General features: G+C 41.0%; 2 protein-coding genes across 3 annotated transcripts; both read right to left on the bottom strand.

Moving 5' to 3' along the window:
* Positions 1–30842: 30842 nt before the first annotated feature.
* On the bottom strand, positions 30843–34805 carry foxg1a (forkhead box G1a). Its single transcript, XM_033642111.2, has one exon. The coding sequence runs from the start codon at positions 34026–34028 to the stop codon at positions 32715–32717; it is 1314 nt and encodes a 437-aa protein (XP_033498002.1). The 5' UTR covers positions 34029–34805; the 3' UTR covers positions 30843–32714.
* Positions 34806–54722: 19917 nt separating this feature from the next.
* On the bottom strand, positions 54723–111670 carry sptbn5 (spectrin, beta, non-erythrocytic 5). Of its 2 annotated transcripts, none has more exons than XM_078175356.1 (80): positions 111483–111670; positions 107412–107534; positions 98988–99155; positions 97276–97392; positions 96228–96385; positions 95925–96153; positions 92164–92250; positions 91970–92077; positions 91561–91645; positions 91172–91305; positions 90644–90864; positions 90202–90340; positions 89318–89452; positions 89143–89231; positions 88812–88965; positions 88418–88621; positions 86698–86904; positions 86330–86501; positions 85740–85876; positions 85430–85639; positions 85147–85299; positions 83772–83902; positions 83437–83688; positions 82941–83016; positions 82410–82621; positions 81992–82241; positions 81711–81850; positions 81402–81501; positions 80516–80686; positions 80246–80410; positions 79599–79688; positions 79238–79374; positions 78888–79074; positions 78649–78758; positions 78442–78532; positions 78243–78359; positions 77788–77945; positions 76936–77068; positions 76103–76248; positions 75734–75848; positions 75536–75646; positions 75161–75340; positions 74873–75076; positions 74652–74801; positions 74463–74567; positions 74105–74293; positions 73818–73973; positions 73524–73715; positions 73330–73425; positions 72762–72883; positions 72572–72686; positions 72366–72479; positions 71149–71270; positions 70904–71066; positions 70609–70797; positions 70427–70504; positions 70159–70331; positions 69974–70064; positions 69695–69841; positions 69207–69344; positions 68913–69080; positions 68730–68818; positions 68288–68474; positions 68029–68097; positions 67477–67620; positions 67186–67382; positions 66704–66908; positions 65268–65447; positions 65034–65189; positions 64701–64918; positions 64309–64498; positions 64063–64239; positions 63386–63493; positions 61674–62597; positions 61521–61589; positions 60987–61070; positions 60635–60726; positions 59498–59617; positions 56205–56401; positions 54723–56109 (listed from the first exon to the last, which is right to left on the bottom strand). In XM_078175356.1, exons 2-80 carry the CDS (start codon positions 107523–107525, stop codon positions 55955–55957), a joined length of 12366 nt encoding a protein of 4121 aa, XP_078031482.1. In that variant the 5' UTR covers positions 107526–107534; positions 111483–111670; the 3' UTR covers positions 54723–55954. The 2 variants fall into 2 exon arrangements, with proteins under 2 accessions (XP_078031482.1, XP_033498762.2); XM_033642871.2 differs by having other exon boundaries at positions 86339–86501.
* Between the last annotated feature and the right edge of the window lie 8675 nt (positions 111671–120345).

The following is a 120345-nucleotide window of genomic DNA, read 5'->3' as shown; positions in this document are numbered from 1 at the left end:
CTTTGCCAAATGTTGCTTCACAAAGAAGAAAGTGCAGCTTGTGGAGAACAAGAGTGACAGCAGCCGTGCTGAGGATGAGACACCGTTCTTCGTGGATACAGTCGAGCTCGTGGATAAAGAGAGTGACAAAGAGGACGAATGGATAGCACATGTGGATGTGAACGGCACAGATGTTTCACTGAAGCTGGACACAGGGGCGCAGGTAAATATCCTGCCAATAAAAGACTTTTACAGACTGAGAAAAAAGCCCAAAGTGCGTGATTAAAAAGGTAAATCTAAGAACTTATGATGACAAGCCTATACCTACAAAGGGAGTGTGTAGAGCTAACCTATCTTGCAATGGTAAGAATATGAATGTACTTTTTGTTCCTTGTAGATGGGAAAAGGCAAGCACTACTGGGGTTGAAAGCCTGCATAGCTTTAGGACTAATAAAAGAGTCCATGTCATTAACACAGAGAAATTGACACAAAAGCAGACAGCAGAAGCCAATAACTGGGTTAAAGCTAGATACCCTGATAGAAGAAAACATTGTCAGGAAGATTGATGAGCCAACAGAATGGGTTAATTCCCTAGTCATACTAGAAAAGTCAGATGGTGATCCAAGATTGTGCATAGATCCCAAGGATTTAAATAAAGGGATTCAGCGCGAGCATTACAGGTTACCAACCAAATCAGACATAACCAGTGCTATGAGTGGAGCACGCTACTTTTCCAAACTCAATGCCTCATCTGGTTTCTACCAAATAGTGCTAGATGAAGAGAGTGCCAAGTTATGCACATTCAATACACCATTCGGGAGGCATTGTTTCTTAAGACTACCTTTTGGTATAAGTTCTGCCCCCGAAGTATTCCACAAAACTATACAGCAGCTGTTTGATGGAATAGAAGGGGTTGGTGTATTCATTGATGATGTGGTAATCTGGGGTCGCACGAAACAGGAACATGATGTCAGGCTTCAAAAAGTGCTCAACAAAGCACAAGAAGCAGGTTTAAAACTGAACAAAAAGAAGTGCCAATTTGGTGTGAGTGACATAACTTACCTGGGGGAAAATCTATCAGAAGGTGGGGTGCAGCCAGACCCAGAGAACATCCAAGCTATAGCAAAAATGCCCATACCAGAAGACAAGAAGGACCTGCAAAGAGCCTTAGGTTTAGTAAACTACCTAGGGAAATTTATTCCTAACTTATCATCAAACATGAGGGCACTGAGAAGCCTGCTAGAGACAGACACAGTGTGGCAGTGGACCACAGAGCCACAGAAATAGAAAAGGAGACACTAGGGGCAGTGTACGACTGTGAGAAGTTTCATGAGTACGTATATGGGAGGTCAGCTATTTTAGAGACAGATCACAAACCTCTAATAGCCATATCTCAGAAACCACTAGGAGATGCGCCACCACGTATACAGCGTCTAATGCTACATCTCCAAAAGTACAACTTGAAGTTCGAGTTCACACCTGGCAAACACTTAATAGTAGCTGATACATTAAGCAGGGCCAGTTTACAGCATGACACAAGAACTACTGAGGATGATGTGCAAATCCATGTGGATTATGTCAGAACACAAATGCCAGTGTCAAAAGCAAAATGGACAGAAATAGCTAAAGAAACTCAGGAGGATGAAACACTTAAGAGTGTGATCAAACAGATTAGCTTACCTGGCAAAGTGAAACTAGTCAAGCCATACCAGCACTTTAAGGGTGAGTTATCTGTGGTGGACGGGGTTCTGTTAAAGGGCACACAGATAATAGTCCCCACCTCCATGAAATCACAGATGCTGAAGTTAGTGCACGAGGGACATTTGGGTATTGAAAAGTGTAAGAGACGTGCACGTGATATTCTGTATTGGCTGATCATGCATAGAGACATTCAGACATTGGTGCAATGCTGTGAGGTCTGCCAGCAACATCAATATCAACAGCCTAAGGAGCCAATGACGCCACCTAATAAACCACAAGAGCCATGGGAAAAAGTTGGAATGGACTTATTTCAGCTGAAAGGCAAGGATTACCTACTTGTGACTGATTACCACAGCAATTACCCAGAATTCTGTCAGCTGTCCACCACGACGGCAGAACATGTAATTGCACACACGAAGGCCATAATCGCACGACATGGGGTTGCATCTACTGTGATAAGTGACAATGGGCCTCAATTCAGTAGCCAGAGTTACAAGGAGTTTCCAGAGACTTATGGTCTTGAGCACATAACTTCGAGCCCCCTTTACCTGCAATCAAACGGGAAGGCGGAGCAAAAGCCATAGAAAACGGTGAGGACCTGTATCTGGCTATTCTTAACTACCGACCCTCACCATTGGAGAATGGACTTTCACCAGCAGAGATGCTCATGAAAAGGAAGCTGAGGACCAGCAGTAAAACTGAGGATGGAGCACAGTGTGTCAAGCATTCCTAAAGAGTGTCAGATCAATGCTTACAACAGAACAGCAGTGCCACTGAAACTCCAGCCCAAGAGGAAATTGTGCAGGTCAGATGTGATGGACAGTGGGGACCACAGTGATTAAAGAGACAACACCATGGTCATATGAGGTCATCACAGAGCATGGGCTGACACTAAGGCGAAACAGGAGACACCTGTTCAAGGTGCCTCAGAGGAATATCGAGAGTATGGATAATAACACCAAGGACATGGCAGCTCAAGGACAAAGCGAACAACTGAACATGACAAAACAACCAAATGTGACAAAACAACCGGATGTGATAATCCTGTCTGAGGAAACAGGTATGAAAGAAACCAAGAGCAGTGATACTACACTGAGAGAACGCCCTAAGAGGCAGATAGAGAAACCAAAAAGACTGATTGAGGAAATGTGAAAAAAAAAAAGATTGTAAAGAGCATGTAAAAGGAAATGAGAAATATGTGTACATGGACTTACAGTATAATGTTTTGTTTATAATTGAATGTGTTGCTCACGGATTTTATGTTATAGTTTGCAGAGTAAAGGCGGAAATTTTGGGTTAAGAAAAAAAGACAGGGCTATGGTTCATATAGGGTTGCCACCTTGGATTTGTGAAAAAAAGGGACACTCGACCAAATGTTTGAGGCGGAGGGCTCGGCCATTATTACCAGTTCAGACTGACCAATGAACATGAAATTCAGACATAGGAGACCAGATTTGCTATCATTCTATGTCCTTCTATGTGCCTGTATTTTATATTAATTTTTATATCAATGAAAAAAACAAATCTGTGTTACTAAATTCTTACATTTTTACATGTATCTCAGCATAGCAAGTTGGAAGTTGACATATTCTGCCATATATGAAGAGGGGAGACTCTCTGGAATCTGGCAATATAAGAACCATGATGCTGGGACATTCTGTCACTTCACAGCTGTCCAAAACATGTGGTTTGTGCCAGGTGGACATGATTGACAGTATTTTTTCATTATTGTAAGAAATTCCATTGACTCATTCACAAGTCAGAAATGTGTTTTATCTGAAAGAAACATGCAATATTTACATCTAAGATCATAGAAAAATAGTCAACCAAGTGCAATGATGTCCTCCAAGATAATATTTGCCACTTTGATTGCAGTAAAAAAAAAAAAAAAAATGGGCAAAAGTTACAAAGTTTGATGGCGTGTCAACTGGACAATATGGAGATATTTGCATCTTGAAAGCCGGACTACAAATGTGGATAGACAGGGAGAAACACACACAAGCCTATGACGTGGTAAGATACGATATTCCTCACTATATGAAGTGACTGATAACAAGATCTGTATAATGGATTGTAAAGAAATTCGTCAGGATTTTATTTGGTAGACAATTAATCTGTATTTATAGCGTGATGGGATGACAGCACAATGATGTGTGGTATCATTGGAAAGCTCTGCTCCTGCGCTTTCATGTGATATGCGTGGCATTTCTGTGCGATGCTGCATTCGCAAGTAATCCATCCAAGAGTAATGTGTGTGCAGAGCTGTATGAAAGCTCTGTTTTACATAATTTTAGTGTAACTTTATCATTTTCTTTCGCTGTGAAAACATTCGGAAAGCTACGATTCCGCTGTTTCACGTGATATGCGTGGCTTCTTGCTATGACGCACGGTCGCGGAGAAAAACCATAGAGAAGAACAGGTGTGAATTTGGACGCACTATGCGTCGTTCTGGATGGACTCCTTGGCCTGCTGCTGCTGCATTTTCCCCAAAAAACGGGACAAATTGTGTCCCGGGAGAGATTTTTTTTTTTTCCCGGGACAGCTGATGAAAAAAGAGAACAATTCTGGGAAAAATGGGACGGGTGGCAACTCTAGGTTCATAGCATGTTATCTGTTTTATTTTTTTAAAAAAATGATGCTGATATTTTGTTACCTTTTAAAGCGAATGCTAGCTATATTTATTGGAAAAGAAATTGGCAACACTGCTCAGGAATGTTGACTGCTAGCTTTAATTAAGTTTAGTTCAGTTTAGTTTAGTCATTTTCAAACTCTAATACTCAAGAGGTTGACAATAAATAAGCAGTAGGTTAATGTTTTTTTAGCATTTAAAAAAAGATTTTTAAAAGAAGGTTAGCAGCTAACCCAGTTTGGTAAAATGTGAGCTAATAGCTCAGGTTAGCAGCTAAAATAGTTTGGTGTAATGTTAGCTAAAAGATCAGGATAGCAGCTAAAACAGTTTGATGGAATGTTAGCTAATAGCTCTGGTTGGCAGCTAACACAGTTTGGTGAAATGTTAACTAAAAGATCAGGTAAGCAGCTAAAACAGTTTGGTGGGATGTTAGCAAAAAGATCAGGTTAGCAGCTAACACAGTTTGATGAAATGTTAGCTAAAAGATCAGGTTAGCAGCTAACACGTTTGGTGAAATGTTAGCTAAAAGATCAGGTTAGCAGCTAACACAGTTTGGTGGAATGTTAGCTAAAAGATCAGGTAAGCAGCTAACACAGTGTGGTGGAATGTTAGCTAAGAGATCAGGTTAGCAGCTAACACGTTTGGTGAAATGTTAGCTAAGAGATCAGGTAAGCAGCTAAAACAGTCTGGTGGCAGGTTAGCTGTATTGATATGACAAATACATGCCATATCAGTTCATGTTGTTATACCGCTGCACCAGTAGGTGGCAGTAGCGTAAGGTTGTCAAGCCATCCTAGTGACATATGTGGAAAGAGCCACGAATAAAAACACTCTGAATCAAGACTCCGGTGTGCAAGCCTCGTCAATACATTAGCTAAAAGATCAAGTTAGCAGCTAAAACAGTTAATTTAGTTTATTTCGGTCATTTTCCAACTTATAAAGAGATAGACAATAAATTAGCAGCTAAAACAGGTTGGTGGAACGTATGCTAATATCTCAGGTTAGCAACTAAACAAGTTTAGTGGACTGTTAGCTAATAGCTCAGGTAAGCAGTTCAACAGTTTGGTAGAATGTTAGCTCAGGTTAGCAGCTAAAACAAGTGTGTGGAATGTTTGCAAATAGTTCAGGTTAGCCACGAAAATTGTTTGGTGGAATGTGAGTTCAGGTTAGCAACCACAACAGTTTGGTTGAATGTTAGTTTAAGTTTATTCTAGTTTAAGTTTATTTACTTTATTAATCCCCCTGAGGGGAAATTCAATGTTTTCACTCTTGCTTGTCAATTACACACAGGTCTGAAAGACACACACATGCACAAACAGGACCTATACATGCACTAAATGGAGAGATCTCAGAGTGAGGGGGCTGCCCTTTGGTCAGGCGTGGTTGGGGGGGTTCGGTGCCTTGCTCAAGGGCACCTCGGCAGTGCCCAGGAGGTGAACTGGCACCTCTCCAGCCACCAGTCCACGCTCCATATTTTGGTCCGGACGGGGACTCGAACAGGCGACCCTCCGGTTCCCAACCCAAGTCCCTATGGACTGAGCTACTGCCACCCCAGCTCGGATAAGCAGCTAAATCAGTTTGACTTAGTTCAGCAGCTAATGTGTTTGACGTGGGTTCGCTAACAGCTTTTGTTTACTGGCTAATGGCTTGGTGTGTGTTAGCTTACAGTTTTAGTTCATTTAGACCTTGCTTGTAGCTGAAACCTAACCTAAACAAAACATAAATTTGACCTTGATAATCAAAAGTCTTTGCCACAACTTTCAGTCACGTCTCACAGTCTAAAATGACAACTGAGCAAACCACTTCGACTGATAGGGTGAAAGCTCTAAAAATAAAATGTTTGAATGGTTGAAAGCTCTTTTTTCCCCAGATAAACACCTGTGACTCATCTGAACATCTCTAAAAATAAATTTTTGATTTCAATGTGTAATATTCTTTAAAGTTGAGTTTAGCCATGCATGTAACATATAAATAAATAAGCTAACACTTACATAGAAAATTTGAGCTTTATTAGCATTTAGCTTTAAATCATTTAACTCAGTGTTTAAGATGTTCTGAAATGGGCCTAAAAATGGTAAACAAACATTTTTTAAGTTGAATGTGACAAACTAAATTTAGTGGTAGATGTTTTTTACGGTGTAAAACTATAAAAACTCTGCTGTGTAGAGAGAAAGCGGTGCTGTGTGGAGATGAAATGGTCTCTAATAAGATATCTGTGTGCTGTGAAAAGATGAAATGGTGCTGTGAGCAGATAAAAAGGAAGTGCTTGCCGCTGATCCTTCCCTGTTGATGCTCCATTGACGGGGAGCAGCGGAGCGCACGGAGATCAGCGGGCTTTTTAAAACAACAAAACCAAAGATCACACCAGGTTTAAGAAAATATTATTATGTCTTGTAATTGGCAGGACTGAACAGGGCGAGGAGGAGGTGGGGCAGAGGAGAGGGTCGGCTGAAGACAAGGAAGGAAGGAAGGAAAGGAGGAAGGAGGAAGGACGGGGGGGCAAATTGAAACGACACCACTTTGCACTTTGACAATCGGATTTGGTGAGTTTGTTTAACCCGACAGGCCCTCACCGAGCCGCCTGCTTTTACACACTCATTAAAACGATTATTCACGACCCGTTGAGTGTTTTCTTGCTCGTTCACATGAACCCCCCCCACCACCAACCACCAGCTACCCCTCCCAAAACCTACCAACACACACACACTCTTACTTTTCATGGTAAAGGCCCACTTTCTAATTGTTATGTTCTTACTTAGATACTACAAACTCCCTACTTAACACACTGTACTGCTCGCTACGTCATATGTACTGTGTGGTAACAGCATGTCTCACGTCCGTCATCATATGTACCATCCAATATAGACTCTGTAGTATCAACAGCTTTCCCTGACTGAAGGGAAGCACACACAAATATTACTAAATGTACCACATGTATTGTCACATTTGCATAAAAATACTGACAACACCACCAATACATCAAACTACAGTCAAGTGGCCCAAAATAACTGAAATAAACTCAGTTTTATTAAAGAGAATCAGCACTGATTAATCCTGAACTTTACTGTATAACTGATCAGTTTCCTTGAGACACATGAAAAATATACCTGGAGCTTTACCTAAATTGCATGGTCTTCATCGGTTGATGTTCACTTGACATAGAGATGGTTAAGTTATTATCACATGTAGGTCTACTTTGGAGTCTCAGGCTGCTGTCAGCCCTAGAGTCGTCTCCTTTAGTCTGAATCAGGGACTCATGTTGTTCCAAAGTTGTATAATTGCCTAGAGGTGGTTCGTGTTCTCACAGCAGCATTTACAAGAGGACCAGATCAAATGCCTTGTGTGAGAAAGCTGCTCTTGATTGGTCAGAATTTCCATGTGGGAAAAATCCAGGAAGTAAAGCAAACGTTGAAGAAGAGTACACTTGCAAGATAAATGTGACACTTTCTAATGTCACAATGGAGGGACAACTACGCAGGTTGATTTTAGCGCTGCTCATCGTGGACTATATTGCTGTCATTGTTCATTTTAGTCAAACCATACAGTTTGAAAACGAGGCGCGGCTCCAACTAGAAAACAATGTTTTGATGCATTGGATGTGCTGAATGTGCATATTAAGGCAGTACAGGAGGAGGTGCACATTAATAATCCTCCAGGACTGTAACATGCTCATGTTTAACCCAAACAATGTGTCATGTGGCTGCAGTTGCTTCACATCCAGGTCGGAACACCTTCTCACCACAAACCAACTGCACCAGAGTTCCTTTGGAACCGGACTGAGACCACCTCTCCAAGAAGGTCTCAGTCTGGTTGTTTTGGTGCGCACCTGAGTGTGATTGCTGTGTTCACACCTGCCCAAACGAACCGCACTGAGGGGGCAAACAAACTTGAGTTCGATTGAACCAAACCAAACAGGGCAGGTGTGAAAGCAGCCTCAGTCACGGGTCAGAGGGTCGTACTGAATAAACCTGTATTCACATTCTGTCTGAAACGTTCTATTTTAGCACCTGTCTTATTAAACCCTCCTCCCAAAAAAGCCCAGTCTGCTCTGATTGGTCAAAGGTTCCAGGCAAGGTTTTTGCAGCTCGGAAATAAAATGCTCCAGGGTGACATTTTTCTGTAGGCCGATGTGAAAGTTGGCGTGGCCCTGGTTCCATTGTCAAAAAGTTTTATTTTTCCACTGGATTTTGGATTACTGCAGAAAATACGCTCTGTCCCAGCTGGAAATCTAAGGTTAACTCAATGTTGAATCACACACCATGGTTGAATCACTGTTGAATTATGTTTTGATTTTGAAAGATAAATCAGCGTTGATTTTGCTATGTTGTTTCATAAACTTTAAATGTTGTTTCAAAATTGTTTTGAATGTTGAACCAAATCTTTCTGAAATTTCAATGTTGATTTAGGAGAATTTTGTAAACCTTTTTACAACCAACAGAATAAAACGTGTTAATGTCATTTTAACAACAACTGACATCATTTCAACCACATTTCAATGTTGAGGGTCGATCATGTGTCAGCTGGGGTGGTGAACAAACATTTATGGTACTTACACATTTTGTAATCTTCACAAATGAACACCATTTTAATGATTTTTTGAGTCTGAATGCAATCACCAGAGGTAACAAGCTAACATTAGGCTATAAACAAACTACACAACAGTCTAGACCTGGAGCAACATCACTTTTCTTGTGTTGCTTTCAGACGCCTTTCGCAAGTATTTAAATTTTTGATCCCTGAGCAAATTGGTGCAGTTTCTTTCAGGAAAATGGGAAAAAGGCAATGAGCAATTTGGTTAGAAATGTCCCACAAGCTGCAAAAAAGAAAAAAGAAAAAATAGATTTAGAATTTAAAAAAAAAAAAAAAAAAAAACAGGAAAAAAGAAATAGCTCGGGATTACTTTATTTATAATTATCATTAAATTTTAAAATTATGTTACAGAATTATTGTATTTTTAGCACTCTTTCTAGTTCATTTCTTTCGTTTTTGTTTTTTTTTTGCAACTAATTGTCTTGTTTTTAATTTTCTCCTTTTACTAATTTCTCGCTACATTTTTGGGGTAATTTCTTTGGTTGCTCCTGTATTTTTAAAAGAAATTAAGCCGATTTGCTCAGGTTTCAAAGAGTTAAGACACATAAAAGCTTCAAAATTCATGAGTAGGGTGTTTTACTACAGACTTAACCAAAAACCCACTGTCTGTGAGACGAGGGAACCAGGAGTGCTAAAATGCTAACTCATTTCCAGGTTTCAGGACTCATTCCTGGGGCAGTGTATGACTGTAACAGCACGGTAGCAGCACTTTTTACCTTTACATAGCACAGTTTAGAGCAGTGGTTCCCAACTGGTTCAGCCTTGGGTCCAGATCTCTCCTCAGTCATTAGTTCAAGGTCCACACAGTTTAATATATTCAGCATTATACTTGCATTTGGCCATGTTGTTGAGCTAGTCTGCTGTCTCTGTCAAGTAGCTATCCGTTAGTCACTCACTCTACAGCAGGAAACAACACTTCAAAATAAAAGCTCTGCTGCAAATTCACTGTACTTAAAAATAAAGTGTGTTTTTTTTTCTTTTGTTTTGTTTTGTTTTTTACAAACTTGACATGTTAATGAGTCAGAATGGGAACGCCACCCACCAGGTGGGAACCACTGGTTGAGACATCACAACTTTGCAGAAGTCCTGACGGCTCGTTTAAAGACAAACGTTTTTTGTATACGGACTTCATTTCTCTGTGGAGCATTTTGATTCTTTCACAGTATTTATATAGCGCCTACACCTGCTTTATAGTTTTAAAAAAGACATGGAAATCTGATTTCTTACAATACATGACCTTTAATATGAGCTCTATCCTCCTGCAGTTTTGGAAACCGCTCCAAATTTAACAGTTTCGTAAAATAGATTTTACAGAAGTCTTAAGATGTTTTTGGGAGTCAACTTGCCTCCCTTCTTTCCCTACATATCAGACAGAGAACATTTAATGCATTATTTTCCTATGAATACGTTCATGTTCACGGTCCAGAGATCCAGACTGCAGCGATCATGTGACCCTGCAGTCCAGACAGACAGACACACAGACACAGAGGTTCAGCGCCTTGCTCAACGACACTTTGACCAGACACAAAGGAAGTTTAAATAAACATGTAGCATTTCAAATCTACGTTTAACACAAAGAATGTTAGCTGACCACAGGGCAGTCTGAGCTCCTGCTGCTGTGTGTGTGTGTGTGTGTGTGTGTGTGTGTGTGTGTGTGTGTGTCCTGCGGTCAAACTGCTGCAGGAACCCCAGGCCTCATCTGGACCAATCAAATCCAGATTAGCTGTTTAAAGCAGAAAGAAAAACGAAGCAGTCGACATTCCCGATCTTAATCGTAGTTGATCGACAGCCTGCCCGACGAGGCTGAAGAAAATAATGGAGACTTTACACACACACACACACACACACACACACACACACAGTCTCACTATACACTAATCCTAATTATTTTTCGGTATTTATATCCTGCTCTTTGGCCTCAAATCTGCTATTTTTCCACTCTGAGGTCACATGGCAGCAGCAGGTTTAACTGACCACTAACTCTGGTTAAACACCAGTAAAACCAGTTCAGATCACAGAGCTGTGTGTGTCTGTGTGTCTGTGGGCCGTGAGGAACATAAGAGACGTTCTCATGACCCAACACCTGTGATTCAGTGAAACTTTATTGATCTCTGTGGGGAAACAGAGCAGTTTAAAGCTGCAGAGTTCAGGCTGCAGACACTAAACACCAACTGCATGTTGCTGTGTTTCATCACATCAGATCTCACTGGACATTTGTGCTAATTTAAACCAGAATAAAGTCATTTTTACTGTCAAGTCAACCAGGCTAGTTTTTACATTAACAGACGAGAAACATTACCAACTGAGATACTTTTACTTTTAATATAAAATTAGACATTTCTGATGTTTTTTAGGAGCAAAGAGTCAAAAAGTTTTTATATTTTTTGGATTATGTGGGTTTGAAGAAACTTTACAGATTTCTTTGGTTAAAAATTTGACAATTACCAACATGACTCAGCAAAGAAACGACTGGAAATAGAATTATAAAGGAATAAAACCAGTTCTAATTATAATAGTATCTTTATTATTATCAACCTGCTGCTGAACATCATGTGATATGGTCGAAAGCATTAAATGAACCTTGCTATGCGATAGTTTTGTTGCTGAGTATCAGATTTACTGAGGGTTTCAAAGCACACAGAGAGGTGATCAATTCATTAATTTTATATTAATTAATGATCAATAACTGCTAGAATTAGTGGGAACACTGCGAGCTGAAGCATCAGCTCTGTTGCTGTAACTGTGCTTTAATACACCACTTATTTTTAACATTTTAATCTTTTTTTTTTTTAAATGTCCTGAACGTAGTTAAGTACAAATTTGAGGTTCTTGTATTTTACTTGTGTCTTTAAACGTCACCTCATACCTCTACCTGACTAAATTTATCTGACTGATTTAGTTACTCTACAAATTAAGATTTTTATACCCAAAACATATGACCAGTTTAAAACATTACAATGTTTTGTTACACTCTAAAATAAAATGATTCATGGTGTCAGTGGATAACAGATAAAATAAAGATGTTTTTCAGCATAAAAAATGACGTTTGTTTCATTTTAGTTTCAGTGTTTTAGTCAGTTGACGACTTATTTTAAGAAGTTGGTCAAAACATTTTTGACATTTTTGAGTGGGATGGAATTAAAAATAAATAAGTTACAAGAACTTAAATAAAATACTTTGGTCGCTAAATATTGCCACGACTTTGGGATTAATTATGTTGGTTCAACTTAATTTAAATTATGTCGGATGTACTAAAATAATGTAATAATAAATTAAATTATTTAAAAAGATGCATGCAGATTGTTACCTTTATTTTTAAATGTATTTATTTATTTAACCTGTGGAATCTTTTATCGAGTGTAAAAGTTAAACTACCCAACAGTTTACAGCTGAAACCATTAGTCCATTAACCAGTTAGTGTTTCAGCTTCACAATTTTTTTTCTTAAAATAAAGTTATGAACTGTGATGTATTAGTCACAGTGTTGAGGTTAAACAAACAAACACTGTGGAGGTGTCACTTTGGGCTCTGAGTCATTGTGACAAACATTTCTCACTATTTTTTTTTTTTTTTTTTACAAACAATCAGTCGATTAATGGAGAAAATAATCAGCATATTAATCCATAATAAAAAATAATCATTAGTTAACAGTTTAAAATCAGCTCCACCTCAACAACTACAACTGGAAAATCCTGCTTTTACATTAATGTATGAGGCACAATCATCTGATGAGATCAGATATACTAGTGTATCAGTCACAGGGGACAGTTTGAGTTTTTAATGCTGGACTTCAGCTCGTAACAGAGTATTTTTTACAGTGTGGTGTCAGTACTTTTACGTTTAAGGATCTGAATTCTTTCTCCACCATCAGAGTACGAGATAATTAAGTGTAACACTTAGTTAGAAGAAGTTATGAGACTTTGAAATGGAAGAAATGGATTAAACTGACTTTGAGTGTAGAGACACTTGATCCTACACTTCCCAGAATGCAACTTAATCTGCAGCTTTAGACCCGCGGTGTCAAACCTGCATCACCTGCAGACCACCCAACTGTTCTGCACTTTACCAACAGCAAATTTAAACTGCATACAACTCACTGAAAACAATAAGAAGCAATCACATCGGTATCTTTCTCATTTATTATCTCATCTCAGTCACACAGATTTGTTTTTCTGACCTCTTTGCCAGAAGCTTTATCTTATCAACACTTTAGATGGACACAGTTTGTGATCACATATCAGGTGCGTGCAGGCAGTTTGTTAAACATTAAACTTGAAACAAAGATTTAATCTTTATGCTTTTAATTTCGCAGCCAAGACAGAAAAATAAGAGCTTCATCTAAAATAAATCTGGGGGAAAATATAATTTGCACACCAGGAAAATAAATCGCAAACATGTGGAGAGATTTGTTTTACTGCTCAGACCTGAAGGAGTGACTGCAGAGATCTGAAACTGAAAGCTGAGTCAAGGCTGCACGGTTGCCCCAGACCCTCAGGGGCCCACAGAGCCCTAACCTCACTGTGTTGCAACCGCTTTCTGGTGCACTGATTCATTACAGTTGTGTTTGTGAAAAAGGGAAGTGGAATATCAGCTGAGATGATACAGTTTGGTGTTGTTCTGTACCGACTCTGTGGCTCTCAGCTTCACACCTGCTGCATGCAAATCTTTAAAAACACAAATGTAAAGTTTATTTTTTTTGCTGCAGTTTTTAATCAAACAAACAGGAGGACATAGTGACTGTGTCAGGGACTATTTTCAGCGGCGGATTAATCCACATTTGTTGCTCTAGTGAGTATTTGTGTCAGCAGGACAGTGTGTGTGTGTGTGAGTCAAAATAAACTCCAGTGTGTGTGTTTGTGGTGATGAAGGAACATGTCAGTGTGTCAGTGACGCAGAGAGACTCTCTGATGTGTTTTTAACATCAATGGAAGAAGATATATCAGATTGTACATGTACACACTGTAAAAAGAAACTATTTGTTTCAACTTAAAAAGGTTAGTGTCTGGGCTGCCTTGAAATTTTAAGTTGACTGAATTTGAGAAGACAAGTTGAAGTAATTTTGTAATTATTCAACCAGTCCTCTGAAATTCAAACTTAAAAATTTAGGACAGCATGGACACTTACTTTTTTTTACCAAGTTAATACAAATAGTTTCTTTTTACAGTGTACTATATTATTAAAAGAGAAGTCACGGGTTCAACTTACAAAAAAATGAAGGTAACAAGTCGCATGTATCTTTTTAGGTTGTTCCATCTCTGGCATTATTGAGTCAATCCTAGGAGTATTTTATAATCTGACAAACTCAATTTCATTAGTACAACCAACATGATTTCCACAGAGTTGAACCAATATTATTTATCCCAAAGTTGTGGTGACATTTAGTGGTCAAATTAATTTATTTAAGATATTCTAACTTATTTATTTTAATTCCATGCTACTCATTCTTTATTTTAAGTATAATCCACTGACCCCACTGAATATTTTTTATTTTTATTTTTTGAAATGTAGATACATTAACTGTTGGGTTGAATCTGAAAATGAAGAAAAATTTAGAATACGTTCAGACTTATTCTTTGGTTCTGTGTTGAAATCTAGTTTTAATACCTCCGCCATTTAATCTGATACTATGTCCAACTCCTCAAATGTATTTAAATGAAATCTAAACACCACACAGTAAAAACATGGGACCATGATTTCCCAGTAAGAATGTACAAAATGCACAGAGCGTACTGGGAGGAGCAAATAATTTCCAGGAAGTTACAATATATTAACTGTAATATTTCACAGTAAATTACATTATTGTCACCTCACAGGCTTTTACTGTGATATTTAACCAAATTCAGAATCTTACTGGGAAATTCATGCAGGTAAATATACTAATAATACAGAATTACTCTGGTGAATCACAGTGATATATGGAGTTAAACTGTGAGATTACAGTGAAATACAGTAATTTACAGGAACATGCTGTTATATCACAGTAATGTAACAGGCTTTAACTGTGAGGTTACAGTTAATTACAGTAATTTTACAAGAGCTGCTAAATCACAATAATATGCAGATCACACAATATACAGCTGTCATTTCACAATAATTTACAGTAGAAGTTACAGTAATTTACTGTGAAACTAATGCAACTAGTAACCGCTAATTTACTGTAAATGTGCAGTCAAAAAATTTTACAGTGTGGGTAAAGGGGCCCATAGTTCTTTTGTGGCCCCGGGGCCTCAGAACAGAGAAATCCAGCCATGCTCCTCATGTATTGGTGCCTCTTTGGTATAGTTATTTAAGTTAGATATTGTCTTTAGGTGTTTTTGTACCAGAGGTGGAAAGTATATTTACTCAGTTTTGAGGTACTTTTACTTCACTGGAGTATTTGGATTTTCAGCTGCGTTACACTTCAACTCATCGCAGAGAGAAATATTGTCTTAACTTCACTATACTAAATGGATAATGTTCAGATTAATAATACAAATATTAAATGTATTGATCCCTTGGTGAAATCCACATTCTGTCTGTCAGTATATTTACAGGGTGACGTCAGGTCATTTCAGACGTCAGGTAAAATGGGATGAATAACGTTTTATATTTTAAGCGTCAAACATGTTGTTGCATTGTTACTACAAATGTGTTTTACATGACACAATCATGTTTATTGATCTGTGATAATCAGGACAAGCCAAGCAAAGAATTATTAAATCACTGGTCCCAGAACTTACGAGGTAAACCATGTGGGAAGTTGATTTTCTCTTTTTGGTCATACGATCACTGCAGTTAAAACAGTAAGGGTTTATCAACAAAAGTGATTGTATATGTTACATTTGATTAAATGTTTGATGCATAATAAAGATATTTTTACAATAAATGTTACTTTTCAACTAAAATGGGACAAAATATTAAGCTTAAATTATTTTTTCTGGAGTGAAACCAGCATGTTTTCAGGCACCAGGTGCCATAAAATCAAAAGTTATGCTCCTGTCTGCCAGCCTGTCATATTGCTGACATTTATAGTATTTTTCTCACTGAAAAAAATATTAAAGATGATGCAGTGAGTCCACTGTAGACACAGCAGCCTAGAATTAACCATCAGTGTTACACACACGTTCATATAGACAATATGGCACCGAGGACACGGGCAGAAGAGCTGGACGATCTTTAAATGAATTGTTAGGTTAAATTAATAATTTAATGAGTGAACTGATAAATGGATTTAACCATTTAATAAACAAACAAACATGAGTGTCCCATTTTACCTGAACATGTCACTGGAGTGAGACCAGAGTTCTTGATGTGTTTAAAGGTCCAAAGTTTCTGAATTATTTTACTTTGTGTGACATATTTTCTTTATAGAAATGTAGCAGAGATACATAACAAGTTATAAAAATAACATTTAAAATAGTCTTTCGAATTTTAGGTGGTTAATTTGTCTGTGTAGTAAAAATGTGTCCCTGATTGTGTCAATAATTATAATTCAGTAATATAAAATATTTTACTCTGAAATCAGCCTTTCTGCATAATGAGTATACTTTTGCTTTTGGTCATTCAAGGCTACTGGATCATATGTGTGTACTTTTACTGAAGTAACATTTTGCATGCAGGAGTTTAAAGTATTTCTACACTGTAGTGAAAGATGTGATTCTTCCACCAGTGTTTTGGAGCAGTATGAATCAGAACAGGCCGAAACTACAGAAACATTCAGAGCAGCTGTCGGTGTGACCTGATCACCTGAATGTGATCAATATCAGTCTTCTGATTACACACACACACACACACACACACACACACACACACACTTTTCAGACATCATAGTCTAATTGTTTAGTGACATGACTGAAAGATAAAAATTACATTTATTTGTGCATTAATTTACTTTTATTATGTAATTATTAATTTATATATGTATTTATTATATGACTTGTGACGTTGTCAGTGACGTCACATGATCCCTGCAGGTCTTTACAACATATTTGTGTCTCTGTAAACAAACAACACTGTAGCTGGTATTATAACCGGAACAGATTTTTTTTCGTCCTGAATTTAAAGTTTATTTTGTGCAGAGGAAGTTGTTGACACTCTGCTGTGACTCATCTGCAGTTACTACTGTGCTTATCCTGCCCCGGCTTCTGTCTCGCAGACTACACACTGTTAGTATTTACAACCTTAAAAAGAAAAACCTGCAGGTAGAACTCAGGGCTGAAAAGATATTTTTATGTGCACTTAATATTTTCCTTTAAAAATAGGGTGTAAATACAACATCAACAGAAACCAAAGAAGTTTAGGTTTTTTCGACGTTAATGGTGTTTCTTTTTTGATATATCGACATTATGGAAACCAATTTAAACTGTAAATAAATAAATTAGCCTAATATTTATTGAAACCAGCCCTCCAGTGGCTCAAGATATTGTATTATATATTTTATATTAGAGCAGGAGACTGTGGGGGCTGACACGATTAGGTCAGACTTCTGTCCGTTGATTCACAGAGAGAAAAGTAAAATATCAAACTACCACCATCATCATCATCATCATCACCACACAGAGCCACAGACCCCAGAGTTAAACATAAAGACTCACAGACAGACTGTGACCGGTGAGCTGTGATCTGCAGCAGCTTCATAACCCGCGTGTCTCGGGGGGAAACGGGAGCCTTCATCCGGTAACGGACGGCAGCTCGGCGGGATCAGTGTGAGGCGGTGCACTGATGAGACCACAGCGGCGGCCGAGCAGGAAACACTCCGCGGCCTCAGCGGCCTGTCACTGTGTCCCTTACTCATTCATTCATTCATTCATTCATTCATTCATTTGTGTAAAACTCACTGAGCGGAGCAGAAACTCTGCGCATATGTGTGTAAAATAAAATTTTAAAAATAAATAATATATAAATATATAGCCTATATAAAATAAATAATAAATAAAAAATAAAGACTGAATTTATTTGAAAACCACGTGCTTCACGTTGACGTCACACACCTCCTCTCCGAGTGCAGGTGTCACTGAGCAACATGTGGTCACGTGCTGCTCGAGTCATCGCAACGGACGGTTAATAAATGGAAAAAAAAAAAAAAAAAAAAACACCGAGTGCGCGTCATTACGGTAAAGACACACACACACACACACACACACACATCCTTACAGCCTGCGCACTAATGTGGAGGAGTTATTAATTTCTCACAATAATTTCTGATTTTTTTCTTTTTTTTCTTTATTAATATAATTAATATTATTATTAATATTGTTTTTCAAAATAAAAGCTCGACCCGTGAATCATTAAAAACTGCAAATAAAATCTGGATATTAAACCTAAATGTGTAAATAAAGATGTCGGGCTGGAATTATGAACAAAAAATATATTATTTCTGCTGTTTATTCCTAATTTCACTTTTAGATTGTGTTTTCTGATTTGACTCATTTTGTTTATTGTTTTAATGTTTAATGTTTTTATTTTGTGTTTCACCCTGATTAACAAGAAACAGAAATTCTCCTAAAATTATTAAAAAAATATAGAAAAACACTGTGTGATTGAAATGGTGGAAAACAGAACATTTCAGTCTGTTTTTATGTGACAGTTAAAAACACAAACAGTGAAATAATGCCAATAAATTATTAATCACTAAATCAACCATCTTCCATTATCAAAAATCCACCCGTGTGCTGTTTTATTAACTGTTGGTTGTTTCCTACAGTTTAGTGTCTGAGCTGCAGATTATTGAGGTCACGACTCCCTAAATTTTTATAATTATTATTTGACCATTTTTCCTACATTCATGTATCTGTCGCTGCCTGATGGATGCAAATGCTCAGAGCCTCTCACACACTGTCAGGGACACAGTCCTCGTAGAAAATAATTAAATCCTGTATTTTATTTAATATTTCTAAACTATATTTTTGAATGGAAATCTGTTCTTGTTGCTGCAGTGTTTGGGTCAGAGACGTATGTTGGATTTATGCAGAACATTTACACTGAGAGCAGCTGAGTGTTAAAGCCTTGCTCAGGAGCTCCTCAGCTTCACTTTTCCACACTAATGTATCTGGAGATTGAACCCACAACTGCAGTCACAAGCTGCTTCTGTAACATTTTGGCCAGACATTTAAGTTCATCTCTTGAAGTCTCAGATGCAGATTATGCACTGTGTATATATTAGATTACGCTGCAGACAGCGACAGATGAACCTCTTAGTGTTTCCAACCACAGTGTTAAATCCAGCAGACTGCACAGTTTAGCTATTTGCCCTGAAACTAGATGAACACGATCTTTTCACTGATGATAATTTAATTGAACACAACTTTATTTAATGATATGAACCAGCACAGCACTGTGTAAACTAAAATAATAATTGATACTAGATTCTGTCAGAGGCTCGGCTGATGAAAACAAAGCCACAAAATGTAGTTTTAAAAATGCAGTTAATCAAATTTTGCAGATAACTGACACACAGTGAGCGTGTGGCCTTTTGGGGCCTCGGAGCAGCTCCCGTCTTTAAACCTCGACTGTGGAGAATGAAATATATTCTGTGAATTAAATACATTTATATTTCATAATTTATATAAAAACACATTATTTAGACAGCCTCAGATTTTTGTTTTGCCTCAGAAAACTGAATATTTGGAGGTTTAAACTGTCATCCAAAAACCATCCAACAGATGAACCAATAAGAGGAAAATAATCATTAGCCGCAGCTCATCAAGACTCTATGTCCATCTAAAGCTCTGGATTCTACAGCTGACATTAACAACTGTCATATTTTCTCTCAGCAGTAATTCTCTGCATTGTGACACTGTTCCAGGAAATAGCCTGGTCCGGCTTTCAGCTACCCACAGAGGCATGAATGACCGGATTCACTCAGCTGACCTTTGACCCAGAGGATTTAACCCTCCACGCCCTCCGACAGCCAATCGCTGCATCCGCCTGAAGCCTCCACATCTGAAGCAGTGTGACCCACAGAGAGGGATTAAAGACCAGTTAACCAGTAAGTAAACCAGTAAACATTTCCTCCTCGTCATATGGATCCTTTTCATGTTAAAACCTACAATGCTTTACACATTTCTGGTCATTTTCTGCCGTCAATAACGACAACGTCACTTCCAAACTGAGGTTTTGTTTCAGTTTTTTGAGCTAAAGTAAGATTAGATATTATTTTTACTGACTTTAAAAAAAGAAACAATGAAAAAGGGTAATTTTGGTGCAAATAACAAGTTGTTTCTCATGAAATCAACTTTTCCTGACCAGACTGTAACCAAACAACTGTCTGAGAAAGTCACGAGAAACATTTGAAGCTTTATCAGTATGTCAGGAAACAAGTAGTGACAAAATCAACAAGCTTTCGCCAGCATCAGAAACCATTAAAGACCATCAGCTCCTGTTTAAAGAAATACTCCAGTGATTAGATATTCCACTCTCAAAACATTGATAAACTCACGACACACAAAAATAAAAAGAGGTGTTAAATCTGAGCAGCAGAGAATGAGATATCCCGACTTTAGTCCAAAAACACTACATTTCCCACAATGCAACTGGATAACGTCCTTTCATCAGAGCCTCCAGTTTGTAACACACACTGTCTCTGAAACATTAAACAGCTGAGCAGGATCAAACCACGACGAGATCAACTGAGCTTCATGTGTAGAAATGGTGGATTGCTCCTTTAAAACCAAACTCAGCTTCAGTTGTGTGTAAATGTGCCGAAAGAGTTCAACTGGTAAACAAACAATATACAAGACAGCAAAAAAAAACAGTCAAACATGTAGTCGGTGAACAAATCAGGAAGAAGCAGAAGCACGTCAGCAACATGAGAAGACTCAACACACGATGCGCCAAACACAAACTTTGACATCAACATTTGTTTTTGATCAACTCTGCAAAAACCAAACCAGTCACAAGAATAAATGTTTGAATTTCACGTTTCTGAAAACCGTTTCTGATTGTATGTTTTCATAGCAGATACATTGAAACTCGTCTTCGTCACGTTTTAGCTTAAAATACCAGCTTTTATGGTCCTATCCCGGCTGGAAAAACATCGACAGGTTGCTAAAAAAACAACCACATTTGGCAACCAAAAAGACTGTTCTCATAAATTGCTTGTACGTTTTCCTATGAAATATAATGCACCCAAATTTATCTCATGTAATCATGAGCCAGTAATTCATGTTTAACTCACATATTTCAGAAGGCTGTGATCACGTGACCGATGTGCTGGTGGGAGTAAAGAAGGAAGCAGTTCCATCCACCAGGTTAGGGCAGAAGGTAGGTCACAAAACCACAGACTTTCCCTGAGGACCTTCCCCTGAAGATGCACGCTCAGAGCCATGTGAATTTTGGTTGAAGTTTGGGTCATTTACAGTACATTGTCACCATGTTTCTTTTCCTAAGCCTATCCTCCATAACTTTACAGGAGCATGTAACGTCAATCGTGGAGCGCTAATTTGTAGAATACCGTACGAACTGCTCTGTGAGGATACATTTGGAAAACAGCTGGAAACGCAGCAATGACTCACTGAAAACAACCAGTTTTGCTGTTTGTTGGTCTGAACAGTGGTCTGCAGCTTGACAGGCGTCTCACCTGGTGACGCCATTCACCATCAACTCCACCTCCTGATGACAAAGTCAGCTCATATACTACATCACTTTAGAAACATTATGATACATATGAAACGTACAGATGTGATGTATCTGTGGTTTGTAGAAACGTACAGTGCCAACATTTTCTTCTGGTGACTGAACTGCAAACACATTTGAACAGAACTGTTTAATTTGGGGCCAAAATGTTTCAATTACTCAAAGTTGTCTCCAGAAAAAGTTCGTAAGCAACATGGGGAACTAAACGTCTCCAGTAAAGTTTCATATCAGACCAATTTTGGGTCTTTGAAGTTTGATGTATCTAACCTATTTGTTACTTTGCAATTTGTGTCTTTTGTTAATCGCTGTTACTTAATATATTAACTTCAAAAATGTATGTTCCATAAAATGTATACAATTAAGTTCTTAACTAAAACTAATCATGCAATACTTCATATGATCTAATATATTTTAAAATCTGCTTTAAATATAGTTTGAAAGTGGGCGTTTTATTGTGAAAATAATTCATCTTTTTTTTCAAAGATAAAGAGGAAGAAAAAATTTTAAAACGTGTCCTGACGCAGGCTGTTCTTATGCACTATTCATATGATTTCCAACGAAAAAGTAATGCAGCAAAATTTGTACATATCCCATGTAATCTGGAAGTCTCCAATCACCTCAACCAGTTCGCTGAAAGGAGTAAAGAATGAAGCGGTCTGGTAAGGACGCAGGTTGGGGCGGTGGATGGGTCACAAAACACAGGACTTTTCCTCAGGAGATGCATGTTCGGAGCCGTGTGAACTTTAAGTCATTTCAAGGTGCGTTCTCACCATGTTTCTTTTCCTAAACCTAACCACAGTAACTTTACGTTTATTACATAACTTTATATTAATGACGTAACGTCATTCGTGGGGCGCTAATTCGTAGAATATTATAAAAACCGTTGTACAAGGATACATGGCCTGATGTATTTTAATATTTATGGGCTGTTATTTTTTAGACATATTTTGAAGGTCTTCCAACAGTAAACAGAACACAAAGGTGGACCGTGTCATGTGACTGACACAAACATCCCACAGATCTCATTTAGGATCCCAGAGAGTCAAGAATCACCAGAGGTCAGATACTCAGGTGACGATGAGCTCCAATGATAAAGAACTTTATTTTGAAGTTTAAGTGGAGAACCCGAAAAAGTTGAATTTAGAGCCAAAGTTTGGAGCTAAAACTAAATTACTGTCTTATACTGACACATCTGAAGACTGTTAACAACAGGTATCTTTTCAGTTTGGTGCCAAAAATCAAAGTTTTCTGAGATTTTTCTTCTTTTAAAGCCTTTAAAACTGAATTTAGAGCAGAATTCAGAAATGTTGCTGCAGTAAAGTTATTAAACACAGAGACTGATGTACTGATGATTTGTTTTGTTTTTTTAAAGAGTCGTCTCTGAGGTCATTTAATTTTACCAATTTGGTGCCAAACTGTGGCAATCATCAGAGTTTTCTCATATTTTTCTTTTTAAATGTAAAGAAAAATCAACTGAATCAACATTTAGAGCCTCCTAATGATCAGACAAACATTCATCCCTCAACTCCTACTTCTGAAAATTGACTTTGTTTTCTGACCAATAAAAATTAATCACTGGTCACAGTTTCCAAATCATGCCTCAAAAAATTTAAACTCTGAGTCTTAGATTCCTCTAAAAGTCTCTGCAGTTACAACACGGTGCCAAAACATGAAAATCATCAGTTTTTGTGTTTGATTTTTCTCCTAATCGTGAAGAAAAATCTTCTGAATCAACATTGAGAGACACAAAGCTAAAAAATTTGGGGCGTTCAAGAAATTTAAAGCTAGAAAAGTTCTTTGACTTCGATTTGTGACCAAAATCTAGAGTTTTAAATGTGTTTACTGTTTGAAATCTACAACATTGGTTTGATTTAGATTCTTGTTGGACATTTAATCATCAAACTAAAACCCTGGTTTAACGGATCTGAGTCTTTGTAGGCTGATATAAAAACATCTTAAAGAGACGATTCACTGACGTCATGCAACGTCTTTACAATTTTACAATTTGGTGCCAAAAATTTTGGCGTTTTGTGTCTGATGTCCTCCAAAAACATGAAGATAAAGCTTCTGAATCAACATTTTGTCTCCAGCTGCTTCAGTCATGAATTTAAGGGAAAATTTAAGGGTTCTGTGTTTTCTTTCTTTTTTTTTTTTGCAAAACTAAAATCTCAGCTTCAAAAAGTAGAAACTTTATCAGCAGCTGCAGCTCGAACACAGACAGCAAGAATCAAACATCAGCTACAGATCAGACAGAAAAAGAAAGAAAGAAAGAAAGAAAGAAAGAATATCTCTACTTCCTCCCCCCTCCTCCCCCGTGTCCTTCTGTTGCTTCTTTTGTCTTTTGACTGCTGGTCACCCCATTTAACATGGGACAGATAGCATCAGGCTGACAGAGATTGGGTTCCCCGGCAGCTCCATTGTTGGGGGGTGAGGGGGGGTGAGGAGGGTGAGGAGGGTGAGGGGTGAGCTGGGGGGGTTCTTGCATTACAGTCGGACTCGTTTAACTCGCAGCCCTCTTTTAGGAAATGAACAAATTGCTGCTGAAAGTCAGTCTTTGTTGTTTCGGCGGGCTGATCTCAGAGCAGCCGACAACAAACAGGCTGCAGAGAGAAAATCACAGCGAGGCAGAACTCAGATCAGTCGATAAGAGCTGCTGCTGCTGGAGGCCCCTGCTGCTGGAGGGCCACATCTGCTCAGCTCAAAGTGTCCCAGACAAAATATTAGTATAGTTCTAGTAGTTATGTCATTTCTTCGTAAAAGAAGCTGAAAAAGTCGAATTTGAGCCAAAGTTTAGAAACTAAAACTGATTAGAGTCTGATAATCATGTATTTAAGACTGTTATCGTCCATAACATGCAGGTGTTTTTAAAAAATATTCAGTTTGGTGACATTTTTTTATTTATTTATTTTTTTATATACTTTATTAATCCCCGAGGGGACATAAAAACTTTTCAAATTTCATGGGTTTTTCGTCCCGTGAGAGCTTTTCAAACAGGAATTTGGAGAATCACTGAACTCTACTGGTCCCAATAAAAGCCTTGATTTGGGTTTGTGACAGCTGACATGAATATATTTAACCAACGTGCAGGTGCTTAAAAGAAAATTCTGACATAAATTCCAAGTTTTTCAAATCTGAAAGAGTTTACTTCCTGTGAAAGCTTTTAAAATTAGAATTCAGAGCATCACCAAACGCTATCAGTCCCACCAAGAGCCTTGATTTTGGTTTGTGACAGCTGATATAAATAGATGTAACTTAACATGCAGGTCGTTTTAAAACATTTTCTGCTTGGTGCCAAAAACTTTCGAAAATTTTTAATTTGGAGCACAGAAATTTAAAGTTTTCAAATTTGAAAGGGTTTTCCTTCCTGTGAGACCTTTTAAAACTCAATTTGGAACATCACTGGACACTAAATTCACAGTAACAGGTCTCCATTTTGGTTTTTGATAACAGCTATAAATAGATTTAACTTACATGTAGGTATTTCTAACCAAAAAAAAAAAAAAAAATTTGTTTGCTGCCCAACAAAAAAAGTTTTCAGAGATTTTTTTCCTTTAAAAAGCCTTTAAAAATAAATTCAGAGATTAAATTCACAATAAAACTCCACTGAAATGCAGCTTTTGACTGGTGCACATTTTTAAGCTAAACAAAATTATCTTTTTTAAAAAAATGTTCAATTTGTAGCATAAAAAAATTAAAGTTTTCAAATTTGGGTTTTAAAAGCTGAAAATTTCCATCAAGTGTTCAGAGATTTTGTCTTTTAGTTTTAAAAGCCTTTAAATTGGATCTAGAGCAAAACATCACGACAAAACTCCACTGAAATATTTTAAATAGGATTTAATGTTTTTAAATTTTCCAGTTTGGTGCCAAAAATTCAAAGATTTCAGAGTTTAAATCTGGAACAAAGCTTCACAGGACTCTACACTGAAACTGCTTTGGACTCGCTTTAGTTGTTGAAGCCTGATACAAATATTTTCAAGATGGTTATCACCACAAATTTTGAATTTTTAAAAATATACACTTTTTCAAATTGGAGCCAAATTTTAAAGTTTTCCTTTTGTCAAAGCTTCTGAAACTGGATTTAAAGCTTTCCATAACACCAAAACTCCACTGGACTGATTTGACGATTTTTTTAAAGGTAACATTTTGTTATTGTTCAAGTTTTAGAATTTCATCCCAAAAATTTTAAAGGTTTTCAGATTTAAAGGATTTTTCTTTTTGTAAAGTGTGAAATTGGATTTACAGCCTTGTGTGATACTAAAAGTCTCACATTAAATGGCAGATGGACAGATTTTGTTTTTTCAGACAGGAATCATTATTACGACGTGATTCTTTTATTTAAAGCATTATTGGATACAAAGTCTCCACCGAGAGCCTGGTTTGGATTTTAAAGCCTCATACTGACATTTTTACAGTGGTAATAACATGAAATTATCTTTTAAAATTTTCCCATCTGGAACCAGGTCCACAGAGTTTTAGGAGCATTTAGACACAATAAAAAAAATCACTAAAATAACTGATTGGTCTGATTTTAGTGTTAAAGATGGAATTCTGATGTCTTTTCCCCAGTTTGGAGTCAGAAATGTCAAATACTGAATATTTATTCTGCAGTTTTCATCTCGTCTGTATGAAGTTCAAAGTTAAACCTGGAAGTGTGACGAGGTCTGAGAGCTGATACACAAATATTTTTAGGAAAACAGGCAAAAAAATTCATTTTGGTGCCAAAAAACTTAAATTTTGTTTTGTGAGCGCTTCAGAAGCAACATTTAGGGAATAAAACTCTGCTGACATTGTGCTTTTGACTCATTTGAGGGTTTTTGTTGTCATTATCAGACAAGAGAATAACATTCAGGAGCATGTGTCACGTTATTTTTTATCCTCTACATTTTCCAGTTTGGAAATTAAATATTCCGTCATTTATTTTAGACATTTTTTGCCGTCAGGGTGTAAAAACCTGCTGGTTTGGTCCCTGAAGGCTGACACAGAAAAGAAAAATTTCGAATTCTTTTTTCCACTAAAGCATCACAGGACGCAAAACTTCTCTAAAAGCTCAAAATTGTAAACCTCACAAACATCCAGCTGCTTTTTGATTTGCTCAATTTTTGGTCAGAACATTTAAATATACAGCATCTCCTGATGAATCACTGCTTCTAAGATAGTTAAAAAACATTTTAACGTTAAAATACTCTCCACTAAACCTGGTGTGGACTCAAATTGGTCGTTGAAAACCCTGAACTGAGACCCTGGAGAGGACAGATGTGCTGCACATGTGGTGTTATATACAGTCGTTTCTCAGACCCTTCGACTCTGACGTCATTTTATCTGTAACATTTTTCCAAACTGGTGCCAAAAAATTCAAAATACTCAGAGTTTTCTTCCACTAAGAGTCTGTGAAACAGAATTTGGAGATTCGCTGGGCACTTACAGTGTAAAGTGAAACTGATGGGACTGATTTAAGTTTGTAAAGACTTAAAACAACATTTTAAGAAAACTGTTTCTACAGTCAGTCACGTGTCTTTTAAACTGTTCGACTTGGTGCTAAAATGTTAAAGTTTTTATTGTTTTCTTTTGGTCACAGCCTGTGAAGTGAATTTAGAGCTTCATGCAGTGTTAAAGCTCTCTGCTCAAATACAGTTTTAAATCAGATTGAAATTTTAAATGCTGATATTTATGTTTTAAAGATCACCAATGGCCCTGGACATAACGCATGTGGTGCACATTTGGTCTTTGAAGGCTTAAATATTTTTGTTTGTAAGGCAGCAGTCTCTGACATCATGTTGTCTGTAACATTCTTACAATGTGGTGCCAGAACATATTCATTCATTCCTCACTGGACACTGAAAGTCATCTCTGACGTCAGAGTTTAGAAGCTGCTGAATATCTTCTTTTTGATAATAAAGAAAAGACTTTGAATCAACATCAGCATTTTGGACACAAACTTCGACATGAACATGCAACAGTTTCCTCTGAACCACAGCCCGCGGTGCATCATGGGAAACCGATGTCTCTTTCAGACTCCCAAACAAAGAAGAACAAAGCGAGCAGCTCGTGAATGAATCGAGACATCAGGCTGATGATGAGACACAAACGTCCATCAGATCACTCAGATATCAGCAGATACAACAAAGAGGAGCGATTATTGATCTGTGGAACAAACACTGAACCTGAGGACGATCTGAAAAACACAATCTGACTCCGCTCAGCAAACAAAAGCAGCGACTTCGTTTGCAGCTTCACCGAAACTAAAATTCTCCAAACTGAGAAAAGACGAAAAAACAGAATGAGAGGAGAGTCCTGGACCTGAGCAGCCGAACACAGAAACATAACACAAATATCATCATCATCATCATCATCATTATTATCATCTGATTATAGTTTGATGCTGTCATTGTCGGTCCCTCCCACTGCACAGTCAACTCAAATTTTCACCACATTTCGTGGAAAAACACATTTTCACCCGGAAAAGTGATGGTCTGTATGTACAGACAGTGGATACAGAATATTTGACCTTTGACCTCCAGCACCAGCAGCCTGTGGGTGTTTTATGTTTCTGGTGTATTGTTCTTAAAATAAAAGAAAATACAAAAAGATCTGGATGTTTGATGCCAAAGAAGAGATATGGGACATTGTTGGAGAAACAGTGAGAGATCTTTCTGAAGAGTAGAACTGTGCAGGGTTTTTTTTTTTTTTTTGCAGCAGCAGCAGCAGGTTTGACCTTTGACCCGCAGACAGACACCGGGCCCAGCAGACAGCAGCAGAGTCAGGCTTCACGTTGCAGCCAAAAACTGAGCCAAAACATCCAGCTCCGTGTCGCCACCTTCCCCTTTAAATACTAATTATTTTAGCCAAAAAACTAAACGCAGAATTTCAGATTTTGTCTCAGTTCAAATTGAAATAGTTTCCTTCTTTCACCGCGGACAGAGCACGCGCACCTGCGCATGAATTATGGATTAAATTTCCACAAAACAACCAGATGAGGCTGAAATCATCCTGCAGTAGCAGCAGAGCGACAATCAACCCGGGAAACCAAAGATTTCATCAGAGAAACGCGCTGCAGCTTTAAAGCATGCAACATGTGATATTTAATGTGATCACAAGCAGGTGAGGAAGAGGAGGAGCAGGGTCTGCAGCTTCATCATCTGATTTAATAAATATGTGCCGAAAACAGCTGAAATATTTCTGAGAAGATAAATTTAGACTCTGAATATCCTGATTTTATTTGGGGAGGGCGCGCAGCCTGCAGACAGAACCCGGGGCGCAGCCGCTTCTCAGTTTACCGCAGAAACACAGAAATATTCTGCAACACAAGCTGCAGCCCGCAGACCAGGAGCAACCAGCTGACACCACAAACATGATCACGATCACTTGCAAACACAGATACAGTCTCGTGCACACGGTGCAGGTATGATAAGGATGATGGACGCGCAGAAAGTAGCAGCGTTAAAATCAGATAAGTCTCTACGAGATAGGAGAAATCTGCAGATTTAAAGGTTCATTTCATCAGTTTGAGGGTGAATTGGTATCAACAGCTCCCCCCAGAAAATACAAATACAAACCAGCAGCTTCTAAAACACACAAACACACAGAGAGTCTCTTTTGAAATGTGGCGAAAACAAAAACAATGGCGTTAAAATCAGCTTTTAATTTGTTCTTCTGCGGGAAAAAATGGCAGAGGAGCAAATTTTAAGGAGAATTTTCAACTGTTCTGAATTTAGCTTAGATTTTATGCGAAAATGGAACAAAATAAATAAAAAATAAACATTCAAATACAAAGCTCAGCAGCCTCTCAGTAAGACACAGGATAGACAAAGTCTCATGTGGCGAATGGGAAAAAAACACGCCGGAAACACCTTCTGAACATTTCAAAGCATTCATGTTTGCTGGCTGCACCTCAGTTTGGTTTAAATAAAACAAACCAAAGTGGAAAGAAGCAAAAAACCAAACCAGCTGCAACAGAAACATTCAAATGAGGAGCGACAACAAAACACCGACAGCAGCTGTCAGAGCCAAACAAACCTTAAAGTCAAAGAAAAGGTGAAAATTCTGCAGGTTTAATGTGTAAAATATTTTCTGTAAAATCAGTCTGAGCGAAGCAAAACCAAACCAGCTGAAACATTTAGCTCCACGTCACAGTCTCATTGACATCATTTATATTCTGCAGACATGAAACCACTGAGAAATATCTCAAGGAGGAGACTTTGTGCAGTTTGAGGTTCATCTGTAAAAACAAATCACACAAGCGGCGCCACAAAAAAATAAAACCCTGAGATGCGGATCATCAGCTGAACAGATATATGAATACAGACAAAAAGCACTGGAGCTAAACCAAAGTGACACCGCGGAGCCAAAACACACCAACGCTCAGATTCTGCTGTTAAATCTGACTTTTGTCTGGAAAAAAATCTGCAAATATAAGAAAGATAATTCAGCTTTTTGTTTGAGCAGGAAATATTAAATTAAATTAGGTTTAAGATAAAAAGAGAAAACTACACCAGCTGCACCGAAGGAGACAAGAAGACTCGTAAAATCTCTATAATGTGACGAAGTGAGGGAACAAAACACCTTAAAATCTGAATTTTGTTTGAGAAAATCTGCAAAAAATCAAGAATAAATTTCAGCTTTTTGCAGCAGGGTCTCAGAATGATCTGTAAATAACGAGCCACACACACACACACACACACACACACACACACACGCAAACACGACAAGCCGGAGCTGACACAAACACACACCACAGGACAAAGAAAACGCTCACACTCAGAATCAGAATCAGTTTCTGCAGGAAATCAGGAAAAATCTGCGAGTTTGAATTTAAATTTCCGCCTTTTGGACACAATCTGAGCTTTGAGATGCAGAAAGAGGACAAATGCACCAAAACATTCAAACCACAGCAGCGTTTGGATGAATTCATCTGATGCTGAAACAACACGTGATGATATTCTGGGTGATTTCTGCACCAAAACACGCACTGAGCCCCGCAGTGAGCCGCAGCCTGCAGCGCCTCAGATTTCACTGCTCAAAAGAATAAAATGTCTCACAGTCAGTCAGGCTCCAGCAGCCTGAGCGCGACCTCTGGTTGCATCATTTGACACAGTTTTTCCACCCAGACGCGCGTAAATCTTTATGCGTAAAAGCTTTACGCACACTGCTGCTGCGCATTTTTTTTCCACTGTGTGCGTAAACAACAATAACAAGCAACCCCCCCCCCCCCAAAAAAAAAAAAAAACATAAACACAAGACACTCACATGCGCGAGAGGGAACATTTCAGGAGAATGTGTTGCTGTTTGAATCATGGTCAAGGCCTCCAAAAACCATCTCTGGTGAATTTTTTGCGCTCCATTCAAATAAGTTCCACCTGGGAAGCTGCGCAGTGCAGAGCCGCGTTAACAAAACTCCAAATTTAAGATTAAATCCAGAAAAAGAGGCAGATTTACTCTGAAATTTAAAGATAATGATTTAAGAAGAGGAATTAAATGTTGCGTTTAAGTACCTGGTGATAAAATCAGTGACAACACGGACGGCAGGAGCAAAAAAGACAAAAGGATTTGCGTTAGTTATGAATGTAACCTATTCTTTTATTTTTATTTTTTTTATGATTAAAACATTTTTTTCTTTTTTTAACTTCTGTAAGCGACAAACACGGGAATAAGAATAAGACCACAATAGTATCACAACCATGAAAAATTGTTTTTAGAGACGACAATTAAAGGACAATCATTCCAAGTAGTATTAGATAATGAGGCATTTTTTCTTCTGTCAAACAAACGGGTCTTTACATTGTTCTTCCTTTTTAGAAAAGAAGCAAAACCCCAAATTCAAATTACAAATAGACATTTTCTCTCTCTTTTACTAATTATACAAAAAAATAAAATTAAAAATAAAAAGAAGGAGGCGTGAAGGCCCGTTTTTACCGGCGATCACGTCTACAGTCAGAGAAAGCACATCACAGTCTGCCACCGCGGAAAATATCCATCTGAGAAACGAGACATTTACGCTCAAAATTCTGCGTTAAAATTTGGATTTTTCTGCAAAAATGAGGAGTTAAATTCACGTGTTATCCAACGCACTTCAACACTGAATCAAAAGCGAGGCGGGTTAAGGCGAGATGCCTCCAACTGCACCAACAGAAAACACGACACCACCAAACTCCATTCAGATTTCCGCTGATTTAAGAAACTAAAAAAAATACTGCCGTAAAAATCTCGTTTAAATGGACATTTTCTGCAGTGCGGGAGGCAACAATTCACCCCTCTATTCACTCACTCACACACTCACTCATTCACTCTCTAATTCCTACTACATTAGGCCTCTGTCAGCTGAATAATGACTAAATTTCCTAAAAACCGATTCTTTGGTCTATAAAAGTACATGAACAGTTTTTAAACTGGGAAATAAAAGAATGGAGGAAAAAAACAGCCTCATGGTTTTAACGGCGGGAGTCGCTTTAAAAAAAAAACACATTTCACTGTATAGAAAAAAAAATTAGTGTTTAAATTTTTGTAAAATAAAAATCATTCTCCGCCGCTTCTTTTCTAACCCGCATGATACCTGATAATACTGCAAACATGCGGGCACAAACCGGCTATTAGAGATATTATTATTATTATTATTTTAACGTTTTTTTAATCTCAAAATTAGACAAAACTATTTTTAAATACACATTCTATAAAAAAGTAATGCCTCCTCCAACAACAACAACAACAACAACAACAACAACAGAAAAAAAATCAGCCTATCATCGTTCTCTCTGTTTTTTTAGCTCAGGTCACATTGCACGTCGCTGACTGACAGTAACTATACAGAGACAAACCCCGGACACTTATAGTAACAGACATTATGTACACAGAAATTAAAACTGCAGGAGAAGATGGAGCAGAAGAAGAAGAAGAGAAGAAGAAGAGATAATAATAATAATAATAATAATAATAATAATATTAAAAAATACCTGGAAACTTCAGGGCTGCTTTCTGTGAGTTTCTCTGCTGCTCTTTTTGTTTTGCAGTTTAAGTCTCTCCTCTTTTTTTCTATAGTAGGTAGTTTATAATAATTTTGTAATTTTTTTTACAATGTAAATGTTCAGTGTAAAATGTTCAACTTACAGTTCCAGTCATTTTCACTCATCAGGAGTGAGTGGAGAGGATGAAGGGATGAAGGGATGGAGGGATGGAGGGTGAGGTAAGGTGGAGGGGTGAGGGTTTTGGGGGTGTTAGTGTATAAGCGGGTTGGAGGTCGACCCCTGGTTTTGATGCGTAAAATAGTCAGACAAACCCCCGGAAAGTCCCGAGGAGAAGGCCGGCAGAGAGCCGGACAGAGCCGGCCTCAGAGAGTCACAGGGCAGCGAGGAGGAGGACGGAGCCTGCGGGGAATTGGAGGCCGAAGCCCGGGCAGCCTGCAAGGAGCCGCCGCTGCCGCCGGACTGCGTGGTCATGGACGGGTGCGGGACGTGGGGGAAAAAGTAACTGGTCTGCCCGGCCAGCAGGTTGACCGAGCACGGGTTCAGGGAGTAAGTGGCCCCGGAGCAAGGCACGGAGAGGCCGCAGGGCACCGCCGAGGCCGCCAGGGCCGCCGCCGTCAGGTGGTGCGTCGCGTAGGGGAGATCCCCGCCGACCAGCCGGTCCATGCTCAGCCCGTTGGAGGACGGGAACGACGAGTGGTTGTTGCCCATGTTCTGGGTGAGCATGGTGCTGTAGGACATGGGGTGACCCGGGTAGCCCGAGGAGGTCCCGTTGTAGCCCAGGGCGCTGCTGGCCCGCGGGTGGTGCAGGGAGAGGAAGGGGGACATGGGCCAGTACAGGGAGCCCGCCCGGTCCATGAAGGTCAGCCCGGAGGTCAGCCGGGCGCCCCGCTTGAAGGCCAGCTTGGCCCGGGACGTGGTGGACCGCCGCCGGAGCTTCCCGGTGGTGCCGCCGATGAAGACGTCGTCGCTGCTGGGGTCCAGCATCCAGTAGTTCCCTTTGCCCGGGTCGTCGTAGTGCCGCGGCACCTTGACGAAGCATTTATTCAAGCTGAGGTTGTGCCGGATGGAGTTCTGCCAGCCCTGCTTGTTCTCCCGGTAGTACGGGAAGTTTTTCATGATGAACTCATAAATGCCGTTGAGGGTGAGCCGCTTCTCCGGGCTCTGCCTGATGGCCATCATTATCAACGCGTTGTAACTAAAAGGAGGTTTTTCGTACTTGCCGCTTTTCTTCTCTCCGTCCTTCCCTCCGGCGCCGCCGTCCCCGTCTTTCCCGTCCTTCTTCTCCTCCGCTTTCTCCTTGTCGTCCGGGCAGCTCTCCTGGCTCGAGGAGTCACTTTTAGGATCCGCTTTGCCGTCCTGCTGCGCGACCGGGAGAGGAGCCTTCTGCTCGGCTTCGTCCGCGCCGCCGGGCCGGTGGTGGTTCTGGTGGTGGTGGTTCTGGTGGTGATGCTGGTTCTGGTGGTTGTTGTTGTCGCTTTGCACGGCCTCGGGCACCAAACTGTTTATACTGAACGACGATTTGGGAATCATTTTCACCTCTTTGCGCTCTCCCATATCCAACATCACCGGGCAATGAGGGGGGAAAATGGCAACGACCAAAAGCGACGAACACAGCTGGGTCTCAATCTGTCCTGTCTCTGCCTGCGAACCAGGACGGGAAGGACGGAAGGGGGGAACGATAGGAAGAAAGAAAGTATAGCCCAACAAACTATTTCATGTTCGGTTTGGGGAGAAAAAAGGAAACACACACACACAACACACATGTACACACACATCGATAGGAGACAGATAGCTGCAATTAATTAGGGAGCCACAGCCACTAAAGCAAGTAAAAAACATTGGTTGGACCTTTCCAGTCCTCAGCCAACCAGGGGAACATTAGTATTAAATATTAAGGCGTCCTCTGCGCTTTCAGCCAATCATGACGCACAGGGAAACACACACATCCACCAATGCCGTGCACGCTGCAAAAAATACCCAACCCTGCCTCTCTTTTATGTCTCATGGAGTCACTAGAAATCTCAATTTGATCAGAATAAACACAAAAATCTGACAGAGTGGATTTTATTTTTTATTGTTTCCGTGTTTTTGTCGTTATTGTTTTGCATTTTCATGTTAAATTTTTTATCTCCACTTCTCATTTTAGCCTCATTTTCAAAACACAAAAACTTGCCTTGTAAAATAAATTCAACTTTATTTGAAAACTGATCATTTTCTGCTTTAATTTTGTGTTTTTCTGATCTTATCCGGACACAAATGAGACTCTGAGAGCGGCTCACACGCCCAAAACGACTCGCCAACACGGACACTTCTTGCAGCGTGGAAAACACACTCACCCCTATCAACACTCCTTCCCCTCACCCCTCCCCTCCCTCCCTCATCCTCTCCCCCACCTAAACTAAAACCGTCGCTGGAAAACACACACCGTGCATGCGTACACCCAAATCCCCGCCGCTCCTCATATTTACACTCCTCCGATTCAAATATTTTCCCCTTCGGCGTCTTCAAAACTGTTTACATCCAGACTCAGAGGGAAAATAAACAGAGGAGAGGGGATCCGGAGGGCACGCGGACACGGTCAGGACACGCGGAGGTGATTTGTGTGTCAGATCGCAGCAGACTGAAACGGCACAGAAAGGCTACGGGCTGTTTTCTCCAAAGCCGATTCTCCGTGCGTAAAATGCGCGTAAAATGTGCGCCGGAGAGGCGTAAACACGGTGTCATGTCAGTCTGCAGCTTCCAGGAAGCTTTGTTGGTTTCCTCCCCGACGGCTTCACGTCGGAGGAGAATTTCAGAAGTGAACCGGAGGCAGAAACACACTCAGTGAATGTTGAATGAATAAAAGAGTGGAGGAGAGGAGAGCTGGAGGCCGCCGGAGGAGACGCGCGGAGATTTATTTCCTTTAACACCAAAATGTGTCTCCAGCCTTTCTGTACCATGACTGATATTTAAGAAAACATCAATTATATTTATAACATCTAAATGATGATGATTATTATATTTCTAACATGATTTATTTCGCTTTTTCTTTCGGAAAACATCTGAACACATTTCATCTTTGACTCTGACGCTTTGGCGATACATTCAAATATTACTACTCGCAGTAAAGCTGCACCACTGCTCCCTCATGCGCTGCTGCTATAATAATAAACACTGAGGTCATATAGTCAGAATTATTTATTATTTTGAGGTTTTTATTAACATGATTTTTATCTATTTATATATCCACACCATTAAAATCTAACATTTAGCGAGGTTCCAGTTGATTTTGGACACAATAGATATTTAAATTTCACTCCTTTTACACCAAAAATATTTTACTGCGTCTCGCTTTTCTGCAATAAAACCAAAGTTTACACACAATAATGTTTAATATTTAATAGAGTAAATAAAATATAAATAATTCAGATAACTAAAGCAGCTGTATTGTTGGTGTCTCGTTGTGTTGGGGCTGAAAAAAACAATATTCCTGCTACACTAATACTATCAGTGCTGCCACTACTTTCTCACTGCTGCATGTTTTTAATGACATACAAGGATATTATAAGGAGTATTAAATGCTACAACAGCTGCTGTTGACAGTATTTGTACATGTTATCTTTACCCCCCGGACTGTGAACATGTGAGCATCAATAAGTAAAACTGATGTTTCTCCTCAAATATAAAATGTTTTTGTCACTGATTTGAAATAAAACACAATATTTTATATTTAGTTTCTGTTATTAGTCCCTGCTACATTGAAACTGCTGCACTCCCCCCTCACTTACTGCTGCCGGGTGATAACATGTGTAGTAATACTGCTTACTGTTACAGTGCTGACAGTGTTACTACAGTACTGTTACTATCAGCCGACTGACATCACTGAGTTACTCTGCAGAGCCTGCTGCGCCAACACAGTCCTGCACGTATGTGACCAAACATGAAACATCACTCATGTTGTTGATTCATAAAAAAAGAAGCAGTGAACTCTACAAAATAAAAGCTTCTCAGAGGAAGATGCAGCAGGTGCAGCTTCAGGTTTTTGAGTCTGTGAGTTCACTGAACTCTTTAAAGGCGGGCTGAGCTTCAGAGAGACTCCACATGAGGACTGAAACAATCCGGACTGTCGCTGATAAACAACAAAAACTCGGGACCGTTTGAGACTCTGATTCTGAGGCAGATTAGAAAAACTCCAACAGAGTTAATTCAACACTCTGGAGATTTTCCTGTGACTCAGTGATTTGAAATCACCTGGAAATGTGCCAACACGGAGAGAAAGACGCAAAGTGTTTCCATCCAGAGAGGCGAAAATGTGACAGAAAAAAAATCCGCCCAGTCAGAAACCAAACATTTCCTCCAGTTTAACAAACTAAACAAAGATTATTTTTTGAGTTTCTGTGGGAAACTTTTCCCCCGGAGGAGCAGCTGAGGCTCGTCTTTTACGCACCGAGACACCGAAGCGTCACTGAGCCGCCTGAGCTCCACAGATGTGGGTTTATTTTCTCTCAGCAGGTCTGAAGGCTGCACATCACACAAATATCATTATAATAATACATGTGGAAATAAGACAGGTGGAGGCGGAGCAACAAGAGAGAATTATTTACATAAAATAATGATTTTGGTTCAGTTTGCAGGAGTTTGACGCGTTGCAGAAACAGAAAATATCACATTTACGCAAAAATACAGTCAAATTACCGGAAACTGTGTTTGTCTGAAGCTTTTTAAGCATTTCTTCCCTTTGGGTTCGTTTCCGTTTTATTGGTTTGTTTCATGCTTTTTATCATCAGGACATTTTCACAGTAAGAAAACATTTAGCTAAAATTTATTAAGGTTCATGTGAGCTCTAATTTTAACTTTTATTTTAGGAAAAAATGGGATAAAACAAGGCACAAACCAGCGAACCGACACCGGATATCAGGACAGAAAAATATTTTGCAAAAATTCAGTTATTATTGGGCTGAATGTTGAATAAAATAGGCTACATTAATAATAATAATAATTAACACAAAAAAAAACACTTTTTTGTTCCCTTTTCCGGAGCTTTCAGTCACATCTCGTGGCCTTCAACGGCGCAGTGTCAACTGAAAGCTCCTCCAAAAAGTTGAGACTATTATCTCCGAATGTAAGAAATAATAATAGTAATAATAATAATTTTTTCTTGCGTAAAAACGCGTCCCGATGCGCATTTTGCGTCCCTAAAGTGAATTTTCTTTGTTGTTGTTTTTTCTTTATGCTTTTATTTTGATGGGGAACTTTTAACTTGCTGTTTGTTTGTCAGCTTCTCTGTGACTCACTGAACTAAACATACTGCTTGTTTGTTTGTTTGTTGTTGTTGTTGTTAGTTTGCTCACAGAAGCTGAGGATGTGAGCGGAGTTTGGACCGTTCACCGGCTCTGCTTATATGTTTTCTGCAGCGCGTGCGTGCGCGCCGAGGACTGCGCAGCATCCAAACAGGACTGAGGAGGAGGAGGAGGAGGAGGAGGAGGAGGAGGAGGAGAAGGAGAAGGAGAAGGAGGAGGAGGAGGGGGAGGAGAAGGAGGAGGAGAGAAAAAAAAACAGCCTCAGAGAGAGAAACCCTGAAACAAACCGGAGCTTTTTTATTTCACCTGCAGGTTGGTGATGAATGTTTCTGTTTCCGGTCTGATTTCATGATCTTAAGATTTGTTTTTCTCCAGACTGAACCTTTAAAACAAAAAGCAGCAGGTGGATCCATCAGAGGAAGGCTGGGTGAAGAGGAGGCTTCTGTTGATGTTGGGAAAAGAAAAATGAAGATATAAAGATGAGCTTTCGCTGCACCTCAGATCAAACTACACTCAGTTCATTTTGCTCAGAATTATAAAACAAGTTTAAACAGCGGTGTGAAGCAGCAGAGGTGGCTGAGAGAGGTCGCCTCCTTTGTTGCCCAGCTACAGACTGACCTGACTCCACTGTGTTTCCTCTGAATTTTAAAACAGACAAACAGCTGGTGTGTCTAATCAAACCAAACTCAGTTCATTTCTTCAGATTTTAACAATACTTTAAAAGCTTGTATGTGCAGTGTGACTCTATAAGAAAGAGCCTGACTGTCCTGCCTCACCCACCAATAACCAACACGGAACTCAAGTCACACCAACCAGACTCCATTCATTTTTCTCTGAATTCTAGAAAACGTACAAAGGCTCAGATTTGCAGCACCCAGTATCAGACAGAGGAAGAGTCTTCCCTCCTTTGTTGGTGAACTACAAACAGTGACATCAGGTGACACCAGACCAGACTGAGGTCACAATGTAAATGCTGAAAAGGACGTCTTTTTGTCTCTTGTGATTGGTCAAGTAACCACTGGGACTTATAATTAAACCAGACTCCATTCATTTTCTTCTGAATTCTACAGCAGGTTAATGCTCAAAAAAGGATGAGAGGTTGAGTTCTGCCTCTTTCGGTGAGCTACTGTACCAACAGTGACGTCAGGTGAAACCAGACCAGACTATAAGGTCATTTTCCTCAGAATTATATAATGTGATATCAATGCTGAAAAGAGCCATTTAAAGCACGGCTCTTTGTCTCTTTTGATTGGTCAACTAACGATTGGGACTTCAAATCAAACCAGACTCAGTTCTGTTTTTTCTGAATTCCACGCCACATTTAAAAGCTCAGTTGCAATGTGACTTTTGCAGACTGTACGAGAGCTGACAGAGGAGGCAAGAGAGTCAAACAAACGTCAACCAGCCCAAACCAGACTCCACTCATGTTCTTCCGAATTTAAGAAAATGTTTAAACGCCCAAAAAAGGGTGAGAAAGGTTGACTCTTGCCATTTTCAGTTGGTCAACAAACAACAAGGAGTTCAAACCAAACCAGACTCCATTCATTTTTCTCTGGATTTAAGAACATGTCAAAATGCCATAAAAATGTAGAGAGCGGTGATTTTGGTCAGTTGATCAATGAGGACTTCAGAACCAAACCAGACTAACTTTTAAAACACATTTAAAGGCTCAGATTTGCAGTGAAGGGCCAAACACAGGTTGACCGTTGCCTCTTTTGTTGGCTAACCACCAACTGTGACATCAAGCCAAAGTAAGCCAGACTCCATTCATCACTTCTGAATTTAAGACAATGGTCAAACGGCCAAAAAAGGATGAGAAAGTTTGACTCTTGCAATTTTTAGTTGGTTAAGTAACAACTACGACCTCAAACTGAACCAAACCAGACTCTATTCATTTTTTTCTGGATTTGAGAACATGTTTAAATGCTCGAAAAGGATGAGAAAGGTTGACTTTTGCTGTGTTTAGTTGGTCAACTAACAACGAGGACTTCAAACAGAACCAAACCAGAAAATGTGTCAATGCTCAAAAAGAATGAGAGAAATTGACATTTTCCTTTTTTTAGTGAATCAACGAACGACTGGAAGTTCAAATCGGCCCAAACCAGACTCCATTTATTTTCTTCTGAATTTTAGAGCATGTTGTGTAGTGGAGGGTATACATAGGTAAACAGGGTATGCACACCTCTTTTTCTGGATGTTAATAGTACACCCACCTATCAGCCAAAGATCCATTGCAATATATTGGAGAGTACACCCACTTCCTCCTTGGCAAGCTACCCATCTACCTAGCAGTACACCCACCTCTTTACCTACCACTACACTGTGTTTAAATGCTCAAAAAGGGTGAGAAAGGTTGACTCTTGCCTTTTTAATGTTGGTCAACTAACAACAAGGAGTTCAAACAGAACCAAACCAGACTCCATTAATTTTTTTCTGACTTGTAGAGCACAGTTTCAGCATTTGATTTCCTCAGAAAAAAGTTATGGCGACAAAGGTCTGCTGACACACAAGTAAAGTAGGAACTAAACTTCCTCCTGAACGTGATTAAAGAGGAGTTTACCTCCACCAGCTGTTTTTATTTTGAGTCTGTCTGATATGAGTCGATGATATTGAAGCCTATAAGCAAACATCATACATGTACGTCCTCCAGCTGTCAGCGAGGCGACACACTTGTTACAGTTTATTTGTAGATTTAAATACTTTATATTTAATAGCCTACAATAACATACTTCAAGCTCAGAGATCTTCATTTAAAGGTAAATTAATTTACAGGTTGTACACAGTGGACTTACTGACTGTTGAAAGTAATAAAAAATGCAATTATCACTGAAAGCTTTTATTCCATGACATATGTGTTTGAACAAGAAGATGATTTTTAAATTCAATCAGAGAGAAGGAAACATGAAGGCGACCTCTGACCTCCATCATAATCAACATCTCAGCTATCGCTCCAGGCAAAGATTTATTCTATTTTCAAGGGTTTTAATGGAACATCTGTTTTAACTTTTCGTTCATTCATCCCGTCAGCTCCACACCAACTGGTGATAATTTTATCTGCCATGTTTAATCAACCCGACGCCTGTTTCAGATCTGATTCTTACGCAGAAAGAAAAAGTGTTTTACAAGGTTTAAAGTTCTGGTCTGTGACAGAGACGTTTGATCCAGATGTGAAACAGACTGTTAGTTTTCACTCCTGCAGAACATCTGCTGTTTTTCTTCTCTCAGCCTGAAACACAGCAGCGTTTAATTCAGCAGAGATGTTAATATCGATCAATGAAGCCGAACGAGGGGCTGATCAGGAAGGTGTTGAAGCTTTAAGGGGTTCTAGAGGTTCTTTAGGGGGTATTTCAGCCCAGTCGCCAGAGGAAAATGTTGCTATTGTTTGTTTCTGAAAACTGGTCATTCAATGTTTCTAACATGACGAACAAACAACAGCAAACCCAGTTGTGATTTAGCAGTCATAGCTGTTTCCAGCGGCCCTTAAGGAACCAAACATGGCTGTTTTTTTTGCAACCCGTCACTGTTTCCAGAAGATAGTGCCACACAAAGCAGTTATTTACAGACATCGCCCTCAAATGTGGGTATCTTGGGCCAAAACATCATCTTTTCCAAACCATAACCAAGTGGTTTTTGTGCCTGAACCTAACCACATGTTAACCATGGATGGATTAATGAATGGGCCTACTTGGCACAGGTCAAGGGGCCCAGAGTGTTAGGGAGGGCCCCTGAGCTTCACTTGCAAACTGTCAAATGTCAAATTAATATGAACTAACCAGGAAGAGACTCAAGATGACCACAGAGACACAGAGAGACCACGAAGAGACGCAAAATGACCTTAATATGACACTAAATCATGTCGAAGAGACCCACGTAGAAACAAAACCACATAAAGATGCTTAATGACAACAAAGAGACGCAAAACATCACAAAGTCTGTCCTATTAAGAGGTGGTGGGGCCCTTTGCATTTCTGTGCCCAGGGGCCCATTGTTTCATAATCCACTTATGGCGTTTACCACAGTGTTGTTAAAATATAAAGTTAATGTATCCGCTACATAACAATGTACAAATGTTACATATCTGTAGACACGGACACTGTCAACATTGTTTCTTGCAGTTGGGTTGCATATTTGCAAGTTCTGGGGGGGGGGGGGGGTATCAAGTGGCCTTTAAGGGGTTTGTTAGGGTGTTCTGGGAGTTCTCAACAGGGTTCTGGGGTTCTTAAGTCAAATCTGATGTTATTAATGGGTTCCTGTGTCTATTAAACTGGTTCCAGCAGCACTTTATTAAGAAAGTGGCAATAGAGCTTGGTAGTTTGTAGCTACTTTCAATGGTTTTAAGGATGTTCTCAAGCTACCTTAGTTCGGGGGTGATGCATTATTCAGGGAATTCCTGTGGTTCCTGTAGCCTGTAGTTTTTAAGGGAGGTGGCAATGGATCTTGATAGTCCATAGTCACTTAAGGATGTTCTGGAGCTACCTGAAAGAGGCAATGTGTTATTAAGGGGGTTCCTGCCATTCTTCAAGGGGTTTCAGGGGGGCATTTAGGTTTTGTGGGGTTCTTAAATAAAATCTAATGTTATTAATGGGTTCCTGAGACTATTAAACTGCTTCCAGCAGCCCTTAAGGGGTACCTTACATTCTTAAGGAGGTGGCAGTGAATCTTGGTTGGTTCGTAGTCACATTCAGGGGTGTTCTAAAGCTGCCTACAGGGGACTATGGGTTCCTCTAAGGGTTTCTAGAGCCCTTTTGTTTTTTGGGGGAGTTCTTAATGGAGTCCCACTGGATCATCACACAGGTCTGTAAGGAGTTCCTAAAAGTTCTCGGAGGGTTCTGGAGGTTCGTGAGTAGTTGTAGCTGCTGTTAACATGAGTTCTTGAGGAGGTTCTACTAACTCTTAAGGAGGGTGTAAGGGGAATCAACAAAGTCTAAGAGGGTCTATTAGGTTATTAAGGAGTTCCTGACATTTTAAGGGGAATGTAATAGCCCCTAAGGGGTTCTTTGGTTTGTGAGATTTGGTTTTTAAGGGGAGTTCTAGAAGTTTACATGGGGTTTGGAAGTTCCTGGGGAGTTCTAGGAGATTTTCAGGGGTATTTACAACCTCCTATGAGGTTCCTAAAGTATTTAGCAGATTGTTAAGGAGTTTCCAGGAGTTATTAAGGAAGTTTCTGGGCTTTTAAGGGGCTTTGTTGGGGTATTTAAGAGACTCACTGGGGTTGCTGCTGCTTTGAAATGTTTCATTTGTTCTTAAGGGAGATCTTAAGGTGTTTGCAGGCTACGGGGATTCGAGGAAGATTATGGGACTCTATGGGAAGGTTTATTAAGGTAACTATAAGCGTTTTTAAGGGGCTTTAGACATCCTCATATTTTAGTGTTTTTTTTAAACTCTTAACAGAAACCAAAACCTTCATCCTGCTTTCACCTGTGACCTTTGACCCCTGCTCTGTCAAGTGTTCCCTTAAACCTGCACGGGATGAAGGAATGAAGGGATCAAAGGATGAAGCGATGAAGGAATGAAGGGATGAAGGCGGTTAATCTGCAGCATGTATTTCCTGTGAGTGTGAATGTTTGAACACACGGACGCTGAGTGATTTCTCAACACACCGGCTGCATGTAAACAGCCGCACTGTTATTATTATTGGCTTTAAGGCTCAGAGGGAAGTTGTGAGCAAATAAATCAGAGGGATCAACAGCAGACACAGAGGAAGAAGAGAGAGGAGGAGGAGGAGGCTGAGAGGAGGGCAGAGGGCGCCTCCCAGCGGCCGAAACAGGAACTTCACCAACATGATTTACATCCAGTTTTTGATCCACTGTTTGCTCTTGTGTGGCTCTTTCTACAGTTTAATTGGATTTAATCTGGGTGGATTAAATTTAAAATAAATACTTAAGAATAAACTTATTGTCTTTTAAGGATCGAGGGAGGGAAACAGAAATTATTTGCCATAAATAACTTTTTGAGAGTACAACAACAGATGAAGATCTGTTTTTATCAAGTTAAAAGATAAATCTGCTTTCAGTTTTGATGTGTTTTATTAAATATAAAGTCAGATAAAATCTTTGTGGGAGTGAATCTGATAAAATCCGTGTTAGAAACAGCTCAAACTGTCAGATCAGACGCGTTAAAGGAGCGAAATCAAACCGCACACAGACACTGAAATTCTTAATTATTAAGTTATTTCCTCTGTTTAAACGGAATATTCATCTCATAGTGACATTTCATCGCACTTCATATATTTGCAGTGTTTTCTTCAGGTGATATGATGTCCTCATGTTATTATTTCAGTATTTATAATCATTTCTGTTGAACGTGACGTAATGTGTCTTTATTATCTACTTATAAACTAAAGTTTATTAAAACTTAAATGATTAGAAACAAAAAAACTGTCCGATAAAAATAAGATAAGAGAACGGTGAGTGTGTCGATGTGTTTGATGTGTCGATCAGTGCTGCAGCTGTTCCTAAACTGGACCGAAAGACTCACATTAAATTCACGGTTCTGGTGGATTTCTCTGTAAATAGTTTCCTGTGATATAATTCTACATAATCTGAGAACAAAATTCTTCGTTTAGTTTTCATTTAACTTTTTTTTGTTGCTTTAAATCACATTAAAATAAATCAATGATAAACTGAGATTTTATTTTTTGAAGATTTCATTTATAAAGCATTTTCGTTTTTTTTTGTTTTTTTTTAAAAAAAAAAAACAAAAACCATTTCACTTTTATATTCTGCCCCGGACAGAAAGCTGCAGAGCTTCATCACGGATGAATCAAATAAATAATGTGCAGTATGAAGCTTCAGTCTCGTCTCACTGTAAAAAATAAAAGTGTGATGATGTCCTTTTGTTCTTTTGGATAAGCCCAGACACGATGTGTCCGGAGCTGTGTGGACACACTGAACTGGTTAAACTGTGTTTTTTCTCCTGCAGCAGCTTCAGAAATCAGACAGGTCTGTCTCTGAGCTCCTGCTGCTTCTTTTCTTTCTGCCGCCGTGAGCTGAATGTTGAAGCGCGAATCAGACGGAGGCCTGGAGGGACAAATATGTGTCCAACACCACAGACAGAGCCCGGGGACAGAGAGACTGATGGTTCTTCCGTTTATTTATGTACTGGAGCTGACACACAAGAATCAAAACTGATTCATAAAGCAACATTTAATACTTAAAACCCTTAAAATAAACCTTTAGTTTACACTTAAATTTGTAATAAGGGACATTGATGTACCTTTAACACAGTCAGATGTTATCCAACGGAAATTTAAGACTTACTTTTCGTTTGCAATAAAGGATATTAATGCACCTTATAAAGGGTCTGATTTAGTTAAGGGGAAATTTAAGACTTGACAAATGTTGACAAATGTTGATTTGTAGTAAAGGATATTAATGTAACTTAAACACAACGATTATTTAAGGGAAATTTAAGAATTAATTTTCATTTGTAATAAAGAACATTAATGCACCTGAAACACAGTCGGGTGTTATTTAAGGGACACTTAAGACTTAATTAGACTATGATATGTAATAGGCCTAAATGACATTGTTGTACCTTAGACGTCGGTTATTTAAGGGGAAGTTAAGTCTTTCAATGCACCTTAAACACAATCAGATGTTATTCAAGGGAAATTTAAGACTTAATTTTTATTTGTAATAAAGCCTTTAACACAGTAAGAGGTTATTTAAGGGGAATTTAACGTTTATTACACTTAACACATATTTTCAATTGTAATAAAGGACACTGATGCACCTCTTAGACAAAGTCAGAGTACATTTAAGGGAAATTAAAAACTTGATATAAAGGACATTAATGCATCGTAAACACAGAGGTTATTTAAGGAAAATTTAAGACTTATTTTGTGTCTTATTAAAGATCAGAACGGACTCACTCACCGCCTCGAAGTTTCTGAGTGAACTCACATTACTTTGAAGGAGATATCAAAGGTTTATTAAAAGGCTTTTAATATGTAAAATAAACTTGTGTTGCTTTCTGGTGTAACTGATGCTTATTAACCCTATTTCGGTATTTTTTATTTCACTTTTGTGTGTCTGAATCCTATCTTCCCTCCTTTATTTCTTCAGAATGAAAACACGTCCACTTTACAGCCCTGTGTTCTGGAAAGCGACTTTTATTTTTTTAAAGATCATTTTAAACGAAAAAACACAATATTAATAATATACATAATATTAAAGGGCTAAACATCAGCTGGCTTGACTCAGATCATTTTTCTCAGATACATTTGGGATCTTTAACACGTTTGTGTCTCAATATTCACATTAAAATGTTCAGTATATTAATTTGTACTCCTGTTGTTGTGACGAGTTTCTGTTGCGAATATTAAGTGTTTATTTAAGTGTGTTTGATGAGTTAAAGTGACGTATTTTACTTTAAAAGCACCAAACACTGATGCTGAGGTTGTGAAATTGATTTTACATCTGTAAAATTTATCCGCGAATCTGAATATGAACCTAACTAACAATCAGCTCCAGCGGTGAACACATGAATCCATGGCTGGGATTATTAAATAAGGAGCAGAAGATGAGGGTGAATCCTCGGAGAGAGGAGCACAACTTCCTGCTGCCCTGCCTGCAGCACAAAAACAAGCAGGAAAATCATTAGCTGTGTTGGCGCCGCAGGGTTAATGGTTCAATCAATGTCAAGCGCTGAAAATAAACTTGTGAACCGGACAATCTGCCGGCTGGAGCCCGAACACTCAACCCGAGAGCTCCGGGAGGAGAGCCGGCTCATTACTGCACCGACAGCGACACCGTGAGGCCGGCAGCGGGAACTACACTCCGGGACCCCACACACACACACACACACACACACACACACACACACACACACACACACACACACACACACACACACACACACAGGTCAGTCACTGCGAGAACACTCCCCAGTAAAAGTTTGAAGTATTAAACTATTATATATGACGTCATCAGATGATTCTGACTCATGGAAATGCAGCAGGACTCTACTGCTGTAGTTGTTGAGGTGGAGCTCATTTATTGATTATTCTCATTATGGATTAATCTGCTGATTATTTTCTCCATTAAATCAACTGATTTGTAGAAGAAGGAAAAAAGTGAGAACTGTTTGTCACAGTGACTCAGAGCCTCACAATGTTTGTTTAACCTCAACAGGTTTATTACCACGTTACACTTATTAATATTTTTCAGAGGAAAGGTTTGTGAAGCGGACATGTTTTACAGGGGTTTAAAGTACAGTACAGGCCAAAAGTTTGGACACACCTTCTCATTCAATGCGTTTTCTTTATTTTCATGACTATTTACATTGTAGATTCTCACTGAAGGCATCAAAACTATGAATGAACACATGTGGAGTTATGTACTTAACAAAAAAAGGTGAAATAACTGAAAACATGTTTTATATTCTAGTTTCTTCAAAATAGCCACCCTTTGCTCTGATTACTGCTTTGCACACTCTTGGCATTCTCTCCATGAGCTTCAAGAGGTAGTCACCTGAAATGGTTTTCCAACAGTCTTGAAGGAGTTCCCAGAGGTGTTTAGCACTTGTTGGCCCCTTTGCCTTCACTCTGCGGTCCAGCTCACCCCAAACCATCTCGATTGGGTTCAGGTCCGGTGACTGTGGAGGCCAGGTCATCTGCCGCAGCACTCCATCACTCTCCTTCTTGGTCAAATAGCCCTTACACAGCCTGGAGGTGTGTTTGGGGTCATTGTCCTGTTGAAAAATAAATGATCGTCCAACTAAACGCAAACCGGATGGGATGGCATGTCGCTGCAGGATGCTGTGGTAGCCATGCTGGTTCAGTGTGCCTTCAATTTTGAATAAATCCCCAACAGTGTCACCAGCAAAACACCCCCACACCATCACACCTCCTCCTCCATGCTTCACAGTGGGAACCAGGCATGTGGAATCCATCCGTTCACCTTTTCTGCGTCTCACAAAGACACGGCGGTTGGAACCAAAGATCTCAAATTTGGACTCATCAGACCAAAGCACAGATTTCCACTGGTCTAATGTCCATTCCTTGTGTTTCTTGGCCCAAACAAATCTCTTCTGCTTGTTGCCTCTCCTTAGCAGTGGTTTCCTAGCAGCTATTTGACCATGAAGGCCTGATTGGCGCAGTCTCCTCTTAACAGTTGTTCTAGAGATGGGTCTGCTGCTAGAACTCTGTGTGGCATTCATCTGGTCTCTGATCTGAGCTGCTGTTAACTTGCCATTTCTGAGGCTGGTGACTCGGATGAACTTATCCTCAGAAGCAGAGGTGACTCTTGGTCTTCCTTTCCTGGGTCGGTCCTCATGTGTGCCAGTTTCGTTGTAGCGCTTGATGGTTTTTGCGACTCCACTTGGGGACACATTTAAAGTTTTTGCAATTTTCCGGACTGACTGACCTTCATTTCTTAAAGTAATGATGGCCACTCGTTTTTCTTTAGTTAGCTGATTGGTTCTTGCCATAATATGAATTTTAACAGTTGTCCAATAGGGCTGTCGGCTGTGTATTAACCTGACTTCTGCACAACACAACTGATGGTCCCAACCCCATTGATAAAGCAAGAAATTCCACTAATTAACCCTGATAAGGCACACCTGTGAAGTGGAAACCATTTCAGGTGACTACCTCTTGAAGCTCATGGAGAGAATGCCAAGAGTGTGCAAAGCAGTAATCAGAGCAAAGGGTGGCTATTTTGAAGAAACTAGAATATAAAACATGTTTTCAGTTATTTCACCTTTTTTTGTTAAGTACATAACTCCACGTGTTCATTCATAGTTTTGATGCCTTCAGTGAGAATCTACAATGTAAATAGTCATGAAAATAAAGAAAACGCATTGAATGAGAAGGTGTGTCCAAACTTTTGGCCTGTACTGTATGTTCTAAAGCTACCCAAAGGGGACATGGGCTGTTAAGAGGGTTCCTTTGGTTCCTCTAAGGGTTTCAGGGTTTCTGTACATTCTTAAGCACATGGCGATGAATTATGGTTGTTTCAGTTCCAGGGATTATGAGGATGTTCTGAAGCTACCTTAAGAGGACTGTGGGTTATTTACAGGGTTCCTGTGGTTCTTCTAAGGGTCTCGGGGTTCCTTTTGGGTTTTAAGGGATCTATAAGTCAAATCTAATGTTATTTAATGGGTTATTTTGGCTATTTAACTGCTTCCAGCAGCCCGTAAGCATTTCCTTACATTCTTAAGGAGGTGGCAGTGGATCTTGGTTGGTTCGAAGTCACTTCCAAGGTTTAAAAGGATGTTCTAATGTTATCTTAAGGGGACTATGGGTTATTTACAGGATTCCTGTGGTTCTTCTCAGGGTTTCAAGAGCCCTTTTGGGTTTTGAGGGGTTCTTAAGTCAAATCTAAGGTTATTAATAGGTTGTTGTGGCTGTTAAACTGTTTTCAGCAGCCCTCAAGGGTTTCCTTAAGTTCTTAAGGAGGTGGCAGTGGATCTAGGTTAGTTAAGTTCCAGGGATTTTGAGGATTTACCACAGCTACCTTACGGGAACTGTGGATCATTTACAGGGTTCCTGTGGTTCTTCTAAGGGTTTTAGGGGGGCATTTTGTTTTCTGGCATGTTCTTAAGGACGTTCCAGTCTGTCTTTACACAGGGTTGTGAGGAGATCCTATAAGTTCTCATAGGGTTTCAGGGGGTTTACGAGCGGCTTCCTTGAGTTCTTGAGGAGGTTGCACTGGCTCTTAAGAAGAGGTGTCAAAGTTTAAGAGGGTCTATCAGGTTATTAAGGGGTTCCTGTGGTTTTAAATGGGCTGTAGCCCCTATAGGTTTCTTAGGTTTGTAAAGGGGGTTCTAGAAGATCACATGGCGTTCTTGGGGAGTTCTGGGAGATTTTCAGGGGCATTCACAAGTTCCTATGGGGTTCCTAAAGGATTCTGCAGATTGTTAAGGAGTTTCCAGGAGTTATTAAGGGAGTTTCAGGGTCTTTTTAAGGGGCTTTGTTGGGTTATTGAGGGGACTCACTGGGGCTCCAGCTGCTTCGAAGGGTTTTTCTGGAGGGTTTTAAGGGACTTTATTTGTTCTTAAGGGAGATCTTAAGGTGTTTGCAGGGTACTTAAGAGGCTACAGGGATTTGAGGAAAAATATAGGACTTTTTAAGGTATACTTAAGTAGCAATACAGATTTTAATTGGGATTTAGGCATCCTCATATTTTAATGTTTGTTTTTTTAAACTCTGAACAGAAACCAAAACCTTCATCCTGCTTTCACCTGTGACCTTTGACCCCTGCTCTGTCAAGTGATTCCTTAAACCTGCACAAGGAATGAAGGGATAAAGGAGATGACTTCAGACATTAAATTAGTCTCACATTAATTTTGTAAGAAGAAGTGCTGGTGGAGAATCCCCTACACCCCCCGACAAAGGTCCTGACTGAAACGGCAGCTAGCAGTGTCAGTGGGAAATTAAGGAGGACAAGAACTAAAGTTAAGGCAGCAAAAGTCCAGGTGGGGCAGGTGGGAGGGGTGGTGGATGGGTCCGACAACCACAGACTTTTACCCAGAAGGTCTGTCTGTGTCCTGAAAGATTATAAAGCCAACCCCTGTTCTTTTTTCCTAAACCCAACTGTGTTTGTTGTTGAAGGAAAAAATATGTCAATTCGAAGTGTTGTACCAATGTAGTGTGTTCATGTTGAAAGAGACTGTATGCAAACTGTGCATTTCCTGTGAAAACGGAAGTATGTTTTGGAAGAAGACAATGCATGTAACAGGCTGAAGTTGACATGGTGTCCCAGAACGTCAACAACCAACACACCCAGGGTACCTTGGATGTCATATGTGGACGTGGAAAGTCCATGACCAAACGTGGACATGTGACGAGGTCACAGTGAGGATGTGTTGGTCATTTTGGAAAAGTGGCCAGCAACTCAGTGTTCTGCTGAGTAAATTACTGTTTTTGTGGGTTTGGTGGCTTTGATATAACAGCTTCAATTCCCTGATGAAAAGACAATGAAAATATTCAAAATATAGCGTACACTTAGGCTTCTGTCAGCCCTAGAGTCGTCTCCTTTGGTCTGAATCAGGGACTCATGTTGTTCCAAAGTTGTATAATTGCCTAGAGTTGGTTCGTGTTCTCACGGCAGCATTTACAAGAGGACCAGATCAAATGCCTTGTGTGAGAAAGCTGCTCTTGATTGGTCAGAATTTCCATGTGGGAAAAATCCAGGAAGTAAAGCAAACGTTGAAGAAGAGTACACTTGCAAGATAAATGTGACACTTTCTAATGTCACAATGGAGGGACAACTACGCAGGTTGATTTTAGCGCTGCTCATCGTGGACTATATTGCTGTCATTGTTCATTTTAGTCAAACCATACAGTTTGAAAACGAGGCGCGGCTCCAACTAGAAAACAATGTTTTGATGCATTGGATGTGCTGAATGTGCATATTAAGGCAGTACAGGAGGAGGTGCACATTAATAATCCTCCAGGACTGTAACATGCTCATGTTTAACCCAAACAATGTGTCATGTGACTGCAGTTGCTTCACATCCAGGTCGGAACACCTTCTCACCACAAACCAACCGCACCAGAGTTCCTTTGGAACCGGACTGAGACCACCTCTTCAAGAAGGTCTCGGTCCGGTTGTTTTGGTGCACACCTGAGTGTGATTGCTGTGTTCACACCTGCCCAAACGAACCGCACTGAGGGGGGGAACCAACCTGAGTTCCATTGAACCGAACCAAACAGGACAGGTGTGAAAACAGCCTTAAACTGACGGACTTTGTTTTTTTTTTTGGGTGGGCTTCTTTTGAGGAGGCGAAAAACAAACTCATAAAGGCAGCGTTTGATTTTATGTACGTGACACAAGGATACCAGTGCAGACCTGCTGCATATCAAAGTCTCAGCAGATAAGATTAAATTATTGTAAATTTAAGACGACCGCACTCACTGTGGACTCTTTCAGACAGCTGACCTTTGACCTCGGCATCACTGAGAGCAAAATGAAAACTGTGGACAGTCACACTGGATCAATAAACCAATAAACTGATGGTGTTTGAACACAACACGCACAGACCTCCTCTGAGAGGATAAAACCAGACTCAGGAAGTCGACGACAAACTGTGGAAATATGTAATTCAAACATTCAGTGCAGTTCAATCAGATTAATGAGTTTAGTTCATCTGTGAAATGTTTTCCATAATCTACATTATAGATACAGAAACCTCACAGTAATCAATCAAATGATTATTGGTTAACACCAAAATATGAAGAGTTTTAATTTAAAACAACGTCGTCCTAATCCGCTGTGCAGCAACATGATGAAACGATGACGTCACATGTTTATGATTCAGTCTGTGTGAATGACTCTCACTCAATCACCTCAATTGGCTTTAATTTCCCAAAACCTGAATGAAGTGTTTGAACTCCTGATTTCTCTCAGTCGTCTTAATCTGACTCATTATTTTTAATGATTGACTTATTGATCTGCCTGAATGGAGGAGGCGATGAGTCTGAAGATGTTTGGATTTGTTGCTCATTAATAAATAAACGGCGTTCGTTTCCAAAAACACTGAGTCATTAACCAAAGTTCATCTTTTTAAAAAATCACGAGCGTAGTCTGTTAACGTTCCATCGATGAGACCTTTTCTGCTTCTAAATGTGACAAATTTGTTTGAATGGATTTGCTGTCGATCAGTTTTCAAAAGGTGGAGAGCCGAACTCTTCAGATGGAGTCACTTCAGACTGTTTTAGATCCAGAACGTGAGCAGAGGTGAAGAGAATATTAACAGGCGTCAGATGCGACATCCGACTGTTTCAACAACAAAACAACCTGGAGCTGTTTCCACAAAGACTGAAGATCAAACTGATTCATAAACACATGTCTGAATTCAGCTGTTCCACAAACTTCTTGTTCCTGACTTTCTGAAGTTTGACCATCGACCCTGAAAAAATTGAAACTTTTCTCATACCAGCTGACCCAGCAGCTGCTATTAAGAGTCGCCATGGAAACAATAGTTAGGTGTCAGTGACTGTTACCATGGAAACACTGTTGAAGTGCGTCCCATTTAGGCCCTGATCACAAAGGAAGCGTTTTAGCAGCTGGAGGCGGCTTTTTGGGGCTTTTACGTTACGACGCGCCTCACGTTTCCATGCTCAAAGTGCCTGTCGTTTTTGCCAGAGCACTCTGAACTCTTTGAGTTGAAAAAACATCAACTCAGAGCGGAAAAGCACCTCACATGATCTCTTTTCCCCATTGTCCAATGAGATGATGTGAGAGGCGGGCCTTCTGTGGTGGTCACAACAACAAGTTTACAGTTGGTAAACAATGGAGGAGAAACTGGTGGTAGTGGTTGCTGGATACCCAGAGCTATACGGCCCGATGATTGGTTGTCAAACTGCCCCTGAGTCATCCTAACATACGCCTGTAAACGTCCATGATGGAGGAGAAGCTCCTGGACCAACTGGTGGTACTCCCCATGATCCAGCCTCTTTTTTAGGGTCTCATGTACCCACACAGATCTCTGTTTATCTGCTGACAGCCTCTCACCCTCAACCAGAGCTACAGACAGTACCCTCTGCCTCAACATGGCAGCAACTACACTCTGATTACTGCAGGATAAATAAAATAAATAAATAAATGTTACATTGATTACATGGGAAGGTTGCATCACACATCACTCATGGCATTCAATTTTTAAAAAAGGCAGTGCGGTGTGCTTTGCATTGTGCAATCTGCAAAACACTTCCTGTGTGATTGGGGCCTTAAAGGACAACTTTGGTATTTTTCAACCTGGGCCCTATTTCCCCATGTATATGTGTGCGTATGATTCATAGGTACAACTCGTTTTAAAATTGGTTCAGTATTGAGGGAGGCGGATGCAGCCGCGAGGTAGATAAGGAGGCAAATGCGTCCTGTATAAGTTTGTGCATTAAAAGTGCTTTTTTCGCCACTGACCGGTTCAGATCGCCAGTGCTATCTCTGTAAATAGCATACTAAGCGTTTCCCTTACCTCTGGGCTGTGACGTCATCTTGCGAGAGCTTTGCTCCACTGTGTCTGTAGCTCTCTCTACTCGTGGGACAGGCGTTTTCTTGAGGAAGAGGTGTTTCGGGATTGGATGTCTTCTCTTCTTCGGCTGGCAGTAGTCATCTTGGGAGAAGTGAGCACTGCAGACCCGATGGTCTGCAAGGCGCAGTGTCTGGACAGGAGTGTTAGCATCCATTTGTAGCACAACTAGCCACAACTTAAGCATCTCGCCGTCCGACAAAGGCAGCCTGTGAAAGCTGCACGGGGTGTTGCACGACATCCTGTTCTTGCAATTCGGATAAGCACAAACACGAACCATTGTTTTCAATCGATGCAGTAAAACTCTCAGCTGTACTCCGGGACAACCAGCGCCACTCTGAGCGGTGCTCAGCATGACTCCTCTGTTTTCTTCCGGCAACAAGCAAAGCTCTCGCGAGATGACGTCACACAGCCCAGAGGTAAGGGAAACGCTTAGTATGCTATTTACAGAGATAGCACTGGCGATCTGAACCGGTCAGTGGTGAAAAAAAGCACTTTTAATGCACAAACTTATACAGGACGCATTTGTCCCCGTTACCGTTTTAGCTCGTTTTGCGGCTCCCGGCTGCATCCACCTCCCTCAATACTGAACCAATTTTAGAACGAGTTGTACCTATGAATCATACGCACACATACACATGGGGAAATAGAGCCCAGGTTGAAATATACCGAAGTTTTCCTATAAACCAACAACTAAAAGCGTTTGCTTCAGTAAAACCGGAGGTCTTTTCCTGGAGCTTTTAACTGCATCTCTTGGTCTTCCTCAGTGGAAAGAACTCCACTGATCTGGGAGATGTTAGCAAGTGGACCTTGAGTTGAGATTAGCGCTGGCAAACATTTAATTTTTTCAAATCACTAAATTTCAATAGTTCATCGCAAATAATCACATTTTTTAATCCCATGTTTAAAATTCCATGATTTAGCAACAGTTTTGAAGTCCACGTTAACAAAGTGAAGAAATTCTTGTTTTGACTGGAAATCAAATACATACAAAAAAAACTACTTTATCATCTTGACTTTTATTCTTTCAAATCAATGATTCACTTCTAAAAACAGTGTGGTAAAAGCAAAGGAGTGTGATGTCCAATCAGTGTCAACATAAATCTGATGACTGGTTAATGCTCCAGCATCTGCACTTTTCAGGTGTTCCAGTTTGGTTGCTTTCTCTGATTCAAACAGGTCCTGTATGTGTTAAACCTTTGCTCCCTCTGATGGTGTATGACTGGTGACAACATGCCGACCTGAGGACGTCCCTTGGACCCGAGTCTTCCATGATGTTGACTTGTCTGCTCTCAGTTTCCACCTGTTTAGCTGTGCTGTAGTTAACTTCTTCAATTTAGTGTCTGTGGTGATTATCTCATTCCAAAATAGTGCTTTGCTGGCTTTGGCGATGTGATTACCCGCTGACATCGGTCTGATTAGCTGCACCTGTGAGCTCAGCTGTAGGTGGAGCTCAAACTCAAAGTACTTCGGTGATATTTTAAATTTTGTTTGACACAAGGTGCAGATTACTGTTAGGGTTGGGTACCGAAACCCAGTGCCAATATGGCATTGGTTCCTATTTGAGCGGTGCCTACCAGACAGAATCAGGACGCACATCTAGGTGCCTCATTTAGGCGCCAAGATGTGCGTAGCGAGTGTGTGGCTATGAGAGAAAGAAAGCGTGTGTGTGACGGCACAGAGAGTATGACGTTTTGTCCACTTCACATGTAGCTCCGCCCATCTGGTGGCACTTTTGACATTACTACAGTAACATTTCGGCTGGCACATGAACTGACACAGTGACTGAAATAATAGTAATAATAATAAAAGAATAAAGAATAACCCGATGACATCACACTGGTCGTGAAAGACAACCAGGAATTGGTGTGGACCAACGTGTAGTCTGTCATGTCTGTCACATCGCGATTAACGCTGACAGCCGTAGTTGAGACTTATTTGTGCATCTGTTTAATTGGTGCTCAGAGTTTTAGATTTGTTTATTTCTGGGTTTCTACTTTTCTTATCGCTCATTTTAAGTCACTATATTCTTCATTTCCTGTGAGGCACTTTAATCAAAGCACTTTGTCAGTAAAACTGTTTCACTTGGCATCGTTAAGGCTTTAATGTCGCCTCCTCTGGTGTCCTGCCTGTAAACTTTATTACACCAGCATTACTGTCTTTGTCACCTGCACCATTTGGCTTCCCTGAATGAAGCACACTAACGGCTGGATTGATTGAGTCATTACAGTTTTACTTCTTGGTGAAAAACTTCCTGAAGACGCTCCTCCTTGACTTGCTCATGTTGTCGTCTGTTAGCTGGGGGGTCACGGTGGAGGGGTGCTGGGTGTCGGAGGGTGGAGGAGGAGGACGCACTGAGGGGGGCTGGCTTTGACGGCTCTGTGGACCTGCAGTGTCATAAATCACAGATTCATTCACATGCTAACAGATAATCCGGTCGTTAGCATTAAACAACATGCTAACGTGCTGTGTGTCGACTCACCTGCCGTCCCGACCTCCCCTTCCTCTGGGTAGCGGTGTTTGTTATAGTACGTGTGGGGGGGTTTGGGAGGAGGTTGGCTGTCTGTGGATGATTGTCTCTCCAGGCTCTCAGCCCTACTGTTGAGCAGTTTGGTGGAGGCCGAATCATCCGGAGCCTCGGCTAACTTCTCCAGACTCAGGTTGACTGATGACGCTCTCCTAAATGATGACAACATCCTGGTGTTAATGTTGTAGCTCTGATTGTGTACAAAGTGTTTACAGTCTGGCTGCTCCTCATCAAACCACTGACGTTCATCTCTGTGTCCACGTTAGCTTAGCTTAGCACGAAGACAGGAAGCAGGGGGAAACTGCTAGCCTAGCTACATCAAAAGTGAAAACCCACTCCAGATTCAAGTCTGTCTGATTTAAATGTTTGTTCACATGACCCTTGTATGACAGGAATTTTATGTCAGTTTAACGTAACTTTTTTGTTGTTGTTTGAGCTTGCGATTTACGACGAGACGGACGAAACTGTTTTAGAACGTCGCAGAGAAAAGTAGCAGCAGTGTGAAAATCAGATCAGAAGCACAGAGAGTTGTTGACTAGAGATGATACGCCGTCTCATGGTGGTCACTTCCTGTCAACGTTACAGATCAGAAGCACAGAGAGTTGTTGACTAGAGATGATACGCCGTCTCATGGTGGTCACTTCCTGTCAACGTTACAGATCAGAAGCACAGAGAGTTGTTGACTAGAGATGATACGCCGTCTCATGGTGGTCACTTCCTGTCAACGTTACAGATCAGAAGCACAGAGAGTTGTTGACTAGAGATGATACGCCGTCTCATGGTGGTCACTTCCTGTCAACGTTACAGATCAGAAGCACAGAGAGTTGTTGACTAGAGATGATACGCCGTCTCATGGTGGTCACTTCCTGTCAACCAGCAGCTTTTTACAACTTTGCAGAATGGAGCGTTGCAACTAGTTGCCTGTTTCAACTCGTCGCAAATGTTTGTCAAAGTGTCAAAGAAAACTGAAAATCTTAATGTCTGACAAGCTGGAAGCAGCAAATGTTTCTATTTTCATCTAAAAATGACTAAAACGATTATTTGATTACTAAAATATTTGCCGTTAAATTGTCTGTTGATCAACTAATAGATTAATTGTTGCAGCTCTACAGTAAAATATATAAAGATAAAGTGACAAACGCTGCGACACTGACTGCTGCTACAGCCCAACATGTCTCCTTTTCCATTTCAGCACCTGTTAAATAAAGATGCAGAAATCATTTTATTAATGTATTTTATGACTGCTGCAGTCATGTTGCCTCTGCAGACCTGCACACTTCATCTCCCTGCTGCAAACCAAACCAGATGTAAAAGCTGACAGCTGAATGGACCCGCGGCTGTGTCCTGTGCCACCGTGTGTTTTTCCACCATTGTGCGCCCGCTGAATGTAATTCACCTTGTCAAAGTATCTCATTAAAGGAAAAATCCTGCTGGCGGGGAGTTTCATTTCTGTGGCCTCTCGCCCACCTGAGAGGTGCCCCGTGTCCCCACAGTGCACAGTGTGAACAGGTGAGATGTGAAAGTCAGATTACCTGAGGCCGGTTGAAAGAAACATGTTCAGTCTGAAACTCCATCAAACACTTCAGCCGCTGACAGACTGACAGACAGACGAATGGACGGACGCCGGGTTTGACTCCATAACCAGAAAACTAGTCGCACAGTGCGTCTGTGTGCGCGTTCGATTCACAGAATCATTATGAGACGTTAAATTCTTTAAATCAGGAGAAATTCAGTCAAAGCAGCAGCGAAATGATAAAATATTGATGAATTAAACCTTGATACCAAAACTACGCTCGTAGCTCAGACTATCAGACCTGGCAGTGAGCACATGGTGGGATTCTTTCATCAGATATTTACTGATATAAATTACTTCATACTGTATTTAAAGCGGTTCATATACAGCTGGCTTTGTGTGTTACGACATCATGAAACAGAAACTCTCTTGTTTTTGTTTTTTCTACTTTTTGAAAGCTCGACAGCAAAGTTGATCTTAATACCAGGGTTGTGATGATCCATTGATCTGGATCGATATATCGATTCACTGATCAACGATCCAGTATCATCAGTACAAAGTCAAAACATCAATCCATATCATCATCTTTAAGTTACACCTTTATTTTGAAATGTGTGTCACGTCATATTTTAATATTATATTTATTTATTAATTTATTTATTTTCTGAACATTACTGTCTGGGATACATCAGCAATGTCAGGCAACAACACTGATTTTGATACATTTTTATTGTTTATGCAGCATTAGATTTCAAAAAATGTAACTTATCATCGATGCAAGATGTCTGTTACTGCTTTGTTTCATTTATCCTATTACCTTTCAAAGTTTTTATCCCTTTAACATTATTACTCTTTAAAGTTTTTACCTTCTAATCACCTATTACCTTACAAGATTACTTTCAGAGCAACTGAAAAAACCCGAATCACCGCCCCATGGTTGTATGACTCCGCCCACCAGTCCAGTGTCTCTGACAGTCTCCATCCATGTCAGTGAAAACATGGATGCTTCACACACAGAAGATCTATACAATCAGCACAGTTTCAAGATTAGAGTCACCAATTCAGCATCTGACCAAATGTCTCCCCTTCTGTTCCTGAGATATGACGTTAAAACATGATGATGTCACAGTCAAGCTGACCTTTGACCTTTTGACCTTCCTTATTTTATCCCGTTAGACATTTGTGTGAAAATTTGTCACAATTAGTGTATGAATTCTTGAGTTATGTATGACAACTTACTTTGTCACATTGACCTTTGACCTTCGAACACAAAATTGGACGTTTGTGTCAAATGGTGTTCATGAGATATCACGTTCACGAGAATGAGACAGATGCAAAGTCACACTGATCTTGACCTCTGACCACCAAAAACTGATCCCTTCATTGTTGAGTCCATGTGAACGTTCGTGCAAAATTTGAAAAAAAAAAAAAAATGTCCTCAAGGTGTTCTTGAGATATTGCGTTCACAAGAATGGGACGTACAAACAGACAACCCTAAAACATAATGCCTCCAGCCTTGGCGCTCGCTGGTGTGGAGGCATACAAATATCGTGATTTTTTATTTTCTACATGTTGCACCGCCCTCAGCAAATCTAAAATTCACTTCACATTCTAAGAATAAAGTTCATGTTAAAATTTAGGTTAATGTAAAGATAATGTAGTATTGCTTAGTAAAGCATAGAGTACAGTGTGTGTGTGTGTGTGTGTGTGTGTGTGTGTGTGTTTGTGTGTTTACCCTGAGTCATCAGAGTCGCTGCTGGCAGCAGATTCAGGGCAGTTCTGGAGTTTCTTCAACCACAGCAGCTGCAGATCTTTGCTGGATGCTGCAAACAGGTACTGACTGCCGTCCTGCAGTCTGAGACACAGTGAGACAAAACACCACAGTTATTATACTTTTATAAATGTCATTAGGTTTTGTTTTTCATTGTTAATTTTTGTTTTCATGTAAGTTCAGTTTCAGTTAGTTTACAGAGTTGGTTTGCTTGTTTCAGTTTAGTTTTTTGTTGTCTAAAAATGTTTAATGTTGGTTCAGTTTTTATTAGTTTAAGTTTTATTTTTACTTTTATTATTAATATACTGTAAAGGTTTTTTATCAGGGTTAAGATTTAAAAAGTCAGAAAAGGTATTATAATATAAACACAACATTTTGTGAAAGGCAGCTGAGTCACAGTCATGTAGAATCTCATTCTTAATAAACATATGGACCAATATTTCCTCTTGTTGTGTTGACAAATTTGATGAAATTGACAAAGACTAAAACTGAAGACATTTCCTGATTATTTTTATTTTATTTTACTTAGCTTTGTATGCTCACAATATCACTTCAGTTAGTTTTTGTTTTTTCTGAAGTCTAGTTTTCATTCTTATTTCAGTTAAATAAGATGTTTGTCTATACCCAGTTATTGTTTTTAATTTTAGCTCACTGGAATAATCTTGAACACACTTACAGTCAAACAACAGACAATAAAAACCCTTTCGAGATATTTTTCAACAGGGTAAACTCTCTACATTTAATGACAGTATCCATCACCTGCTTCATAATAAATACAGCATGTTGTGTTTCTTTGTTCAGAACTTTATTTTTAAACTCTAGAGAAAATTCCAAGGTTTTCTGAAGACGCCAAATGTCTGAATCGTATATGTTGAAATGTCTGAGTGTTTCAAATGAAGCAGTATGTTTACTTTTTAGATTTTTGATAAAATGATGAACAACATTTTTGAATACTTCCCTCGGTGTGAAGACATGACATTTATCTTCCATAATTTGTTGGAATATAAACTTTAAATATTCAAAAATATCTAATATTGATGGAAGAAATCAAGAAAAAGGAAGATTAATGAAATCAGGAGGGTGAGGGTGCAGTTCACTCACATCAGTTTGAACGTGTTCTCCTTCCTCCTGTAGTAAACGTTCTCCCTGCAAACTGCTCCATCCATGTTGATAGGAGGCCACCTAGAGGTCCTCTGTGGAAACACACACACACACACACACACACACACACACACACACACACACAATCCAGTGTTACTTGAGGCAGGAAATATTAAACTGAAGAGTCCTTCTGCCTGAAATAAAACTTCCTCTCTTTAAACATAATTTAAAGTTTATTAAGTTCTGTTTTATCATGAAATTTAAAAAATACTCCCAATTCACACATGTATCAGTAAATAAAACACTCCGATGATGTAACACGCTGTCTTCTGCCGTCTGGTGTGTGTGGTACCTGTGCAGCAGCTGCTCTGTCTTTAAACAGGCTGAGCGTCTCTCCTTCCAGAACAGCAAACACCTCCTCCCAGTGCTCCAGACCCTGAACCAGCAGCAGCCAATCACAGAGAGAAGAGACACAGCTGGTCATTAGTCGGCAAGATTTAATTGAACGCTCAGCTGCACAAAAAAACAAAACAAACAAAAAGAAAAACAAACAAACAAGCAAACCAGAAACTCTATTAGGAGCTGCACCTTGTCAAAATAAATGAAAACCTATATGACTGCACCATGTGTGACTTTAATTTGAAAGGACAGACACAGGAAGTGTCCACGCCCAGCAGTCAGACCGGAGTCAGGTTAATTTCCAGGGCTGGTACCTGCGGTTATTCCACAGGCTAGTTAATAACATGTCGGGCAGGAAATCCAAAGTGTGGGATCATTTTGAGAAGGTGAAGGACGAACCCAAGGTGATATGTAAACTCATCTTCATTGGTCGACTACAAACATGACGTATCATCTGAAACATGGAAGCAGGTGAGTAGTTTCTCACCTTGTTTCCTCCTTGTTTCAGTTTGATCTCCAGCATCCCCTCCATCCTGATTGACCGCTCTGCTGTTACCTAGCAACGCCACAGGTGTGTTAGAGAATGGAAACCAATCAGCTTCCAGTAATGATGAAGTCATGACGGTGAATGAGTTTTTACCTCCGGTGTGGAGCTGGCGTCTTCCTCTGGTAGATCTTCTAACTTCCTGTGTCGTTGTGGAGGAGACGGAGGCAGCTCACGTATTGGGGGAGCGGGGTCAGCTGATTCAGTATCCTCCTCTGTGATTGGTGCAGCAGTCGGAGAGTCAGGTGGTGTCACCTGCTCAGCAGCAGGTGGAGAATCAGGAAGATCAGGCTCGCTGTGGAGCTCTTGCCTCGTTGAAGGTGGTGGTGATTCAGAGCGAGAATATCTTTCTGCGACCGGTGGAGGAGGAGGTTCAGTGGGAGCAACAAGCTGTCTGACAGGTGGAGGTGAGTCAGGTGGTGTAGCGGGCTTCGCTGGTGGGTTCAGGGGCTCAGAGCAGTGTCTGGACGTCCGCTCTGTGGAGAAGATCCTGGGCTTTGGAGCCAGAGGAGGTTTGGATCTGGGACGACCACCTTCCTCGGGAGGTGGAGAAGAGACGGAGGTCTGAGGGGAGGAAGGTGGAGGTGAGGGAGGATGTTCAAGAGCGGAGGAGTCAGGTGATACCTTGAGGGGAGAGGTTCGACTCCTCCAGGGTGTCACAGATGGGCTGGACCTGGGACTAGCAGGAGGACGGATGGTATCTTCTTCTGCCTCCCATTTTTTCCTGTTGGCACTGAAGTGTCTCCTGGACTCAGGGTGGAGGGACGGGCTGGGTGGGGGACTAGTAGAGGGTGGGGGACTAGTAGAGGGTGGGGGACTAGTAGTCTTATCTAGCATAGATGATCTGATGGGTCGGTCCGTCCTCCTGCTGCTGCTGCTGACTCGACGGACGATGTCTCTAGAGGAGGAGGTCCACGGTGTCTTTGGATCGGAAGGTTTTCTCTTCAGGGACGAAACTCTGGCTGGAGGTTTTCTGTCCTGGAGCTCTGTGTCCTCATGTCCGTGAAGTCTCTGCTCCCTCTGAGAAGACAAAGAAAACTTTACAGCAGAGACAAAATAATAATCCTCAGTGTATCACTTCTTACACTCCACGCTTTTGTGCTTGATTAAGATTTATTTCTCAGGTCTTCCACTGTGAACTGGTCACTGTCCTGAACTGACACGCATGCACAAAACAACAACAACAAAGACATCACTTGCAGCGTGCTCTCGTACAGACGCAAACATGGAGGCCACTGAAGTCAGCATTTACGGTTTTGTTTGTAACTTGATGTGCAGTGAAAGCCACTGAATCTGTGAGCAGTTGATATGTTATGATTTACACCACATATAAAACTGACTGGAAATAATCTGTGTGGATTTCTGTGACCACACTACTCTGAAAAATTGGATCTGTGACACAAGAGCAATGTTAATTTCATTGATGAAAGCTATGTTTAAAACTTTTCATCTACCTTTTTTACCAAAAATGAGATGATGACGAGCTAAAATTATATCTTGATAATAAAAACTAAGAAAAAAATCTGTTTTGTTGAAGAGACGAGACGTGACAAAAATGTTCGTGGTGGACTATCGGACATTGAAAGCCGAGAGCGGTCGTGCTTGTAATTATCTTCAAATGCTGCTTGAGCGACAGGCTGGTAAACGCCAGTAAATAGTCTGCACCAGGATGTTTCACAGAAACACTCACACTGGAGCAGCTGGAGAAATGTAAGTTTATAAGTGTGTGGACATTTTATTGTGTGTGTGTGTGTGATTTGGGCCACTTTAACCTGCAGTCTGAATGTAGCTACAGTCAGGTTACCAACCTGTGTTTTCTTCTTCTGTAGTGCGATGAAGCGGTCGCTCTGGGCCTGGATCATGGCCTCCAAGTCCTCCTGCCTCTTCAGGAGCTCCATGACATCAGACACAGAGTCCTGGAGGAATGTAAAGAGCAAACTGTGATACTTAAAAGCCTTAATTGTTCTTGTTAGATCTGTCACATTACCAAGCCACATTTTTTTACCATAATTGTTTTGCTGATATTGATATTGCAGATGCATTGTGGCCGTCTGTCTCCTCTATCTTTCTGTCATCACTCGTTTCAAAGAGTAACTTCACATTAAAAATCCAGTTTATGAGTCTGTCAGTTACTCTTGTTTACTTGTCAGTTATTACTTGTTTCCCGTAGCGATGGGGATCTGATAAAAGCAACACGCAGATTGCCAGTCTACATGTGTTAAATCTGACTAAAGTCACACTGAATGATATCAACATGTGTTTCATGTCTGTGTTCACATTTCACTGAGTTATGAAGAGGAGGGAGAGATTTCACTCAGCTTCCAGCAATCAGGCTCGTCTGAAGCATCTTAAACTCCTCTATGATCTGTGAGTTGCTGCTGACAAACTACTATAACTGACTTCCTGTTGTTTTAAGAATACCTGCCTCCACCTGTCCCTTTGACCTCCCCCAGTATGACCGCTCCTCCATGTGGTGCAGACGTACCCCATAGTCCTCGGCCATCAGTGTGTTTTCATAGGAGCCGAGCCAGCGCTCCGCCTGCTCCAGCTCCCTCTGCAGAAGTGAAATCTCCAGCTCCTCCTCATACAGGAGCCTGGTCTCCTCCCACACCTTCTCCACCCGCACCTCCATCTCCTCCAGCTCACAGACACGCTCCCCCACCTGGGAGGAAGACAAAGGTCAGGATGTAGGGTAAGACAGAATCAGCAGACTGTTCTCTGAGTGTCTCACCTCTGAGGACATGAAGTTCCCTCCCTCTATCAGGCGCTTCCCTTCCTCTTTCACAGCCCGGGATTTGCTGAGCTGTCTGTCGATGTGGACGCGGTACTCCTCGTGTTTTTTAATCAGCTGCTCCAGGTCGGTGCCCTCCATGCTCTTCGCCTCCCCTTGAACCAGCGACAGCACCTCCTTCAGCCAGGCCCTGAGACAGACAGACAGACAGATTCATCAACACTGCTTTACAGAAAATGTGTTTCCTCTCTGCTGTGTCTGTTTCCAGCTCATGCACTCACTACAGTTGCTGAAGCAAACACATCATAAAATTCTCATCTGTTTGTTGTTTTGTTTCCTCAGCCTGCTGATGAATTTGCATGGACACACAGTGAGGTGTGAGGAGGACCTACATGAGCTCAGTCCAGTGGGATAAGTATTTCTGCACGTCCTCAGCCTGGCCCAGTCTGGCTCTGCGCTGGGAGGCCTTGTCCTGGATGCTGGCCCAGCAGGCCTCCAGCTCCTCCAGCCTCTGAGTCACGGCGGCTCTGACCTGAGGCTGTCGTCTGCTCAGAGCCCGGCCCTCCTCTCGGCTCCTGGTCACCTCCTCGGAGATCAGAACCAGGTCCCTCTGATGGCAGAACCAACAACACGGCAGGTACACAATGGTGTTCAGTCCATGAATCTTTATCACCAAACCCTCAAACTAAACCAATTCCCGCTCGTGTCCTGCTGGTGTGTCCTACCTCCAGCGCCTCGTGTTGTCTCAGCAGAGCCTGGATGGAGTGCAGGTCGTGGTCCTGGTCCTCTGAGTCCAGCACAGCCTCCTTCTCAGCCATCCAGCCCTTCAGCTCGTCCACATCGTGGTTAAACTGGTGAACCTCTCTGGCTGACTGCAGGTTCTGGAGGACACAGACTGTTACTCTCACCACCTCGCTCCTCTACAGGTGTCACACTGATGTGTGTTCTGCGTGCTGTACCTGCTCTCTCGTCCTGATGCTGCTGTTGAGGTCGTCCCACATTCCACTGAGGGCGTCATCTCTCCTCCGGGCTTGGCTGTCCTGCTGTAGCCCTCTGCCCAGCTGCTGCACTGAGGTCAGCCGGCTCCGACCCAGACTGGACATCTCCGACACCAGAACCTCCAACTTCTTCTGAAGGACCTGCAGGGGGAGGAGCAGAGGTGAGGAGCAAGAGGAGGGTGAGGAGAGACAACTGAGCTGCTTTACAGTTTGACAGACACAATTTGTACAAGATTCAGCACAAACACAAGAATAGTCCTCTGTACTTTACTTTAAGAGACACGCTTCTACTAAATACTTGTTTCATCTAATGAAAAAAGTTCTCAAATGTTGTCTAAACACAAGCAGTCATACAAGAACTTTGCTGTATCAACAAAGCACTAAAGTATCATCTTTTATTTTTGTCCTATGTATTTTTTTTCTTCTATCTTTTGCCATATTGTTTTAATTTTTGTCATGTATTTTTTGAAAATCTTTTTTGTCATCTTTTACATTTTATTTTTGCTCTTTTTTATATTTTTGTCCTTTTTTTAGCCACATCTTTTTAATTTCTATATCTTTTTTGTGAGTTTCTCCATGTATATATATATTTTTTTCAAACCACTTTTGTCTTATCCTTTGTTATTTTATTTTTAATTTGTTAAAAAATTTTTGTCAAACCCTTATTTCTAAATTTCTGATCTGTTCTTTTTCTTTCTTTTTTGCCTTTTTTTTGCCATATAGGTTTTTTTATTTTAGTCATATTTTTTATTAAGTTTGTGATTATCTTGACAATTTTTTGTCATTTTATTTTATTGTTTCCATATTCTTCTTCTTTCCATATTTTATTTTTGTAATATCTTTTTATTTTTTTACCATTTATTTTCAACTTGTCCTTTTTTTCTTATTTTAGCCCTCTTTTTTATATTCGCAATCTTTTTTTGCCATACCTTTTCAATTTTTGCCATAATTTGTTTTTCTTTTTTATCATACCTTTTGCCGTCATATCTTTTATCTATTTTTGTCATATCTTTACCCCCTTTTTTGTTCATTTTATTTTTTATTTGCTGTATCTTTATTCTATTTTTGCCTTTTTTAAAATTATTTTTTTGCCATTTTGGTTTTAAATTTTTGTCTTTTTTTCAACTTTTAATCACTTTTTTTATTGTATGTAATTTATTACTGTGTCTTTAGTGTACCACTGTACTGTGTTGATGGCTATATATTGTCCAAAGTCCATTACGGCTGTGTGTAGCACTTTGCACAAGCAAAACTTCCCCTTGGGGACAGTAAAGTATATATTATCTTATCTTCCCTTATCTTATCTGAAGTTGAAAATAAGCACATTTAAACAGGAAACTATGTAAAAAAAAGTCAACAAGGTTATGAATCTAACTTCTGGTACTTGTGTGACTCACCTCGACATCCTCCAGATCTTGTCCACAGTCCTTGGACTCGACCACAGTCTTCTTTGAGGTCAGCCATGTTTGTAGTTCTTTGGCTTCTCTCTCAAACACGTAGAGGCGGAGCTGGTCTTCCAGAGCAGCACGACGAGTAGCGGAGAGTCGAAGGAGAGTCTCGAAGTGTTCAAGGACGACCGGGAGAGACTCACTGACCAGGTGGCTGAGACAGACAGACAGAGAGACAGAGACAGACAGAGACAGAGAGACAGAGAGACAGACAGACAGACAGACAGAGAGAGAGAACTTTATTTTGTTTTACTTTTCAAAAAATAACAACAAAACATTTGAAGATTTCTAAGAATAAGAACAAATGTAATGAGCCACACTCATCCTGAACAAACACAGTCACACCTCATGTCCCTCCTCTCATTGACAGTCAGACCTCCTCCTGAGTCTGCAGGTGTGTGTACAGGTAACCATGCCGTGTGTCTGTTTACCTGTTGGGATGTCCGAGGTGCTGGAGCGAGGCCCCGCTCTCCTGCAGCCTCTCCACCGTCTTCCTCTGGTTCTCCAGCTCCACGTCCACAGAGTCCAGCTTCCTCAGCAGAGCCTCCGTCGCCTCCTCGCTCCTCCCGCAGTCCCGAGACTCCAAACCTGCGCGCTGCTCCTCCAACCACAGCTCCAGCTCAGACACCTCAACACACACACAGGTTTAAATAACAGTTTATAAAACACCCTGCAGGCAAACCTCCCAGCTGTGCATGAATGAACTCTATTTGTGTCTTTACCTCAGTGAGGAAGGTGTGGATGCTCAGCGCCTCCTGCAGGAGCTTCCCCTTCCTCTCCGCCTCCATCAGCAGCTCCTCGTGGAGACTCTTTAACTCCTCCAGGCGCTCACGGATGTCGTGAGACGCAAAGTGACGACCTCTGACCTGCGAAGGTCAATGTAATATAGTCATTGACAGACTGTAAATGTCTGCTACACCTAGTTATTCAATTCTTTACGTGATAATTTATTTTTCATTTTTATTTAATTCATTTTTACTGAGATTTTTTTTGTATCACTTTTAGTTAATTTCATTTTATTTCATTATTATCTTTATTTACATTTGTTTATTCCTATATTTTAGTTTTTATTCTATTTTTTAATTTTTTTTTTTTTTTACTTACTGTTATTATCACTACTACCATCTACCATCCAAATTAAAATAATAAATGGAATAAACTGAAATTGAATTTACTTGTCCAGACATGGGCATTGAAACTTAACAGCTGATTCATGCATGTCCTATAAATTTCAATAAATAAAGCTATGAAAAAAATTAGAGATGGCGCCTCACCAGACTCCGCCCCGCCTCCTGCACTGCCTGGATCAACGGGGCGCGGCTTGAGATCTCCTGCATCACAGCCTGAAAAACAAATAACACTTTAAAACATACACACAGAAGTTGTTTCAGCAGGTTGCAATGTGCAATCCTCACCACTAGATGCCACTAAATCCACACACTGCTCCTTTAATACTCGTTATTGTCAACATAAACGACTGTGTAAGTGTCATGTTTTTATGTTTCCCTGCTGCAGCACTGTGTGTGTGAGTACCTGGTGTTTGTGGAGCAGCTGCTGGCCGCTGCTCACAGAGCTCCCCCAGTCTTTGGCAGTGATGGAGGGCAGTCTGTCGCTCAGCCAGGCCACCTCCTCCTCCACGTCTCTGTAGAACTGGAACAGAACCTGCCAGGCCTCCAGGGTTTCCCTCCGATTCTGCAGGGGCTCCGACAGACTGTTGTACCTGATGGAGCGGAGAGCATCACACAGCTGTTACCAACACCGCCAAGCATAATGTGAAATGTTAAAGTATCATTAACTTTGCCACCACTAAGGTCTTATTTTCATTGTTTATGTCCGTCAGACAGAACATGGAGAGAAAACAAAGAAACGCACATGATGGCTAATAAAACGTCACACACAGACACATATAGGAGCTACATTACTTCAACAGCTACAGAAAATAAATTCGCTATCAGATCAAATATCAAATCCAGACCTGTTGATGGTGTGCGCCACTCTGGTCTGGATCTCCTCAGCCAGGAAGTTTCCTTGAGATCGGAAGATCTTTGCTGTTTCCACCAGAGCCTGTTAGATTAAACAGCAGTTATATGAACTGCACTGTAACATCCCTCAGACGCACACATCAGCTGGTCTAAAACAGGAAGCGGACGTTGTGTACCTGGATTCTGTCTCTGTGTCCGTCCACCTCCTCCTCCAGGCCCTGCAGAGCCTTCAGCAGCCTGTTGACAGACGGCAGGTCACTTCCACAGTCCTCATTGGTCAGTTCGCTCTCCACTGAGCCCACACACTGCTCCATGTCGTCCAATGAACGCTGGAACTGCAGCGCCTGAACACAACACACATTCAAGAGTTTAAACACAACTTCACTGATTCAGTTTCACCTGCTGACATGTTTCTGTTTCCAAAGACTGACTACAGTGCAGCCTGCAGACGACAACAGGATTAAACAAACCTGGTAGGCCTCCTGCAGTCTGGTTTTCTTCTCCTTACAGTTGTGGATCAGAGCGTCCCAGCTGTCCGTCAGCTCTCTGAGTCGAGGTCGAACCTTCACTTCAGCCGATCGAGACTCAGACAGCAATTTCTCTGCTTCCTGCACAGAGACATGAGACACACATCAGAGGCAGAAGAAGTACTCTGAGAAGTACATGGAGTACAAGTTCTTTGCTGGAAGTAAAACTTAAGTAAAGTTATCAGATAAATGTAGAGTTAAACGTACAACATTTGCCTCTAAACTATAGCAGAGTGGAAGCAGAAAATGGAGAAAGTGTCGCCATATATTGATGTTTCATTGTATATTAATTATTTCCAAGTTGAAATTATGATTAGATATAATTTAGTGATCTGAATGCTTTAATGAAAATGGAAATGTAATTACAGCTCACATCTAAAGAGTTTCTGGAAGACACAGATTTATTTACAGCATCACACACACACACAGACCTTGGTGAGTGTGTCCACTCTGTAGCGGTTAGCGAGGATCTCGGCCTCAAAGCTCTGATGTTTCAGCAGTTTGGCCTGAAGGTTGGTTGGTTCCCTCCAGCTCTCATCCAGGGCCACGGCGTTACGCTCGTTCAGCCACACACACACCTGGAAAACACACACACATTTAACACAGGATAAACAAACACACCAGAGTTCAGCAGATAAAAGGGAACAGATTTAGAAGCAGGATGGGAAACAGATACAGTAGAGAAGATAAAGTCCAGCAGAGTCCAGTACCTGGTAGCTGCTGGACAAGAACTGCTGCAGCTTCAGTGACTGATCCAGAGCTTTGTGACGAGATCTGCTCTGCTGCTGCAGCTGGCTCCGCCTACACACAGACACACAGCCATGATATAAGAGAAATAGATAAGTATTTTATAGACAATAAACTGAGATCTGATGAGGTTGGTGCTTCTCATCACCTGGCGGCGAGCGCTTTGCTCCTGGCTCTGATGTTGTCGGAGTCGTAATGTTTCTGTTGGATCATCTTCTGGCCCAGTTTCTCCACCTGGTCCAGCTGCCCCACCTGAGCCTCCAGAGCCTCCTCAAACTGAGCCTGCTTCCTCTGCAGAGTCTCCACCTCCATCACCGAGCTCTGCACCGACACCAGAGAAGAAGAAGAAGAAGTAAACGTTGATGCTCAGTTTGTTTGGGTTTTTTTAAATCAGTGATCAGTGAAGTGGTTGTTACCCCCAGGTCCTCGTTGGAGAGAAACGCCTCCTTGTTGGTGAACCAGCTCTCACACTGCTCCACAGAGGCCAGGAAGACCTGCAGGAAGGTACCAACAGGTCAGATCATTACAGCTCTGCACAGTAAATCATGTACAGTGTAACAGAAATGCAGTTTCTAATGTTTCACAATGAGATCATCACCTGCAGAGTTCGGGCCTGCTCCAGGGTTGTGTTGCGGTGCAGCCAGGTGCGGTCCAGTCCAGATTTGGCTTCCTCCAGCTGGTTCAGGGCCTTCTGGATCTCTGCCTTCGAACTGTGACCTGACCGGATCAGACCCAGACCGAAGTCCCGCACAGAGTCGATGCGCTCAACACGGGCATCGATCTCCGTCTGTAAAAACATTTACATGGTTAAATTTTATTTACTGTATTAACCACGTACAGTAAAAGTACTACACAGCACCACACTGAGCTGGTACTCTGAAGACGACTTTCACCTTCCAGTCCTGATGCTCCACGATGAGCTGGTCCGCCTCGGCCCTGGTCTTGGGAAGACCTTTCTCAGCCATCTCACTGCTCTGTTTGGTGCTCCACTCCAGCAGGAGGCGCTGGTTGGCTTTGAACAGCTGCAGCTGGTGGGCCTCCTGCAGCTTCTCCTTCCTGAACAATCCAAGTCTCACATGACTTCATCTGATCACTCACACTATCAGGGTGCAGCCACACTGAATAAATAAAACCTCACCTGTGTTTCACCTCCTTGTCCAGAGTCTTCAGAGCTTTCTGGACCTCCTTCTGTTTGTTCTTCAGCTTGTCGCCCATCACTGATCGAGCCTTCAGGTGGTCTGAGACCTCCTTCTCCAGAGCCTGGGTAAAAAGAGATGGAGCACAGTAAACTCACTGAGAGACTTCATGAACTTCATCAACACCCTTTTTACATCTTTTTTTTGCTGTTTTTATCACCACTATACAAGACAACACAAAGTCCTCTACACACTGCACATATCCCAGCTACACACTAACAGCTAAATATTAACAATTACCTGCTTTAAGTTTTGAAAAAGATATAACTACAAGTTTTCCAGGTGCTTTTTCTAGATCTAAAAGGAGCCAGTGAGCACATCAGTCAAATAAGTGCCTTAAGTAGTTAAAGCAGCCAGAGCTAATGCAATATCAGACATATTTTTCCACTGTAAACATAATCATATGGATTCTTTTTGATTGATGATGCTGATTCAGGTAATTTTCTAACTTCTACTCCAATATTGTGTGTAGAAATTGCTTTTTCAGCTCAAAAATAGCTGGTTGCATTATACAGCTGTTGCTTAATATCATTCAAAATGGCAACAAGTTTGCAGCTATGACTATGACAGCTATGAGGACAGTCCTAAAGTGGTTTAAATCCTGTCTCCAGGAACCATTTTGTCTCAAATTAACAACTATGCATCTGAAAGGACGAACATTACATGTGGAGTTCCACAAGGCTCAATCCTTGGTCCTCTTTAATTTAACATTGTCATGCTTCCAAAGGTCCAAAAACAATAAAATCAGCTATCATAATTATTCAGATGAAACCCAAATTTACATTTGTATTTCAGCATGTGACTACAGTAACATAGGCTGTGTCTCTGCAAGTATTTTAAACAAATCAGTGATTTAATTATTGCGCCAAAACATAAGTCAGAAATCCTGGTGTAATCATGGACCCAGAGCCCACTGAATCACAGCCCTCACACTGCCATCATAAAGATGTACCAAGACCCAGATTAATCACGTTAAGGCATGACTTAACACTTCTGTCCAGCAGGTTGGATCACTGCCACATCTTTTCTCAGGTCTCCCAAAAACATAGACAGAATATTATTTCAAATACTGAAGCAGGTCTATAAATCTTTCCAAGGTTGAGGACCAGGAAGGCTCCTTTAAAGTCCTGCAGGTGTTGAAACAAGCTCTCCAACTGACCTTTGACCTCTCCTGGATGACTCCGGCCTCTCGCTCTGTTTCCTCATGCCGCCTGATCAGGTTCTCCACGCTGTCCACATCGACTCCGCAGTCCTGACCCTGCAGCAGCAGCATCTGCAGAGACAGAGGACAACATTAAGTCATCCTGTGTGTTAGTCTCAGTGGAGATCTGCCATGGGGTTTTAAGGCGGCATCAGATGACTGACCTTCTCGTTGGCTCTGTCTCTAACCTCCTCCAGCTCTCTGATGAGGGCGTGGATCACCAGTGCTCCCTCCAGCTTCTTTTTGTAACTGTTCAGATCTCCGTGGAACTTGCTCCACCTGGAAGAGATGAGACGTTTGAAGTATTTAACTGAGAAAACCATCCACACAGGTGAGAATAACGGTGAGTGTTACCTGTCATTGAGCTGCTGTCTCCGCTGTCTAACAGTAACCAGTTCATCTGCGCTCTGTCTCTTCTCCAATCTGGCTGCCAGTCTGTTGATGGCGGTGATGTGAGCGTCGTCCACCGTCACATTCTACAGATTAAATATACCTTCAGTATATTTATTTAAGTATCCTATACTGAATGACAGGCCTTTCATTTTAATTCTCTCTGTCTGATTAAGATATTCTGTCATATCTTAATATGAAGCCTCCTTGTTTCTCTCCTGCTGTCATTTGCCTTTTTAATTTTTGTTACTGCATTATGCTGTCAATAAAGATCCAAAATTTCAACAGTGATATTTCCATAGCCAAAGAGGTTTGAAGTTTCAGACTTTGAGTGTATTAAATGAAAATGAGAGCACAAGTCACTGGTTTGTGCTTTGAAGTAAAAGAGAAAGATCTAATAAATACTACTGCTTTGTCAAGGACTATGGACGTATGTATTACAGATAGCAAGAGGCACTGACTTTGGGGAAAATCCACACAGTAAACTAATAAATTCACACTGGCTGAATTAAATGATGCAACATTTTCTCACCCCATCTCCAGTTCCCCTGAACTCGCTGAGTTTCTTCAGCAGCTGAACTCCGTGTTCATAATCCTTCCCAACATCTCCAACATTAATCATCACCTCCTGAAACACACACACGTCAGAGGTAGACATTACACACTGGAAACACAGTGAAACACTATCCATCCCTGCATCCCTCCATCAGTCCATCAGTCCCTCACCTTGTGTCTGATCCAGGCCTCCACCTCTTCCACTTTCTGCAGGAACTCCAGGAAGTCTCTGTTATCTTCCAGAGCTTTCCCTCGTGTGGCCAGGGCCTTCTTCAGCTCCTCCCAGTGGAGCTGCAGGGAGGCTGCACTCCTCTTCACCTCCTTAGACCTCGGGTGTCGAAGGGAGACCAGCTCCTCTCCGGCCTGGAGGCACAGAACAAGAAGAAGACGATGTGCACCATGAGGTTTGAGGTGTTTGAAGCCAGTGAAGTCAGAGATGCTTCCAAAGAGAACATGTCATCTCACCAGCAGCACAGAGCTGATGATCTCGCTGTGAGCCAGGATCTCAGCCTCAAACACCTGATGTTTCTGGAGAAGCTTCATCTTTGCCTGCAGGTTGCTCAGGTCGGCTTTACCGTCCTCCGCCATCTTCTGCATCCGCTCAGACACCCACTCCTCAGCCTGACACACAGACAGACAGGTAATCACTTCTAACAGACAGACAGGATATCTGAACATATCTTACAAGAAAAATAGGAGGAACCTTCTTAGAAATGTACAATGTCATCATTTGAACCTGAATTGTTGGCTACCTCAGCAACATCTCGGTTGAAGATGCACAGCATCCTGGAGAGCTCCAGCTCCTCTCTGCGCTTGACAGACAGCTCCTTGATCCGATCACGTCGCTTCAGGAGGGCCTTGAGTTTGGTTTGGACCCGTCCGCTCTTCTCTCTGCTCAGCTGCTTCTTTAGCCGCTCAGCCAGTTCCTTCAGAGAGGACAGCTGCAACAAACAGAGGGAGGGAGGATTTAAATGAACAGTTAAGGGCCAGCACATGAGGGAGCAGGCCATCAGTATGCTGCGATTGCATCTGTCAGGACTGCCTGACAATGTGCCAGAGTGTTGAATGTATGTGTTTTACAAAGATAAATTACTCTATTTAAATCCAGACCTTGTCCTCCTGCGAACTAAGCAACTTCTCAAAAGCTTCGTGGCGTTTGATCAAACCCTCCGTCTCATCCACAGTGTTTCCCAGAGTGCTGTTCTGCAACAGAATCTGTGGGGAGATTAAACCACCGCTCAGACACTAAAGTGATGTTTCTCGTTTCCTCTGGAGGACAAACACAAAGACTGAGCTCACCTCCTGTGAGCTGGACGTTTTGTCCATGCTGTGAACGTCTCTGTAGAAGACCTGCTCCAGGTGAACACTCTCTAACCAGCTCTGCTTCTGCTTCCACTGCTCCTCCAGTTTGTGTCGTTCCTCTTGCAGAGCCCCCAGCTTCTCCAACACCTGCAGAAGACGCAGTTAAACATTTCCGACCCCATGCTACACCTAAAACACCCAGTCATTTCAAACCTCACCTCCTTCCTGTTGGTCCTGTCCTGCGCCTGCAGCTCCTCTCCCATGTCCAGAGCCTGTTGGTAGGTCTCCTGTCTGGCCTCCATCTCGGCCCACAGCTGCTGGTGCTGGGCCAGCTGGAGGTCGGCGGTCGCTACATCACTGATGCTCTCCTCCACAGCCATCACGCCAATCAGCTGGCTGCACCACAGGAAGTAATCCTGCGCCTGCAGAGCACAAAGACACACAGGTAAGATCTGAAAAACAAGATGGGAATATTAATGTTTAATCATCTATGTGTCTGTCTTCACCGTGTTCAGGAACAGGTATCTCTGGCACGCCAGTTTTAACTCCTCTTCCCTCTTCTCAGCACGGAGTCGGAGCTCCTCCCATCGCTCCACCACTTCCTGCTGCACTTCTTGCAGGCGGAGCTTCAACTGAGGTGTGCACAGGTCCAGGATGGAGTCAACGGCATCCAGCTGCTCCTGCAACTGCAACACACGCAAAAATAGAGCAGCTTCTAGGTATTTCTGTGTTGTTTGCAGCAGGCGTAAATACCACGGAGACACCTTCATACACTACAAGGTCAGTGGAGAGTGATGTATTGGTTTCCCCGCTGATGGGGGCGGGAATTAAACACGCTCTGTCTCTATAATCTCCTCCTCCTCCTCTCTGTGTGTCCCTACCTGCTGCTCTGTGACAGCCAGCTCGTGGAGCAGAGCATCATGTTTCTTCAGCTGCGACATCACTCCTCGCAAATCCTTCGCCACATCATCAGGGATGCTCTTCTGTCGCTCCTACAGAGAAAGAGACACTCAGAGGGTTTGACTTCAAAATGTACAGATGGCTGCATGTATGTGATTTATGACAGAGAGATACTGTACCTGGATGAGTGTCAGTGCATCAGTCAGGTCCTGGTAAAAGCGGTGACACTCCTCGGCTCGCTGCAGCTGATCCTGACGCTCACGAGCCACGTCCTTTAAATCTTCCCAGAATGCACTGCAAACAAACAAATGTAAGAATTAAAACAAAGTCAAACACAAACTGCATCTACCAGTGAAGCCCTTTTTTCTTCCTTTCTGCCCTTCCTGTGCTTCCTTCTTTCCTTCCAAAGAAAAAAATTCTTTACACAAGTAACATTTTGAAAATGGCAGAAAGTCATTTGGGTGAAATGGTGTGAATTTGCTTTTTAAATTAATCTGTTAGTGTTGGACTGGTCTGACCGACGTCTGAGTGAACAGCTGTGTGTGTACCTGAGCTGCTGCAGTGTCTCCTTGACTGCAGAGCTCTGTGGATGTTTGTTGCGGATCAGTCGAGCAGCCAGCTCGCTGCAGCTCTGCAGTCTCTCCTCTCCGACTTCCAGTTGCTTCATGAAACCTTCAAACTTCCCGCGTAGCAACTGAAATGTCACAAACACACACACTCTACATCACAGTGACCTTTATCAGTTGCTTTATCAGGTCTATCTACGTTCTTTTCTGTTTTTCAAATGGAAACTTCCACACAGCTGTTAGCAAAAAGCAGTGACATAGGTTACAGAGCTGATCATTCTGATGAGTGAGGAAAGCTGTACATTTTGAAGATCTGAGCTTGGAGGTGGATTATGTTGCTATTTTATTATTATCAAACCTTTATTTAACCAGGTGAAGACACACTGAGATTCAACAGTGTGTCTTCTATGTGTCCATGTGTCTATGTGTCCAACACTTCAGGCAGTCATTGACTGTAAAGGATTTGCAACCAAGTATTAAAACTGACTGTTTAATTGATGATTATGTTAGTTTGTCCAAATACTTATGAGCCCTTAAAGTCGGGGGACTGTGTGAAGAAATGGTTGTCATTCCTACACGGTTCATACTACATTTTTGAAAAAAGCCTTAAATGAATGCTGAGAGTCTGCACTTTAAGCAGGTATTCATTGTTTCATTTAAAACCCATTGTGATGGTGTACAGAGCCAAAATGACGACAACTGTATCATTGTCCAAATAATTATGGACCTGACTGTATGTAATATATACAGATAAGGATAAACCTGCAAGATCAGCCTGTCGGATCTATCTAAAGGTCCCATTAATGAGATGTAACCTGAACATGTTGGTAGTCGTTGCCCAGGTCCTGAGACTCTGCCGTCTGTCTCTGCTGGTTCATCCAGTCCTCCAGCTCTGATGACTCTCGTCTGAACTCGTGGAGATGGAGTACTTCCTTTAACCTCTGACCCCTGGAGGGAGAGATGTGAGGTGTAAACATCAGGTGCATTCAAGTGTTCTATAAACAACAGGAAGTTAGTCATTGTAGTCTGGTCGCTGAGCTGACTGCTCACCAGCACAGTGAGCACAGAGCTGCAGCAGTGACGCACAGATCATCGAGCTGATTAAAGTGCTTTAAAACACTTAAAGCCTGATTGATGTTGTTTGCGTCAAAAATTGCACTTCGTCTCAGCGTCATGACTCAGTCTAATCTGAACACACGGACATGATATACATATTTTTAGATTCAGTGTGACTTACAGTGTCTGAGGATATCATTACCCTGTACATCTATCACTAATAGACATCCATAAATCTGCTCATAAATCATAGGACAAAGATGCTTTTTAAAACTGCAGAACTTCCCTGAAAATCAACATGATTTTAAGTTTTCTTCAGTATCAAAGTAATCCAGTGAGAGTTGCACTTTGTTAAACTGCAAGCAGGAGCTGCTGATAGCTGATTCAGCATAGTATTAATGTGGACAGTTTGACTACAATGTAAAGAAATGTAGGCTGAAAGGGGCTCAAGATGCATCCCAAAGCTATTGTACCTGACCCCATGGCAAAACTATACTTTCTAATTACATTCTCAAAGCATCAAACAGAAGAAATATAGGGTAGATAAAAGTCAAACTTAAAGCAGCATGAAACTATACAGTAATCTAACAGTGTTATGGGTCTGTAGTTACCTGAGGGCAGCCTGGTGCTGCAGCTGCTGGTTCAGGCTGCTGAGGCGACTGTAGGGTCTGCTGAGCGCCTCCAGACTCCAGTTCTGAACCGCCTGCTCCACCTGATCTCCCAACTCTTCCACCTCCACCTCCAGCACCTCCAGCTGGCCCTCCAACACCTATAGCCAGGAAATCATCAGGATGCTGCTCACATGCTGCTACGTTTCACATGTTACCATCATACATTTAGATTAAAAATGATATTCACAAAAAGATGGTCATTTTTTGGACAGTAAGCTCTAAATTTGGGGTTTAATCTATGTCAAAGACGAATGAGACAAGTCTAGAAATGCAAAGTAAATATGCCTGTTAGTATGTGCAGAGTTCAGTTCAGCACTGAGAAGGAGTTCCACAGGGAACGATCTGAGGTCCTCTATTGTTTTGGTTAAGCACCAACCTCTCAGACTGTGTTGTACCTGGTGTTTGGTGATGAGACTCTGCGTAGCCAGCTGGTCTTTGCCGTAGTCGTCGGTGTTCACCAGGGTGAGGGTCTCTGTTAGCCTGGACTCCAGCTCTGAGCAGTCCAACAGCAGCTGGAGATGGTTCACATTCAGAGAAAATTCAGCACTGTTTGAGCACAAAATGCTTCCAAACAACAACTCAAACATCTCTCACCTGTTCTCTGGTGATGGCCTTGCTCAGGTGAGCTGCTCTCCTGTTGCAAGCCTCCTCTAGCTCCTCCCACTCTGCACTCAGGTGCCTGCACCTGCAAAAAAAAAGTCACAACCACATAGTTATTTATCAAGAGAACAGGAAATACTGAAGTGAAATGCAAAGGATAGAAAAATATACAAGCAACCCTTAAGAGAAACACAACAGCACCTCAGGAGCACATCCTCTCCGTCTGATTTGCTGGATTTGCCCAGGCTCCGCCCCTTCTCCAGGACGTGGTTCATGTATTTTCGATGAGCATTCACTTCCGCCTGCAACTCCTGGTGAACACATCCTGATTTAGTTATTACTGTCATTTATAAAATGGACCTGTACGTGTCACATATCAGCCTTCAGTTTCTGTTTCACCATCATTATCTCATCCTGCTGTTAAGATAAACAAAGGGTACCTTGTGTTTCTGCATGAGGCTGATGGCTCCAGCCAGAGACTTGTCATATCCTGTAGATCCAGAGGCGGGAACGTGCTCTGAGATCCAGCTGAGCTCCAGGTCCACGTCGTGATAAAACTCAAACAGCAGCACTGACGCCTCCAGCTGAGCTCGACGCCGGTCCAGAGGCCTCTGGAGAGACTTGAACCTGCAGCACAAACATCTTAAAGTCAGTATCATCTGTTTCATGTCCCACTGCGCCATTAATGGCTGCTCAAATACAGCTGGTGTTTAACTAGATAAATGAAATGTTTGACCTGTTGGAGGGTCAGTAAGGTTCGTCCTGAGGGGACGATGAATGTCTGACTCACAGAGTGAGGTAAGTGTCGGTCTCCTGGAGGATCCTCTGGGAGTCGAAGTGATTGGAGGCGAGGTGTTTGGCCCTGCTGACGATGGAGTTGATCTTCTCCGCCAGCTCCTTGGCCTCCTGCTCCAGCTGCTGATGCTCCTGTAGAACACAACCAATGTTCAGTTCCAACATTAACCACTGTATGTGATTAAAGAAACTATATATAAACTATATATATGTTTCCATGAGCACCACCACTTTTCCTATGTTTCCTCTATGCTCTAAAAAAAGCAATAAACATATATCTAAAAAAAATGGTTAACCTGAGTTTTATGGCCAGTTAAAAACTGGACCAACATAGATTACATATACCTCTCTCATACCTTCAAAAGCTGTCGGCTGGAGCGGAGGTCGTGACCTTTGGCAGCATTGTTCAGCATCCACTGGATGGCCTCGATCTTCAGCTTGGCATCCTGAGGACAGAAGAATGACTTTGATTTTCACAAAATAAAATAACTAAAAACCCATTTTTCTTCAGCTGTTTAAGGCTTATTTATACTCCCCTTACGTGTGAAAATAGATTTGTCCGTTTTAAAAAATTGTAAACATAACTGCCCTCAAACTTCCATGCATCCTTTCTGTTGGCATAGATACAGCCGATAAATGGTTCTGGAGGGCGGAGTCAAAAGCTTCACACAACAACAAACTAGGTGACGACGGACGGTAGAAATATTGTGTCTTAAATGGAGGCAGTGTCGTAGACTGTGATGGTCTGTACAGCTATTATATACACCCCAACATGCAGATGGAGAATTCTCTTACCTGTATTCTCTATATAATATTATTGATTCGTTCTGTTTCGCCATCACTTAAATTTCTTCGTCATCTCCTACAGTTGTATCTTGCTTGAACTACACTACACTGCCTCTACAATCTTCAGTGGCACTGCTTCGTTTTGTCCATATCTGTGAGCTTTCAGAAAATGTGCACATATACTGACAAAATGAACGCCTTTCTCATCACTTTTTACCTGCAGCAACTCCATCAGCTGCTCCTGCTGTCCCGCCTGTCTCAGTTTGTCTCCTCTGTCGGCCATCTTGTCCTGAAGTCTCCTCCACCGGCTGCTCAGCTGAGTCGACTTCCTGCTGATGCTCTGACTGTTGTAGTGCTCTTCAGCGAGCATCTCCTGCCCCAGCTGAACACATACACACATGATTTAACACAGTGTGACAGGTCAGGTGTATTTAATACTGCATGAGCCATACGTCATTGGACTGGGAACCAGTGAGCGGCAGTTTACCTGAACCAGTCTGTCCAGCCAGACCTGGTTAGCCTGCATCTCCTTCTCAGCTGCTTCGTGTTTCTTCAGCTTTCGGAGGATGTTGGTGGGGTCGCGGTACGACTCATCCTCTGCCACCTTAAACTTCTCCTCCATCCAGAGCAGCAGCTCGTCTGCGTCTCTCTGGAACTCCTGCAGAACGAATCAATGACGACTGAATTAAAACATGAAGATACAACATTATTCTGAGGGTTCTCCTACAGGAATCACACCTTAAGTTTAGTCATGTTCTTGACTTTAATAGTACAGGAGTTTTCCATTAAATTCAAAGAGGTCCAGTTATCAAATTTCCTCCCAACAAAGGTCCAGATCTTATAATGTTTTAATTGTGTCCTGTGGCATATCCCATATCCCACGTCTAAGAAACTAGAATAACTAATAATAAGAAATCTACATTCAGAGCCGTGACTTTTTGGATGGATGAGGAGACACAGTTTATGCTGTGTCAGCTGAGAGAGTTAAACACTTTGAATTACATGACTGGGAGGAAAACACAGAACGGCGCCCTGTTTGTAAGAGGTCAACAGGAAAAAGGTCCAATACCAACAAGCTGAAAGGGGGCATATCTCCACCTATCGTAGAGGAGTCGCACATACTTCGGTCAATAAATCAATTCCCTCCCGTGCTTGTATACTGGGACAAGGACAGTAGTTCAATTAAATGTCCTAGTCGAGCTGTAACCAATTTAAAGGAATTTCATATGAATCAAAGTATTGAACAAAGGTGTCAGGGGAAAGGTCACAAGGTCACGAGAACCACTGATGCGTCAGGACAAAAAGGAAATACAGATACAGGGTTTTTATGATCAGGGGTCATGGGTTGATAATAATAATAATAATAATAATACCTGATATTTCTTTGAGGCCAGCAGCAGACTCCTCCTCTGTCTGCTGCTCTCTTTCAACTTCCTGTTGGCCTTCTGGATGCTCCTGCTCCGCTCCTTGATGCTTAAAGATAAAGTCAGTATTTTATTATTTTTTTAACTCAGAGCAAACTGTAATCAGAAACTAACTAAATGAGTTACAGAATTTTCTGTTATCCAGATTTAAGGTTTTATCTGATCTAAAGTTGCGTCTTGTTCATCTTTAATCTGATTCTTATTGAACTACATGTTTACACACGTCTGGACGGTGCTGATGTTTCTGTGTTGTCTTACTGTTTGGCAGCGTAGTGTTGCTGGTCGATGAGCTGCTGGCTGCGTTCAGAGAAATTATCAACTTGATGGTCCAAAGCCTTCAGGAGACCTTCCAGCTCCTCCTGTCGGCTCAGCAGACTGTGGACACTGTCCACTGAGTCCTGCAGCAACAAACACACATACATACATCATCAAAACACAGTATGTGAAACCAGCTGTGTGTCCTGATTTCCTGTCTCACTTCACTGTAAATGTATATTTAGGATGGACTGTGAGAACAGATCAGAGTGAGGCGTCCTCACCCCGACGTCTTTGACCCGCAGTCGAGCTTCGTGTCCAGACAACGCAGCCTCGATCCGGTCTCCCTCCTGGTTCAGCCTCTGGAGCTCCACCCCCTGCTCCAAAATCTCCTTCCTACTGGTCCACAGCTTGTCAAGCTTGGACCAATCAGCTTTGACCTTGTCTAACGTTTGCTGGATGTCAACGCCCCCTGTCTTCCCACTGGACGAGCCCTGCTGAAGAGACTGCCCCAACTTCTCCATCTCCTTCGACCTGAGAAAACACGGCACGGTGAACTTATTAATTCATACTGACAATTATCAATATTTAGCTTTTCTGCAGGGGTTACATCTCCTAAAGCTTACAAAAAAAAACAAAAAAAAAACATCTTTCTCGTTCTGTAGAGACTGAAAAACAAAAAACCATGCCCAGCGTTTCTACCTGCTCCTCTGCTCCTCCATCTCCAGCTTGAGCTCCTGATGTTGCTCCAGCAGGGCGACGGCTGAGGCCACATCAGCGGCCGTCTCCTCCTGCAGGAGGCGATCCTGGACCGAGCCGACCCAGCGCTGCAGCTCCTTGGCCTGCTGCTGGAATCTCTGCAGCCTGCGGGCCTCCTCCAGGAGCTGCTGTCTGTCTGCAGCTTGACGCTTCAGCTGGTCCACAACACAGCAGGAGAACAGTATGAGTACAGTCCTTATTTAAAGATCTTTAACGATGTGCTGAATCACTGCTCATGAGCAATGACCCCAGCACTGTATGCAACACAGAAAAATATTTGGTACTCATGTTTAAATGGAAAATGTAAACACTGAGTTCTCCAATTTCAAAGCTGTAAACTGGCAGTAACAGACAATGTGTGTTGTTTCATTTGATCTATTTTTTTATGCACACCTGGTTAATAGTAAATCATATTATATAATATTAATGAGATAAAACTGAAAATAAAAAAATGAAACTAAATCAGACTCAAACCTGAGCCAGCAGAGCCTCCAGACCCTGAACCTCCTCCACGATGGCTGCACTCTCTGCTGGACTACAGTCCTGCTTCCTGTAACACAGGAAGTGACATCATGGACTGTAAGATTCACTTCAGCTGGTGAAGATGAAAAAGACCAAACCAGCTGATGCTTGTTAACTTCTTTCTCGACGAGTTTGCACAGTAAAATATTTAAAATCTTACCAGGAAATAGTGGTTATCATATCTATAGTCTGCTTTTCAGTCAACATTGGGATGGTCTTCTTTTAGAGCGTTAACTATTCTGTCTAACTAACTGTCTTAAAATTGTTTATAAATATTTTGCAATAAAAGTCTTTACCCAATCCGCTCCACAAAGAACAAATAATGAAAAAAAAAAAAAAATTGGCAGTTTCCGTCCTCCAAACTGTTGCAGGGATTTTCTCCTCTTGTTGTCTACGCTCACACAGACAAGGATAAATTATGTTTCTACAGTCTGAATACGACCCGTACATCTTGGCGACGCTCTTCAGGTAGGCGATCTTGGCCTCCAGGGTCTGGATGTCTCTGAGGGTGTGAGCCTGGTTCTTCTCCTCAGCCTGCAGGGTGAAGGAGCTGCAGCCCACGTCCACGGTGTCGAGGCCGGACAGCTGACCCTGCAGCTGAGCTTTGGCTTCTTGGCAGCTCTGCAGGAAGGACTGCACGTCTGCTGTGCTCAGCAGCTCGTGTCCTTTCTCGTCCTTCAGCTGCTGGATCCGATCCCACCTGCAGACACGCATCATGAGCACAGGTCAATCACCGCAGCACACATAACCATTGTTTTGAAGACTTTAGTTTGATGTTGCTACCTGTTGGAAACCTTCCTCTGTTTGGCCTGGATCTCTCTCTGTTTACTGTGTCGGCTCTTCACCAGCTCCTCCGCCATTCTGATGATGTCATCCAGCTGACCACGCCCACTCGCCAACTCAGTCAAAAAGTTCTGGAACATGAAGTGCAAGATTTATATATCTCACTCTAAAAACTGTCAGTCTGAGTTCAGGTGGTACCTTTGAAGTACTTTTTCAAAAACCTTTTATAATTATTTTATGATTTTACAATATTTTTTGGGATGCACAGATTCAGAGAGATGTTTCAGGAGCCCAAAACTACAGTAGCTAAATTCAAGTCGCTCGTATTCAATTGGTAATATCAGATGTAAAAATGACAAACTGCCTGTTCAAGACGGTAATGCCGTGCCTCGTCATTCTTTATAAAGGCTATGATCGTAAAATGAGGGGACAGAATTGTCTCGCCTTTAAGCCAGTAGTGGAGGTAGTAACACCGCTGAATCAACTTCTATATAAAAAGGGACTGCCGGACCACGGGTGTGACATTTTGTTGACGCATTATGTGTGCGACCCACAGGTGGGAGATTTAAAAAGCAGCTGATAGCAGTTAGCAGCTAACTCAAAGAAGAAGAACAGCAGCCTGAAATGCCCTCAAATTAGGGAGACAGTGAGGTCCAGGAGCTCCTTACCGTCCATGCAGAGGACGAGATCAGCTGCCATGTAACAGGGACGGTAAATGATTGTTATTGCCATGTTAATGCCATTGTCATTGTTTATAAAGCACTGCCAACATGTGTGTTATATGTCACACTAAAGGTGGACACTGTTGTGTTACGTCACCCTTGTCACACTGTCTTTACTACTGGGATGCCAGCATGCTGTCTTAAATCACACACTGGAGCTGCCATATTTTGGTTCTGTGTAAAAATGCAAAGGAGTTGTAAAGAAGGGACTTTGTAGCGGCCCTGTAATTCTAAACTTGCAGTGCAGTGCTACAAAATTCAGGTGAAGATAAATATTATGGAGTAAGAAGGTGTCTGAGCAGTAACTTTACTACAAACTGTTTTCACTATATAAATACTTTTTAATGAATGTGCAGATGCTTTTAAAACTGTTTCTTTGGAGAGATAGATAAACTTTATTGTCCATCTCAGTGGAACTTTGTCTTCTGCCTCTCTCAAACACAACAAAGGTAAAAACACACAAATAAAATGAAGATACAACAGTGCAAATAACCAGGAAGGAGCAACAAGGCGTAAAATACAGAGATGTTGTCACGTTGGAGGAAATCACTCTTCCACTAAAAGAAAAAGAATATAGTTCCTAAAAATGTTTAACTATTTCTTTAATACACATACATGATATAAACTCTATAAGGTAACGTGTCATTCTTCACCTCATATTTAGCCTGAACCACTCCCAGGTTGTCAGCGTCAGTGCTGAAGGTGTTCAGGATGTTTTCTTTGTCCTCCATCCACGACTCAAACTCTTGGCAGCTGTTGTAGAATCGATGCAGACGCAGCGTCTCCTGCAGACTCTTTGTCTTCGACTGCAAACACACAACCAGAAATTATGGGATTTTAAGATTTTCACTTTCATAGAAGCTGCTCGAAGCTTTGAATACCTCGACCTTCAGCTCCAGTATTACCAAAGTACATTTCCCATGTTGCCCCTCTCACCTTGACCAGGTTGTACAGGGAGTTGTAGTCCTGGTCCAGGCCGGCCTGCGTGCTCTCCACAGTGTCTCTCTGGTACTGTGAGTCAGGCAGCCATGTTGTCTGGATCTCAGCCGTGCCGCGACGCATCGAGCGGCTGCGCCTCGGACGACTCAACTTCTTGCTCGGGCTCTCTGGCACACCGTTGGTGGAGACGGGGGCCGGGGCAGGAGCCTAAGCAGTGAGGTGGGCAACGATTAGAATTATTATTGATCTAAAATGATTCATCGTTACAGGCAGGTCGTGAAGACTTTGATTTAAATGTTAGTCGTACAGTGGCTGGCAGCAGGCTCAGGTAGGTCTTGGGGATCAGCTGCTGGTTTCCTCGGCTGTCTCTGGCCACAACTCGGTCTCCGTCCGGCTCAGTGCTGATGATGGTTACAATCTCATTACGATCCCACGGAAACTGACCTGGAATCAGTGTAATTTAAATACATTTAATGTTCAACATTTGAAAAGGAGCAATGTGTAGGATTTAGTGGCATCTAGTGGTGAGGATTGAAGATTGCAACCAGCTGAAACTTCTACTGGTTAAAATTCTTTCATACTTGATTGTTAGGAGGTTTTTACCAGGAGCTGAATTATCCACAGAGGTAAATAAGTCAGTAAGTAAAATCTATTTGTATAGTTTTTCACAGACAGAGGCCACAGAGTGCTTTACAAGGACAATACACAACATACAAGAATAAAAACACAGAAGACACACTGGACCTTTAAGGATTCCCCTGAACTTTAAAACTTTTATTTTAACATGTCCTCTTTGCCGCAGGTCTTACAGGCTGAGAGTAAGAGACAGTAGGGCTGGACAATAAATCAGTCAGAGACTTAAGCTTCAATAGACGATGTCATCTACACAGAGCACACCTCCAGTACCTCTGCTGTATCTGAAGCGGACCTTGGCCTTGCTGTCCTCACTCTTAGAGGGGGAGGCTAACCCACCCTTGGCGCTAGGCGGTGGTGATGTCACTGCTCCTGGTCCCTCCTCTTCTTCGGATGAGTCGCTGTATTGGATCATCTTACTCTGTTGAGGCTCCGCCTACACAGGAATAGAGTCAGTGAAGACTTTTGTTTATATATATATTTTTTTCACTGTAATAAACTCACACCAGTTATGAACCTGTGAATCGCTGCATCCCAAGCAGATGCACATGCAGTTCTGTTCATACGACACACTGGCAGGTTTGTCTTGTAGCAGCAAAAACAACAAAAGTATGCTTTAAATCTTTACTTACAGTCAGAGCTGTTAGCTGCGCGGCGCTCCTCGCCTGCTCCGACAGTCGCTTTATCTCAGAAGCGTAGGCTGCCATCTCCTTCTCCAACCGCAGGTGGCGCTGCAGCAACGCCGCCGTGCTTGACTCATCCTTCCCATGATCGTCGCTAGTCAGCAGCGGTTTCCTGTCGCCCAGCCAGGAGTCGGCCTCCGCCACATCTGCAAAGTACTGAACAGGTGGAAAGTAGTTAGCTGTGTGAAGATCTGAGGATCCTGTCCCCGTGAACCATAACAGCACTTTGTAACTGTGGATGTCAATGTGGTTTATGGGGACACAACAGACGGCTCAACCAAGATACCTGAATGAATCGACAAAAAACAAACAAAAACATACTTGTGACATTTTCACAGCATGTGAGAACCTAGCAACAAAATTAATTGGTGAAATGTTTTGAAAACATGAATCTATAAACATCACAGAAAAAAACTGCCCTTAAACATTTTAAATAACAAAGGTATGCTTAGTCAAAGGAAGCTCTGATTGCCTTAGTTTTTTTTTCAAATTAATACTTATTATTTTAAATATACTTAGTCACTTACTTAAAAAAAACCTAAAAAGACCAAATCTTTTTTTTCTTTTTCTTCCCAATAAGTACTAATCAATAGCTTAGCCACAAGGCTAGCGACTTTGCAATGACACTATAGCCCCTTTGACAGCACCTGTTCAAGGCAGGAAAATCGCTACATAATACGGCCTCACCTTGCTGTATTTAAGGTACAATCAAGGGAGGTAGTAACAGCGCTGAAACGGTGTCTAAATAAACAGAACAGCCAGCAGAACAGGACAATGGGCAGGACCGGTGTGACATCTGACTGCGTGTTATGCATGCTACCCACTGTGGGAGTTTATAAAGTATCTGATAGCAGTTAGCAGCTAACTCAAAGAAGAAGAAAAGCAGCCATAAATGTCTGCAAATTAGGAAAACAATGAGGTTCGGGAGCTCCTTATCCTCCAAGCTGAGGACGAGATCAGCTGCCACATAACAGGAATGGTAAATAATTGTTATTGCCATGTTTTGCCTTATTATTTCAATTTTTAATTACAATTTCAATTTTATTTATAAAGCCCAATATCACAAATCACAATTTGCCTCAGAGGGCTTTACAGCATAGAACATTCCTCTGTCCTTTGGACCCTCCCGGCGGATAAGGAAAAACTCCCCCAAAAAAACCTTTAACCATGATTTTAAAAAAAGCAGTTAAGAAGTGGTGCTGGTGCATATGTTTTATGTCACATCAGAGGTCGACGCTGTGGTGTTACATGTTATGCCCGTCACATCCCTTTTGATTCTGCAATGCCAGGATGCCGTCTTAAATCACATAATGGAGCAGAATGAGGACGGATCATTTGGTTTTGTGTAAAAATGCAAAGGCAGCGTAAAGAAGGGACTCTGTAGCGGCTTTATAGCGTCGTCTCTGTGTAAAAAGGGCTTATTATTATTATGAGTATTGTATTGTTGCGAAATATTAATGAAGCTATAGTAAACACAACAGTTTAATCACAGTTAATATTTAGCAACATGCTATACATTTGTCCTGATACAAAACCATTAAATAATAGTGACACAGAGAAACAGAATAAAACTCAATGTATTTCTTTCCTCGTCTTCCGTTTGTTGTCTGTCTTTCCTTCCTGGTTCTTTACTCTTTCTTCACCTGTCTGATGGAGTTTCCTTGTGTACCTGTTTGATGGTGGCAGCGGCCTGCAGTCTGTTGCGACGTGCCATCGTCTCTTCCGTCAGGTGGCTCCACTGCTTCTTCAGGGTCCTGATCCACTTCTGGACTGCTCTCTGGTTGAGCTGATTCTGTTTGGACAGCAGGTCCTGACCTCGACTCAGAATCCCCTGGTACAGAGACTCCTGGGCTTGAAGCTCTGCCTCCAACACCTGACAAGATGGAATCAGATTAATTAAACGATAATAGTTTGTAAATATACTTATTTAGATGTAGCATCGTGACAATAAGGGCAGTAAAGGAAACAGCTAGCTAGCAAACGTGCAACATTGTACTTTGAAGTGACACTTTAGAATGAATGTGGTTCCTGTATGAGGCCCAAACACTGGATGTGAACAGAACCTTGTGTTTGTGTTGAGCTAGCTGGATGTGGTTCAGGTCTCGTCCGAGTCCGGCCGTCTGGAGCCTCAACCAGCGCTCATACAGCCAGGCCTCCACCTCCTCACAGTCAAAGAAGAACTCAAACAGCCTCAACTGAGCCTCCAACTGCTTCCTCCTGACAGGGGGCAGGGGAGGGGAGGAGGAAACAAGGCAGGAGAGAGGACAGGAGAGGTGAAGGAGAGGAGGAAACGAGAGAAGAGGTGCAGAGGGACAATATATAGATTCATATCAGTTGCTTCGTAAACAAAGACTCCGTCAATAATTATCTATAAGAGCGATAAAAGAAGGAAACCTGCTGCTGCTGAGGGACACCAGAGATTTATACTGAGTGTCGAGAGCTCTCACTCTGCTCTGAATCTGCTGACCATCTCTCACTTTCACCTGACAGGAGGAGAAAGACAGAGATCAGTGGACAACTTACCCACACCTGACAATGTATGGTGATATAAACATAATCAGTATCTGACCTTCAGCGCCCTGCTGCTGATGGTGGTGATGGTTTCACCGTGAGCCGAGATCTGAGCTTCCAGAAGATCCTGCTTCTGAAGGAGAGACTCCACCTCCGCCAGCTGCTTCCCCAGGTCAGAGGAACTGGCCTGAGACTGTGGAGACAGAGAGAGGGTGAAGAGATGGAGGGATGGGAGACAGAGCTAGACACATTGATATGAAACTAATATCCTTCTTCTCATTTGACTCTGGGGAAGACAGATTTAAGTCAATGTCAGACTGTTCCTTCAGATGTTTTCATGTAGCGGACAAACTCAGGCCCCGAAATGTGCACTGGCCTTTGGAGCTAATTTTCGTAGTGGCCAAACAGTGATGCTTTGCATCCCAGAAAGACTCTTTCCCATTGATTCACATTGGGAAATAGATGTCTGTAAATCAGTGGATAAGTTTTCTGAGCAACAAAACCCCGCAAAAGGACCCATTTCACGATCAGGATTTGATCCATATAGTCTGAAAACATTTTGAAAGTCAATAAGAGCTGCAAAATTAAATTATTTTATCTCCATTCAAGTTAAACCAGAAGTTAGGTATTTGGCCGATGGAAGTCAGACCTTCGGCTGCACACGGTTGCACTTGGCCACCGTAAATCTCTAGTGTGCCTGCTCTATGGGCTGCACAATGCCTAAGCAGTGCTGATCATCCAGGTAATTCTATACATACAAAGTGAACCATTTTTTGAACAAGTTTTTATTGTTCTTTACTGCATATTTAATTCTGCCTTTGCCTATTTTCAATTAAGACTTTTATTTTGTACACACAGACTTCCTGTTTCTCTAACATCTCTACATTTCAACTCAGTACCCTCCTTACTAAATACTAATCATTAGTTTCAGTGTAAACTCACCTGCAGTTCTTTCAGTTCCTGGGAGACGAGCTCAATGTCTCGGAGGACGCTGAGATTCTCAACTACATTTCCCAGCAGCCCTCTCTGTTCCTGCAGCTGCTGCAGTAGGTCCTTCCATCGATGGCTAATGTTCTCCTCTCTGACAAACACAAACATGAAATGAACAACGGTTTTATTTTCTTCAGGCAAATTTAAGAGAAGATCTGCCGCTATGCTGATGACACCTCACTTTATATTTTGATTTCTTTGTTTGATGTCTATGATGTTTTAACATCAGAGTTATCCTTAACTTAAATCATAGTATCCCTTTTACAGCTGCCTCCCAGTTGGACCTGGCTAACCTTTGCTGGGTTTTAGCCAGTTTTAGTCCAGTCTTACAGCGCTGCACCAGTTTATGGAGGAAAAAGGATATAACTTTAAAATCTGCATGTCTTTTTCTCACCTCCTGATTATCTGCTCCTTGCTGTGGTAGTTTCCTCTCTCGATGGTCTTGGCCATGTCTCTCAGGGCAGCGAAGCGTGGCTCTCTGGCCAGAGCGTCAGTGGCCAGGGCCTCCAGACGCTGGCCAGCAGCCTGAGCCTCCTCCAAGGTGGAGAGACCCCGGATGTCCTGCCTCCGGATCAGACGCAGTGTGTCCTCCAGATATCCTTCCCTCAGCGCTGCCTGACATACCAGAAGAATCTGACTGTTGGTTGAATTGAAGATACCAACAGATCCAGCTATCCTTGCTTCCACATTTAACTAACGTGGGGCCAGTAATGCCAAAAAGAAATTACACTGCAAACAGTGGTTCATTTCTCTCCAACTGAAGCTCAAATTCTCTTACAGTCACAAATGTAAAGGACACAAAGGATCTCAGAGAAAGGAACTCTTAATGGGTTAAAAGAAAACTTTGATTTTGTGAAGTGAGTAATTGTATAAGGATGTCTTTTATTTTTAAACGTTGCTGTTTTAGAACAGATGTTGTTACCTTCCTCTCAAACTTCTGAGCGAGCTGCTCCAGGTTCTCCAGGCGGAGCAGTGCCTCCTGCAGGGCTCGCTCTCGCTCGTGTTCGGCTCTTTCCAAGAGAGACCAACTCCTCTCTATGTCACTCAGGGTTTTACCTTCACACACACAAAACACAACAACAGAAAACATAGAACATATGGTGTTTGGACGGCTATAGGAGTCAATCTAGTCAGTCCATAAGCACAGCACATTTGATTATAGCAGGAGTATCACACTATAGTTTAATAATATGGCCAAGTTATTTAAAAAATAGTGTCTGGTTGTGAATGTTTATCTGTTTACTGTACCTCTGTGAGTGTGTATCTGTTTGTATGTGTGTGTGTGTGTGTGTGTGTGTGTGTGTTTTATACCTTCTGGTGGATTGTAAGCCCATTGGTTGTTGGCTGCCAGCTGAGTCTTCAGACTGAACAGATGAGCTTCAATCGCACCACGCTCCTAAAAACAAGACAAGGTCAAAACCTCATATATGGCTGGACCGTGTATTAAACGCTAGAGATCATGTTTACCACTGTGTTACATCATCTTTTCTTTTAGTGTTTGGGAACTGAGGACACTAATTATTGAAATCTATTGAGTGAAATTATTTCCCATTCTTGCTTGATATACAACTTCAGTGTCTCAACAGTCCGGGGTCTTTGTTGCTGTATTTTGTGCTGGATACCCTGAACAATAGATCTGACCTGAAGGCTGAAGAATAAATCAGACTGAAGGCCAAGTAGGTGAAGGTGAGATTCTTGATTCCTGATGATGTCATCGTACCTGATACTTGGGAGGTTTCTCCACAGTTCTGTAGGTCTTGAACGCCATCATCAGCTTCTGCATCTCCCTCACAGAGTTGGGGAACCGTCTGTCGTTCAGCTGCACCACCTTCCATCAGTCAGACGACAATCGATGAGTCAATCAACAAGTTAAGCATCACATCCAAACGTCAACACTGTTGTTGTTTTTGTCACCTTGGTTTGGATCCAGTGAAGTAGATTTGAGACCAGTCTCTCATACTGGACCTTCATGTCATCCAGCTCCATCAGCATCCCAACGATCTGAGGACGCAGAGAGGAAAAACCCTGAATTATTCTGCTGTGTCATTCACACAGAAGTCAAAATCTGGTGACCAAAACATCCTCAGAAGAACACTGCACAGCACGCAGCAAAAAAAAACAGAAAAAAACAACTGCTCGACTTGAAGCCGTTTCAGCCGACTGAGTGGTCTCTGACAGTTTGAATCTCCGAACTTTCAAGGGGCAGCCCTCGTTAAAACAAAGAACTTTTGCTTGACTTTACATAAGAACACTCTAAAGAACAGGGTGGGATGCTGTGGAGACACATCACAAACCTTGTGGTGGGATGTGGTGTTGGACTCTCTCCTGTATTGCCTCTTCACCCACTGACGACTCAGACTTCCTCCCACTGACATACTGTTACCACTGCAGCATATTACCTGACTAAACACCTGAACACAACCTTTTACCTACTGAAGAAAAATCCTGCCACTTAAAAGAGACCTCAACACAGCTCTGACCCACCAGCTGGTCTCAGCACAGACATGTGACACAGGTAAACACGGATACACCTGGTGCAGCTGGTACTTTCAGTGTATTACCCAGGAAATCAATATAAGTATCCTTGAACCCACTAGTTACAGCACATCCTTAAAATATGTATCAGAGGAAACCTCAGTTTCAGTAGTTTCCTTCTGACTGAGCTGAAACAGACTAAACTCTTCATCCTTGTCTCCTCTGATCAAACAGCAGGTAAAGGTGCGCAGCTCTGTGAATGACTCGTTTCTGCTGCAGCGTCTCAGAGCGTGTGATCTGATCTGATTAGCTTAGTGTGTGCAGCCCCGCCCACAGTGAACTACACAGGGTAGAAAGGCTCCAAGGTCACATGACTAACCAACATGAAACAGCACCACCATCAATCCTACAGACAGAGGCTGCAGGTAAAAGTACTAATACCTTCCTACAGTAAAAGTATGTATCAGTAAAATGCAGTTAAAATATCAAAAGCATCACTGATATACTATTATATATGATATCAGCAGATGATTCTGACTCATGCATTAATGTAAAAGGAGGATTTTACTGTTGTACTTGGTTGAGGTGGAGCTCATTTTAAACTATCAATTAATCATTATTTTCCTTATGGATTAATTTGATTATTTTCTCCACTAGTCGATCGAAAGTTTGTAAAAATTGTAAAAATAGTGAGAAATGTTTGTCGAATTAACTCAAGGGCCCAAAGTGGCATCTGTGCAATGATTGTTTAACCTCAACATTATTACTAATACATTAATTATTAACATTATTCAAATGATAACTTTGTGAAGCTGTGAAATGTTTTTACAGAAAAAAATGACATCAATAAATATTAGAGTAGTTTCCAATTCATTTTCTTAAAGTCAACTGATCGATGAATCATTTTGTCTTAAAAAAAATTTACATTTGCAAAGTGACCAAAGCTGTTGCATAAATGTAGAGAAATAAAAAGCACAAATTATTTTTAAATGTAAAGTAGTGGCACCATGAGGAATACTCCACAATCTTCAACAGTGGGTCCACGACCCCTAGGGGTTCCTCAGGGCAGGTTCCCAACACATTTTAATGGGCAAAATTTTAAAAACGTTTCCATGACTTTTCACAGACCCATAACAACTGTTTTTTCTTTCCCGACTTGCCCTGCGTTTTTCAAATGTACTAGATTTTAACTTTACTCAAACATAATTTAAGATAGCTGGCGCACATGGAGGGAGAGACAGAATGTGGGGAGAAAAATTAAGAAACGTACTTGATGGTAAATAAAACATCACAAGTTGAAATATTTTAGGGCTGCATTAGGTCGACGGCATCAGAAAATAAATTGGCTGTTATATTACCTTACGTGGAGTGTTATTCACAGAAGATTACTGTAACAATGTCATTACACACAACAAAATTCCAGGGCTTTTCCAGAACGTTCAGTGAGTTTTACCAGTTTTTCCAGGCCCAGAAAATGTAATTATGAAATAAAAATATGTTTGAAAATACACATTACCACGACTCCGACACATCAGGACCTCGGGGCTGAGGAATGATCTGCCTGAGGATATAAACCTGTCTGAGTCACTGGCTTCATTTAAGTCTCATATACTTCTATCGTAAAGCACATCCGGACTTTATTTCAGCTGTCTATTTTATCGCTATCTCATTGATTTTATTTCCCATTTATTATCTTGATTATACTTTTGGACTTCCTTATATTATCTTTTATTTAGATTATATTTTATGACATAATATTTGTTTTATTCTCCTTGGGTTTTAAATGTGTTTAATTTTACTGTACCTTTATAACTGTGTTTTAAAAAGGTGCTATATAATAAAGCTTAGTATTATTAGTGAGAATAAATTGGCCTATTCATAAAAACTATTAAATCTATAGTATACAACATTAATGATAGGCTTACTGTGACCCAGAGATCCTTGTTCAATCATGGGAGCCAGCCAGTGCTAAATCACTGTGCGGCACCTGTCCATAATGGCAAGGTAAACTAGTTTGCTAACAGCAGAAACATATTTGCCAATTAGCTGTATTATTAGTCCAAGTGTACAGACATTCTTGTGAGCCAATCGTTTTGTAACGTTTTTAGCAAGAGACTCTGACACACCGTCCACCTCAGAAACCACCAGTGAAAGTGCAGAGGGTGAAGCTAATACACCTAGACATGCTACAACTGCTGTTGACTTAGCAGCTGCAGGCGAGCGCAAATAAGACAAGACCCGAAAATATTCAGAGAATTATCTCAAGTGCAATTATATAATTGTGTAATGACTCTGTATGACATATGATATGAAAGGTAGGCAATACATTATGTTATTCTTTACATTTATGTTGCTTTATCTTTCATGTGGGTTCTTTACTGTCTTTGTGTGGTGTTTATTTATTTTATTCTTTATTAGTTTTCTTGTTGCTGTGTTTAAGTGTTTTCCTCAGCATCATTTGACATAAATATATAAACTTTGTTTTATTGTGGTCTGCAGCTGTGTTAAATTTCGAGTCCCCCACAGTGTTGCTGTTGCTTCTGTGCGCTGTAGCTCTGTCAGCAGGTCAATTTAATCCAGCAGTAATCCACACTGACTGACAGGCAGGAGGTGGAACCTGACGGATTACAGGAAGTCACCGTGTGAGTGTGAGCCAGCAGATGGATTACAGGAAGTGAGTGTGTCTACAGTCACCTATTTACAGTTACCTATATGTTACAGCTGACTTTATAAGATTTAATCAGACAGCAGGCAGTTCCTACAGCAGCCTGCAGAGGGCAGAAGAGTCCATGCTTTGGACCATTTGTGTGTCTGTAGATCACTGTGGGCAACAAATCAGCCCGTTTCTTTTACTACTACAGACTGTTTCTATTCTTACATTAAAACACATCTATTGGATTCTGACTGAAGTATAAATAAAAATACACAAGAATATTTTACAAGTTATGACACAGAAACTGGTTTGATCTCTCATAATTTTTCTCTCATGTACAGTACAAGCTTTTATCGGCTAATGATAAATCAGTCTCAAAGTAACTCATGAATGTAGTGGAGTAAAACTATTAAGTAGAATAAAATGGAAACTCAAGTCTCAGTAAAAGCACCTCTAAATTATATTCCAGTTCGGCACCTGACTGTGTTGTACCCTGAACTTTACGTGTGATGTGTGTGTTACAGGACGGTGGCTCAGTGGTTCAGACCTTGGCGAGTCTCTTCTGGATCGTCTGTCCCTGCTTCATCTTGGAGAAGTAGTGGTAGTACAGCGACACGTAGGTCATGATGGACTTCTCGTCTGGATGGGGGACCACCATGTCGTCCACCTCCAGCAGCTGCATGATCCCGAACTCCCGTTCCGCCAGAGAGAAGGCGTGCTCCAGGTTACGGCCGGGGTCATCGCCATGGAGACGGCTGTAGTCAAACAGGTCAGGCCTGAGATGGAGAGAGACAGAGGATGAGCAGACTGGATGGAAGAAAGAAAAAATGTGTGTGTGTGTATGTGTTACCGGTGTGCGTGGATGAGGGCGTTGAAGGCGAGTCCACTCCTCCAGCTGGACGAGAAGTCCTGCACTTCGACACCCTCGTAACCCGCCGTTTTCCTCTGACACCAGATCAGCAGAGCTTCCTTCGCCGAGCGATGAGCCACACTGCCTCCACCTCCCACCTGGGGGTGAGATGGGGAGAGGAAAAAGACAGGAAGGGGAGGAGTGGAGGAGGAGTTAGATGACACAAACCAAAGAAAGAAAAGAAATGGAAAGAGAGAGAAAAGAAGAGGAATGGAAAAAAATGGAAAGATGCAAACAGGTAAATGATGGAAGGAGGAAATTAATACAGGAAGTAAAAGAAAATGATGAGAAGAGAGGAGGGAAAAAAGATAACAGCACAACAGAGTGAATGACAGAAAAGGAGGAGAGAAGAGAAAAGGAAAGAAAGCATGAGAAAAAATTATATAAAATGTAAACAAAGGAATAAAACGGAAAGAGAAGAAGGAGGTGAGGAGGAAAGAAGGAAAGGAGGAGAGGAAGTAAGAGAAAGAAAGGGAAGGAAAAGAGGTGAGGAAAGAAAATGAAAGTGAAACAAGGGAAAGCAGAGGACAGAGAGAGATAGAAAGTGGAGAAGATAAAGAAGAGAAGAGAAGGAGAGGGATCAGACAAAACAAGGAAGGGAGAGGAGGAACAGCAAAAGATGGAAAGAAGGAAACAGGAGGAGGAAAGAATGACAGAAAAAAAGGACAAGAGAAAAGAATGAGAAAGAAATTAACAGAAAATAAAGACAAAGGACAAAATGGAAAGAAAAGGAGGGAAGGGTGAAAGGACAGACGAGAGGAAGTAAGACAAAGAAAGGGAAAGGAAAAGAGGTGAGGAGAGGATCAAAAATAAAACGGGAAGATGGGAAGAAGATGAGGAGAGGCAAAAGGCCAAGAATAAAAGAAAAGATGAAAACAGATCCAATCAGCACACAGCTAAAACTGTGTTTTCTATGTAATTAGATTTCAGGTCACAAAATAATTTAAAAACACAAATCCTCATATTTAAACATAAACTGATTCCCGACCTCGTCGAGGTTGATGGGTCCGATCTGGAACCTGAGGATGATGATCCACAGCAGACCCAGGATCAGCGTACGGTCCCCGTCCACCACATTCTCTGGACCAATCAGATCCACCCGAATCTGACAAGAGAGAGGAGGGACACTGATCGCTTTGTGGCAACAGACTGTCACATTTACACTTGATGGAGCTGCAACAAAAAGTCATTAAATCCATCCCTTTAAACATCCAGATGATTTTTTAAAACAGTTTACAAATAATTAGCCTATAACAAGCGTCCTCTAGAACTATCTGGAGGTCAGTCTCTGTTGCAAGAGAAAAATTGTTCACTCAAAAATTTGTCTGCTCAATATTTAAATTTTCTGTTCATTCAGTGTTCAGGTAAAATGACAGCTGTAATGTGCAAACATCAACACAAGATGGAGCCACATACAACACACTAAAAACAGACAGAAATCATGAAAGGTCCAAAGACTTAGGTCTCTGATGCCGGCCTCACACCACAGACAAATTTTCAATGTGGAAATAGTTTTTCGATTTTTTGACGTGGACAGGTGAGTTACCTTGGTTTTTAGAATTCTGGATGACGTGGACAAGTGAGTTAGCTTGAATTTTAGGACTCTTAATGACATACAGGTGAGTTAGCTTGGATTTTGGGACTCTCAGTGACATGGACAGGTGAGTTAGCTTGAATTTTAGGACTCTAAATGATGTAGACGAGTGAGTTAGCTTGGTTTTAAGGACTCTGGATGACGTGGACAGGTGAGTTAGCTTGATTTTTAGGATTCTAACTGGCATGGACAGGTGAGTTATCTTGATTTTTAGGATTCTAACTGGCATGGACAGGTGAGTTATCTTGATTTTTAGGATTCTAACTGGCATGGACAGGTGAGTTATCTTGATTTTTAGGACTCTGGATTACATGGACAGGTGAGTTACCTTTGGTTTTTGGAATCTAGATGAAGTGGACAGGTGGGTTATCTTGGTTCTAGGGCTTTAAGTGATGTGGACAGGTGAGTTACCTTGGATTTTTAGGACTCAGGATGACATGGACAGTAGAGATGCAAATCTTGCGGATATATCCACGACATCCGTGGATATATCCGCAATCCGTGGGTGGATGGGCCGATAAAAATTAACACTGTAATTAATTTCAGGTGGATTGCAGGTGGATTTGTCAGTTATATTCGTATTTAAACGAGAAGAAACGGGAGGGGATTGCACACTCCGTAAAACAGGGCACAAGAGGACTTGACTTACTTCAAAGACTTTTAATATTGCAACAGAGAAAACAATATTAGCCTAGAGTAATTTTACATTAGAAATGTGACCACATTCGAAAGTAGCCTATAATCTTTTAATTGTTAAGTCAAGAAAATGCGCCTATATGAAAAATGAATGAGCACGAACAGCTGGAGATAATTTAAATGTAAATACAATAACTTAATGTTTGGCGCAGGTTGGGTGCGGGTCTCTAAATTTTAGAAGATAATTACGTCGGGTGGGTGGCGGCTGGATGATTGTTGAGTGCACGAGGATTCGGGTGCGCTCAAACGCCATCCGCGCATGTCTAATGAACAGGTGAGTTACCTTGGGTTTTTAGGAATCTGGATGACATCCACAGGTGAGTTAGCTTGGTATTTAGGACTGTAGATGATGTGGACAGGTGAGTTAGCTTGGTTTTTAAGACTCTGGATGATGCGGACAGGTGACTTACCTTGGTTTTTAGGAAGCTAATGGCGATGCTGTTGTTCTCCAGACAGTGGACTCTTAGTTTGCGGCGGCTGGGCGGAGGCAGCGTCTCCCTGGAGATGAGCTCCAGCAGACGAATGAGGACGACTCCGGTCTTCAGCTCAGTGTAAACATCAGTCAGCTCCACGTTGTCCTGCAGGAGGTGAAGACAGTTAAACACTGACAGCTCACCTTTTACTCTGTGATGTCCTGTTATAACCCAAAGTCAGCATTTTAACCAAATTCTGTCATTCAAAACTTTTAGTAATCTGAAATAGTATGAAGTATTTGTACACTAAAATATTTTTACTTCAGTAAAGGATTTGAATACGTCTTCCACCTCTACATTCTGTATAGTGTAAGCGTTTTTTCTAAGGTGTGAGGAGACATGTTTACAGCTCTGTGACTGACAGGAAGTTCAAAGTCAAAAAGCTAGTTTCCCTTAAATCATCCTGAGAGTCGAGTGCTTCTTCCTCCTGAGGTGTGTTACATAACGTCTCTGTCCACTCTGCGTCAGGACATCCTGGTTATCTGCAGGTCAGGGAACATCTTACAGCGAAGAGCAGCTCGCCAAGTGGATTCATTTCTTCCAATAAGAAGAGTGTTGGCTTTAACTTTAGATCCAACGTGTTTCGGTTTTACAGCTCCAAAACAAAGTCCACCATGTCTTTCTCCGTCTCTTTTTACCTCTGTGACCACAGAGCCCACAGTCCTGCTGATACCGAATTTCTCCGTCAAGTATTTTACTTCCTGGGGTGTCGGTGGCTTAGTGGTAGAGCAGGCGCCCCATGTACAAGGCTGTTGCCGCATCGGCCCGGGTTTGGCTACAGCCTGTAGCCATTTGCTGCATGTCACTCCCCCTCTCTCTCCCCCTTTCACACTTGTCTGTCCTGTCCATTAAAGGCTAAAAATGCCAACAAAAAAAAATATCGATTTTAAAAAAAAGTATTTTACTTCCTTCTTCCTCTCCAGTGTCAGGATTTGCTGCTTTTGTAAACAGAATATTTCTGGGTTTTGGAGTGTTGATCGCACAAAATGAAGATGCCACTCTGGACTCTCCGAAACTGTAACAGACATTCTCACTATTCTCTAACATTTCATAAACTGTACGTTGAGTTGATTGAGAAAAAAATAACTACTTGTCTGATGTAGGAGCTGTATTCAAATTAAAGAGAAGTATAACTGACAGGGGAAGGAATCACCAGAGGCTCCTTGATAAGATGTTAACGTGATACTTAAATCACGACACAATATCATTGTGAATTTAATCATTTTGCAATATGCTGAGTATTGGGATATAAAATCGCAATTTACTACCTTTTTTCAACTGTAAATTATGTTCCCAAAGGGCATCTTTGTCAACATCTGTTTTATCCAATAAGAAAGTTTTCGGTCTGATCATCTCACTGAATTGATTTACTATTCTAGGAGGCTATGAAAAGTTTAATTTTAGTCAGGATCTCTTTAGTCAAAGTAAACTTTATTCCCATTTGCAGTATTATATTTAGTGATATGGCTCTGGTGGGGACTCTTTACCTTTCCTAGGCCTACGCAGAAAGCCTAATGTGGAGAGAGCACACCCCTCTGCCCTTCCACATGCCTACATGGAAAGCCTTGAGGCAGAGAGGACAAGCCTCCCTGCCCTTCCACGCACAGACAAGGAAAGCCTGTGGCAGAGAAAGCACATCTCCCTACCCTTCCATGTGCCTACATGGAAAGCCTAAGGCAGGGATAGCAGCAGACCACCCAGGAACAGAACAGAGCAGCATCAATGCCAAACAGAAATAACATTGATAAGTCAGACACAGCATGAAAAGGAGGAGCTGGGGTGGAGGCAGGTTGCAAAGCAGCTTGCAGAGGAAGCAGCGACAGTAGGCAGGCCAGAGCAGTATAGGGTGCCATGAGTGAGATTTATCAACAGGTTGCTTAGAAAGGAATCATGTGATCTATCAGCTGACTCCCTTCCATCAGTCCGCTGATCCATCAGTGAGTGGGCTGTTTGAGATCAGCTGATGTAGCTGGGATGTGAGCTAATAAAAATAGGGGCAAATAAAAACTGTCTTCAGGCCAGATTTCTGATCAACTTGAACGACTGGGGGAAAAAACAACAACAACAAAAAAAAAAAACAGCCATTAACATGGAACTTTGATGATGATGATGATTGTTATTTTTATTATTATTAATCAGTATTCCCTTTGTTTCAACAGTTTAAAAAAAAGGTTTGGGCCTTCAAGGCTTATTACAGTGACAAAATTACTTGTATGTTGCTTTGGTTTACCCAATTAAAAATATAAAATATATTGCATCATTATTTAAAGACATAACAGAAAATAATTTAAAGGTTGTTAACATCACACTGAACTCTTTGTTGGAGTTGAGTTTTAATCTCCATCACTTTGTTGTTTGTCAGCAGGATGTCTATAATGAATCTTTAGTGGAAACACTGGGCGTGGTCAGATTTCAGATTCAGCTGTAAAAAGCACAAACTGACATGGAGTGATGTGTTTGGGTGTAACATCGAGCTGTAGGAATTCCAGGAACCCTGTTGTCTTGATATTTGGTGTGTGTTTATGTTGGTGAAACAGGAAGGTGGACTATCTGAACAGTCTTTTATAGAATTACCTCAGTTTGATTTCCTGTTGCCGTGGAGATAACACAGTGACTCCTGTTCACCACACCCAACACAGAATACAACGCCATAGAATAATAAAAAAGAATAATTAGCTCCATCAGCTTTGAGTTGATTGAAGAGCTGAATAGAGCTGCAACTAAATACTATTTTTTTTTTTTTTACTAATCTGTTAAATACCTTCACAATCAATAGTTTGGACTGTAAAATATCTAAAGAGGGGGATAAATGTCAATCATAAGTTTTCAGTTGTTATCAACGAATCATTGCAGATCAGTTATATTAGACTATATAAATGGATTACAAAGGTACTCTCTGAATGTCAAAGAAACTAATAAGAGATATCAGATAGATTTCGTGGAGTAAAACCAGTTGTGTTAGTACTTTTAACTCAGACAGGTACGAACACTGGTCTTGGTTTTGATGGAAATACATGAGGGAAAGTACAATTAGCCTACCTTGTGTTTTACTTTAGCAGTTAAGTTTGAGTAAGGGAGTGTTCTTTACTTGTCAAAGGAGGGAGTGGCTGAGGTATGAGTTCATTTTTTATTTTGTTTTTCTGACCCTCCCTTAGGCTAGAAATACTTTTCCTTGAGCCTCCCTGAGTGACTGGTGAGAAATGCATGACCCTCCCTCCACCATAAATCAGATTTTAGACTTTAAAATCTGATGTTGAAGACAAAATCCTGTAGTTCAGAAAAGCCTCAATTTTTGTTACTCATGCTGGTGTATGCTGGTTAGTTCATAAAAACGGTTTTGGAAAAGAAAATTAAATGGTATGTAGAATAAAGTGATTTGGATGAAATATCACTATTTTAAGATCATGTTTGATTTGGAAATGTGAAAATTCAATGATTTTAAAAAGCTGCTGTAAGATAAATACAAAATACAACCATTTGTATATCCCTCTGCTAAGATAAAATAAAAAACATAAGTCCCTCCCCAGTGCTTAAAATATTATTGACATGCCTCCCCCTCTTTCCAAATTTTAATTAATTGAAGTTTAATATTAAAGATATGTCAGTATTCAGGGGAGACAAATAATTTTTTAAGCAGTGGAAAAGGACTCTTTTTTGGCCTAGAGGAGGGGGCACACAACTCTAAATGGCGTTATTTTGTACTTGTTTACTGCAGATTTTTTTTTTTTTTTTTAAAGGAGGTGGGTTCAATTTGTTTCTAATTCTAAAAAAAAGCTTTAAAAGGAATTTTTTTCAAGGAAAAGTGCCTTCCAAACCCCATTTGGAAGTTACGTTTTCTTCTACAAATTGGCAAGATTACACCATTTATCACAGCCAGAAACTGTTAAAACAGAACTTATCGTTTGATTTTCAAATTTCTGACGGTCCTTGAACACATTATGTGGGACAAATGCTTCCATCAGAAAATTCATAATTAAATCTGAGCATAAAATAGTGATATTTCATCAAAATTATTTTAACCTACTTTTAAAGTTTTACCAAAGATAAATAAATAAACTGCACAAACTAACCAGCATGCACGACAAGAGTGAAAAACTGAGGCTTTTATCAGCTCCAAGATTTCGTCTTTAACTTTAAACTTTCAAACATCAGAAGGTAAATTTAAAATCTAACAGCTAATTTATTTATTTATTCAAATAAATAAACAAACAAAGCCACACCCAGCCACCCTCCTCCTCTGGTAAGTAAAGAACAGTCCCAAAAATTGTATTTCTCCTAGCTAAGGTTAGGTTAACAAGGTCAAACCACATATTGAGCTAATGCTAGCTTACCTAGCCTCTGAAGCTAACTGTAGTGTGCACTCATGTTAGCTTTAGCCGATCATAGCTTCATTTTGAGCTCACAGTCGGTGGAAATGTTGGATATAAACGTTGACATCGTTCCGGGCAAATATTTATCACTCTAGGTGGACTTTAAGACATCAGCAGAATCACGAGAATGATTTTAAAATCTAAGCTGCTGCTAAAACCCACGATCCATGAATCCGCTATGGTTGGGAACTGTTAACCTCATAGTTCGCGCCACGGTCCTGGATTGATATGATTAAACACAAACATTTCCGTGACTCAGACAGTAGTATAATTAATCACAGGGAAAGCGAGAGAAAATAACACTCACCGCAGAAAAGATATTTCCCTTAGTGACTTATCAGGCGGGGAGCAGGTGATGACAGGTGAGTGTACCGTAACAGAAAACATGATTGACTCCGACTGACTGAAGAGCTAACAAGGTGAATTCAAACATGGCGCGGAGAGTCTTCTTCACCGCCGCACTGTTGTTCTGCTCGGCAGCACCGCTCAGTGCTGCCGACAGTGGCCGGAATATACACTACAACAGTTATTTTCCTCTTAGTATAACAGTAGTAGTTATATACTGTATATAATTATATTAATTTAATCTAATTTGAAAATATATTTTAAATTAACACTTACATTTAAAACTATGATATAAAGAAAATGTGTTATTCTATAAATCCCATATTATTTATTTAAAATACTTCAAAAAAAATAAGAATATGATAAAAATATATTCAAAAATAATATAAAAAGTATATATAAAATATAAAATAAAAACAAAATATCTTACTCATTACATTTTTTTAACTTCTCAAGATTGTTTATTTATTTAACTATTCAATTATATTTCCTGTAAATTCCATATATTATTGTCTGCATGATGCCACTTACAGATAATTTCATCTTCTTCTCTTTTATTTCTTTTATTTAGGTTTTTGTTTGTTTGGTTGGTTGTGTTTTGTGTTTCTTTTCTTTTTTTGCACTAAAAAGTGTAAATTAGTTCAACTGATGTGCACATTTAAAAAAAACAAAGTGTAAGTGTGCAGCTGTGGAGCTCATGCCATTATATACTCCCAAAATGTCCAGAAATACTACAGAGGACATGACCTCAGTGCAGATGGAAACATGCATTTTCTCTCCCTGCTGCCATCCCACAGAAATCCCAGAGGAATTCTGGGAATGAGGAGCAGCAGCGGGCCTCAGTGTTCAGCCAACAGCTGGCATCCAGTTATCAGAGAAAACACGTGAAATCAAACCCAGAGCTACATGAACCGACTGGAATCTGTCAAACCTGCCCGAGACGGAGCAACAACTCTTCTATTTTTAATCTATAACATTAGTGTGAGAGCGTGTGGAGGCTGAGAACAGCGTTCATACCTGACGATTAATGTGTTTGTGTATGAGCTGATAGGCTGCAGTTACATGACTCACAATGATAACAGATAACAGGAGGAATGGCACTGACATCATCACAAAAACTAAACAAAGCTTATGTTATATTTCCATTTTCTGTTCAAGTTTCCTTTAATATAAACATTCTAATTCATTTGATCCATGTCTCATGTCGTGATAAAATTCATAACACATGTTAAAGAAGCTATTGTGAACAAATAAAGGTGTGCCATGAGATTTTGGTTTGCCCTTTGTTGTGCCCTGGGCACAAAACGTTTTAAAACCACTGGTTTAATCTGTAAAGATGAAACATGGTTGAATCAAATCTTTATCTGCAAACTAATTAAGCAGGATTTATACTTGTGTGTCTCTATGCCTTAGCCTACGCAGCTTATGCCGGTGTCTGTGTCACTCTGCAGTTACACCTTCAACACACTAGTCTGCGGTAGGGATACTATTAAGTGCTCTAAAGTTTAGCTGATTCAAAACACACATTAAACACACATTAAACACACATTAAACATGGCTTAATAGAGACAGTTTCAAACACAAGTACACAAATCAGCTTCACTATAACTCGCAGCATTCACAGACAAACACTTGTCTTTATCTGGACACATTTTCCCCACAAATACAACATGCTAACATTATTAGCACAAGCCTATGGCATTTTACATTGTATAAATTAGCCTAGCAGCTAGCAGACTTTTCCTCTACTCATATGAAGCCAGGGACAACAGCAACATTTAACAAAGGTAACGTTACAAAATTCGGCTCCATTACAGCTCACAAGGTTCACTGACAAAACAACTGTCATACTAAACATGTTTTCCAAACAAATACAACATGCTAATGTTATTAGCGCCAGCCTATGGCATTTTACATTGTATAAATTAGCCTAGAGCATAGCGGAGATTTTCACTTCTCATATGAACCCAGGATAAATCACACAGACTTAAAATGCCTCACATTTTGTGGAGGCTTTATTGTCTTCGTGATTTATTGTTTCTTATCTGTAAAATGAAAGTAGCCTAAATAAAAGCTTTGTTTCCGCTGAGGGAAATGGTTTCAGCTTACAGTAAGAAGTGTAAATCCCACTTCAGTGTCTTGAGCTGTCAGGTAAATGTGGTGAAGTAGACATACAAAGTAAAACAAAGTAGAAATACCTAAGTAAAGTACCTCAGAAAATTGTAACTTGAGTGAGTATATGGATTGAAGCGCTCATCTCTTTTTGGCGTCAGTCACATTAAACCAGTTAAGTTTGTCTAAGTGTATCAACACTGGATTTTCAAAGGAAAGTGTCTCTGTCTCTGTTTCTGGTCCTGCTTGGTTCAGTGCTGCATGTCAGAGTCAGCACAGTGGGTTCAGTGTGTTCAGTCCTGCTGTGTTTCCATGCCGGCTCTCTGTCTGTGTGTGTCTGTGTTTGTCGTTGGATCAGTCTGCAGACACATGCAGGCAGCGTCATTAGGATTATTATTACTGTAACCACCGTTAATGCAGGAAACATCCACTCAGCACATTTCTGTGTCTCTGCTCCACAGTGAGTCAGCATCAGTCCTGGATCTGGTTCACCAACAAGAATCTGGAGTGTTTTTATGCCTTTTCAGTTTTATATCTTTAGGAGTAAATAAAAACTACGTACAGTGTCGGAATGTAACTAAGTACATTTACTCAAATACTCTGTTTAAGATAGTCTTGGGTTAATGTAGCATGTGCTGATACACTCCAGTGGGGGTGGAGCCTATCCCAGCTGATACTGGGAAAGATGCAGGGTACACCCTTGACAGGTTGCCAGACAAACACAGCAACCTGGTTTCATTCCAAAGTTGTCGAAATCCAGTGGTTGGACAGCGACTTGTGGCATCAGAAACCAACGAAAAAGGCGTCCTTTAACGTCAGCATGATACACGGCTGGTTGCCATTATAATTTAACAGTCCTCGGCAGCGTCAGGGGGAAACGTGGTGGGACAAGAATGAAAGTTAAGCCAACAAAAGTCCAAGTAGGGCAGGCAGGAGGGGTGGTGGACAGGTCCAACAAGCACTAACCTTCACTCAGGAGGCCGGTGTTTGCATTTCATAAGATTAAAAAGCCAAACTGTGTTCTTTTTTCCTAAACCCATCCAGATGTGTTTGTTGTTAAGGAAAAAAATCATCAGTTGGCGTTGTTTTGAAAGACTGTATGTAAACGGTAAATTTCCTGTGAAAACATAAATGTATTTTGAAAGAAAACAATGCATGCAACCACAACCAACACACCCAGGGTACCTTTCACGTCGTATCTGGATGTTGAAGGTCCATGACCAAATGTAGATATGAGACGAGGTCAGAGTGAGAATGTGTTGATCACAGGGCTGACACGTAGAGACAGACAACCATTCACACTCACATTCACACCTACGGACAATTTAGAGTCACCAGTTAACCTGCATGCCTTTGGACTGTGGGAGGAAGCTGGAACACCTGGAGAAAACCCACGCAAACTCTGGGTTCAAACCAGGAACCCTTTTGCTGTGTGATGACAATGCTAACCACTGCACCACCATGCTGCCCTACGTTACCGTGTAATTTATTAATAATCTTGAAACTGTTAAATCTTTTCTTCGTCCTGTCTCACCCCGTTCTTAGTGAAGACGCTGTTCATCCACTTGGTGAAGGTTTTCTTCTGGACCGCCATCCTCTGCTCCTGCAGCTCTCTGACCCGCCCCGCTCCATCCTCCTCGCCCTCCATCCTGATTGGCTGAAAACACAGAAAAAGTCTCAAAGATGGTAAAAAGAATTTTTGCATTTTTTCTCTCAGGTAAAAATCCCTCAGAGACCAAATATATTTTTAAAAACTCCTGAGAGTAGAAAATAGACGATTGATTGCATATAAATACAAGTAAAGTGAAATAAAAGACACAAATATAGTTAAGACTATGTGATGTGTAAAATGTGTGAAAGCAAAATATGTATGTAGAATTATGTGTGACGCCAAACATTAAAATGCAGGACATACGAAGATACACATTCACAGATTATCCACAAACACATGCATGCATCTTATTCACCAATCAGAGTGACTGATATTCACAGTCACAGCTTCAGTGAGTTAAAGACGGTCATGCTTTCAATCAAAGTGATTTAATCTAACTAACACTCAGCATGCAGAGCACAGTCTGTGGTTCCAAAGTCCTGAGCTTTAACACCAATCATCTACCACGAGCACCTGCCGACGTCTGCAGTCTGGACCAGAGAGAAAGTCATCCAGACAGCAGTCACATTATTACCTCTGTCTGTCTGTCTGTCTGTCTGTCAGCAGGATTATGGAAAAACTACTAACTAACTAAAACCTGATTGTCATGAAACTCAGTTGAAGGGTGCAGCACGGGCTGAGGAAGAACCCATTACATTTTTGGATCCGAATCGAGGGGTGTATACACACATTGTTTTTCACTTTTGACCCTGGTGGAATAAATGCCAACATCCTGAAATCCAGTGGCTGGTAGTACAGTTCAATAGTGATAAAACAGCATAACACTTTTCATGTCACGAATTATGATCAATATCTAAATGATCTGCAATAAACTACAACAGGGTTATTGAGGAAATACATCCAGACAAAAATAATGATTGCACTTGCAAATTTGCATAACACAGAAGACTGGACGATTGGTCGTGACCGAGGTCTGCACTCTCCAAGTGTTCCTGTGTCATATGAACAACCTGGTGATTTGTCTGTTCTTACAGTCTGGGCAGGCGTGGAACTAAACAGGTAAATTTGGTCCTGTGGTAGAGGCGAGAGAAAAAATCACAGAGTCATGTATTCTAAAAGGTTTATCCTCTGGAGAGCAGGAATGTGATCAGGATATTTCACCAAAATATGTGCATTACATTTTTAACATATAAAGGCAAATTCTTTCCTGATGGTAACATTAGCCGGTCAAGCAATCACCAGGATTCATCTTCTGGTGAGCAGGAATGTGATTCTGACATTAAACAGAAATCTTGTGCATTAAATTTTGGGTGAATTCCATCCTGCTGGTGGCGCCAGAGGTTCATAAAATGATCAGGATTCTTCCTCTGGGGAGCAGCAGTGTGACCACGACATTTCACAGAAATCTGCGCAGTAAATTTTGAAATTTAAGTGTAAATTCTGTTCTGATGGTGATACCAGAGAGTCATGAAATCAGCAGGATTCTTCCTCTGAGGGGCAGGACCATGCCCAGGACATTTTACAGAAATCTGTACATGAAAGTTTGACATTTAAGAGTAAATTCTGTCCTGAGGGTAACACCAGAGATTCACAAAACACTGGAGAGGAGTAATGTGCTACAAAAAAAAGGAGATTCTTCCTCTGGGAGCAGGAATGTGATCAGAATATTTCACTAAAATATGTGCATTAATTTTGATATTCAAGGGAAAATTCTGTCCTGATAGTGACATTAGCAGGTCACGCAATCAACAGGATTCTTCTTCTGGGGAGCAGGAATGTGATCAGGACATTTCACTTAAATATGTGCATCAAAGTTTGATATTAAAGGGTAAATTTGGTCCTGATGTTGGTGCCAGAGGGTCATAAAATTATCAAGATTCTTCCTCTGGCGAGCAGCAATAAGGGTAAATTCTGTCCTGATGGTGACATTAGCAAGTCAAGCAATCAACAGAATTCTTCCTAGGACATTTCACGGATATCTGTGCATTAAATTTTGATATTTAAGGGTAAATTCTGTCCTAATGGTGACACCAGAGAATCACAAAATGACTGGGATTCTCCCCCTGGGGAGCAGGAGCGTGATCCTGACATTTCATAGAATTCTGCACATTAAATTTTGATATTTAAGGGTAAATTCAATCCTGATGTTGGTGCCAGAGGGTCATTAAATTATCAAGATTCTTCCTCTGGGGAGCAGCAATAAGGGTAAATTCTGTCCTGATGGTAACACCAGGGAGTCACAAAACTGGGATTCTTCGTCTAGGGAGCAAGAATATGACCAGGACATTGCCATGAAATCTGTGCATTAAATTTTGACATTTAAGGGTAAATTCTGTCCTGAGGGTAACACCAGAGAGTCACAAAATCACTGGAGAGGAGTAATGTGCGACAAAAAAATTGGGATTCTTCCTCTGGGAGCAGGAATGTGATCAGAATATTTCACTAAAATATGTGCATTAAATGCTGACATTAGACATAGAACTTTTTAAAATTTTGTCCTGTGGTAGAGGCGAGAGAAAAGATCACAGAGACATGTCATCTAAAAAGTTTATCCTCTGGAGGGCAGGAATGTGATCAGGACATTTCACCAAAATATGTGAGATAGATTTTTAATATTTAAAGGCAAATTTTTTCATGATGGTGACATCAGCAAGTCAGTAAATCACCAGGATTCCTTCTCTGGGAGCAGGAATGTGATCAGGATATTTCACTTAAATATGTACATTAAATTTTGATATTTAAGGGTAAATTCTGTCCTAATGGTAACACCAGAGAATCACAAAATCACTGGGATTCTCCCCCTGGGGAGCAGGAGTGTGATCCTGACATTTCATAGAGTTCTGCACATTAAATTTTGATATTTAAGGGTAAATTCTGTCCTGATGGTGACACCAGAGAGTCACAAATTCATTGTGATTCTTCGTCTAGTGAACTAGAATATGATCAGGATATTTCCCTGAAATCTGTGCAATAAAGTTTAATATTTAAGGGTAAATTCTGCCCTGACGGTGACACCAGAGGGTTACACAATAATCAGGATTCTTCATCTGGGGACCAGGAGTGTCTCCAGAAACCTTCATGACAATCAGGCAAATAGTTGTTGACAGACAGATATCTCACACATCAAAAGTCAGATTTTAAAGTTATGCAATGCAACGTTTTCTCTGATTGGACAGCCATGTGCTGGCAGCTGATTGGTCAAAATTTAAGGTCACTTTCACTGAGTCGGCAGTTTATTTGGTTTTATGGTGACAGAGGTTGTCACACCCTGTCGATGAAACACCGCAGTAAAAATACTTGAGCTGTTGTAATCTGTGTTCAGGTGAAGTGTGTGTGTGTGTGTGTTACTTTGCAGATTAACATTTTAGTTCAAACACCTAAAAAAATCTCCATTTTACTGGGTCATCTGTGTCTATTATGTCTGTTATTAAATCCTGAAAGTCTGATTTTCTTGCAACAAATGTTTTATTAGAAGTTTTATTAATATTCTAGAATAATGTGACATTTTTCTTGATTCTAAAGCTGCAATCTCTTAATCTGTCTCCTTTAAAAATCCCACACTCTATCTGCATCTGAATCGTAAAAGGAACTAAAGCTGTCAGATAAATATAGTGCAGTAAAAAGTACAATATTAACCTCTGAGATTTAGTGGAGTAGAAGCAAAAGGTAAAGTGACAATAAATGGAAATTAAGTAGTGTTAAATATGTATACAAATATAAATCTATCTCCCTGCCATCACACCTTCTTGTACACATGATCACATCATCAGGAAACAGAGATGCAGAATCACACAGGACTAAAATAACCTGCAGATAATAAATCCTGCAGAACTACAAACATGTCAGAGCAGAGAAACACTCACGGATCTCTAAACTCCAGATGTACACACACTTAGAGAGAACAAAGGAGACAATAGAGAGGGAAGAGAAGCGACTAAACACATTACGTTCTGCACATAAACACACTCAGAGAGGACACAGCTCTTATCTTACCTTTCTTCTGTCGTCCTCTGGATCGTCTCAGCTGTAGAGTGTCAGACAGAGTCAGAGGCGTTTTGGAATAAAAACCAACATCCAGTCTGAAGTTTGTGTCCGTCACCAAATGTTACCACAGCAGAAAAAAGTGTGTTTTCATGTGATGTGTGCGTGTGTGAACTTTGAAGCCATTGGATTTACAGCATGAGCAGCTCTGCTCACCTGACAGCAGGTGCAGGGGTCAAAGCTCACGCTGACAGTATGATCGCACACACACAAACACACATGCATACACAAATTATATTTTTAAACTGTATTTGAACATTTTAACTGCAAAAATCATCCAAATGTAAATTCCTAATCCTCATTTCAAACACACACAAAGTCAAATTCTGTTTTTTTCCACTCTGTATACACACACATGCACAAACATGACCTATACATGCATTACATGGAGAGATGTCGGACTGAGACCTTCTTGAAGAGGTAGTCTCAGTCCGGTTCCCACATTGTTTGGGTTAAACATGAGCATGTTACAGTCCTGGAGGATTATTAATGTGCACCTCCTCCTGTACTGCCTTAATATGCACATTCAGCACATCCAATGCATCAAAACATTGTTTTCTAGTTGGAGCCGCGCCTCGTTTTCAAACTGTATGGTTTGACTAAAATGAACAATGACAGCAATATAGTCCACGATGAGCAGCGCTAAAATCAACCTGCGTAGTTGTCCCTCCATTGTGACATTAGAAAGTGTCACATTTATCTTGCAAGTGTACTCTTCTTCAACGTTTGCTTTACTTCCTGGATTTTTCCCACTTGGAAATTCTGACCAATCAAGAGCAGCTTTCTCACACCTTACATGGGGCGCCTGCTCTGCCAGGTGAGCTACTTGTCACCCCATCAGACTACAGATACAAACCTCATACAACCCCATGTCAAATTAAACCCAAACATTCAGCCAGTTAACATTTCAGTGTGTCTAGTAAGTGTAGAAGTTTAGTTCACTTGCTGCAGTAAAAATCAGCTCCTGTGCAGTGGAGTTACAGCTGCTGAAAAACTCTTGATTTTGTTGTTTAATTAATGTTTTCATTGGGACAATTGCTGGATATGGTCTGAGCAAATGTGACTTAATACTTAATTGACATTAAGCAGCTTAAACATTTTTACACTTCTTCAGAATTGCGTTTTTTAAATTAATTACTTTTTAAATGAAAGAATATCACAAAATAACACAGACCTGAATAAACAGATTTAAAAATAAAAGGAAATTAGATTTACTGTTGTAGATCCTCTCTGTTAAAGGTGCAGATGCATTTTTCAGCTGAGCTCTTTTTGAGTCTTTGGGGGTACATTATCAAACCAGAATTAAGGCCGTGCAGTTGTATGCCTCTGCAAATCAGTCAAGTTGAAATAACAGTTTGCAATCATGTTTGTGAAACATGAATGCTTCATACACATCACTTCAGTATCTGACCAAATGTCTCTCCTTCTGTTCCTGAGATATAGAGTTAACAATGGACAGAAAAGAGTTTTTGTAGAACATTATGACGTCGCAGTGAAGCTGACCTTTGACCTTTTGGATATAAAACATCACTTCATCACTTTCTCCTGTTGGACATTTGTGTGAGACTTTGTCATAATAAGTGTATGAATCCTTGAGTTACGGCCAAAAACATGTTTTGCAACCGTAACCTTAGACGACCGAATTGTAATCAGTTCATTGTTGAGTCCAAGTGAACATTTGTGCCAAATTTGAGGACGTTTCCTCAAGGTGCTCTTGAGATATCATGTTCACAAGAATGGGACAGACGGAAGGACAGAGAACCTGAAAACATAATGTCTCTGGCCACAGATATCACCGACGCGGAGGCATGAAAATCAAACTAATACCTGAACATCAGCTACACATCGACAGTGTCACAGTGAGAGTAGCTGTTAGTCAGCTGCTGATCAGCAACAGTTACACACAGTCTGACAAAAGACATGACCTGTTAAAATTAATTTATTCTGGAAATTCTGAAGAATGTAAATAATGAGATGAAACATGTAAAAACACTGCAATGCTCCTTTAAACCACATCAGTGTTTCTGCTTTAAACTCCAGAGCTGAAAGAAAACCCTCCTTCAAAACACGCACCAACACACTCATGTGTTAGGACACAGTTTAATAACACAGACACTCCCTGCTGAGTGAAGCTGAATTATGTATTCATGATTTATGATTCACAGAATCGTAGTGTACAAAAATAAAGCTGCAGAGGAAAGAGAGCAGGGAGGTTTCCTGTCACGATTATGATTGATGACACGCGTCCATCCGCAGTCCGGCCGACACAACCTGAGACAGGACGTTATGTAACCAACAGTGTTTGTCTTATTAAATCACTGGAGACAGTTTTCAGTGGAACAACTTTCTGCAGATGAGACACTTCCTGTTCAGGTGATCATTTTAAGTGTCTGTCCTGATTTCCAGAATCAAGACAGTTTTTGTAAATTTCATTTTGTTTCTGTCGACTTTGAATACGGTGTGTTTGCCAATGACAAAACTATTTGGTATTTAAATAGTGTCTGGTGGGTTTGGTGATTTCAGGGCATATTCACAGCATCAGTGTGCGTCCACTAAGTGTTTGTTTTTGTCACTGACAGGCTCAGATCGTAATTCTAAGTGTCTGACAACATTATGAAAGGATCCCTACAGAGATAGAGCTTTTGTTAAATTCGTAAAACTTCATTCAACATAGACAGCAACAAAATACATCCCCATTCATCCTTCCACTTTTCCGACAATCACTAACTCTGGTTTGGTTGAAATTAATCCTTAACTCACCAGTTAGATGTGACAACATGCTGCCTCTAAACACACTAACATGACTGTTTATTTAAAGCAGCTGTGCGGAACTTTTTACCATTTATAAAACTGTCCCTAGTTCGTATCACCCCCCCTTGAAGATCCGCATATTTATTTGAACCCAGCAGTGACAAAAAAGCCTTTCTCTATATGGCTATTTAGCGTAGCCTCGGTCGGGTCGGACACAGCGGAAGTCACAAACCAGAATACGTTACCTGAAGGTGGAAGTAAGTCTGCACGCCCGCAGCGGCCCGCAGCCATTAAACCACAGAAGAAGAAGGAGCCGTGTTTACAGAGAGTGTTCTTTGAGTAAGCGGTACGCAACAGGCATTGCTGAACACATAACAGTTTTACCAGATGTATCTATAAGGACTTGGTTGTACTTTCGATGTCATGACAGATAAAGAAGGAGCACCATCTAAAAGAAAAAGAACAGAAGAACAGAAGAAGGCTAAACGGGACAGTGATAGGGCTCGAGCCCAAACGCGTGTAAACCTCAGTCGGGCATTCACCAAGTGGAGAGAGCTGAGAGATTTGAAAGGTTTTAAAACTGATCCCGAGTTGGCCCTTTTCCTAATCGACAGGTATGTAATTTTTGTTTTAGTTAGAGAAAATACCACAACTGCTTCGACCAAAGGGGGCGCTATAATCAACGAAAACGTAAAGTTCCGCACAGCTGCATTAAATGGAGTCTGGTGGGTTTGGTGACGGTGATGTCAGGGTTGCTTGTGGTCAAACAAAAACGATCTTACTCTTAAACACAAAGCTCTATCTCTGTAGGGATCCTACACATAGAATAATTATCTGAGCCTGTCAGTGACAAAAACAAACACTTTCAGTGGATGTACATTGATGTTGTCGACATGAGTGGTTACACAGCAGCCTGTTTTACTGCTGCTCACTCAATACTGGACGAATTTCAACAATTGTTGTTCATAAGAAAACAGGTTCCAGGTTAAAAACTACCAAACTTACCCTTTTAGATTCTCTTCATACAGTAACTTGTTAACTTACTCTTTAAGTTCTTCTTTATAGAGAAACTGTATCACTGGTCGATTCCTGCTTGAAGTCCTTAAACTTTGTCCACACTACGCTTTCTTTTTGTGTGAAAATAACTGGTGTCCATACTAACAGAGTCTCCAGATTGTTTTCAGCAGAGACATCTGTCCACATCTTCTTCCTCTTCTTTCCAGTTGGAAACAACAAACGGCATCAGACACCTGATGAGGAGAGAGAAACAAACAGGTGAGGAGAGAGACAGACAGCCATTAATTTATAGTTTTGATATGTTTGAGACGCAAAAGAGATTAATCAAACTCTGTACTCACCACACGGACACAAGACTGAGACTGATTTAAGCATCTACACCTCAGGAAGAAGCAGACAGTATTCATGATGTGAATTGTAATTAAAAATCACAGCTGTTGCAGTTTAAAAATTGGACACCACAGACAACAGCAACAAATTAAAACTCTTTCTTTAACCCTCTGAAAACTGGAGCGACATCACTTTTCTTGTGCTGCTTTCAGATGCCTTTCAAAAGTATGTAAACCTTTGAACCCTGAACAGATTGGTGCAATTTCTTTTAACGACATGGGAAAAAGGCAATGAGCAACTTCATAAAAAAAAATGTTCCAGAAATTGCAAAAAACAAATACAATTAGAAAATTATAAAAAAAAATTTTAAAAAAACTGTTTCTTTTTTTAAAATAAATTTTCTTGTTTTTTTCCCCCCGTTTTTGCTAATTTCTTGGGTCATTTCTTCTTTTGTTGCTCATTGCCTCCTTCCCATGTTTTTTTTTTTTTTTTTTTTTGAAGAAATCAAGCCAACTATCTCAGGTTTCAAAGAATTAAATGTCAAAGCTAATTTAACTTTTGCAAAAAAGAAATAACATCATATTTTTAGAGATTATTGTAAAGTTTTGATGTAAAATTTGAGTCCAAATGTAACTCACCTGCTGGATGAACATGGTGGAAGAAAAACACTGGAAAAAGTAAATACAAATTAACTCTAACCACAACGTGTTGGGTACATGTGTAGAATAAACTTTATTTGTCTCCACCTCTGCTGACAGGATGACATCATCAGTTGGACATCATCAGAGCACAGTAACAGACCTCTGATCAGTAACACGTTCACACATCAAGAATACAAAATACATTGAAATCACAAAAATAAAAACTTTTACATTTCAGATAAATGAAGATTTAGATTTAGAGCTTTTCATTGAACGTACATTCTGACTGAGAGTCGCATCTTTACACACAGCACACATTAGAAACTGAATCTTCCCACTCTGTGGAGGCTCCTGAAACCACCAGAAAGCAGATTTTACATTTTAATGCACTAAAATGTTGCATGTTACAGACATTTAATCAGGGACAGAGATACTTTACAGACGTTCTCACATGGACAGATGAAATGCAAAAAGACGTGGAGCTGTAAGATTCAAAACTAGAAACTTTACTCTCTGCTTGTGTTTCTTTGCAAGTTGAAGGCACTAAACAGAAGCCACCCGGCTGCTGAATCCTCGAGGACGCAGCCGTCCCGTCATGAGAAGAGAGGGTGTCAAAACTGAAAAAGGCACTGACAGATTAAAGCTTTGCAAAGAAGCTTCTTCTCAAGCTGAAACGAGGAGGCGCTGCTGTGGAAAAGTTTCCACTAAACTCACGCTAGAAACCTCTCGTTATTCTGAAAGGCTTTGAAATGAACAGGCACTGACGGGGCAGCGTGCAAATACAGCTTTGAAATTGGAGTTACTTTGGAAGCAAGTTTATTAGCATGTGTACATTTTGTTTTTAGTGCTAAAAGTTAGTCCAGACTGAACACGAAGCTAATTTTAGAGGCAGACTGTATGAAGTCAACACAAAGACAAGAATCTGGTCCAACCAGCACGTTGAAAGAGTTTCAATGACTCGAGTTCATTGTAAGTACGTTAAGAAAGTGGAGGAAAAAAACTCGCAGTTGGTGCGTACGTTGTGAGCTGGGTGGACTCAAAAAACACTCCAGTGATCAAATGTATGCAAATAATGCAGATACAAGCTTCACATTCAGTCTAAATACATGTTGAGGGGTTCATAACGTCTTCATCTTGCAGCTAATATCTGGATCTGTGGTCGATGGCAGAACAAACTCTGTGTTGTGATTAAAGGCACATTCAGAGACAGAAGATTCACGGCTACTTTTGTTGCTTTCATCGACTCGTTTCATCCTTTTTTGACCCCAAACTGACAATGTTTTGTCTCTCGGTTGGCAGGTAAAAACCCCTCTTACAGCAGCTCTATTTACACAGAGATGGCGCTAAAGTGCCGCTACAAAGAACTTTCTTTATGCCGCCTTTGCATTTTTACACAGAACCAAACGACAGCAGCATCATTCCGCTCCAGTGTGCGATTTTAGACAACATGCTAGCATCGTGGAAGCAAAAGAGGCGTGACGGGGGTGATTTATAACATAGACGTCGGCAGTGCTTTGGACACAATAACAATAGCATAACATGGCAATAACAATAATTTATCGTCCCTGTTATAAGGCAGCTGATCTCATCCTCTGCTCTGGGGGTAAGGCGCTCCTGGACCTCAGTGTTTTCCCAATTTGTGGACATTTGCAGCTGCTGTTCTACTTCTTTGACTTAGCTGCTAACTGCTATCAGCTACTTTTTAAGTTTCCCGCAATGGTTCGCATGCATTAACTCTATCAAAATGTCACACCTGTGCCGCCCATGATCCTGTTCTGCTGACTATCCTGTTTATACAGACATCGCTTCAGCAGTGTTACCACCTCCGATGTTGGCTTAAAGGTGAGACAACTCTGTTGCCACATTCAGCGCTTGTACATTTTATACCGAGCAGCAAGGCGGCATAACAGTGTGAAATTCCCGCCTTGAACAGCTTAGCAGCCGTTACTAGGCGTGACGGTCTTTGGACTAATTAAGGGTTCAAAAGCATGCTAATTTGTAGTCGTCACTTTTAAACTTTCCTAAAACACAAGAGGAAAAGTGTGCGGAATTAATTAAACAGTATTTACTTATTCGTGTAAAAACATCGGTGCATGACAACACATAACTGGACAAACATATTTGGATAACATACAGTGCTACTAGCTTCTTTGCATATGATGTCACACATCGGTGTGCTGTCCAGATGGAGGGCAGGCAACTGGAGGCAAAGACTACCAGCACAGCCCAGATACCTATGATTTGAGCAGTTTATGGCCGTTATGATCGATCAAATTAGGAAAAAACAAAGGCCACTTTAGGTTCTGACAACAGCAGGACGTGAAGGGAAGAAGTGCTTTGGAAACCTCATGAAAAGTTCCGCCTGTGCTGCGTTCACAGACCCCCAAAACCCTCTGAATTTCAGGTACCGCCACACACAGATTCTCATTCTGTTGGAGAGACTGTGTTTGGTCCGAAAACGCCGTTTATATGCAGACTGTATGGCCAAAAGTATTTGGACACCCCTGGTCACATACGTTATTATACAGTTGATCTGTTCACGTGCACAAAGTCAGCTGCATAAACAAATGACTCTCCCAGTTTGGACTGGTTTGAATGGGAACAAATACCTGCAGCAGGTTCAACACCTGGTGGAGGAGAGACTGAAACCAGCAGCTGTTTAATGCACATGGTTTTGCTGTATTCAAGTGTCCACATACTTTTGGCCACATAGTGTATTTAACTGTCTTGGTTTTTAACTTCTTGGGGCCATGTTGGAAAGAAGAATGCTCTCTTTAACATGTTAGTTAGTTTTTTGTTTTTGAAATCCATAAATAAAAAGGCTTAAATCGTTTCCATGGTCTCCACCAGGAAGAAAGTCTGCTGAGGTTAGAGGTCAAAGGTCAGTGTCTCTCCTCGTCTCTGCTGCCGTTTACAATGTGAGGAAACACAGAGACGCATTTCAGGACATTGTCTGTCCCACGGGACGAGTTAACGGCGAGCTGCGGCGGCTGAGCGAGCGTCATCTCGTCCTGACAGTGAGCTGTTTAAACAGGACAGACTGTGAACTTTGACCTCTGACGACCTCCTGGACCCTTCGTCCTGCGTCTGAACTCCTCAGTGACTGTTTACTGCTCTGAAACGTGGACATAAAGACGAGTCAGGATTTTTTTTTGTTTCTCCGATTTGATGAATTTTAGATTTTTGTGATCATGTGACCTCGACACCTGTGACATCACAGTCACACCTTTTATTTTGAAGGATTTCAGTCCACCTGCATCAGACATAATGAATAAATTCTGATAATTGAGTGACTGTTTTACCCATTTCTTAAAATCATTTAATATTTGCTGGTTAAAACACGACAATATTTTTAGTGACAAAATGTTGTTTTTTCTTTGCGATTTTAATATTGAAAATGTAAATAAAAATGTAATAAAATATTTAAATATTCAACATTTTCTTTAAACTACAAACTCTATTTGTGTCTGTGTAGACTGTTTGTCAGGGACTGAAGTAATTTATTCAGAGATTAATTTAAGGCAATTTATTGTTTGTTTTTTTCATCATCATTTTCATGTCAACTTGTACGAAAAACACATTGCAAAAGTTGTTGGAAATAATTTCCTTACATTTGCTACAGGGACAGTGTGTCAGATTTAGGGGGATTTGGTGGTGAGGATTACAGTTTGCAACCAGATGAAATTTCTGATTAATATTCTTTGAATGTTAATTGGTCATGAGGTTTTCACCAGGAGCTGAATCATCCTCCTCCTCTCCAACATAAACAGATCTAAGGGCTGGACTATAAATCAGGATTTGGAGTTAGGGAGGTAACGTCGGGGTTAACTCTGGGTTTCAGTGCCATGAAGCTGGTTCTCATATTGAATGCTGTTAGTGCACAGCACGTTTGGAGTCATTTTGGAAACAGCTGGTACTTTAGTGATGATGGATTCATTTTATTATTTGTCTCCATATGCCAACAAACATCTGCCTGCAAACTAAAACTGACTGGATGTAAAAAGTTGGAGGAAGGAAGTGAAGAAGCTCTCAGCTCCTGAATCTCTGTTATTAAGATGAACCTGATTGTAAAGACT

The sequence above is a fragment of the Epinephelus lanceolatus genome, chromosome 15, assembly GCF_041903045.1.
Source record: "Epinephelus lanceolatus isolate andai-2023 chromosome 15, ASM4190304v1, whole genome shotgun sequence".
Taxonomy (NCBI): Eukaryota; Metazoa; Chordata; class Actinopteri; order Perciformes; family Serranidae; genus Epinephelus; species Epinephelus lanceolatus.
This window is presented reverse-complemented; position numbering and strand designations above follow the sequence as displayed.

Bases quoted from the DNA above. Each gene is read 5' to 3' on its own strand.
- sptbn5 (XM_078175356.1), bottom strand. From the start codon at position 107,525: ATGGAGGGCGAGGAGGATGGAGCGGGGCGGGTCAGAGAGCTGCAGGAG. The intron at 75,077-75,160 runs GTGAAGACAGAC...TGTGCTCTGCAG, and splicing joins GATACCTGTTCCTGAACACG to GCGCAGGATTACTTCCTGTG. The intron at 69,345-69,694 runs GTCTGTGTGTGT...GTCTCTGTGCAG, and splicing joins GAGTGGACACACTCACCAAG to GAAGCAGAGAAATTGCTGTC.
- foxg1a (XM_033642111.2), bottom strand. From the start codon at position 34,028: ATGTTGGATATGGGAGAGCGCAAAGAGGTGAAAATGATTCCCAAATCG.